We start from the raw sequence: 121,896 nt of genomic DNA on the forward strand, positions 1-121,896 counted from the left end.
TGCCATTAGGGGCTAACCAACGTATGCTGGGCCATCTATCCCAGTCAGTCCCAAACCAATCAGTATTTTTAAGGCTATGATATGAGAACACATGTAAGGGGAAGTTTGTCCCATAGGTCGGGTGCTATTAGGCCACGTATCACAGGTGTGATCGCTTTGTTCCCCAACATGGAGTGGCCTTTTGACTGAGTTGACCACTAGTAAGAGTGAGCCAAATATATTCATCCCAAATTTTATATAGTCCATCTGGTGTGTATTGATATGTTGGGGACTTTACCTTTGGAACTTGTTGTTTACGATCCACCTGTGACAAGGCAAATCTAGTTGTTATTTGGGAAATAAAGTTGAAGGAAAAGCTTTGATTGCAGCCAGGGAGCTCCCAGGTGTCAGAGACAGATGGCCACAAGGAGACATTATTATTAGTAATAAATGAATCTTGTAGAAGAGAAGAGCTAGAATCTAATATCCATGAATGTGTACTATAGTTTCCACTGAGACATAATTTTTCTCTCTAAAATCACCCTCGTTTTTATAAAGATAGTCAAATTAAGATTAACTGGTTTGCAAGATAAGTGTAGTTTCAATAAAACTTGGTCCAATTATTTACGTAAGTGCAGCAAGAATAACAATTGATCATACACGCTCTTTTAAATCTGCTTTGCTGAAATCTTTTTGTGAGGAATCTCAGATGGAACTTGAAAGCCTCTTGAGGCCAGAAAAGCCAAGCCAAGGACTTGCCATCAGATTCTGCCTGCAGTACCTCCAGATTTGGGTGGATTCCTCTCTTCTCAAGGTCCCCCAAAATATTTCGAGGTTCCTTGCACCTGCCAGATAAGCAAGCTTCCTTACTTACCAGGTAAGATTGGCAGAATCTCTGTAAACAAGGTACCAGGCCCATATTTCCAAGTGGCTTTATTCCGGAGAGTCCAATCTTTGTTCCTGAAAGTCTGTCTTGTCATATCTGAGCCTGTATGTTTCTCTCAAATATGACATTCCAGTCAAAGCCTTGGTAGGATAACCAATGTGTCCTGTTATAAGGAGAACAGATTCTTATTGAACTTATGCAAATAACTAGATTGCCACAAAATAACCGTACTCACTCACAAAGAGTTTCCAAATTTTGGAAGGATCAGGTAGGGAGAAAAAGATAAATGTTTCAGTTCTGCTCACAAAGGTATAATTTCACCAAATTGCTATAAGTCGTAGTTAGCATAAGAGAAAAGAGAAAAAGATTTCCTTAAATCTGAGAAAACAAAACAAAACATCAAAAAATCAACACTATTTCAAACAAAAGTCATAAAAATTATAAGCATCCTCATCAGTTAATACAGTCCTGTGTAATTGGTTCTTGATCTTAATCTTCTGTTAGCAGTTTTATGATCAGTTTCTCCATTAGCATTCTGTAATTTCTTACCCAGTTCAGTTTTATCATCTGAAAGTTTATCAGAAACCTGTATTCTAGAATCCTGTGTCAGAATTCTTTCCATGAATTTCTCTGAAGATGAAACATATTTGCAAAAGCAAAAAGCATCAGAGTAAAACACCAACTATCTGCAAATGACAAAAGACTCAAAAGGGCAATTGACAAAGAAACTTGGGTACTTCTGCAACATACAACACCTCTAGACAATAACTAAAATTATGGTTGACAACCAGGACAGATCAGAATTTTAGGAATGCTATATAATTTTAAAACATTTATATCAATAGCATTCACCCACATAATACCACCTAAGAAAGTTTATCACCACTTATTTGACAATGCTTCCCATGTAAGTTAATAGACCAAATAAGCCTAATTAGTTTAGTATTTTCCTCCTTATAGGAAGAGAGAGCAAATTTCTCTGAGAGGTCTCAGTGTCCCTCTGAAAATCCTCAGAGAAATTTTCTTCCTTCTACCAGGTCAAAAGAAAGTCTTCATTCAGGATTTGAATTTTTTTTTTGGAGGGAGAAGTTTGTCAAAAATATCAAAAGCTTTTAAAACACTCGTTCAAATAGGAAACAATGCTCACTGTGAAACACTGCTCAGGTATCTATTCAAAATGACAACAGAACCAGTCAAGAGCAGTTAAAATGGTAAAAAAAGTCTTAAGAGACCTCTTTCTTTCTGAATCTAGGAAATTATTTTAGCAAAACACAGGTTTTCTGTGTTTTAGGTAGACTTAGAGCAGGCCAAAAGCTCAAGAAAATTATCCTTTTGAGAGAGCACTAAATTTTAATTTTTGCACCAGCTTATTTTTAATATTAAAACTCATTTAAGGGCCAGCCCTGTGGCCGAGTGGTTAAGTTCATGCACTCCACTTTGGCGGCCCAGGGTTTCACTGGCTCGGATCCTGGGCGCGGACATGGCACTGCTCTTCAAGCCATGTTGAGGCAGCGTCCCATATGCCACAACTAGAAGGACCCACAACTAAAAAATATACAACTATGTACCAGGGGGCTTTGGGGAGAAAAAGGAAAATTAAAATCCTTTTTTAAAAAACTCATTTATTTAATTGGATTTACTTTAATCTTAGCCAACTTGACCAGGCATAACTTGACCTTTCTGAATTTCTCTTTCACAAACCTTCTACTACTTTCTTTTTGCATTCAGAATTTTTCCCCTGATTTCTTTCTTCCCTTCTAGTACTTTAAGACAAATTTATCTTTTCTAACCCAGCAAACAAAAATACTTTCATTCTTTATACCCTTTTTACTGAAAACATACATTCTTACTTTCCTTGAATACAGAGCTGTTTTCCTTATTAATTTCCAGTAGCTTTAATTACATATATTAATTGGAATTTTTAAACCCTTACAGACCCTAGTAAAAACTTAAAAACTAAGCAATTATGAACCACCTTTTATATCAGCATTCTAAACTTTTTTCATAATTTCTAGGAAACATGCTACATCACAGTAATAAAACACAGGCATGTTTGCTAATAGACCCAGACAACCATTAGCCTCTCTGCAATAAAAAGCCAAAAGTAGATAAACTTAGATACACTTAGCAATATTGTTTCAGTGTTCCATCCTATCAAAAAATGATCCAGATACTCAACAGATTTTTATCATTTAACTTAACTTGGCAAAATTCTAAAGTTTTAAGTTACCGAAAAGTATTTGGAAGCTGTTTTTTCCCCAAGTATACAGACCATAAAACATAATTATTGTACCCACAAACTCTTACCCATTCTCATCTATCTAAATCATTTGTTTCCAGCAATTATCTTCATATTACCCACGAAAACTTCACAAGAGGTTAGACAAAATTAGCCATGATTTAAAGCTATTATTTTGCTGATGAATTTCTAACAGACAACGTAAGCTTATTTGACTAGTAAACCCAGGCTGCACGTCTGCATCATGTCCAAATACCGACAACTCTGAGGACAAGACTATTTCAATCAAACCAACAATTTAAACAAGCTTTCATTTATCAAAGGTTAGCTCACATTCACGTTAACTTAAAAGACATTGGGTTAATTTTTATCACATTTAGAATTTACCTAAGTGTTTACTTTAGGCCAATTAAACAGAGCTCTTGATTTTGGCCACACCATCCAGAGGTAAAATATCACACACATATAACATACCTACAGACTCACATACACAGAATCTCCAGAGCTGTTGTTTTAAAATTACTGCCATGAATCAAGCACAGTGATACAAAGCTCACTAGTTATGAATCCAAATTTTGCTTTGAGCCTTTTACTGATATTTGTGGAGAAGACACTCAAGATGGTAGATTTTTGGTGCAGATACTCTTATGGCCGTTTTTTTGGCTTTTTCTCCCCACCCACCCCCCCCCCCCCAGTCTTAGGAATTAGTGATGGGCTAGATATTGCCCAGAAGGTTTGCAAGCTCTTTGAGATGAGGGAAATGGGTGGAACCTGAACGGCCTCCAGAGCTGCTTTTCCAGTCTTATGAGGATTTCCCAAGGACAGTTGCTCTTGGTTTCTCAGAAACTGGGTTATGACTCGAATGACATTATAGGTCCAACTGCATCATAAAGGCACAGAGAAACCCCTCAAGTTTTCTCCAAGATGGAGTTTCCGGGGCATAACCCATCCAGTTGAAAGTGTTTCCAATTAATTAAAATGCACCCCAGGGGTGAGCCTTCGCGGATGCTTGGGGCGTTCCCCATACCAGTAAAGCCAGTGCCTGCCTGACAGCAGCTGGAGAAGGGTTCAGAGCCTGACTGAGGGCATCAATACCGTTACAAGATTTAGTCAAGTCCCGCTCAGCTGGGGCACTCAGTCCCTGAGCCAGCACAAGGCGAGCCAGGAAGCAGGAGGCAAAGGCCTGGAGCTGGCTGGGGGCCAGGGCTCCTAATGCTGGAGCTGAGAGTTAAGTCCATGGCAAAAGGTTTAAGCTTTCGGTTTTACAGAAGGTCCAGGTTCTGCTCAGGTCCAGTCTGAACTTAACCCCGACTTGGTGAGAACAGAGGAGGTGAGGAACTAGAGAGACAAAGAAAGGAGAAGAAGAGATCAAGCCTCGCCCTCACAGCCTCTTCCCGAGGGTGATCAAGACGAGGGTCACACAACAGTTCCCATGCCAGGGCACACACCCCTGGCAGGACAGTTCACAGAATGAGTCACAGGTCTCCTACCCTCATAACCGACTCAGTAGGGGCCTCAAATACTCAATAAGTCAACGGCCAAGAGCGGGTACCCCACTTGTGGTCGCCAGGATGATCAGGCCCAGAAACCAGAGTGGAGGGGTTCCCAGGGGTGGAGGTTTTGACTCTTTAAAGATTTCTCTGTTTCTTGGTTGCAAAGCTCAAATGGAGCCCAAAATGGCCACTGTAACATGAAGAGAGATGAAAGAAAAGGGTCCATTACCTTGAAAATCCCCCCTGAACCTAGGGCAGCGTCCCACCCATTGTTCCTCCTGTTGGGTTCCTATAGCAAGGGGTGATGGGGGCGTCCCCCTGCATTGCATCCCTTGTATACCTTCCCTGTTATGCCTGGCAGTAACAGGTGCCTGATGAATGGTTCCAGAGATAAAAGAATAGAGAAAAACAGTGAGGAATTTTCCGCCAGTCTGGGGGACATTCTACCCAATTGTGTCCTGGAGCCGTTCTCCCAAGAAGGGGTTCCCCTACTCAACCAAAGTTTAGAGTTTCGTACTTTCCTTGAACCGGAGTCCAAATTGGGACTTTCCCGAGGTTCAGAGTGTGGTCAGGAGCCATAGGGAGGGATTCCAAGCCAGTCTTAGGAAAAGAAACCTGTCACGGGAGTCTTGGAGTTTGGCGACCGTGCTAATGACTTAAGTGGTCAACCAGCGCCCATGTAAAATTTATATATTAGAGCTAGGATAGGAAGGAATGGATTAATTCGTTCTCTATCACCCTCAGGCTTAAGGTACTGATTCTCTTCAGGGTGAATGCCATGGTTTGCCCCATAGAGTAGCCATGGGCAGCAAATGTGGATTCATACACCTGTCCGAGAAGGTTCCCAATGAAGAAGTGAATTTAGATCTATCCTTGAAAAAGGGGAAGCACAAGGAAGAAAAGGGCACTTGCCAGAACTTCAGCACACAAGCTGGTGAAGCAAGATCCCCGTATGTGGCCACCAGAAGAAATGATGCGGGCTCGGCAAGCCGAGGAGTTGAAAGAAAGATTTCTTGGACTCTCAAGGTCTGGTAGTAGTGCTCCTTTATTCAGAGACTAGCATGGGGACAGGACCCACGGGCAGTAAGAACTGCAATGGGTTGAGGGCAGGGCTAAATTTATAAGGCATAGGTATGTGAGTTATTTCTTTACAAGACAAAGGAAAGATCATGAAAAAAATTGCTAAAATGGTATCATTGCAGGTTGGATCTGGTTATTGGGTGGTCATATAACTTTGGATAGGAATCAGGTCGGATCAGATCAGGATGTCCTATGCTTCCAGGAGGGTGATGTAGATCGGTATGTAGGGCAGGATGCCTTGGGGTTTTCTCCCTGGGGCAGGCTTGATCCTCATCAGAGACCACTGGCATTCAGTGGGTGGGGCCAGAGTCTGCTGGACAGCACCCAAAAGGCCAATATGGTCCCTTGAGAAAGGCTATGATATGGTCACATACAGGGAACCCTGAATCTAAGAGCCTTCTCAGTGAGTCCTGGTACCTTGCGCTCCGGATTGTCTTCTCAGGGAGGGTGTGGCTCAGACAAAAGCCAACAGCGAGGCTGGTGGAATTAACGTGGATTTAGTTTTGATGACCTCAGTATGTGCCCTGGATGCACCACCTACTGCGGGGCCACCGAGTCTGTTTACTCCTGAGAAAACAGTGGGGACAATAACAGCAGCCGTGGAAGGTGCACCAGGCACGTTACAAACGGCAGATTCTGCAGAAATGCCACCACCTCCTTTCTTTTAATGATGGACGTGTACACCTGTCCCGTTGACAACTAGAGGTTTTCAGGAATGCAGCTGAGCATCTCTGCAAATTCCCTTCATCAACTGTGCCTGAATAACCACGAGGTCGTTTATCCCCAAGGAAAAAATAACCTCTCCGGGGTCAGCCTTTGACTCCCGGAATTCTTATCAGACACAATCATCCAAGCTCCCGTCCTCCTAGGACCTGGAAAAGAGGCCAGGCCCAGGTGAGGTGTGTGAGCCCATCCGATGCCCCACCTCACCTCCTCCCTCCTCTCATCCCCAAACAGGAGTCCCTTGACGCCCCTCAGTCACATGCAAGGGAACCAGTTCCCACACGGAGTCAAACAGGGGTGTCTTCCGTCCCCATATTTGCTCAGACGCGGCCTCAAGCATCTTAGGCCAACCGAAGAGCAGGAACAAGCAGATCCAGCGACTGCTACGAACCACACAGGGCACAGGGTTGCAGGCAGTTTTCGTGACAGAAACACCACTTATAGCGAATCTGCAGCTGAGTATCAACCACATCCACGTGGAGTGAAGCAGGAGCTTCATCACGTCACCGAGTGCCATGTCAACGAGCACCAGTCACACAACACTCAGTGCTGTGTTTCTTGCTCCCAAAGAACACCAGATCTTTAGATGATTGCCTCAGTCTGTTGGGGCTGCTTTAACAGATTACCACAGACTGGGCCACTCATAAATGACAGACATTTATTTCTCTCCATGCCCGAGGCTGAAGTCCAAGGCCAGGGTGCTGGCCTGGGGCTGTAAGGACCCTTCCTGCTTGCTGGCCTCTGCGTGTGTCCTCACATGGCAGAAGGGCCGCCTTTATAGGGACACTAATCACTAACCCCATCCACGGGGCTCCACCCTCACAACCTAATCACCTTTCCAAGCCCCACCTCCAACACCACCACCCTGGGTGCAGGCTTCAAAATATGAGTTTGAGGGGACACAAACATTCAGTCCATAGCAATTATTACCAGTAAAAATAAGGACAGACACACAGAGGACGATGGCTTTCTCCAGCCCTTCCCTTTCCTACCAGAGAGCTGGGATTCCTCACCAGGGATGGTGACCACAGAGGGTGGGGTGCAGGAGAAACAAGGACCCATCACCAACCGGAGCGAGGAGCCAGCTTCCCACCCTTCTCTCTTCAAAGACCAACGTTGCCTGTCCTCTTCTCTCTTTCTAGAGCTCCAATGGCTCGTGTGTTGCATTTTCTCCTCATTGCCTCTGTCTCTTCCTTATTTTTCCTCCTTATGTCCCCATGATTCACTTCGGATATTTTCTTCTAACCTATTTTCCAGTTCATCAATTCTTTTTTCAGCTATGTCTAAGTGATTGCTAAAGCCATTCGCTGAGTTTTAAAATTTTGCTTATTGCAAATTTTTTTGGTTTTGAGATTTCTTTTTCTTGTCATTTTTAATTCCTTGTTGAAATTCTTAATCTTGACTTGTGGCGTTTTTTGTCCTTGCACGATGTCACAATGTTCTTTTGAAACCCACCTCCAGGAAGTCCTGTATCTGGACTCTTGTGTGGAAGGTTTCTCACTGTCGTTTCTCCTTCTACTCTCACACTGCCATCCCCCCACGTGTGCCTGGTTATTTTTTATTTTTTGCCTGTCATTCTATTTGCAATGTTTTGGAAGGGGAATTCGAGGCCAGAATGATGTCATGCTCCTCCAGAGAAAACAGGAGCATGAGTGAGCTGACAGCCCAAAAAGACAGAAGCCAATGGGGGCCCCGATGTGATCGTTACTGACTTTCTCTCCGCTTGTTATGTTTACTGAGAGACAGCATCGCAGGTGTGAATTCTCAGGGGTAGGCAGGCTTCTCTTTTGACAGTTTAATAGAGAACGTCAATTGCTTTGGTCTAGAAACATCAGATCAACAGCCATGTCTCCATAAGAGAAAGCGTTAGGGGAGGACACACTGACCTGTGAAACGGTTCAGATCCCTGACACCTGGTGTTCTGGGGTCACATGTGCCTGGGGCCACTTCCTGTGGACAGAGCAGCCCAGGGGAAGGTGGGCATCACACACCAGGCCCCAGCGAAAATGAAGAAAGAGGTGTTTCTCCTCTTCATGACATCCTGGGGGAGAGCGTTGAGGGTGGGGGTTATTTGCCCTGAGAAAGGAGCCGCCTGTGGCCGACTGCCTGGTCTAGGAGAGGAAGAGCTCCCTTCCCTCAGAGGAAGTGGGGAGCGTCCCCAGCGAGGCCGCCGGCTTCCAGAGAATGTGACCCATTGCACAATGCCCACCTGGTTTCAGCTGAATTAAAAGCCTTCAGCTCCGGTTCTGGACTTCCTCCTCTCCAAGACTTCCTGGAACACGCAGCCCGTCATCTCAACCTCCCGCTCTTGAGGCTGGTGAGCCTTAGGGCAGAGCACCTGCCACCAGAGGAAACGATGCTTTTCTCACCCCTGGAACCAGGGGCTGAGCTGGTGGGGCCAACCATCCCAGTGTGCTGGGACAGAGCGGTTTCCCGGGACACAGGACTTTCCTGCAGAAACCAGGACAGCCCTGAGCAGAAGGGGCCACCCTGTGTCTGTGAAGAACAGCTGGGTCCTGTGGGATCATCATCGGGCCCCGGGTTCTGGCCTTGCCTTCCAGGGCACGCCAGGGGGCTGTGGTTCCCACGTCCTCTCCAACCTGCTCTGTGTCTCTGTCACCTGCCTTTTCACTGATGAACACCACATTTCTCATCCCAGGGATTCTCAGAACAGAATTCTCTCTGCGCTTCTCTATCCTTTAGAAATTACTCCCTTGTGCGGGAAAATATCCCACCACGCTGGGCTAGGTCTGCAGCCCAAAGTCTCAAAAAGCCACCAAATGGCTCCAAATTGCTCTAAGAAAAATCAGAAACAGGCGAAGAGCAAGCTGGCAGCAGGGACCGGAGGCGTGGGGGTGGAGGCTCAGGAACAGTGGGCAGCTCCTGTCTTGCAGATAGATTGCCATCAATTTTCAAATTTACATTCAAAAGCTTCATGATTTCCTGACACCCTGAGTAACTCTAGCCTAAAATGCGTGGATGGTCTCAGACCAGCTGCTCAGCAAAATTGTATCCATGTGTAAATGGACCGTTCCTTGACACTTCCCATCTGCGAGTGGGAAGAAAGGTGAAGATTTTCAGGGGCGGACATCGCTGCCCTCCCGCTGCAGAGCATCTGGTCTCCGGCCAGCTCTGAAGCGTGCATCGTGGGCAGAACCCACACGACATTGTCCGCAAGGACGAGGATTCAGAACCGTCTGGCCTTGCTATTGTCTACTTGCTCGGTGAAAGACTCGTCTCCCAGTCAGAGCCTCAGGGACCCTGACGCGAGGGGCTCGGCTGGAAGGACTCAGCTGACACGTCTCTGTGAAGAACTTTCTGAGACACGATCATCTCCTTTCTTTAAAAATACAGACTGTAATTTATAAAAACACCCCTATTTCAAAAGCCCTGGATGTTATACCCTCTAATTTATTATCGTTTCTTCTGATTTATCTTAGAAATAATCAGAAGTGCCCACTAGGTTTACATAGAAAGATGTTTATTGCAGACTTCTTTAAAATAAAGAAAACTTGTAAATACTCTAAGTGCCTATCTGCAACACTGTAATAAGATGAGCACAGTGAAATATCACACAGCTATATTTAGCGCTTATGAAGCTTCATAGACATCGTAAATGCCTCATCGACAATTTATGCAGAACTTTTCTCTTTGTTTTGTATATATGGTAATGATTAAATGAGTAGAAGTAATGAAGAAAATGACCAGATAATTTAAAGTAATTTCTTTCCTATTATATTAATTCTCACTAAAGGCAATACTTCTTCCCCTCCCTTCTTTGGAGACAATTCTTTCTTTAATTGGCCCATCAGTGCTCATTGTAATGTTACAAAGTGCTCTCAGCTGCTGCTACAAATTAAGGCAGCCCCAGCACCAGCACCGGGTATTCTGTTCTCCACACGCCCCCTTGCCTTCGAGCTGCACCCTACAGAGGAGGGGCGGTGAGACGGGAACCGTTTCCTCCTGTCCCCAAGGAGACCCTGAGGACCAAGGCCCCACTGTGCCCCATGCCCTACTCCACTTAACATCCCACCCCTGCCTAACTCCTGTCTTCCCAGCTCTTTCTCTGGGGGCCCCCACCCCTATGATCCTTCAACCCCATCACGACCCCAATGCACCGAGAGGACAACTGTCCTACTGTCCCACATGCTCCCCAAAGGCATCCACCTGGCAGGCCCAGTGGGGCATTTCAGGTTCAAGCCCGGTAGGGGTCCTGGGGCGGGGCTGGTTGAGCATCTCTGGCGGGCGGAGAGGGGCTCCCCACAGCCCCCTCCCCAGTGCGGCCCTGACATGCACCACACAGAATGGCTGATAGTCAAAGGACTGACAACACCAAAAGTGGATGATTTCCACCTAATGGAAACCCACATTGATGGTGGGGACAGAAAATGGTGCATCCTCTTCAAGAAGTAATCTGTTGGTTTCTTATAAAATGAAAGGTACACCGGCCCCGTGACCCAGCGAGTCTACTCCTAGGCATTTGCCCAACGGGGAGGAGAGCATGTCTGCACAAAGGCAACAGAAGAATGTTCATAGCAGCTTTATCTGCAATAGGCAAAAATGGAAGCTACAAGTGCCCATCAAAAGTAGGATGGATGAGAGGCTGACCCAGTGGCACAGCGGTTAAGTTCGTGCACTCCACTTCAGCAGCCCGGGGTTCACCAGTTGGGATCCCAGGCATGGACCTACACACTGCTTATCAAGCCATGCCGTGGCAGGTGTCCCACATACAAAGTAGAGGAAGATGGGCATGGATGTTAGCTTGGGGCCAGTCTTCCTCAGGAAAAAAAGGAGGATTGGTGGCAGATGTTAGCTCAGGGCTGATCCTCCTCAAAAAAAACAAATAAATAAGAATAAAAAATGAAGTAGGATGGATGAACAAAGTGTAGTTTATTCCCACAGTGGAAGATGCACAGCAACAGAAAGAACGGACCACTGATGCGCGCAGCCGCAGAGAGGCGTCACACACATGGTGTTCAGTACTGGATTAGGTATTGATTTGCTGTGTAACTAATTACCCCAAAACTCAGTGGCTTAGAACAACAAACACTTAGTCTCACATACTTTCTGGCGGGTCAGGAATTTGGGAGTGGCCCAGCTTGTTGGTTCCAGTTTGGTGACCCTCATGAGGCTACGGTCCAGATGTCAGCCAGGGCTGTGGTCACCTGACGTCCTGAGTGCACTGGAGGACACACTGTGGGCAGGGACCTAGGTTCCTCATCAAGGAAAACTCTGGGCTCTTCAGTCACTTCCATTTGGTACAAGGGCCAGCTGGCTCAGTGTGGGAGAGACTTCAGGGCGTGAATACCGGGGACAGGGTCACTGGCGCCACCAGGGAGGCTGGCTGCAAGCACAGGTCATGAGACTGTTCTATGAGTTCAAGATCATGCAGAACTGAGCTACGGGGACAGAGTTGACAACCAGGGCTGCTCGTGAGGGTGGCGTTTGACTGGGTTGGGGTGGAAATTCTCTGCATCTGGACTGGGTGGTGAGTGGGTGGGTCCACATCTACCGGTGAAAACTGGGCTGAACACTTACGATTTGTGCACTTCACTGGCTGCAAGTTGGTTACACTTTGATAAAAACATAACAATCAGAACATTCAGTGTGATAATATTGGGACATTATATAAGGAATTTGGAATATTGGAAGAGCTAGGAGGGTTTGTCCACATCTGTGGAGAGACTGGACACCAGGCTGTGGGCTCAGTGACCCTCCTGGCAGGCGGCACTTGGGGAGACCACATGAGGAGGCCCTGAGACCATATAAAGAAACTGAGATGCCTGCCAGGCCCTGAGGCCCCACTCCCCACACCCTGACCCTCCCAGCTCAGCCAACATCTGACCCTGAGCCACGTGAGGCCCTGAGCCAGAACTGCCCAGAACCTTCTGGGATTCCAGACTCACAAATCCATGAGTGACATCACATGGTTGTCAAAAGCCACCAAGCTTGAGGGGCTGGCCCAGTGGCACAGTCGTTAAGTGCGTGCTCTCCTTCAGCAGCCCGGGGTTTGCTGGTCCACATCCTGGGCACAGACCTACACACAGCTCATCAAGCCATGCTGTGGTGGCATCCCACATACAAAATAGAGGAAGATGGGCACAGATGTGAGCTCAGGGACAATCTTCCTCACCAAAAAAGCCACTGAGTTTGGGAAGCTCCCTGGAGCTCCCACCCTCCTCCTCCTCAGCCTCCATCACTCTCCTTTGACAGCGCAGTTGGAGCCCACACAGTCGAAGGTATCCTCTGCTGGGAGAAATATGGCGATCTGACCTTTTGAACCCACTTTAAGTGTATCAGGACCGTCTTTAAATGCTCAGAATGAGAAGAACGCTTCCTGCGTGCACCTGTCAGAAAGTTAGGCTGTGGAACCTGAGTCTCGCTGGAGTTGTCAGCCATCCCTATCTTATCTTGAGAAGTGAGAGGCCTCCGGGAAGAAGGGAGGCGTCTGGTCTGGCTGCCAGGAAGCTCTGCCGATTGCAGGAGCGGGGCTGGCCGGCCGCTGGGCCCGCGTGCTGCTGTCTGTCCCTCCAGCTCTTAGTGAGCCCGTTTTCACCCCCAAATCAGCGTGCTCAAAAAGCAGGCCCTGGTCCCCTCTGAGCAAGGACCCTTTGGGGTGCGCAGCAGGCACGGCTCTGAGCTCACACCAGGACCAGCCCCTGGCCTCCCAGACAGGCACGAGGACAAGGATGCAGATGGGAGTGAGGAAGTGGCCAGTCGGGTGGCTCCTGAGCCCGGAGCAGAGGAGTTAGAGGAGGCCTGGGGACAGGCAGGCCAACACCTGCATTTGGCTTTGTCATTCTCAGGATGACAGCATGTCGTCACCCACGTCCACAGGGAATTGCATTGAAAAGCTGCCAGGCTGACTGGCATGCAGGACCTTGCAGGCTCGTTCACCTCGAGGGGGCCCTGAGCAGTCACCCCCTGCTGTGTGCCGGGCAGGCTCTCCAAAGGCTGAGGTCTGAGTGTCCTGGGGCCGCTGTGACAAATAACCACGCACGGGCAGCTTAAAACAGCAGAAATTTATCCTCTCACGGGTTCTGGAGGCTGGAAGTCCAACATCCAGATCCCACTCCCTCCAGAGGCTCCAGGGGGCGTCCCTTCCTGTCCCTTCCAGCTCCTGGTGCCCCAGGTGTCCCTGGGCTTGTGGCCGCGTCCCTCCAACCTCTGCCTCCATCTCCGTGTGGCCTCTCCCCACATGTGTCTAATCTCCTCTCTCTCTTCCTCCTAAGGACACCTGTGATGCATTTAGGGCCAACCCATTACCCCAGGACAATCTCAAGATCTTTGACTCAATCAACCCCCCTGGGTCCCCTTTCTCCTGAAGAAAGGTTACAGTCGTAGTTCCAAGTGGATACGGCAGCCCATGGCAGGGAAGGTGTGCCAGCTTTCAGAACAGCGTGCCTGTCGGTTCCCCGTGTGAACAGTGGGAAGACAGCTCTGCCCCAGCTCAGTGCTCGGGCCTTTGGGAGAACACCAGGTGTCTCCAGTTTTCCAGGGAGTCTCAGAAAGTGGGCACCAAGGGAAGGCAGGAGACCAGAAACCAGCCAAGGTCTGGGCCCAGGAGCAGCTTGGGCAGGGGGATTGCCTCAGCCACTGGACCCTGAGAGCCCCCAGTCACCTGGCCACCCTTCCCTGGGATGGATTCTGCTCTGCACCTGACTGTCGGTGTGTGTGGTGGGCCCAGCAGCCTGATGCCTGGGGAGCATCAGGTGGGATGTGGTGGGAAGCCCCAGATGGGGGCTTCCTGGGCCCTGTGAGTGTGCAGCCCAGACAGTAGGAGACGTGGGAGTACACAGGTCAGGGGTAAGTTGTTGATGACGCAGCATCCCTCGATGTAAGGAATAAAAGCCCAAGGATATGAAGACCCAGGGACACCTCCCCTGCGGGACCCCAGCCATGAAGGAGGAAAGCAGCTAGAGAGGGAGAGAGGGCTCCAGGGAGTGGACCCTCCTGGCCACTGCTGGGTCCTGCCCCTGGTTTGCCTGGCTTTATCCTTTCCCAGAGTTCATGTCTGCGTGTTTCTCTCCTGCTGACTGCTGACCCACAGGAGTCTGAACGGCAGGGTCCTGGGCGGTGAGGTCCAGGACCAGCGCCCCAGGGTGCGCAGAGCACGTGTCTGTCGTCCTGGTTTCCCCGGGGCCGGGATCCCCAAGTGCAGGATGCAGATCAGATGCAAGAAAGCCAAAATGACAGAACCATCTTCTGCAGGTGTCGCGGCTCCACCTCCAGGCTCCCACGGAGATAGGAGGAACCCGCGCGTGAGGAAAGTGTGCCCTCCTCTGTGGCTCCCGCGTCACACACCCCTAGTGGTTGCCATCGTTTCGTTATGATAGTCTCAAAACTCTTGTCCCTTTCTCTTCGTGTCCCTGGGTATTACCACCTTGAGGCCTTGGAAGTAAAGGACACCTGTGTGACAGGACTGAGCCGGGACCCGAGACTCTGGGCAGCCCCAAATCACAAGGGACAAGGGACAACAGACACGTGGACCGTGGGCAATTGTCACCTTGTGTGAAGGGGCCGCTGTTCTGTCGAGTTCGCCTCCACCGTCCCTTTGCCAAACACAAGTCACTCTTTAATTTCAGTTCATGTTTTTTCTGTCTGTTAGTGAAACGTGACAGAGCAGTGAAGCTCCAGGACACAAGAAACACTTAAATAACTGGAGGAACAGACTGCATTCATGGATGGAAATACTCAATTTTGTAAAGTGTTAATCCTGTAAACTTATTGTGATCCTAATCAGAATTCCGATGGAATCAGACCTCAAAAATTTACGAAGAAGAATAAACTACAAAAGTAACCAGGAGATAAATAGTTGACCAAAGGAAAAAAAAGGAGAATGATGAGGGCATATTCCCTGCCTAGGATTAAGAAATATTATGCAATTATAGCAAAGACAGTGAGCTCTCAGCACAGGCTTAGTCACATACAACGACAGAGCAGATCCACGGACTTACGAGAAGTTGTTATACGATTTATGTGGTTTCCACATCCATGGAGAAAAGATAAGTTGTTCAATAAGTTGTATTTGGACAAATGAGTGTCCATTTGGAAAAAACATGAAATTCTACCCCAAAGACAAATTCCAAACACTGAAAGACGTGAACACTGAAAAATGCAAATGACGAGAAACAAACGTAAGACGACGGACTTATGATCCTTGGGAATTCGGACCTTCCTAAACCAAATGCTAAAAGCAAAATGGCTGGTTAAGATGACCACACCAAAATTTGAAACTTCTAAGTTAAGAGACAGTAAGTATACGGACTAGGAAAACTTACGACGTGTGCTGCAATCAGAACCACTGTCCAGCATATACAAAAAGCTGAGAAGATCCAACAGCAGACAGACATGCAACAGGAAAAGAGGCCACAAGCAGGCAGTCCTCAGGGGAAATTCTGAGTAACAACTGAGAAAACACTCAAACTCTATTAAATAAGAGAATGCAAAATTGAAATAATTTTCATGGCTCAGAGTGCAGTCTTTAAGGTTGGGTCTTTTCTCGAGGGAAGGAGGGGGGGCGTCTGTGGCACACCCTCAGTGGTCCAGCAACACGTCTATCCCGGCATCTACACAGCCATGTAGAGTCTCCTGAGCGGGAAGGGAGGACGTGCATCTCCAGGCGAGTGACCTAAACGAGGGGACGCGCCTCTTCCTTCTTATCAGCCGGTTTCTGGTGGGACGTGAGAGCCAGAGCTCAAACACAGAGATGGACCCACCAACTGAGGACGGCCACAGAGTGAAGGAGTCGGGGCCCTGCCTGACCTGAGCCTTCACTGCAGCCTGGATTTTGTTTTTACATCCCTGCTCTTGTCGGTTCTCTGCCCACTGCAGCTGAAGCTGGTCCTCAGCGCTGCGGGTTCTCCCGTCGCTGTTGGCAGGAGCGTACATTTGTTAGCCACTTGGCAGAGTCGCCCAGGAGACAAGCAGACCTGACCATGGTCCAAACGCCTGTGGTCAATTAGGCAACAGCGTTGGCTGGATGGGAGCCTAGGACCCGGCTTGCACACCCTCCACATCAACACCTTCCTTTGGCTGCGGTCAGTGGCAATGGCGGGTGTTGAGTTGGTTTTCATTTTAAATGGTCACTGGAGTATTGCACAGTGCCTTCAAAGCAGCGCCCGTGTGTGGTCAGCGGATGGGCTGGGTTGAGCTGTGTCAACCCAGAGCACAGGGAGGGGTTGCAACGAGGGGTGCTCCCACCCATGCGGCCCCCACGGAGATCACATGAGGGAGCCAAGCCGGGTCATCCTCTCCCAACTGGAGCAGACCAGCCTCGGATCAGGGCGCCTCTGGCATCCCCCTAGCCTGCTTCCACAAGGAGGGTGTGCAGACAAATGGGTCTGTACTTGTTCCCGTGCCCACCCTGGGCATTGGTGACCAGCACTGACCTCACTGAAGCGGGGAGAAAGCTGGTCCAGGTCTGTGTTGCCGGGTGTATTTTGAGGCAGGACAACTGGATAATTTTCCGCTGAACTAACGCTTGAGATAGTTCAGGTCAAAGGGGCTCTTCTCCTATACAGAGCGAATTGCTGACACCTTGTTAATTATGGCGGAGTTCAGGGGCCAGGACCAGCCCCAACAGTGGGACACAGGTCTGAGGCCTGGCTGGCTGCCGTCTGTGCTGACTCCACGTGGTCCAGCACCAGGCCACTCATGGGCACCATCACCTGCGGGGCCCACGCCTCCGGGGTTTTGGCAGGAGCAGGCCAGACAGTGACTCAGCTGCCGAAGCCTGAACCATTTGCTCCATGGACCGGCACCGTGTTCAACAGGAAGCCAGAGCCAGCGCCGAGGCCTCGCCAGAGAAGTGGGCGTCGATGGGAAAGGCAGCTGCAGGAGGCCGAACAACCTAGCAGCTAGAGTGGCAGCCGGAGCGAATGCTCACCAAAGGGCGGCACACCGGCTGCGTTAGCTTCTTAGATTCTGGCCCCTCTTTTGGAAAGATTACCAGATCCAAATAAAACACTCAATGCCACTAAAAATTCCTACAGGACTTCTCTTGGGACCAAAAAAAATCTCCCTGCGTCCTCTCTCCTCCCTTTTCTTCCTGTTCTCATCCAGCCCCTCCGGCCCCAGCGCCGCCCCAGGTGCGGGGATAGCATCAGCAGTCAGCTGTGTCTGCACAGAGCTCCAGGTCTCGGGGCCAAGCCGACACATCACAGCCGAGGCACATGGGGACAAGGCCAGAAGAGAGGGGGTTAGAGGGCGCGGACGGCTCAGGAGAGGGGACAGTCCCTTCCATTTGGGACAGGGGCTTCCTGGAGGGAGCTGCATTGTGAGACACCAGTGGGTTCTGAGGGCCCGGCCATTGGTCGGCGTGGCTCTCTCGTGGCTCCCAAGTGGAGTGGATGTGTATGTGACGAGGTCGAACAGGTCGGGTCAGAGACCGGTCACGAGGACCCCACGTGCCCAACGATACATATGCACTGAGCGTTCCACCTGCAATCTGAGCCCAGGCTTGTAAAGACCTTTCCAGCAGCACAATGAGCACGTCTCCCACTGAGTCAGTGACGGTGACAACCAGGCAGGAGTCGGGGGCGGGAGACGGAGGGGAGGTCAGAGTGAGGGGGTGGGAGACTGGATGGCCCTGGAACCTGCACGTGTGGTGGTCCAGGTTGTCCAGGCGGTGGCTGCAATGCCCTGAGGCGCTCATCAGATGCACTGGACGGTCTCGGATCTCTCCCGAGACGACATTTGAGGGCTTCTACAGAGGCGTCTTTCCTCCAGGTCACAGAGACCAGCAGCACGCTAATTGTTTCACACTAAGCAGTGATTCCACGCGTGTGTGAATTTACAACTCGACTCCTCTCTCTCCTCCCAGGATAGTAATAGGGGCTCGCACATCCTCCTTCCACCGGGGACGAGAGGCTGTGACGAGTCTGTGCCGTCACAGGGACAGAAGTCACGTGCACACCCAGTTCTGTCCTGAGTTCTCCAATTTGCGTGACTAGTTGTAACTGAAAGACTGAGAACCAGGAAAAATAATTCCCCCTGAGTATTTTGCCCATTGGCGCCGTGGCTCTGCTCCAGGCCACGGCAACCTGGGGATGACTCGACCCTCATCGGGAGAGATTGCAAAGCCATCTCGCAACTGAGCCTTGTCGGAGCTCTGGCCGGGAAGCGGGCAGCGGTTAGAAAACAAAGTGATTCGACAGCTGTATTTTCAGGGACTCTGGGTGATTCAGGTTCTATGGAAAATGAGGGTGAAATTGCCAAAAATTCACAGAGGCCTCCGTGAGTGGGGTGGAGGGGCCTCAGTGTGAGCAGACACCGTCCTGGAGTGTCACATGGGAAGGTGCTTGCCAGCCGAGCCTCAAGGCATCTGCCCTTGACACACAGAAGCTTGTTCAAGCAAAGAGAAAACACTGGTTCAGAGCTTAGCAGATAATGCAGACAGCTTTACTTTCTCCAAGAGTCCTTTGAAAGCACGGTGATTTTAAATTACCGGTTGGTTTTGAAATGCTTATTTAGTTGTTATGAGTGCATTTAAGTGCAACTGTTTTCAAAACGTTATCGGGTTTGTAAGAAAACTTTTACGACGTGCGACAAAGAGTACAGAATTCCATACATTTTGTGACCACGGTAATACAATCAGGACGCAGATCCAGACCAGAACACTGGTAGCCTCCACTGTCTAGCCAGTACTCGACCCTAAAGGGACCCCTGTGCCCACTCAGACACGCCCATTGGCTTTGCCCAGTTTTGACTTCCGTGCCCTCGGCAGAACCCAGAGTGCAGGCTCCAGTCTGGCTTTGTCCTCCCTGTGTCCTGCTTGGGAGAGTCTTCCTGGCTGTCGAGCGCATTTACAGTCTGTTTATCCTCATGCTTGACTGGATCTGCTGTGTGGACACCACTGTGTCTTTATCCGCTCTGCAGTCAATGGCACTTGGGTTGTGTCCAGCTTGGGGCTGGGAACACAGCGCTATGAGCGTTCACACTCGTGTGTTCGGTGAATACACGTCTGCATTTCTGTCGGGTCTGGGCCACGATGCTCCCTCCACATCCTCGCCAGTGTCTGTTGCTGTCGGTGTTGGGGTTTTATCCATCCTCAGGGGTGTGCAGTGGCGTATCACTGTTGTTACAGTTGATTTTTTCTTTTTAACTTTTTTTTTTTAAAGATTTTATTTTTTCCTTTGTCTCCCCAAAGCCCCCCGGTACATAGTTGTGTATTCTTCGTTGTGGGTTCTTCTAGTTGTGGCATGTGAGACGCTGCCTCAGCGTGGTCTGACGAGCAGTGCCACGTCCGCGCCCAGGATTCGAACTAACGAAACTCTGGGCCGCCTGCAGCGGAGCGCGTGAACTTAACCACTCGGCCACGGGGCCAGCCCCACAGTTGATTTTTTACATTAACTTTGGATCCAGTGAACTGCAAAATGTTTGGGGTTTTCTTCTTACACAATTATATCATCCACTAGTACTGGGAGTTTTCTTTCTTCCTTACTAACTCGTCTAACTGGTTCCTTTTTCTCTCTCCTAATTACACTACCTAGTGTAACCCTGAACAGACATTTCGCACAGTCTTGGGTGGGAGGATGTCATGATTTCACAACTGAAGAGGAAGTGCGCTGAAGATGTTTGAACGTAACCTTATCAGACGGAGAAAGTTCCTTTCTCTTCCTAATCTTTCAGAAGTTTTTAAAAATCTTTTTTAGCCTAAAAGTTACTGAAATTTATCAAATTCTTCTTCAGCGTTTATTAAGATATGACTTTTCCCTTTTTCCTGTTAATGTAACACCTTACACTGACTTATTTACTCCCATCTTGCATTTTTGGAATAAACTTGACCTGCATATGGTATGTGTCTCTTTTTTTATGTATCATTGTGTTCAGTTTGCTAAGACTTGGTTTTCATTTTTTGCATCTTTGTTCATGAGAGAAATTTTCCTCTCATCATATTTCCATCAATTCTACGATTAACATTATGTGGGTGGAAAAAGACAATCCTGTAAGTTGCCTGTCCTTTCGCATTCTCTGGAAGAGTTTCTCTAATATGTGTGTTCTTTCTTTCTTAAGTATTTGGCGGATCATACCAGTGCACTCCCGTGGGCATGTCGTTTCCTTTTTAAATATAGACTCAATTTCTCTAACAAACACAGGATCATCCAGATTTTCTCTTTCTTCTTATGTCAGCTTTGCTTAATTGTGCTTCTCTGGATATTTGCCCAGTTCAGCTACGTTTCCAAACCGTAAAACCTCTTCTTCTATTTTCAATGTTGAATACTGCCTGTGCTTTCCATTTTATTGATTTCTGCTCTGTTCTTACACTTTACTTCCTTCTATTTTCTTTGAGTTTTCTTTTCATCTTTCCAACTTCTTCAGATGGATACTCAGACTATTGGTTTTCAACCTCTCTTATTTTCTGTTGCTTTTAAGGATATAAATTTCCCTCTAAGCTTTAGGTGAACCCCACAATTTTGTTGTTATTTCCTGTATCACTCAGTTCCAAATAGTTTTAAATTTCAATTGTGATTTCTTCTTTGATGCATAGGTTATTTAGAAAAATATTGCTTGATTTCCAAATATTTAGAGGTTTGGGGGTTTTTTGGCCATTTATTTTTAGCTTAATTCTATTGTAGTCAGAAAACATTTTGTGATTTTAATTTTTCTAAATATATTGAAACATGTTTTACGGGTCAGCATCCTATCAATGTTAGTAAATGTTTAAAATGCAATTGAAAAGAGTGCATATTCTGCAGTTTGGGGAGCAACATCCCGTAGATGTCGGTTGGGTGGGCTTCAATAATTGAGTTACTCTGCCACCGAGAAAAGTGTATTAAAATGTCCAACTCTGTTTGTGGATTGATCTGTTTAGCTGGTTTTGTCGAGTTTTGCTTTATGTACATCTGAGGTGAAGGTGTTAGAATTCACGATTGCTGTGTCACCCTCGGATGGGTCCCCGTCATCGGGCACCATTCCTCTGCGTCTCTGGTGGTGTTTCTGGCCTCGACACCTACTTAGCCTGGTTTTATTCCAGCTGCACCTGCTTTCTTGGGTTGAAGTTTGCTTGGTACAGCTTTTTCCATCCTTTATAACCGTCTCAAGTCTGACAAGCCCAGCGTTGATCCAGTTCGCCTTCGTGTGGTAAAGTCACTGACGGAATCCCGTCCACGTCCACTCTTGGGCTCAGCTTTCTCCCTACACCCCTGGCACCTGTTTCTTCACTTTCTCTTTACTGCTTCTTTGGGGTTAATCAAGTATTTTCATCATTTTACTTCTCTTCTGTAGCCTGTTAGTCGACGGACTGCCTTACATAACGACTGCTCAGTAACAATTTTGTCCACTGGCTCTTGAAAGTGTTATTACTGTTTTGATGGTAATTTTCTCAGGTTGACTTTGGTTAACTGTGTTTTTTGTTGTTGTTGTTTTTTTTTTAAAGATTTTATTTTTTCCTTTTTTCTCCCCAAAGCCCCCCGGTACGTAGTTGTGTATTCTTCGTTGTGGGTTCTTCTAGTTGTGGCATGTGGGACGCTGCCTCAGCGTGGTCTGATGAGCAGTGCCATGTCCGCGCCCAGGATTCGAACCAATGAAACACTGGGCCGCCTGCAGCGGAGCGCGCGAACTTAACCACTCGGCCACGGGGCCAGCCCCTGGTTAACTGTGTTTTTCTATTTGTCCATCTCATCTACATTTTCAAATCATTATGTCCTCAAATTATCTTGCAGTTATTGTTTTGTTGTTCTTTTGTTTTGTTTTGTTTTGCTGAGGAAGATTGGCCCTGAGCTGACATCTGTGCCATCTTCCTCTATTTTGTACGTGGGACGCCGCCACGGCATGGCTGATGAGTGGAGTATGTGAATGCCCAGGATCCGAAGCCGTGAATCTGGGTAGCCAAAGCGGAGTGTGCCTGACTTAACCACTGCGCTACAGGGCCAGCCCCCGGTTATTGTTTTATTGCTTGGTTAACAACTTCTTCACCAAAAAGTGCTCTAAATAAATATGAGAGAAGAGGTGACATTTTGACTTGGTTTCAGTAAAAACTTGGTCACTGATTTCTCAACACGACAGCTATTACTCAGGAGACACACGGGGAACAAGGGAACAGGACCCTGTGTTTTGATGAGCCGTGCTTTTCACTTTGTGAACACACATCAAGCGGGGGAAAGGGGCAGCAGCCATTGTGGACCCTTGTCCGCAGGTGTTCATGTCGTCTGTCCACCAGGTGTGTAGATGCACCGTTTCCAAGCACAGCCTGTGACCTCGTGTGTTCTCTCTGCCACGGCCTTATTTTCAAGTGCACTTTAACTGCACAATAACCATGAGCTCCAAAAAGAAGGAACGACTGGTGAAGAAAATAGTGCAGGAAGAAAAAGAAAGAATGAAAAAGCTTTGACCATTGAGCGATGGTGCGATGAGCAGCTTTGGGAAGAGAGCCGGCAGGATAGAGTAAGATCTTCCCGCAGCACTAAGTGTGCAAACCTCGAGAAGGTGAGCAAGGGCTCCGAGTCCTGTGGGTCTGGAAGGGGGCGGCACCAGGATGCCGGGGGGTGTGTGAGGAAAGTCAGCCTGCCGTATCTCACCCAGTGGACAGAGAACCAAAGTGACTGTGGATGACCATTGTCAACTCTGATGAGGCAGCCGAGGGCCCATCGATGTTCAAAGAACTGAAGAAGGCGGGCGAGACGCCCGGCACAGCCAATCTCAGTGCGTGGGTGGTTTCAGAAGCGCCCGTGTGCGGGGGACAGGATCACGGGAGATGCAGCCTCTGCTGCTCTGGAGGAGCCCCGGTGCTGGAGCCTGCTGGATGCTGCCAGTCACGTCTCCCCTGAAGTCAGCGTAGGGCCGTGCTCCCCACCTGGCAGCTCCTCCACCAGCTCCAAGTCCACACCTTTTTTTTTTTTTTTTAAAGATTTTATTTTTTCCTTTTTCTCCCCAAAGCCCCCCAGTACATAGTTGTATATTCTTCGTTGTGGGTCCTTCTAGTTGTAGCATGTGGGACGCTGCCTCAGCGTGGTTTGATGAGCAGTGCCATGTCTGCACCCAGGATTAGAACCAACGAAACACTGGGCCGCCTGCAGCGGAGCACATGGACTTAACCACTCAGCCACGGGGCCAGCCCCCAAGTCCACACCTTTGTACCCGTCGTCCGCTGTGCCCTGAGTAACTCAAAGCTTCTGCAAAGTCTGTGTATTAAAGTGCTTGCAATTCACCAGGATTTGGGCTCAAGCTGTGATGCCCCCCAAGTGGTGTAAGCCCCTCCCAAGCAGTCCCCCAAGAATGGCCTGGGGATGACTTTACAATGCAGACCCCCAACCCCACCCGCAATTGGAGAAGGTGGTCAGCAGGGCCAGAAACCATCTCCCAAACGCAGCTGCTCCGGGGCTGCCCCTGAGAACGATGGGTCAGAAACCCCGTGTTGAATAGAGTATCGGGTTGGGCAGCAGAGCAGGAGCCCATGCGCCCCACTCACCGGAGCAAACGGCTCTCGAGTTTTAAAGCTTTTGTTTTTTGCATGAATAATTTGTATTATAAAATAAATGACCCACGAAGCTCTTCACTGAAACCGACCCCACAGGAATCCTCCTTGGACGCACTTGGTGACTTCTCGACGCCGTCCGCTCCGTGATGTGGAGACGCTGACCTGTAGCTCCTCGCACGGACTGTCCGATTCAGACTCTTCAACCATGAAAGCCGTTCCCCAGTCCTCCCCAGAGCAAGGCTTTAGGGCAGCTTACAGCAGCATCAATCGTGCGTAGTCAGCGTGTCTGAATCCCTCCTCGTCTCTGAACACTCGCTCGCAGACTCAGCTTTCCTGACTCTGAGCCGGGCAGGATCCTGGGACAAACCACATCCCGCCATCGGGGAATGAATACCCTGGGCAACAAGAAAAACAGCGAGAGACTGAGCACACTCAGGATGCTCAAGACAGGTTGTGCCAGGGAGTGTGTGCCAGCTGTGGTGTGCAGCAGGGCGGGGGGCGGGGTACACTGCCGGGTGCAGGCCCTCAACTGATTTGTCAGTGTCCCATCACACTGGGGCGGGCCCTCTGCTTTACTGAGCCTGTGGATTCAAATACTAATCTCATCCAGATACACCCTCACAGACACACCCAGCAATGATGTTTGACCACAGGTCTGGCCCATGATCCAGCCAAATTGACCCATAACACTGACTGATGTTTCACGGGGAGCTCTGGCTTCCGTCTTGAGGACACGCTGTCAGACGGGGCAGGAGTGGAAGCTGGAGACACTTGGGGCCGCTGCAGTAACCCAGGCCGGGACCAGCCGCCCCTTGTGTCTCAGGCTTCAGCCAGTGTCATGGGCCGACCAGCTTCCTGGTTTTGGCGCCTCCCCGCTGGGTACCCACCTGCAGGATCTGGTGGGGGCTCCCAGAGGGGAGGATTTGGGGCCTCTGATGCTACAGTCTCCTGGAGGGCCCTCCCCATCCAGGCAGGACCAGGCTCCCCTGGGTGGCTGCAGGGGTGATCATCTGTGCTCTGCCGTCCCACTGTCTTCCCCATGCTCGTCAGGCAATGCCTGGAGTGCTAGTCAGAATCTGGTGCCCCCATCCACATGGCTGTTAGGAAAAAGGAGCAACCCAAATGGGTCACAGGAAAAGTGGAGTTTTCAGAGCACCTGTGGCTTTGAAATGCAGGCCCCAGGGCAGGGGCAGGGCAGGGGGGTGGTGGTGCGAGGTGGGGGGGCGGTGGGGGGGTGGCGCGCTGCTTGTAAACGTTAGCGGAGGCTCCCAGACGCTTGGTGGGAAAGATCAGCCTCAGGAGCAGTCAGCCGAGGCCCACGCTTTCCCTGCTTTGGAAACTGATGCTCAACTTGCTCATTCGAGTGGTTTTACAGAGGAAGGAAACGTTGTTCCTGTGAAAACCTTCAGTGCTTGCTTCCAACAGTACGGTCGGTTCTCGTTATGCGCAGTAGCTATGTTCTGCGAAGCCACCCGAACGCTGAGTCAGCCAGCACTGAGCCGCTGCTCCTGGAGGAAGCACAGGGCCAGGTTCCCACAGCCTCTGGTCCCAACATTTCCCTCCGCCCATTGGCACACGACCTCGGTTAGTGTGTGCTTCTGTTTACAGACGCCTTATTGAATACTTACAGTTGGTTCACTGACATTGACCTCTGGGCACAGAACTCGGGCTGAGTGAAGATTCTCTCACACACTTTTTCTCTGTGAGGCAGATCACAGCCTCCCTGAAGGCTGCAGGCCACACATCCATCCAGCTCTGTGTGCTGGAGATAGCCATGCCTGCAACCCACCTTCAGGACAGCACTTCAGCACTATGCTTAGGGGCATTTTAAGCAGCAAAATCACCTAAAAGGAAAAACCACAAAAGTGCAAAAAAATATGGCTTTTATAGACCTTGAAAAGGCCACGTGTCCCCAATACAAGCTGAGACAGACAGGAAGGCACAACCTCAGTTGGAAACATGCATGTTGGGTGACTCAGAAATTTCACCACACTGGCATGTCCATAAAAGACGGTGAGGGTGCCACAAATATTCATTTAAGGTTACAAATGAATTTTCATAAACAGGTGGACTGAAGTGAGGAACCCGGGAACAATGAGGACCGGCTGTCACTGCGCTGTGTTCCTCCCACCGTCCAGGACCAGTCCTGCACCCGGCAGCTTCCAGGCTGTGACAGGATGGCACCTCTCAGTCAACGCATCCCAGCTGTAAACACTCCCAGGCCAGTGCGCGAGTCACTTAGCACAAAGGGATGTGGATGGGGAACAAGAGGTCACCAGGGGGCACACGAGGCAGGGCCAGGACCTGACACCCCGTCTTCCAGGGGCCACACAAGACAGCCAGGGGCACATCTATACAAAGCTTTGCAAACCAGACAGACGTCCAACCTGGCCCGGTGCCTGGTGTTGCGTGGTGACAAACAAATGGCAAGCAATAGGATGGAGTACACGAGGAAGCCATCGGTGGAAAGCTAATTCGGCCTGACCTTGTCTTTCCAAAAGGGCCTGACGTGGCCCTTGAGCATACACTGTGTGTCTGCTTTAAGCGTTTGCTGTGTCCCAGAGGCAAGAACAAATGGCCTTAAGATAAAGATGCAACTCCCCCCCCCACCCCCCCCCCCCCGAAGCTGGCATTTCCTTAGGGATAAGCATCTCTCCCTAGGCTAGGAACTGATTGCTGTGCTCACCTGTGACCACCCAGCTCCAAACAACAGATCTGCCACCCTGCTGTGTCCACCAAGACAGCAGACCTACTACCCGCTGTGTCCGTCAATCGCTGTGCCGACAGAGCAGTCTCATGATATTGTAAAAGGGGCATTTCAGTCATATGTGGAACATGCTCTTTGAGGGCATGTAACCACTCTGTGCACCCCACTTCTTTGGAACGCTCCATTCCTCTATGGAAGGACTCTCCTGGGCTGTATGGTCCTCACATCTGGCTCAAAATAAACTCACCCCAATTTTGATTTATAGATTGATTATGGCTCATTTGCATCGATGGTGGGCATTCTGTAAATAGTTGTGACCTGACCATGAACCCCAAGGGGCCTGGGAAGAGGAGCTCTCATCCTGGCCTCGTGGCACTGCTGGCAAGAGACCCATGGACGTGGAGCCTGGCACACAGTGTGTCACCATCCGGCAGCAGGGCCACGGGAAAATGGGCAGTGAGGGTGACACGAGCGCACATGCCGCCCTGCTCACCCAGGTGAGCAGTGCAGCCGGGATTCATCTGGACTGTGGGTGCTGGGGAAAGCCATGTCTGCAACCCGCTTGTGTGGCAGTCATATGGTCCCTGCAGAGGAAGCTGGAGAGGAAAACAGAGGGGCTGAATAGGGCTTGGGGGGAAGGCCCACCGAGGTGTGGAGGAGGGTACCAGCCAGGGTCCTGCCTGGGGGCAGACCCCCTTCCCTCTGTTCCTTTCAGCAAGTGGACACATCAGGCTTTCTGGGTTTCCAGGTGTGATAGTTTTGTAGAGTATTTTCCTTCTGCCAAGGAACTTTCAACCTTAATTTGCTAGAGATGTCTTACAGCCTCGTCTCCATCCATTCACATATTTTAGGGGAATTAAGATAAAACTTTCCACTTTCTGTCCTCTTCTAAGGGATTTATTCAAAGGCTTCGATATTCCAAGCACTGTTTTGATTTTATAATTCACCTTACTGGGCAAGTTGGCTTAAGGAGAATTTCTGAAATAGACCAGGAGATGGGCCTGGCCACACCACCTCTGAGCGCCACATGACGCCCTTCAGATCCCAGCTCCTTGGCCTGAGCTGGGAGCCACTGCGGGTTTCCCCTCCAAGAGCCAAGCCCCCTCACCTGTGAAGCAGGTGACACCCCTCCCCATCCCGCACTGTTGGGGGCCAACAAAAAAGATCACTTGCAAACTCTGACCCGTTGATTGTCATGGCATCATTGTTGCCATTGTGTTACAGGTAAAGCTCTAATAAAACAGAACAGACTAAGTGGAGAGCCTGCGGTATTGTAAAGGTAGGAGTAAAAAGCAGCCATCTAAAATGGTCAAAATATAGGAGGTACCAGAGTTTTCTAAATTCTAATATTTAAAAAATCTATTTTGTCTCGGAAATTACTTCTCCGGATTGTCGTGTATTTCACATTCATCTTCAGCCGGGAGTAACGATATTCAGCTCTCCAAACTTCCGGCATGAGCTTTGGGGAACTGGCCATGGCCAGGCTGCCAGGGACAGGAGGGTCACCCCGATGCCAGCCTGCTCAGGCCAGTGTCTCAGAGGAGAGCGTGGCTGGGCAGACACAGTGGAGGGATGGGGTTTGCCCGGCCGGCCCCCCTGCCCGTCCTTGTGTCCTTGCTCCCTTTGAGTGGAAGAGACTGGAGGGAAGCCCCACCCCAGAAAGCCAGGGCCTCCTGGGAAGCTGGGTGAGCAGAGAGGGGGCTGGGTCCTGAGACCCAACCCCAGGCCATGGGAACAGGCGTGAGTCAGCTCCGGGCAGCTAGGCAGGTGCCAGACACATCTCGTGACTTCCACTGCAGCCTTGGAAAAGGAACTGAAGTGGAGGGACTCACTCCCAGCCCCTCTGCAAGGAGGGAGGGAGCCAGGACGGGGAGGGTGGGAGCTGGCAGCTGGAGGTCTGCCCTGAACCCTGTCTCTGAGTCCCCTTGTCTGGAGAGGCCCCCAGGGGTGGGAGAAGTCAGGAGGGGCTTCTGGGATGGAGTGTCTGCCACTTGGCCTGGGTGCTGGTTTCCACCGGGACTGACCCACCTCAGTGCACCGATGCTGGGTGAGGTTGTGCAGGGGCACCCCTGGCATGGGGTGGACAGCGAGAACTGTGTGAGCTCCCAGCCAGGAGTGCACGCCCGGCTCTCTCATGGGGCCCGTGTGTCCTCGAGGTCGCCGAGCCCTGACCTGCATGTCAAGCCTGGTGTCTCAAGGGGAGAGAAGAAACCCAGACAAGGAGGGGGTCTGGCCAGAGTGCCAGGACTGGGAGCAGAGCTGTGGCCCTAGCTTAAGCCAAGAAAGCCCTAAAAACTGGCTTTCATGGTGATTAATGCCAGGGAACTGGGTACATGGTCCAGTTGGATGAGCCGGAAGCTGAAGAAGCCGACAGACAGACAGATCTGTGTCCCAGACTTTCTTGTAAGTTTGTTGGTTGGTATCCACCGTCACGGGAGAATAAGGATGCTGCTGGACAGAGGGCCCTAGACATTCAGGCGGCTTTTCCATGGGCTCCACAGGCAGGTCTGGAAAGCCCCCTCGGCCCGCACCTCAGCCGGCAGGGCCCCCAGACTCTGCTGCTCCAAGAGCCAGCCGGTCCTTCCCTCTGCTCAGGGGTCTGCCCAATTCCTCCAAAGCCCCGTCACACACAGCCCCACCCCAAAGTCCAGAGTCTTATGATTCTCCAGCCAGACGGGGACACCCAGGCGTGTCCGGGGTGTGAGAGACTCCTCGGGGACATGGAGTCCCCGAGAGTCGGCTCAAGCAGAACTCCCAGACACCTACGGTGCATTGTCCCCGAGCAGATGGGTGAGCCTGGGAGGGTGGAGTGGGCCAGCAGATGGCCCCCGTCTCCATGCCCCACCAGGCTCATGGTGTCCTAGAAGCTGGGCCCTGCTGCCTCACGCACCCATGAGCTGCTCACGTGGAGGAGTCGGCCGACGTGTCATGGGGAAAGAAGTCCCTGTCTGCAGTGACCCCAGGACTCAATGCCCAAGACACAGGAGGGGAGAGAGCGGCAGGGACGTCCCCTCCCACTGCGGCCCCGCAGACCCCCACAAGCTAGAACGGCCAGTCACGGTGGCCGGGCACCGTCCCCTGCTCAGCTTCAGTCCCCCTGAGGAAAGCCTGTGGTTGTGAAGAGCTCCCACCCAGAAAGGGGCTGTCTGTGGAAACACTGATTCTGGGGGCTTCATCCAGAAGTACCCTCAGCACCCAGAGGGGCCCCTTGCCGGGCAGAGCCTCAGTGCTGTGCTCCCCACTCTGAGGGTCACAGGCGCCTTGGGAGGCCCCACAGAGATGAGACCTTCCTTCCTCCTGAGAGTAGGGCACAGACACACACGCCCCAGCTTCAACGGCAGGATGGGGCGTCACGGACACTCATTGGTCTGGGGTGTCCCAAAGCTTCTGCACATGAGGGGCTTTCCCACCCCCACGGAAGAGGAAGAAACGGGGGAAGGGGTCCGTCTGCCTGCTATGAATTGATTGATGGATTCATCGATCGCCTGCAGCCTGCTGCCTGCGTTCCTGCCCGAAGCTCAGAGTCTAAAGCTCCCACTGGGTCCCTCAGCTTCAGGAAGGGGCAGAACTTGAACTCTGATCTTAACTGGCCAGGTCACTCTCCCACCATTAGCAACCATCACAATGATGACGTTACAAACGTGATTCTGTAAGATCATCCAGATTATAAACCAAACCGGCTGCTCTCTGCTCCCATCTGGGGAACTCAAGGTCATAGCCTTCAACTCTGGCCCCAGCACGGCCCTCCTGGCAGGCTTCCTGGCCCCTGGGTCTGAGTTCACAGCTGACACTTGTACAAAGAAACCGGCCTCTTTCCATTTAGCCCAGGGCCACTGTCTCCCGCACGTTCCATGCCACACCCTCGAGGACACCTCCCCCAGAGGATTACAGACCTCCTGAGGCCTGACGGGCCCAAAACACACGTCCACTGTCCTGTGGTTCGGCAGCCTGGGGCCTCGGGAAGCGCCAGCTTCAACGTCCCCATGCTCTCCGAGCGTGGCCGGGCAGCAGGCAGCCTCCCTGGGACCTTGTCAGAGAGGCAAACCCCGTACCTCTGCCCCCACCACTCCCACCTGTGCATCCATCCGAGCTCAGGCTCAGAACCACAGCCCCAGGCAACCAGCATCTCGCCACCACCTTTGCCACATCAGGGCAGGTGGCACACGATTTGTCCTCGTGGCCGAGATCTGGGCCTGCTGCCCATCCCGGCACGCTGTCCTCTGTGCCCCTCACAGCCCCAGCGCTCAGTTCCCATGGAACGCCAGCCTGGTGCCCCGGGGGCGTCAGGGTGCGCATGGGTTCTGCAGGGTCCTCGGGAGGCCGAGACCACTGAGCAGCGTTCACGAGGGTCCTGTGCGTCTCCCCGGCTAGCTCGCACGCCCTTGCACGCTGGAGGGACGTGTGATGAGCCCCCACTAGCATCAGGGGGAGTCAGCACCCTGTGCCTGTGGCTGGCGGCCTGCCTGCAAGACGCTCCTGCCGTCCCGGGAGCTGGTCCAGAGTCACTGCTAAAACCCTCAAGACGGAGGACAAAGATGGTTTCTTCTCCAGCAGAGAGGGTGGCTGCGCAGAGAGAGACGAGGGAGACGGCCGCCTCTCCAGGGTGCTCTGCACATCCCTGGCAGCCCCCAGCAGAGCGGCACGGGATGCTCAGGCTGGAGGCCGTGGGTGTGTGCCTCCCACAGAGACTGGGTGAGGTGGCCTCTTCCAACCAGCTTCCATGTCCGAGCGGCTCTCCTCTTGCGGCTACTGCAGGCTGCCCCCGCAGGTCTCTCCAAGCTTTCCCCTCTCATCCCCACTGAGCACGGACATCCCAGGGGAGATTAAATGGGCATTCTGCAAATAGCAAATTGATGGTGGAAATTTCCTTTTTTGCTAAAATTTTAAATATACCTTGGAAAAAAGCTAAACACGTGTCCATAGTCACACCCCTTGTCACGAGAGTTGGTATGGGGCAGGTCAGGAAAGGTCAGGAAGGAGACACTCGAACAGGGTTCTGAGGGATGAGTAGGAGTTCCTAGGGGGGAGGAAAGTCGTTCCAGAACAGGAAGGTACAAAAGCATTTGGGAAGGGGTGGGAGCCAGCCACCTACTGCCTTCGGGAGGTCCTCACCCACCGACCTGCAGGGCCAGGCAGGTGGGCAGCGTCCTGTCTAGCGCAGGTGGCTGTGACTCACCTCCCACCAGGTGGGGCCTGTAGAAAATGCAGCCAAACCTTTTGAGTTCTTTCGAGAAAAGCAAAAATACAGTTTTTCATGTGAAATCTGCTTTAAATGTTTATCTTAAGAAGGAAAATTCCCCTCCACCTGATGTTTCCTTAAATTTGAAAGTGCTCAGTAGATGCAACGGGAAGCCCCTCTGAGCCCCATTTCTTATGCCACACAGATTACATAGCAGTCAACGTTGGGGCAGGACAGGCATGTCTGCCCCCTGCAGACTCTGCCCAGTGGATGGAGGCTGTTCCTCCCCCCCGGCAGACCCTGCCCCACGGCGGCCTGGCAGGGTCAGCCTGCCCGGGGCCAGGGCTCCCCTGGGCCCTCACCGAGACAGTCCTGCACCCCACCAGCTGGCTCGGGCCCCCTGTCCCCCACTGGCACCAGCTCTCACCTGCGAGCCGACTCTATGGTTCAGGGGCCCCTGTCCCCTCCCTCCTGCGGTTTCTGGTGAGGGGCTGCCACCATCTGCCAGCCAGGACCCCCCTTGTCATAATGGATCCCCAACTGAGGCCGCCAAACTTGGTCTGTGCAGGGCTGGACCCCGATAATTTGAGGCTCCACAGAGCCTTGGGTCTGGGCCGCAGCTGCTCATCCTGATGCTGCATCGAGACGACAGCCACAGCTACTGCGTAAACAGTTGGGCACAGCCGTGTCCAGTAAAGCTGTGTCCACAGACACCTGCCCGTGGGCCGCAGTGACCTATCCCGGCCCCGGGTCCTGCTCACACCTGTGAGATGGGACCTGTGGGCATCCTTCCCCACGGAGTCCTGGCTGCTCGGACGACCAGGCCCCCAGAGCCCTCGCCTGGTGCCAAGTGGAATGTGAGGCTGCAAATGGGCTCCTGGCAGCCGTAACAGGCTTGTCCTGGGTCTGGATAGCACGAGGGGCGTCCTGACCTGGCCAGGTGCACAGGCCCCGTGACACCAATGGGTGTCTGCGGCTGGTTGCTGGCTTCTGTGGCCTGCAGGCCACCCTACCTTTGGGGCTTGGCCAGTGCCTGTGGCTTTGTCCACAGGAGGAGGCTATTTCCACAGAGCCCCTCCGCCCGGTGGGCCTTCACCAACCCCAGGGAGCCTTGGGATTGGGGCTCCTCAGCGGAGAAGGGGGGTCTCTCTGATGGGAGGGGCTCTCTCTGCACAGCCCAGGTCGGGGCTGTGGCTCCATTGAGTGCCCAGTGGGGTGTGAGCAGCGGTCCCTGAGCTCAGGGACTCGCTGCCCCTCAGAAGGGCTGAGCCTGGTGGCTCCACATGTTCCTGCGTTCAGGGCGGAGGAGAGGGGCACAGGGAGCAGGCCTTGGACTCACATGACGTTTCCACAGGCTCAGGAGAACTGCCTGGCCCCTGGTAAGCTCCAGACTAGACACGTCCCAAGCCGGCCGGGCGCCTGGGCCCTGGAACAGGAAGCCAGCATCATGGGATCACCTACGGGGAGGCGGGTCCACCGTGTGTCCTCCGGGGAGGCAGGTGGACAGAAACCTGGAGAGAAGGCAGCGGCCCTCGAAGACTTCCCACGAGGACCCCGTGTGCCTAGGGCATCCCCCCTTGTGTGTGTTAGGGGCCACACTGTGTCCCCCAAGGATGTTAGAGTCCTGACCCCAGGACCTCAGAATGCGACTTTATTTGGAGACAGAGTCCCTACAGAGGTCATAAAGCTAAAGAGACATCACTGGGGTGGGCCCTGATCCAGTAGGACTTGTGTTCCCCCATAAAGGGGAATCTGTACGCAGATGCAGACATGGGGAGCAGAAGGCCGCGTGAGGAGGAAGGCAGAGATGGGGAACACGGCCAAAAGTCGGGGAATACCAACGATAGCCAGGGGCCGCCAGAAGCTGGTGAGGAGCGTGGACAGATGCTCCCTCGGCCTCAGGAGGAACCAGCCAGCGGCATCTTGACCTCGTGCTTCCTGCCTCCAGAACCAGGAGAGAACGCACGCTGTGGCTCCTTGTTCCCGAGCCCCGGGGCCTGCCCACCTGGGCCCAGGCCCATCCTGACAGGAGGTGCCTCCCACTGCAGGTGAGTGCCCACCCTGGAACCCGGCACCCGTGTGGGCTGGTGGCCGCTGGACGGGCTCAGCCAGAGTTTTTCCAGAAGTTGAGCGCAGGACCCAGAGCTCAGAGCAGCTCCCATCCGACTCACAGTGGCTTTTGCCTCGTTGCTGCTCAAGAACGACTCTCACACCCAGGTCTCCCCCGTTTGCAGACTGAGTAACCTCGGCCCACCCGGACGGGGCCGTGAGAAACCTTAGGAAAAGAGTCACTGAAACAGGTTCAAAGTCAAACAAATACCTAGAGGAGATCTTAAAACTCTGAACCTGCACTCTATGACGAACATGATTTATTTCTTATTTTCGAAAGCAACATCTGCTCACCTAGAAAAGTTGGAACAGGCAGAGAAGTAAAAAAGAAAATTTAAATTTCTGCCACCAACCTTCCAGGGCTTTTTAAAAATCTGTATTCACACATATTCAGGGTTTAGGTCGTAAGTTTTCGTCATAGCGTGTCTCATCATTTCCATGTAGTAATATTTTCTTAAGACTTCTTCATTTCATGAAAGTTCTGCAGAAGCATAGTTTTGAAGGAGTGCACAGCATTTCTTCACGTTGGATTTCCTTCATTTATTCAACTGTCATCCTTGCTGGCCAGGTTCTTGCTCAATGCAGGGTGTGTAGCTTCCATCCTGGAGCCATGGGACTGCCTCCTCACTCTTCAACCTCACCTCAGGGCGGCCTCCCCTGAGCAGGTCACCCCCCTGGGCATCTCCAGAGATGCCCGTGGTCCCCTCCACCCATCAGTGGTGTCCAGGCCTGGTCAGGAGGAGCTAGGTAGGGAAGCCACATCCCCCATTAACGGTGCCCACAGCTGGGGCCCCCATCCGACACGGGCTTGGCTCCCTGCACAGCGTGGATGAGATTCTCCAGTGGCTGGTGGAGAGCGGGCACATGCATGTGTTCAGGATCAGCCACACGCAAGGAAGCACAATGCTGCCTGCATGTACAAGGGCCATGCTCTCCGGCTGCCTCCAGCCAAAGGGCAGCAAGTTGGAAAAATGCTCTCCTTACAGCTGGATTTTGGTCAGGAGTCGTGTCATGAGTTCCTCGAGAGCACAGCCCTCGGTCTGGAGAGGGTGGGTCCCAGGGGTCACTGGAGGGCGGGGGGAAGGCTCTGGTCTGCAAGGTGGCCTCTCAGACTCCAGCAACAATTCTGCCTCCTCCAGTGGCTTCCTTGGGATGACCAGGTCACCTCCCTGAGCCTCGGGCTTCTCATCCTGGAAGGTGCTGGAAACGTGCCCCTGGACCCTGGTGGGCCGTTCTGAGGTTACACAAGACCCTGTTGGAAAGCGGGTTGCAAGCGGACCCTTGTGCAAATCGCCGTTGAAGCCGTGCTTGTGTCAGCGAGAAGGACGAGCTGGTGTGACTTCCGGACAAAGTCACTGTCTGCACCCCCTCATCAAATGTTCTGTCCCCAGCTCACCCCACGGGTGGCTGCTCGCTCATCGCAGGCCGCACCTGGGTCACAGCTTGGCAGTGGAAATATGCCTTTTCCACCATGTGGTGGCGGTCCAGTCGGATGGCCGCAGTCCAGACCTGTCCCCTACATGTGAATTCCTCAGGGTCCCAAGTCACCCAGAGCTTGAGCGTGTCCTTGCAGTGCCGTGACCCTCCAGTGCTTTTCTTCACTTCATTATGAAAACACAGGTGAGGCGGTGATTTGCACAGTTCATCATAAACCGCTGGTTGACTAACGGACAGCGCTTGTCCGTAAGAGCTATCCTGACGTGATGTGGACCCGTGGGGCTGGCACACGCAGCTCCTCACGACTGACCTGGCCTCTGCCTCCTCCTCCGTCTCCAGAGGCTGGGCCAGCCCTCGTGCTCCCCACAGGCGGACGCGAAAGCTGGGCAACAATGGGGGGGACAATAAGGGCCGGAAAGTTCTATCTGGAGCAGGGGAAGTTTTGTGGGAAACTGAAGGAGGAATCGGAAGCTTGGTGGTGTTTACTCAGAGAGGGAAGTGGGAGACGAGGGGAGATCTTGACGTGCTCTTACGCAGTTAAACACCTGAGAGATGTTTTCAGGAAGGAATCTAAATTCAACAGCTTAGCAAACAGTGCACAGGAGACAACACCCTGAGGGCTGGATGCGGAGCTGGACACCAGCCAATTGTGGACTAGGTTCTGCCAAGGTCAGCCTGCGCGGAGGTGGGGGGAGGGCACCCGCCCACAGGCAGAGCCTCAGGGACCCCCAGCAGCACCTCGCCACAGGGTCCCAGGCAGCCCCAGCCTCGGCCTCCTCAGCGGGCCCCCTGGAGGCAGGACCACCGTGTGCACTGGCGGGCTCCAGGTCCATGCTGTCTCTGGTGAGTCAGGGAGCAAAGGAGCCCTTCATCAGGCCTGCTGAGAACCCAGACGCTGCCGCCCACATCCTCGGGCCGTGTGTAATTGGAACCACTGAAATTGTGCAGAAAGACAAACGCCGCACAGCAGCTGCTTCCCACGCCTAACGGAGGAGGTCTTGCCGTCCAGACGCGGCCAGACACTTAAAGGGAGCACTCACTCAAAAAAAGAAGCTTTAAAACTAAGGAATCGTTCCTGTGAGGCTGAATAATCCTCATGTTAATAGAAAAATCGGTTTCCAAATTAATCTGTCTTATATTTGAAATCTTTATGTATCGAAATGTCTTGGAGCAAAGTGCACCCACCGTGGCCCCCATGGCCATGTGATCAGGACACCGGGACATGGTTAATCGGCAGCCACAACAGCCCCGGGCTTTCTGGGTCCGTTCCCAGCGCCCAGTTTTATGGGATGCTTTACCAGGGGTCTGGGTGAGCCTCAGGGTAAGACTTGGATGAATGTGTGTTTACTGTAGCCTTGAAAACACAGTTAAAATTCTGAAAACTTGTCATCCCACAGAGGAGGAGGCAGAGGGCCCGAGTGCCCAGCCTCGACCAAGGACACGCAGTGACCCGGGATCGGCCTCCAGACCTGCCCGCTCCCACCCGCCTCACGTGCCGCCAGCTCTGGAGTTTCTGTTTGGCCCACGGACCCTGCATCCGTCTCCTGCCTCCAGAGCCTCCTGCCCTTTCCCTGCCTCGTGCTGCAGAGTGCAACCCCGCCTGCTCCCAGAGCACCGCGTAAAATGTGTGCGCGCGTGAAAGTGTTTGAAAACCGCACAGAGCAGCACCACACGCGGGCGCGTTCCGGAATCGGGGCATGCTCGCCTCCTGCCGCACATGAGCTCCTCCGTCCCCGTGAGAGACAGGTGGCCCCTCGAAGCCCCAAGCTGCCCTGTGGGATGTGGCCCAGGTTGCCCACACGGCACCCGTTCCTTCTGCTCTCTCCTCCCTGCGTGTCCAGAGGGCTCATCAGAAAATGGAGGGATGGGGGCAGAGGGGCCGATGCATAAAAAGATCAGAGGGCGTCGTTGCACCCGCCGTCTGGACATTACATCCCTGGGGCCAGCGTTCGAGGCCAGAGGCCTGAAAGTGTGAAAGCAGCTTCAGAAGCTTGGCTGCAGAGAGGAGAAGGGGGCCAGTGGGGTGGGGACCACCGTGGGGAGCCACTGGGTGGCAGTGGGTCTGTCCAGACCCAGGCTGGAACCCTTGACCTCCCCTGCTCTCTTGGCTGACTTCCAGTGGGGGTTTCAGCCTGTCTTCTGCTCCCAGGGGTCTGGCCAAGTGTCGCTTTAAGGATGGTGCCCAAAACGGGGAGGGAAATGTGTCGTCTTCGCTCATTCTGTCTGCTGGTTTCTGGAAAGGGAGTCCAGTGGCTTCCGGATGCTGAGATTTAGGGCTGTCACTTAATGGGAACCTCAGTGCTCGAGTTGAACACTGAGCCGACTTAAAAGGACCACACCGTGGCCGGCAAGACCCCTGAACCCCAAGCCCTGAAATGTCAGATGCCCCCTCCACATCTCAGAGTCTCAGGAGCATCTCCAGGCCCGACCCTGAGGCCCCGCCCTCTCCAGATGCTCCCCTCGCAGCGGGAAAGGCTCCCACCAGCCAGTTCCCCCACCAGCAGACCAGCTGCAGCCCACCTGGGGCTCAGGCTAATGGGTTTCAGGTCCCTGCCAGGCCGCAGAATTATTCAGCCAAGCTCGTCACACCCTCCCACCCTGGGAACAGCGGTCGCCTGCCCACGCTCGCCACAAAGCCTGGCCCGCAGCCCCTGCGTTTCCTGCCATTCCTGGCGCAGCCTTGTGTGGCCCTGTGCTGTGCGGGGTCCTCCTCGCAGCTGTGAGCACCCGGGATGGGTCACCTGCCGGCAGTCTCACCCATCCAGGTCACTGCATACCGCTTAGGGTGGGGTCCTCCCCAACAGGGAGAGAGCAGGTGATCAGAGCGGCCTCTTTGGCTGCGTTGACCCAGCATCCAGGCCCAGGGAGAGCGCCCCAGGACCCCCATCTCCTCGGTCACCAGGCGTCAGGGAACCCCTCCCCCTTCCTGGAACCATCCACACAGCTCAGGTTTCAAAGCCAAAAAAAAAAAAAAAAACAGGACTGAGAACTGAGTACACAACCCCACAAAATCTGCATGAAGGGAGGTCTCCTTCCCGGAACCCGGAACCGGCTCCAGTTTCTGAGTCGTGGGGCCTCTCACTGACGGCAGGAGGGTGCTGACGGCCAATGTCCACGCCCCAAAAGCTAAAAACAGGATCCTTGCACGTTAGGAAGCAAAGAAAAGGTGGCCATGAGCGTCAGCAAACTCTTAAAGTTGCCCGAGAAACTCGTGGGATGGGGTTTCCTCCAGGTTCACCCACTGAGCTGGAATCGGGGGGCCCTCTGATCCTCCTGGCCTAATTACAGAGCCCTCCCTCGGGCGCCCATCTGTGGGACCCTCTCTGTTCACAGCCCGTCGTGAATGGAACAGAGGCCTTTTGTTGTGCTGAGATTTCCAGGGCTGAGCTGGCTCCGTGTGCTGAGTGATCCTGTCCTGTAGAGGGGGGACGCCTGGCCTGCGTCCAGCGGGGGACAGAAGGGATCTGTGTCATGCTGGGTCCACATCACAGCGCAGTGACGGTGGGAAAGCGGGGCGTCCGTTCACAACTGCTGGACTTGCGTGAATGAGCTTCACTTTTCCCAAGCAGCCAAACTGTCGCTGCGTGACGAAAGTTCCCTGCCTGCCAGGGTCATCGCATTTAGGTTTAAATAAAAGTATGAAAGAACCAGAAGGGATGGCAAATTCTTTTTTCTTACTCTCCTTCAGCAAAGCTGAATGGAATAACTGAGAGCAAATCCTGCTCTTCAAAACCGCGTTTGGCTGAGCACTGCCTGTGCCGCGCGCCAGCCTGGATTAATCCTCCCATTATGAGCCCCGTGAAAGACCGGCCGCCGCAGAGGTGCTGATGCCGCCAGAGCACAGCAGGCGGGTGAGACGCGAGCTCTAATTTTATTCTGAGAGCGTACGGGCTTGGCTGCCGAGCTGCGTCTAAAATCCAGAGGCATGTAAGTGATGTCAGCAATAAAACGAACGACTGTTAGGACAACAGTTACGCTCTCAAACGAAAAACAAAATTCAAACCTGAAATTAAAAATATAAAATGTCATCCTTTCATGATCAAATCAAATGAAACTGAACACCTAAATGCAAACTCGCAATCAGGCACCTGTCGGCCTTCTCAGCGTCAGCCCCGCTCCTCCGTCCAGTTCCCGCTTCCCGGGCCTGAGACTCCACCTGGACTCAGGCGCCACATTGTTCCCCACACTGCCCGGCTCTGTGCCCACTCTCAGCCACAGTGGGTTTATTTATGGGGCTGCTTCAACCCTCCAGATGGCGTTTCGTCACCTGCCGTCTCTGCTTGTAGAGATCCCCTCCTTCTCTTAGAAGATCCTGAGTCCCCATCAGGCGATGCCGTGGACTCCGCCTCTCGCTCTGTGTCTCTTCTTGTCCCACATTGTGATTATTTCAGGGCTTCTAAAAAGTCCCCACTCAACCAGGGGCTCGGGGCTGTGCCTCAATGTGACTAATCCTCGTGGGTGCATGTGGTTCCGGTTACTAACTCGATGCAGTTTGGCACTCCCCACACGCCTACGAACACTTTACTGTTGCTTCCCTCCATGATGGGCATTTTCAGTTTCTCACAATCCCCAAGTATAAATGATTCTCACATTGAGATTTCTCGGGGATCTATTCCGAGGAGCGAGGTTCCAGGATCACAGGGCATTGCTTCTTGACTCAGCGCATGTTCGAGGGCTGCTCAGCATCACCACGTGTCTCCCAACGCTCGGCCCCATCAGACCCCCTCGCACGGCGGGGGGGCTCAGGAGCCCAGGTGCAGCTCTCTGGGCTGTGAGCGTGTTTCCAGCATAGAGTGAGCACCTGCATCTTTCCCTCTGTTTTTCTGTGTGCGGGTGGGTTTCCTCCTCTGAGAATTGCTTCTTCATGCACTTTGCCCATTATTTGGTTGTTCTGCTTTCTTAGAGCCACGTAGAAGCCTTTTTTGTTGCACAGAGGCTGATCTTTTCCTCAGGACATTCTTTGTAACTATTTTTTGCCCCGTTTGTGGCTTATATTTTCAGTCGGTTTATAGAGAAACATTTACAGTGTTATCTTACTAAATGCATCACGTTTTTCTCTATGGCTTGTGATTTTGGTGGGCTTATGAGGAAATCCTTTCCCATCCCGAGGTCATGAAGGTAATCTAGTATTTTTTTAAGCTTAAGTTTACACTTTCCACATTTAATCACTCATTCTTTAGCAGTATTTTTTATTGTGGTAAAATATACATAACATAAAATTTGCCATTTAAACCATTTTTAAGTGTACGATCCAGTGGCATCAATGTCTTGCCTCCATCAGCCAAGCTCACTCCTCGCCCCAAACAGACTCACTCATGTTTTAATTGATTTCTTCCACAGATCCTCACTGAGCACACACCACACGCAGCTCTGAGGCAAGGGAACAGAGTCGACACAGTTCCCCATCTGCAGGGCCGGCCTCGAGTGTGGGGGGCTGACAGACACAAGGGCACCACAGACAAGTGGTAAGAAACGTGGACTGGCCAAGGAGAGCCAAGGCGGCTTTTCCCAGGGACCAAGATTTGTCCCCTGGGGTCAGAACCCACCACCACCTGTGAGGTGACGTGTGGCACCCTGGCCCCGGCCATGTGATCGGCCCAATCACACAGGATGCCGCTGCACGTCCAAGGACTTTCCTCAAGAGAGAGGATTAGAGTGCTCAGCTCTGTGGGCTGGGGTCTGTGCAGGCAGGTGCCGAAGCCCCTTAGTGTGAGGATTTTGTTCTTCCAGGTGTGGACAGGAGGCCACAGCTCAAGCAGGACACAATGGCCTGGCAGCCACGATGGCCCTGGTGTGAGCTCCCAAGGCACCCAAGGGCAGCCATGAGACCAGGTGTCTGGAGAAGGGGCAGATGGCTCGGCAGAGAGGTGCTTTCGGGGTGTGGATGGACGAGGTGCCAAGCCCTGGGGTGGGGCAGTAGGAGGGGTGGAGGAAGGCCCCATCCTCGGGGTCCCGGGGGCTCATGTCCCACTGGGGCTCAGCAGCGGGCTCCTGGCAGCCTCTTCACAGGTGCAGCTGGAAGGGACAGGGATGAGCTCAACTCTGGCTCCCTCGGGATTTGTTGTGGGGGAAACCCTGGCTCAGAACTCACCCCTGGATGAACGAGCAGGACGGCAGGGTTAGGGCCACACTCACGGCCCTTGGTGGGGCATCTCAGGGCCAACTCATGGTGCTAGAGAAGACCCACAGGCTGGACCAGCCATGGCAGCAAGTCAGCGCCTGTGCCCAGCCCTGGCAGAGCCCAGACCAGACGGGCTCCCCGGCTCCAGGTGCTGCTTCTCTCACACTGGCCTAGAGCCCACGTCCAGCCTTGTCCTGACTCTTGTCACCCAGGCCACCCCCGTCACCGCCATTTTTAACATGCCTTCTCCCCAGGAGTGAGCCACCTTGGACCTTGGTGACAAAGCTGTCAGGGAGACGTCCCCAGAATGGGTGGCCGAGGCAGGCAGGTCCCACAGGGAGAAAGCATGGGGGTCTCCTCGGGCACCTGCAGAACTCGCCTGGGGCGTCCTCCTCCAGGCGACAGTTAGAAGGTGGCCTTGCCTGTGGGGCTGGAGCTTATACAATCAGAGGTGCTTTCTCTGGGAAAAATATACAAAATTGCCACAACAGACCGACCTGTGACTCTGAGTATCCATTTAGAATGTGGAAAGAAGAGGCAGCATATTACCAGCGTTTTAAAGCCGTGTGTCGAGATGCAGAAGGTTGTCAAGTGCAGAGGCCCGGCTGGCACCGCTCTGCCCGGGGGCCACTCCGTGGATGGAGAGGACGGGCCCCAGCTCAGCCTCAGGCCACGGGCGGCAGCGTTCACTGGCAGTTTGGGGAAGTTTCTTTCCGCTTTGCAGTTACTCACCCTAGGTTGGGGGCCCCCTGGAGAAGTCCTGCCCTTTGACCTCACTGGTGCCATCGTTGCAGACCCTGCATAGCCTCTGAGCCCCTTGGCCAGGCCCCGGGTGCCCCTCGGAGAGCTTGCCATGTGTGGCTCCTTCCCCTTGGGATCACAGGGGCCCATGTGAGTGCTGGGCCTAGGCTCCCGGGGCGGGGAGTGGCCAGGCGCCACCCAGGACCTCACCCGGGGAGGGGCACCCCCCTCCCCGCCTCCTGCACCTGCTGGAGCCGCCATTTTCCCCCACAGGTCCCGGAGGACCCTCTGGAAGGGTCACGGAAGGAGGGTGCGGGGGCTCGAGGGGGAGGCACCCCAGTTCCTGGGTGAGGCCGAGGGTCGTTCTCCACAGAGTGGGTGCCTGTGGCTGATGGGCAGGAGCGCTTCCACGGCACAGGCTGTCAGCCAGCCCTCCCTGACAGACGGACGGACGGACACGTCACTGCAGGAGCATCTCCAGTGCGGTGGACGCCGCCATGGTCAGAGTGTCCTGGCAGAAAGAGGGAGGACGAGGACGTATTTTCAGGACAGGTTGACTTTGTTACGGTCGTTCTCATGTGTGAACAGTGGCCACAGGGCAGCATTGGGCCCTCCAATGCCTGTGGACTGTGGACGACCCCGACGCCGTAGCTATCATCACCTCTACAATGGTCTTGGGCCCCTCTTGCTGCCCCCTCATCCTGCTCTGTGGCTCCCTCCCTCTGCTCACTCTAACGGGACCTGGGGGCCGCCCCAACCCCTGTCACTTCCCTCTGTCACTGTGATCCCCTGAATTCTGATCCAGTGACCTCCAGTGACCTACCCCATCACCCCGCCATGGCCTTCTCTCCCTCTCTTTCTCTCTGGGGCTGCGTCTCCTCCATGAAGGCTGCCGTCAGCGTTGCTCCACTCGTATTCCCTCCCCAAGCAGTGCCAGCACATCTGGGCATCCCTTACATGCTTGGTGGACAGAAAACAAATCAGCTTTGAGGATCTGAGAGGGAATTCAGCCCAACAGTTACAAAGAAAATGGTTGGATGACCCCCAGACAACAAAGATTCGAACATAAGGAACATGTGGATCCCAAAGATGCTGCTGGTTGTTCGACGATCAATACAATAAGAATTGGCAATGCTAATCAAATGATAGCTCGTCCACAGATTTTATTTTCTACTGAATCTCCTGCCACCAGAAACTTTCTTCACTACTGAGCTAAAACATTAAAAGGATTCTGAGAAAAAGATTAAGTTGGAGCTTAAGAAACTTGTCACATACAGCTTGAGGGATTAACCAAAAAAAAGAAGAGGTCATTGCAAAAATGTGACAAGTGTAACTACGCAAGTCTGTCTGCCCCCAGATTTCACGAGAGTTTTCTGTCTTAAAGCTCTGGATGCACCTTCTGAGAAACGTTTGCCTCACGTTGGGTCATGGTGTGTCTTTACATTTGACTGGATAAAGTAGATGATACTGTTTCACATGGCACCTGGTCCCGAGGATCCTGTAACAGGCAAGTGGCCTGACTGGGGATTCGGCCTCCCAACCCATCGACTGCAGAAAGCCCCCCGCCCCCGACACCAGGCGTCCCGTCCTGTCCTCTCTGAGCCCCAACCCTGAGAACATAACAAACTAGACAGCAGGGCGAGCAAATACCTGCCTTACATCAGGGAAATTTAAACTTACTCTGCACCCTTTAGGGCTGATCCATCCAATTTCCCAATGCGGGTTCCTACGCAAGGAACTCATCTCCACATTTCACCCCCTTACATGCAACCAGAGTAACCGGGGGAGCAGACGCAGGGGCTACACGCATGTTCCTGCAGACTCCGCCGCACCTGCTTCAGAGAATCAGGTCTCTCCTCACCTCCCGCCTGCTGGGGACCTGCAGGAATTCTTCGTGACGTGTCCTGGCTGCCACGAGCCAGGAAGCTCCTGACACCATTTTATTGACGTGATTTATGAGCCATAGTAACAGCGTACAACAATAAGCAACATCGTAAATACTTTATGAGTTCCCCTAAAATCAGACTGTTTTGCTGTATGCAGCATTTTCCCATGTTTCTTTTTTTTAGATGAAAAGATGGTTTCCTTAAATCATAGTGCCTATTGATGCATGATTTAACGTCGTTGGTTTGATATGGGCGAGCCGGGGTCTCCTGGTCTTGTGTCAGTGGCTCTTGAACTCCTGCCCATCCCCGCTGACTTCCCTGGGCAACAGGCCAACATAGAAGTGGGACAATTCACTTAGTTATTTTCTTTGTAAACCTCTTTGGACAATGATCACGGAAGAAACAAGATCTGGAGGCAGTTCTGGGAGGGCCCACAGAGCTCCAGGGAGCAACCCGCAGACGTAGCACTCAGATTTAGACCCGAATTGCCTTCAGGGCCTGGTTGACTAACTCTCCACCAGAGCACAGCATCCCTGAGGTGGTCAACGTGTGAGTTAACACTCTCTAATAAGAGGAAGCAGGAAACCAGCTGAAAAACATTCTCTGATTTGGAATAATAATAATAATTAATAATATAAAAAGACAGCAGGGCATCAGCTCAGCTTCTCCCCAAGAGAGTACGGGGTGGACGTGGACCCACCGGTCATGAACACTGAGCAGACCCCCGAACCAAAAAAAGGCCACAGTCTTACACCTCATGGAGGAAGAAGAGGACAGTCCATTCAGTTGGCACAGCGAGTGAGAAACTGCAGAATTTTCCATTTAGGGGAGCGAAGGTGGTGCACTCTTTTCGTGCTAAAACTGACAGCTACGGTTTGTCCAGAGCTCTCCACAGGCCCGGCTTGGCACTAAGGTTTCACAGCAGGGTGCTATTTGCACTGACCCTTGAGATGCTGGTCTCATCAGCCCCTTTTCATAGATGAAAAAGCCAAGGCTTAAAAGTGGTAATATTGGGCCGGCCCCGTGGCCGAGTGGTTAAGTTTTCGTACTCCCCTCTGGCGGCCCAGGGTTTTGCCAGTTTGTATCCTGGGCACGGACATGGCATCACTCATCAGGCCATGCTGAGGTGGCGTCCCACATGCCACAACTAGAAGGATTTACAACTAGAATGTACAACTATGTGCTGGGGGGTTTTGGGGAGAAGAAGAAGAAAACAAAGAGGCTTGGCAACAGATGTTGGCTCAGGTGCCAATCTGTAAAAAAAAAAAAAAGGTGGAAATAACCCTCTAAAGTTCCCCTTAGGGTCCACGTTGGTGCCAGGTCCTAATGCACCCGCCATCCCCAGCTAGGGAGGTCTATCCAGAGAAATGTGTGTGTTTTAAGCAGTAACCAACTCAAACTGTCAAAATGAAGAACGGAGGACACACCGTCAAAGTTGGACCCACGTGACCGTCCATGAATGTTAAGAAATCATTTGTTCAACGAGAAGGTGGTGAGTTGCCCCAGACACAACTGCCGTCTCTTTCTCGAGGAATCAGAAATACTCAAACCTGGAGTTCTACAGAAATAAACTGACTCGGTGGCCCTCTTTCATCCTGGTAGTCTAGTTGGTAGCTGAAATCACAGTAGCTTTTTACAAAATCCCGTTTGCAATCCAGGATCCAGCTCTCAAGGAACTGTGAGTAATTCCCAACTTTCACAAAAGTCAACATTGTCCATCCCCCCGCTCATGAAATCAGACTCTGCTGAGAATTCGGGGGTTGCTCTTGTCCACCCCAACTGCCCCCTTGTTGGTGGAAAGACTGCAGACCCCAGAAGATGAACGCCAAGCACTGGGTAAGACAGCAAGGGCTTAGGGAGCGGCTGTCGGGTGCCACGCCGACCCGGGCACCCCACCTGCATTCACTCTCTGAAGTTCACAGGATCCCTCGGGGGAGGTGCAACTCTATCCTGATTTTACAGATGAGGAAGGAAATCAGGGCAGAGAGAAGCCATCCCCCACCCCCCACCGAGGTCGCCGGTGCTGTAGCTCTGCCCTGTGGCTCTGTGGGGTGTCACTCACACAACAAAACCAGACTCGAGACCTGGGTCAACCCGCCCCAGCGGCAGCATCGCTGTTGGTTGACACTGGATTTTTAGGATAATGCTGTTGCTCTGAGCAGGGAGGACGGAGAACACTGTTGGAAACGACATTGCCTCCTCGAAGCTCTGTCTAAAAGAATGGCTGAGCCAGATTGAAACCAAGCGTTTCCACGTCAGATGGGGTTGGGCAACTGAACAGTTTGCAAGGAAATATTTCATTTTCAGCTTGAAGAATAGCACTGCCAAGGAAATTCGGTTCATTCGGGGTTATCAACGGGCATGTTCTAAATGGGGATCCTTCTAAAAATGCACGATGAAGTGAAACGTGCCATTCAGTTCTGACTAATCCAGCATTCCGGGACTCAAGGACGCACATCTAGCCCTGCTCAGAACGTCCTTCCTCAAATACAAATGCTAGTTCCCCTCTTCGCTGTAAGACATACGCACAGTTTATGGAGTCTTTAAAATCAAACCACTTATAAAAAGGCCTTTGATCCAATAAGAGTTCCTGGCCTGGCCTCATCAATTCAAGTACCAAAAATATGTACAAGGATCCTCTTACCACAAATATCCCGAAGCCAAAGAGCCGGGTCACGTGACTCTAGCACCTGTTACCAGACACGAGCTTCCACTCAGGAGGACTTCCCTGTTTGCTGAAGCGAGAACTGCTTGTGCAAAGCAAAGCCCTGGGCCACCACAGCTGGGGCATCAGCACAAGTGTGCGGTGACACGGAGAGGGCAGGTGTGCGTGGAGAGCAGGTGTGTATGTAGGGGCAGGTGTGCATGTAGGGCAGGTGTGCATGTAGGGCAGGTGTACATGGGGGCAGGTGTGCTTGGAGGGGCAGGTGTGCATGTAGGGGCAAGTGTGCATGTAGCGGCAGGTGTGCATGGTGGAGCAGGTGTGCGTGTAGGACAGGTGTGCATGGAGGGGCCGATGTGTGGTTAGGGGCTGGTGTGCATGCAGGGCAGTTGTGCACGTAGGGCAGGTGTGCATGCGGGGGCAGGCTGTGAGCAGACACTCAGGGTCACCTATGGCTCCACGGCCCAACTATGCACACTCGCTGAACACACCTCCAGGGGTGAGTGAGGGATGTGAAAACACCCAACTGTGTGAGAGGCGCTGCCCAGGAGCCGGTGCCCAGCAGCTACACCCCTGAGAGAGAAAGAAGGGAGAGGAGCAGGCTCAGTAACCTCCCCCTCACAACGTGAACAAGGTGCTTCCACCCAGCTGGGCCTCCACTGCAGGGGACCGCATGTTCGCCTCCTCACTCACTGCTTTCAGGGGCCTCTTTCCAGACCTCCTCAAACGCCCCCTGCTCCTCAGAGGCCTTCCTGGTGTCCCAGCAGGCGGTACCCCTCTCCTCCTGAAGCCCTGGACCTGTCCTGGTCCCCCTTGCCCTACATGCCTCCCACAGGGCTCACCTGTGGGAGCAGAGCGCCCTTCCCTCTGCGTGTCCCTCTCCCAGCCAGAGCGTAGGACGTCCTCAGGGCTGTTAGATGGTGAATAGGGGGATTCCTGCCATGACATCCTTCTGGAATTACACATTTTGATTCTCCAGATGAGTTTATTCTCTTTCCTTTTTCAGACAGTGAATATCATACAACTAAAATGTCTCAGGAGTTTAGAGCCAAACTGGCCCCTTGAGAAGCTTGTCCTGATGCCCTGAGATGTCCTCGGGCTTCAAGAAGATGAAGAAGAAGGTGCCGAGGGTGGCACTAGAAGTGAAACAACCCTGGAATGGAGGATGAAGCCACAGAGGTGAGTCAGAGGCATTTAAAGGGCTTTCTAACCCTGCCTCCAGGCACGAAAACCAGCTCAACATCGCCTCGCCTTTGCTCTTTCATTCCTAGTGGCTTGCATATTCATTAGGATTATGTTCACTTGTAAGTAACAGAAAAACCCTAAACAACAACAGCTTAAACAAGATAGAAGTTTACTTCTTCCCTGCCATCAGGAAGGCCAGAGGTAGCCAGCCCAGGGTTGGGAGTACCCTCCATGGGGACCAGGACTCGGGCCCCTTCTCTCTGATTGCTCTGCTGGCATTGCTGTCATTCCCAAAGTTGTTTCACGGTCCAAGATAGATGCTGTAGCTCCAGCCATTGCGTTCACCTTCCAGCCGGCAGGAAGGCACCCTCTCCTTAAGGCACTTCCCAGAAGTTCCACAAATCATGTGCTTGTGTCCCCTTTGCTGCCAGAACTTAGATGACCGCGGCTAGCTGGCAGGCAGGCTGGGGAAAGCAGTCTGTACCCCAGATGGCCGTACTTCCTGCTGAACATGTGGTTCTATCACTGAGGAAGTGAAGACAGATGTGGGGAGAGCCAGCGGGCTCCCTTTGCCCTGGCCACTGCTCCCTTCCCTCCGTGCATCTCCACCTTCAAGAACTTGCCCTGCTCTGGGAGAGCGAGGGCTCTGTCTTCACAACTTTGCAAAAACAATTTGACACAGTGTTTCTCAAAGCCAGTTGGAAAGAATTACTGTAGCAATCTTTCCATAACGCATCACTCCTTTGAGAATAATTGTTTTTATATTTGTGCTTTTTTCGACGTTTTAGGAAGCAAAATTACATGCAAACATTTGTTCTGCAAACCCAAAGTGTGAAGAAAGTTGGGCTCAAATACTAGAAACAAGCTCCCTGCCTCTGAATTTCAAAATCTTCTTCGTTTGCATAAAGGCTCACAGAAGAGATCGGCCTCTCAGCTGGTCTTCTCCCTTAAGGATCGGCTTCTCACGTCAAGGAAAATGACACAGACGACTCTAGTAAGGTGGGTGCTGTGTTGGTGACCTGTATTTCTGTGACAGCGGCTTCAGACTGCTGGCTTTGTGGTCAACATTACTGTCATATGTGTTCTAAATACTTACTTAAATGGTAGTGATATCATTAAATATTAAATGATAGTCGAAATTTATAAATAATAGATAAAATAATGTCAAGTCTCTAGATCCTTATTTGATGTCAAATGTCTGCATATTTGAGGAAAATGGTTTTAAGGGAAACCAAGTGTTGTGAAAATAGGACCTCCCCCTGCAAGGCCACTTGCAGAAGTGGATGACCATGGGGCGACGTCCAGCAGGAAATCCTGACACGTGAGCAGAAAGAAAGACCCCCGGAAACGAGGCCACAGCCTCACTGGCCCTGGCTACCATCTCGGTCACAGTCCTTGTGCCTCATTTTCCCCATCTACAAGATGATGGTACTTCACCCACGCAAAGTAGAAAGTCTTCCGACGAGGTGGGTGTTGCAGGGTGGCCCAGGGAGGGCGGAGCCTGACCCACTCCTCTGACCTCCCCAGGCTCCCTTGGGCCGCAGCCAGGAGAGCAGCCAGGCAGAACCTGGAAGACCAGCCCGGCCACCGGAGCTCATGGGTGGGGTGCAGGGCTGGGACCAGGGTCACGGCAGTGGGTGGCAGGAGAACCAAGTCCTCGATGTGCCCTGAAGCTCTGTGTCAAGCTCGTCCTTCTCTTCTGATGTTTTGACACCCGGGGCATTGCAGACCCTGGAGGACAGCCACCCACAGAGAGCCAGCAACTCACCCGAGAGCACGCCTTCCATGGGCCCCCACCCAAGCCAGGGCCCACGCCGGCCACCTCCCCCACGCTCCTGCCTGCAGCCCCTGTCCCCACCCTAACTCCCACAGCAGGGACAGCCCCACCCCCAGAGCGGCTGACTGCTCACAGCGCCATCCTCAGCCTGCTCACCTGGCTACTCCATCCCTCCCGAGGAGACCACAGAAAGCTCAGCCCTCCCTGTCCTGATTCCTCCTGGGGAGCTCGTGGGATGTGCCAGGCCCTCCTCTGGGAGCTGTGAGGAGCAAACCACCTTTCAAGGACAGTCGTCTCCTGATCTGCTGGCCTCACTCCACCTGAATAATAAAACCTACACTTTGAAACAAGCTCTCACCTTCAGAAAATGCTGATGGATGTGAGGGGTGGGACAGAGAGGGGCCAGGATGACACCCAGGTCTCAGCCTGAGCAACCAGAGGGTGGGCTGTGGACAGGCACCTGTGGATGAATGCCCGTGGACGGGCGTGGGGCACAGGTGTGGGAGGAACTCGGAAGCTCAGCCATGGACTGGACAGGTTGAAGTATGTGTCCGACCCTGCTGTGGGCTGAACTGTGCCCCCGCATTCACATGTCGCAGCCTGACCCCAAGGGGAAGTGGTCTTTGGGAGGTGCTTAAGGTGAAACGAGATCACGATGGGGGTCCTCAAGATAGGATCCACACCCTCCTGAGCCCCCACAGGGGCCATCTCTCGCCTCCCGCATGGGAGGACCAGCGCCAGGGCGGCTGGCTGGCTGCAGGCCGGAGGAGGCTCTCCCCAGAACCCAGGGCCAGTACCCTGCTCCCAGACTTGCAGCCTCCGGAGCCATGAGAAGTCAGTCCCTTGGTTAAGGCCCCATCTGTGGTGTTTTCTGTGGCCGCTGGAGCTAACTAACGCAGACCCCCAAGTGGCACTGACGTCGGACGTGTGAATGTGGAGCTCAGGAACGAGGTCCAGCTGCAGACACAAGTCCAGCATCACCCATGTGGAGCTGCTCGTAAAAGCCCAGGACCAAGGAGAGCGGGGTGGGGCCAGGGGGCACTGTGGAAAGCACATTCGGAGGTGGATCAGGCCAGGAGACACCACCGGCCAGGACAGGGGCTGGACAGGAAGCCTGAGGGAAAGCAAGGTGACCGTGGCATCTGGAAGCCCAAGGAGAAAGGTTTCTCTCAGGTCTCACTCACGTGTCACCTTGAGGGCCTGTCTGCTGGGTGGGGATGGCACCGTGCCATCACAGGCACGGCATGATGCTGTGCAGACTCACGTGTCGCCGCCACGGCCGTCTACAGCGGAGGTGCTAGGAAGAATCAGCGCCCTACGTGGAACTGGTCGCCTGTAACAGGGACTTCTCACAGGTGGTGTCCTGGCCCCTGCGAGCTCGGGGAAGGGGACAGGCCCTGGAAGTCACCCTGGTGCCCTAGAATGGCCTCCGTGTTCTGTTAGCCGGGGAAGCCGAGAAGCACGGTCCCAGCCAACATGCTGATGTTCGGGCCTGTGAACGATCCACAGAAGAGAGAGCTCCTCTGGGGGCCGATAAACACCAAGAGCCTGCAAGTCTCATTAAGAAGCCACATAATGCCAACTCTTTAGGGTATAAAAGCAACATTTTCTTCATGTTTCCACATTTGATAGGGCACTTAAAACGAAGTTGAGCACAGGGAAAATGACCCTTCCCTGTGTTCTAGATAAAACCCGCCCAGATGTGTAATAACTTTCAGCTGGCTGACATTTATCAGTGTTGTATTTTGACACGTTGAAGTATCCAAGTAGGTGCTTTCTGTCTCCAAATTGGCTCAGTGTTGAGCCGACTGAGGAAGCAACACGGGCACCCTTCATGGCGCTCACTCTGCTTTCTCCTGCAGACGCGTCCGCCCGCACGACCCCCTCTTGCCCAGGTACGCGGCTGTTCCCTGCTCTGGGGGGTAACCCGGTGAAGGACATGGACACCGCAGCCCAGACTCCTCCCTCGGCAGAGCCTCTGAAGACGGGGTGACAGCAAGTGACCAGAGCTGCTGCACTCCCCGCCGGGGTGTTGCTGCCACAGTGGGCAAGACAGACCCCGAAGGGGCAGAAATGGGTCTGGGCAGCACCCCAAACTCTCCTAAACCACGGTTTTGGGGGGACTCCTGAGAACAGAAAGCATGGGCGGCAAAGTGGCCTTTTTATGACAAATTTGTACAGAAGGCTCATCGAGGCTCATCAAGCAGGAGCAACAAGAGTGAAGAGGCCACGGTAAGACCAGGTTGGCATCAGCGATGCCGCCAGAGCCACCGCAGGGCCGGGAACAGAGCACCCGTGGGGCGGGCCTTCCTCCGGAAGCCGTCCGTCCTTCGCAGAGGCGGGCCAGGCGGCTCTCTGGAAGTGTGCGTTTTGGCCCAGCTCCTCCTTCAGGATGATCAGAGAGCTGCTGCCACCAAGGCAATGACCGCTCAGCCACCTGGACGGGAGCCCTGAGCACCAGCCTCCGTGGCAGGGTGGAGCGAGGCCAGGGGCGCACATGAAGCTCACACAGGCTGCATGCGATCTTTAACACCTATTCATGGATTTTGCAGAAATTGCCCAAGATTAGCTGGCTGTAGTGGGCTGGGTTGTGTCCCCAAAAAACACGTGTCCAAGTCCTGAGCCCTGGAACCTGTGACTGTGACCTTATCTGAAGACGTGGTCTTTGCAGAGGTGATTAAGGTAAGAGCTGCAGACGGGGTCATCCTGAATTAGAGAGGCCTTAAATCCAGGGACTGATGTCCTCACAAGAGAGAGAAGAGGGTGGTTGGAGGCCCCCAGACGCTGCTCTATGTCTATTAAAGAAATCTAATTTAAGTTAAAAACACTCCCAGAAAGAAAACCACACACCCAGATGGCTTCACGGGAAATACCACCAAACATTTAAAGAAGAAATAATTCAATTCTACACAAACCCTTCCAGAAATTTCCAGTGAAGAGAGTGATCCTGGCTTATTCTGCAAGGCTAATACTGCTGAGAGCAAAACCAAACACAGATGTTACAAGAAAAGAAACTACCAGGCTAGACTCCTCGTGAGCACAGAGGCAAACACTCTTTAAAAATGTTTGCGAATAGAATCCAACATGTGAAGAAAGGATCATCCGTCACACCCACGTGTCAAAGACAGGTGTGTCCTTCCCGCCTCTTCTCTTTAAAAGTTTCCCCAAGATGCTAGCTGGTAAAATCAGGCAAGAAAAGAAACAAAGGACCCCAGATCTGAAAGGAAGAAGTAAAACTCGCATTGCAGACAGCATGGTTTTCTACCCAGGAAATACAGAACCTATGAGAAAGCCGTTAGAACTTGCAAGTGAATCTAGTAAGATGTCAGGACAGGAAATCTATACTAGAAATAGTTTACATTTGTATATACCAGCAACGAACCATCCAAAATGGACATGTCTGAAAGTACCATGTACAATAGCACCAAAATATTCATTTAATTAATTAAGTCTGACAAAAGATGTACAAGATTTGTACACTGAAAACTATAGAACATTGTTGAGAGAAAGCAAAGAAAACCTAAATAAATGGAGAGATGTACCCTATTTGTGGATCAAAAGACTTAACACTGTTAACATGTTATTTCTTCCATCCCAACAAAATGGCAGAAGGATTTTTCCCGTGGAAATTCACAAGCTGATTCTAAGATCCATATAGAAACGGAAAGGATCGAGAATAGTTGCAAAAGCTTTCAAAAAGAAAAACTAACTTTGAGGACCAATGCTGTCTGATTTCAAGACATATTATGAAGTTATAGTAATCAGGTTGGGGGAGAACTGGCATCCAAGTGGATAAATCGGTCAATGGGACAGAACAGACAGTGGAGACAGAAGGACACATATGCAGTCCATCAATTTTTGACAAGGGTACAGAGGTAATCTGTGGAGAAAGGATAGTCTTTACAACAAACGGTCTGGAACAACTGTATATCCATAGGCAAAAAATAAAAAGCCTTTCATCTATACCTAACATCATATAAAAAATTAGCTCCCAAGAATAATAGACCTAAATGTAAAATATGAAATTATAAAACTTCTAGGAGAAAATGTTTGTTGGGGCCAGCCAGGTGGCATAGTGGTTAAGTTCCCTCCCTCTGCTTCGGTGGTTTGGGGTTTGTGGGTTTGGTTCCTGGGTGCACATCTACACACCACTCATCAAGCCATGCTGTGGTGGCGTCCCACATACAAAATAGATGAAGACTGGCACAGATGTTAGCTCAGAGACAATCTTTCTCAAGCAAAAGGAGGAAGATTAGCTACAGATGTTACATCAGGGCCAATCTTTCTCACCAAAAGAAACAGAAAAAAAGGAAGAAGAAGAAAATATTTGTGACCTTGAATTAAGCAAGGATTTTTAAGATATAACTCTAAAAGCACAATTCATTTTAAAAATGATAGATTAAAAACAACCATAAAAGGCAGAACTAAAAGTAAATATCCTGCTATACGATCAAGTGGGGGCTTGTCCAGAAAAACAAGGTTGGTATAAGATTGGAATATCAATCAGTTCAATTCAACATATTAACAGGATTAAGGAGAAAAACTATATGACAGGTTTTTGACAAAATAACAAAAATTCCCAGCAAACTAAGAATAGAAGGGAACTTCCCCAACCTTATTAAAGATGTCTATGAGAAACCCAGCACCATTTACCACAGCACTGAAACAAAATACTTAGGGACAGAATTTTTAAAAACATAGGTAAGACCTATAAATTACAAGTAGATACTTCTACAACAGGATATAGGAAGCATGATCCATAAAAGAAATATGTTGATAAATTGGACTTCATCAAAATTTAAAACATCTGCCCCTTGAAAAGATGCTATTGATGCTTAACAAACCATGACAACACTTAGTGACTGAAAATCACAACGATTTATTGTTTCTCATGATTTTGTTGGTTTCCTAGAAGGTTTGTCCACTGCACCTGCTGGGGACCCTCATTCCACTGCATCCAACCTGAGGGTGGAACATCCACCTTGCGCAGGAACGGCCAGCACGGCCTGTCATCCCCCACACTCTGTCTTCACACAACCTCCACAAGATCAACACGGCCAACAGCGCTCCTCCATATGAGCCATGAACAATTAGAAAAAGTAACAAAAATGTAAGATTATTTTACCATGGCAAAAGTATAACCTCTCCAGGAATTAATCTAATAATAACGTGGAATCATTATGTAGAACAATTTTAAACACTTTCAAAGAATGTAAAACAAGACCTAATAAATAGAAGAATAACTATGTTGGTGAAAAACAATGCTCAAAATTCCCAAGTTTCTGTGTTTTCTATATGAATCATGCTTTTGATTTCCTGTATTTTCTGGTGCTGTGACATTTTGGGGCCTCGTCCCTCCCAGGGATCCTTACTGGGCAGTAAGTCTTTCAAATGCAAACCAGCCTATGCAGAGCCAACCCCCCCCCCCCCCCGTCCCCCCTCCCCTTCCTCCACCAGCTCTCACACTCAGGGCCATGGTCCCCATTTCCTGATCACCCCAGAGCCAGGTGCCAGACAATCAGGGACAGCGCCTAGGCCCCAGAGCACCCTGAGATTAATCAAACTGGCCAATTCTAAGCCTGCTGACCCTGCCTGGCCAGTTCGCTCCTGTGGAAATCACCATAAAGGATCCTGCCCAATTTCCCCTGGCTCCCATGCTTCCCTGTACGGCCCCCGTGGCACAGCATGACTCCTGTTTCTAGGGATCTGTGAGCAAAACTTCCTCCTTCAGGACAGTCATGGCCGTGACTCTGTCTCATCAGACCACATCAAAGCAAATCCTGGGGACCCTGACAGCCACTCTTCCTAAAGTCACCTGCACATTTAACGTAATTTGAAACAAAACCTCCAGTGGGAATTTTTAGCAACTGGACAAACTGATTCTACGAATTGATTCTATAATTTGGAAAAACGAAGTTCTCTGCCTCGCTAAGACAATCCTTGAAAAGAAGCGCCAACCGGAATTCACCCTACTGGTTGCCACGGTGCGTTTACTCCAAAGGCATCGAAGTGAGAGCAGTGTGGGACCAGCACAGGAGCAAACAAGCCAGTGGAACAAAACAGAGCATCCAGAAATAGCTTTATAAATACTTCTGTTCCTGCCGAAGAGGAACCACAAATGGGAGAGAGAGATTGATAAGTGGGGGCGAGAATATTGGGTCACTATGAGGAGAAAAAAAAATCTTTACCTGCATTACAAACAACCCTGAAAGGCAGAACTAAAAATAAATATTAGGAGAAAATGAAGGACAACATCTCTTTCTCTCCTGTAAATAACTCTAAAATGCAAAAAATAGACAAACCAAAAATACGCAGCCCCACCGGAATAAGCAGATACCTTGTGTTCTCAGTTCATTTGGAGTTCATTTGGAGTTCAGAAACATTTCTCTCTAGATCTATCCTCTTAGCACAGGAGCAGAATGAGAGCAAGGAGCCGCGGACACGGGGCACGCACCCCAGCACGGAGGATCTGTGTTCCGGGAGGGTCCAGGGACCGGGGCCCAGGTAGAGGTCTCTCCAAAACCAAGAAACTAAGTCCTGGAGATGAAAGGAAGTCCTTCCGCCTCTACTGAAAGAAACTGCTTATAACCCTGGGCCCCAGACCAATGTCTCTGAATCAAGCTTCCAGAACCCTCTGGGACTTCCAGAACATTCCATCGCTGCATTAAAACTGAAGCCTGCGTGAAGGGCCAGGGCAAACCCACGAACTTCCCAGCCTCTCCTCCCACCCGCCAGCCCCCGACGAGTTCCTCTCAGGCCTCAGGAGAAGACAGACCCCCTCACAAACCAGGGGCCTTCATCCCCAGCCGTTAACTGTCCAGCTTTGCAGCCGGAGCAGGGAGGGGGCCCCGCCCCTGGTCCCAGCACACCCCTTCCCCTGAGGTCCAGGTCCCTCAGGGCTGAGATCCGGCCACCGCCACCCCTCTCTCAGGGGGTTTCCACTAATCCCGTGAGGCAGCGCTCTGCCACCTAAGGACAGGCCCTGGGTCCCCTCCCTAAAGCAACTGTCCTGGATCCTACCATCCCTCGCGAGCCTCCATTGTGGCTCTGGACGGCCTCCCAGTTCTCTCCCGGCCGGTCCTCCCAGTGGGCAACTCCACAGACTGCCCCTTCTGGCCCCTCGGCCCTGCTCTCCTGGCCATCTTCTGCCTCGTCACCTCTGAAGGTGCACCACAGCTCTGCTGGTCGTGAATGAGTGGAGCACCCCTCCCGCTGGCTCCCTCCTCTCTCTCTCTTTCCCCTCACTCCACGCTGCCCCTCACACTGACCCACCAGCTCTCCCAGCTGGCCTCACGTGTCTGCGGTCAGAGCAATTGGCAACTGAGTGCCCAGGAGGTGAGCTGTGGGCTGAAGGCCTCAGAGGCGAGGGAAACAGAACCCACGCACGTCCACCAGCAAATAAGCTGCACCACAGTCACGAGGACTTCCATGTCATCACGGCACAGCCGAGAGGGCTGGCACCGTGCCCGTTGCCTTTTACAGGCGTGACAACCAAGAGTCTGAGGAGATGTCACTTGCTCAGGTCAAGCATAAGGTTCTGAAGTGTGTGGGACCCGCCCTGCATGTCCCTTTCTGTAAGGACCACACCGCATAGGAAGTCGTAGACTGAGTGGAACCACCGGCCTTTCTTTTGTCCCCCGGAACCCCCCCCCCCCCATTTCTCTTTCTCCATGTAATACAGAAGGGCTCTCTGCACATAGCAACATTGCCGTGTCAGCCAGCCAGGGTATCCGCTGGGCGATCAGAGGGCCAGCACTCCCTGGCCTGCTGCCCAGGCAGGGAGGAGGCTGGGGATCCCCAGGAGCCCAGGGCTTTAGAGAGGTCCACTCCCAGCCCCAGAGCAATTCAGGGAGGGCTGCCCTGCGGCTCCCCAGGGCTCCACTGCAGCTGGGGTGCTGGACCCTGTGGGTTGTCCTTCCTCACACCCGGGGGCCACTGCCTGCTGGCGTCCTCCACCTCCTGCCTGTGGGGCCAGAGGAGACCTGCAGAGCACTCGGCTGTTCTCGCTACAAAACGCTTGTGGTGAATTTCTGAAACTCACACATTTTGACAAGGGAACTATTTTGCCCTTGCCCAGTTAATACTGCGTCACAAACTAGGGATCCCGCGTGTCCCCTTCCCCGCAGGAGTAACGCCAGAACTACGCAACTAGGGAGTGAGAAAGCATCGTAGGATTCACAAACCGCTGGCCCGGCCCACAAATGCCCGGTCTCACCATCTGGGTGGGCCCTCTGGTCTGAGCGGACCCCATGCGTCCGGGGCGGGGTCCGCCCACACCTCGGTGGGCACAGCCCACAGCCGGGACTGCACCGACTAGACCAAGGAGCAGCGTAGCGAGGACCCCTGCCCCCACCGGCCGCCTTCCAGGGTCCCCAGTCTGAGCGAGGACCCGCGAGAGGGAAGAAAAGCAGAAGGAGAGCCGCGGGGAGCTGGGTCCCGGGCGGGGTCCTAGTGCAACCGGGACCGAGTCCGCAATGGCCTCTCACACGTGCGGCCTGGCTGGCCCAGCTCCTCGTGTCCCTCGGGATTTGGGCGGGCGGGCAGCGTGGCGCCGGGATGCCCTGCGGGCTCAGCATCCGCGCCCCGGGGTGCGCGCGTGCTGGGCGCGTGCCCGCGCCTTCCCCTGTCCGCGTGTCGCTCAGGGCTGGCCGCCGCGAGCCGCGTCCCCCGCGCGCGCCGAACGGCGGAAAGGGGCTACGTGGCGGGCCTGCCCGCGCTGGGGACAGGACCTCCCTTCTCCGGGAACTAAGCCCGGCCAGAGGTCCCTGGGCCCTGCCTCTGCGGGAGGGGCTCAGCCAAGCCTCGGCGCCCCTCCGTCCTCCGGGCCCCCCACGGACCACTGACTCCTCCGGCCCCCCGGTCCTCCGGCGCCCCGGCCCCCCAACGCCCGGGGCCCCCCACAGGCTCCCACGGCCCCCTGCTGCCCTCCCCGACTCCCCTGGTCCTCGGAGTCCGTGGGTCCCCCAAGGCCCGTGCTGGCCCCCCAACTCCGGCCCCCAGCGCGAGCCTACACCCGCGGGGGCGCGGGAGGCGGGGCTCGCGCGGACGCCCCGCCCTGGCCCCGCCCCGCGGGCCCCGCCCCGCCCACGTCACGCCGCCGCCCCTCCGGCGCCTGCGCGGCCGCGCGCCAGGCCCGCTCTGCCGCCGCGCATCCTCTGCCCGCGCCCGGCTCGGCGCCCCGCTCCCCGCACCCGCGCCCCGCGCCCTGTGCCCCTCGCGGCGGGCGGCGCGGCCATGAGGCTGCGGGGACGCGGTCCCCGGGCCGCCCCCGCCTCCAGTGCCGCCTCCAGCGCGGGGGCCGGCGACGCGCGGCTGCTGGCTCCCCCGGGGCGGAACCCCTTCGTGCACGAGCTGCGCCTCAGCGCCCTGCGAAAGGCCCAGGTGGGTAGCCCCGCGCCTGGACCGCCGCGGTGCCCTGCGGCCAGCAGCCCTCAGCCATCCTGCGTCCCGTAACCCTGGTTCCCGCCGCCTGTGCCCTGAACCGGCCCCTCATCCCGTTACCCCCGCACCCGGAGCCTGGCCCCACCCCCTTTCCCTGGATCCCCGCACCCCCTTTCCCTGGATCCCCGCATCCCCTTTCCCTGGATCCCCGCACCCCAGGCGCCGCCCCACCCCCTTTCCCTGATCCCTGGCCCCCCGCAGCCCGTCGTTCCGCGCCAATGGGTCCCCTGGTCCGGGTGTCGGCTCCCGCCGCGTGCAGGCCCCGCCCGGAGCGGCTTCCCTGGATGTGACTTTGTCACCTGATGAGCTTCGTCTGTGGGGACCTGGCTGGTCATTTGAGTCAGCGCCGGCCACAGTGGGGCGCGGGCTGTTGGGGGGGCTCCCCTGAAGATAAAGGGCAGGAGGATTTCCGCCTCTGGGTTTGCGAGTTGTTTTCCGGGGGGCGTGCAGGGGTTGGCCTGCGGCAGATGCAGGTTTGTGCAGCCTCGGTTCCAGCGCGGAGGGAGCAGTGTGCGCCCGGCTTCCGTCACGTTTTGTTCGTGGGGTGGTCTGGTCCTGGCTGAGGGAGGGGCGGCCGCAGGCAGCAGCGCGGCCTCCACACTTGCCCCTTTCCTTCCCTCGCGTGGCTTCCGACCCGGCGGGATCCGTCCAGGGCGGTGTGCGGTCTGTGGTTGGCAGCCTCTGGTTGTGTGTTGTGTTTGCGTTTCTGTAAGATCCCGCGCAAGATGGCCTTTCTTTTCACCCCGGAAGGGTCCAGAGCGGAGGCGCAGCTTCAGGACTTGGTGGTTGTCCAGTTGGTGGGGAGTGTTTTTCCTACTGTGACAAAACTTTTTGCCTGGAGACGGACATCTTTTCACGCGTAAAGTAATGATGATGTTAAAGAGAAAAGTTCTTGGAGTCAATCTGAAGTCCTCACTTTCCCGGTCGCCTGCTTTTTCTCTAAGCGCCTTCTGGGTGGGTTTGGTTCTCATGGATGGGAGAGGAAGTTGTGGGCAGAAAGTTGAGAAGAGGGGAGAGAATGGAGCGTGGCATCCCTTCTGGTGACAGGAAAGGGCAGGGCCGTCCCCAGTTGGCTCCTGGGCCTTGTCCCTTGTCTCTGTGCTGTCCCAGCCAGACGCTGGCATCCTCCTGCCCAATGGTCTGCTGTGTTCATTTACTTGAAGACTCACTGTGCCAAGTGCCATAGGGTTGAGACGCACAGTCGCTTCCTCTGGGCTCCTGAATGGGCCCCCAGCCCCCAGCACCCCTCCCCTCACTCATGTGGTCCAGGGGGCCTTCCTCCCCCCTGCTCGCTGCTCAGAACCCTCAGGGTACCCCTGGGTCAGGTGGTTTCCAAGACCCTCCTTGGCCCTGCCCTACCCCCAGACTTGGTGCCCTTGGCTCCAGCTGCCTGGGGGCTGTCCTTCTTCCTGCCCCTGCCCACTCTCTCCTGGCCTCTCTGCTCCTCCCTCAGATCTCGGGTGAAATATCACCTCCAGGAGGAAGACTCCTCTTCTTGGAGGTCCTTGGAGGGCCTCCTCTGCATCCCTGTCACATTCGCAGCCCCTTGTTACTGTGGGTGCCTGGGGGCCAGGCCTGTCCTGCCCGGGTGAGACCCACCCAAGAGACTTGGCTAATTGTTGAGCGAATAAACAAGTGAAAGGGATGAATGTCAGAGTCCGAAACCCCCAGCCCCCTGGAGCAGGGGTCACGTGATTGGAAACTGGAGCTTCGGAGCAGCTTCTGCGGGTTGTTTGCGGGTTGTTTCTCAGTGAACGGTTGATGGGAGTCCGAGATTTTGGTTTTAGATGTTGGCCTGCGCACCTGGATGGCATTCAGAAAAAGAACAGGTGGGTGGGATGTTTTAGCCTCCCAGAAAGGAAGAGATTCTTTGTATCCACCTCGTTGCAGTGTTTCAGAGGCCATGTCAGAATAAGGGTAGTGTATTTGTAACAAAGTGGTCATTACTGCTCTGATGTCTGCAGTGTGTGGTCGCGGATGTGTTGCTTGTGAATTCTCTCCAAGTTGTGAGTCCACTCTGCAGAAACATTTTGTTTTTCACCAAGCAGTGCTCTGCAAAGCTTTCCACCTTTACGTAATGTACTATGGTAAAGTTTCTACAGACTGAACTAACCCTACCCAAGCAGAGAAGCCTGCCTGGCCAAATCAGTAAGTGAATGGACCCAGCAATGACTGAGACACCTGAGGGACACTCAGAAACTCGCCTAAATTCTGAGTTCACCTCAACCAGCAAGGGTGCCTGCTTTTTCCTGTTAGCATCTGCTGCCCGGGAGGGGCTGCCACGTGTCTGCGGATTAATGACCAGTCCATCTGTCATTTAACTGCAGATTTAGCAAGGAGCTTAAGCATCTCTTGGACAGAAAACAACACGTTAAGATCTGAAAACCGTGAATAGTATAATACTGGGTAGTCTCATGGAGATTTGTTGCTTTCGGAGTCAAGAGATGGATTTCTATCACCTGGGTTTTTTTGGTGCTTCCAGTTGGAACTCACAGGGGTGAGCACATCTCACCTCCAGCTCCGATGTTTCCCCATTTCTGAGCTCCCTGTGGCCGGTGCCAGTGAGAGTTTACTTCCTGGAAGGTAGGCCGGCCTCCTGTACACCTTGGAACTGAGTCCTTGGAGGAAGGAGCTGCTGCGTGCACCCCTCCCCCAGCCTAATCCTCGGAGGATTACCATGAGGGTTGAAGCCAGGGACAGACTCCAACCCACCAGTGTGTGCTGTGCTGTGGCCTTCGTGGAATTTAATCACCCAAAAGTGTGGGGGGAGGGGAGGCGATCTTCTTCTCAAAGTTCTTATCCCAATGCCCGAGTTTTGATAAAAAAGCAACAGCGGGCACAACCCAACTCGGCCTGGATCCTGAGTTAGGTGTGGCCATTCTGGCGCGGGGAATCCCACCGCCTGGTGCTTCCAGGCCACAAGTGGGGAAGGCTGCTGACTGCGTCCTGGTCTCGTGCACTGCCCGCTGGCCTCAGTGTCTCCCACCATGCACGCACACAGACCAGGCTTGGCTTCTCTCCTTCTGCTCTGACCTGCCAGACTCCTGGGGCGTGCTCTGGCCCCTCACACCCCATCCACTCCCTCTGCCCTTGTGTCTGGTGTTCCATGCATGAGGCTTCATAGTGAGCAGTTCTTTACCCAGCCCCTTCTGTGACCCCAGCACTCTGCCAGGGGGTGGGGGAGGATGGATAAACAGGGAGGTGTCCTGACCTGAAGCTGATGGGAAGCCTGAGGATGGAGGATTTCCCAGAAACCGTGCAACCCGTAGGAGCGCACAAAAGGCTGAGGCCCCAGGTGGATGCCAGGCCCCATGTCTGGCCACCTCTATGACCTGGGAGCCTAATGGTCCTGCCTCTGTTGGTGCGTCTGTAGCCCAGCAAAGTCCAGGGGTAATCCTCAGTGTCCTTGCCACGGTCACTCAGCACGGCCCTGGGAGGCAGGCGGGTGGGAGGTCAGGTACCGTATCCTTGCATTCCAGGTGAGGAGACCGAAGCCCAGGCACTGTGCCATCCCCAGAGTCCTGGGCAGAGTGAGCTGGCTCAGTGCGGACATCTGACCCAGCCTCACAGGGAGCCCGGCCCTTAGGAGGTCGCCTTCCCCTCGAGCTCAGCCAGAGCCTCCTGTAACCCCATTCTGATTCCCTGAAGGGCCACGTGGGACTTAGCTGTGGCCGATGCTGAGGGGTGGGGAGGGGTCCAGAGGGGAGAGACTTGGCTTCTCAGTTTTTATGCTCTTCTGTTCTGAAATAGGGGTTTTCAACATGTGTTTATATGTTTTATATATGTGTATATGTACACAGACTCATGCATATACACATAAGTATATACACACTTATTACACATATGCATGTACACGTAAGTATATACACACTCATACACATATATACATACACGTAAGGAAATGCATACGCATATATACACATAAGTATATACATATACATATATATACACTCACACATACACATGTATACACACATAAACATAAGTATATGCATACACACATACACACATGCTATGTAAGAATATATACACATGTACACATAAGTATAGCACATGTATATACACACACAAACGTGTACACCCATACACACATGTATATACACAGACATATATACACACATATACACATAAGTATATGCACACATGTATTTACATTCACACACATATGCATAAGTATATACACACATAAGTATATACACACCTGTATGTACACTCACACACATACACGCATGTATATACACACATATACACATATTCTACATAAGTGTATACACACGTATATACACACACATAGGTATATACACATGCACTCACACACATATACTATGTAAGTATATACACACATACATATAAGTATACACACACGTATCCTACATAAGTATATACACACATACACATAAGTTCACACATATACTATGTAAGTATATACACACATACACATAAGTATACACATATACTATGTAAGTATATACACACATACACATAAGTATATACACACACACATATACTATGTAAGTATATACACACATACACATACGTATATACACACACACATATACTATGTAAGTATATACGCACATACACATACGTATACACACACTCACACACATATACTATGTAAGTATATACACACATACACATAAGTATATACACACACACATACTACATAAGTATATACACACGTATATACACATACACATAAGTATATTCACACACTCACATACACACATATACTACATAAGTATATACACATATATACATACATACACATAAGTATGTTCACACTCTCATACACACGTTACTACATAAATATATACACACATGTATATACACACATACACATAAGTATATACACACACATATACTATGTAAGTATATACACACACGTATACTACGTAAGTATGTACACATGTATATACACATATCCACACAAGTATATACACACACATATACTACGTATGTATATGCACTCAGTTTTGTTTCACAACATCTTTAATTTCTTAGTACTGAGTAAAGCACAGTCAGTCTTAAGTCTCATTTTAAAAAATCAGGATTTTGTCCCTGAAACAGAAGCCGTTCAAGAGCCGTGCTGCAGGAGCCAGGTCCTGCCCGTCCCGCCCGTCCCCATGGCAGTGGGCCCTGGGAGGGCGCCCCAATGGGGAGGGTGTCTAAGCGGGGCCTGGGCTGCGCTGCCTGGGAGCGTCTGAGCAAGGCTCCCACACTGGGTGTCAGGAATTCTTGCCCCGGCCTGCTGACCACTCCGCTTCTCAGTCTGCCTCAGTCTGCCGCTTCTCAGTCTGCCGGCTCTTCATCTAACACAGCCAGATGGCCCGAGGCTGTGGCATGCTGGGGCCACCTGACCTTTCCCGAGTTAGCGTTGTCCCGTAAACCTGTAGTCTGGTTGGGAATTAGTTTGAAAATGAGCCCAGAGGAACATGTGTGTTTGGAAATAACGTTATATTTCAGTGTGATTGTTGGGTTTGTCCTTCCAAGGTACAAGTCACCACATGCCCTCAGTGCCGTGTTTTGCAGTGTTAAAACTAATCCACAGGTTCTGTGGCCTTTTAACCATGGTGCAGCCTCTGAGCTTGGGTGTTTCAACGTTGTCAAGTGCTGTTCGTACTCGCACACAGGACAGCCGGCTCCTGTCCTCCTCCAGGCACAGCCTGTCCTCGGCTCCTCCACAGCTGCCACGGACTCCCGTGTGCTAGAGCCGGGACATGCCGCAGGTGCCTGAGGACCACGGCCTGTTCCCAGCACAGATTTTATTGTGAAAAGTTGTATTTCCATCTTAGAGCCAGAGGAGTGATTTATTTTCCCCAAAAAGTTATTTGCAACATAAAGCTTTTTAAAAAACATCTTCCAAAATGTTAGTATGTCAAACCCCTAGGATAGGGACACAGAGCTGGGCTTTGCTGTGCTGTGTCTCACGCAGGGTCCCTGAGATCCGGAGGGTGCAGACCAGCCTTTGCCACCAGTGGGCCCTGCTGCCTTGCCCTGGGGCCCAAGCACACTCAGAAGTGACCTTGGTGCCCGAAACAGCCACCCCAGCTGGGGGGTCTTTTATATCAGGGTCCACTTTCTCCCAGGCCACCCCTGGAGAGAGGATGGCTGTCCCACGTAGAGAGCAGGTGACAGAGCCCCCACTGGCTGCCCTGCCCTGGGCCCTCCCATTCCATCCTGGCTGCACCTGAGCTGTGGTTCTCAGGAGCAACCAGATGGGTCACCTTCATCCTTCCCTACTGTGCTCAGAGAATTGACCACCCTGGCCAGGGGGACAGACCACTCCAGGCTCCTCTCCACGCCTGCTCCTTTGACAGGCACCACAGGCCTGGGGGCAGGCCTATCCTGGCTCCACAAATGTTACTGGTGGGCAGGGGCTCCCTGTACCTGTGGGACAGAGCCAGGATGCTCTGGGAGAGGTCCCTGCAGCTGGAGGCAGAGCCAGGATGTTCTAGGGGAGCTCCCTGCAGCTGGGGGCAGAGTCAGGATGTTCTAGGGGAGCTCCCTGCAGCTGGGGGCAGAGTCAGGATGCTTTGGGGGAGCTCCCTGCAGCTGGGGGCAGAGTCAGGATGCTCTGGGGGAGGTCCATGCAGCTGGGGGCAGAGTCAGGATGCTCTGGGGGAGGTCCATGCAGCTGGGGTCAGAGTCAGGTTGCTCTGGGGGAGCTCCCTGCAGCTGGGACAGAGTCAGGATGCTCTGGGGGATCTCCCTGCAGCTGGGGGCAGTCAGGATGCCTTGGGGGAGCTCCCTGCAGCTGGGACAGAGTCAGGATGCTCTGGGGGATCTCCCTGCAGCTGGGACAGAGTCAGGATGCTCTGGGGGATCTCCCTGCAGCTGGGGGGCAGAGCCAGGTTGCTCTGGGGGAGCTCCCTGCAGCTGGGGGCAGAGCCAGGATGTTCTAGGGGAGCTCCCTGCAGCTGGGGGCAGAGTCAGGATGTTCTAGGGAAGCTCCATGCAGTTGGAAGTACAGGATGTGGCCATGGGTGTCCTTGCAGCTGGAGGAGGACTCCTTGCAGCTGGGGTTTGGGGGGCGGTGTCGGCAGATGGTGGCCTAGACCCAGAATTTCAGTGGGGGGCCTCCTCTAGTTAGGGGTGGGGACTGAGCCTGATGTTCTTTCTGTAATACTCTCTGTATCTGAGGGGGTTGGGGTAGGAGGTACCCAGGTTGGGGTGCTGCCCCAGCTGGAGGTCTTCCCCCAAAGCTGGTGAGCCCTGGACAGCCCAGGATGGCCCAGGGAGGACTCCTCCCACAGGGGGACTCAGGCTGAGCTCTCCTCAGGCCCTGCTGGCTCTTTGCAGATATTTGCTGAACAAATAGAAGCAGCTAGAAATGCGACAGTTCTTGAATGTCGAGATTCTTTTCTTCAGACTATGCAGCCAGGCCCTGGAGGTAAGGAATTTCCTTGGGCCACAAGACCAGAGTGAGTCTATCTCCAGGACGTGCCCTGAGCTGCGGGGGCCTATCTGTGCACACGTGAGCTGTTATTGTTGGGGTTCTCACGGTCTCCTTGGTCCATACCCCCCACACTCCTGCCCCTGCTGACTGTCCCCATCGGCTGAGGTGCACCCCTGGCGCAAGACACCAATGAAAACAGAATGCTGCCGGCGAACCCAGAGTCTGCCGCCGTGGTGGGCTGCACCCCGGCTCCATACAGAGTGGAATGGTGTGCACTCAGCAGCAGGGCTGGCCGGCCTGGACCCTCCCTGCTTTCTCACCAACTGCCTGGGCGCCGAGCCCTGAGGGCAGGCACGGCCCTGTCCTGTGCTCAACCTGGGCTAGTAGGGGCCGCTGGATGAGTGGTCAGTGAGCAGACGGCCACTTGACCCCCTAGTGCTTGCAGCAGCCCCTATTCAGACAGTCCCTCTGGGTGCCGCCTGGCACCACTTGCCTTCTGGCCCTGTGGGTGGTGTCACTTGCTCAGTAGATCAGCACACGGCCTTCTCTGTGCCTGGCCTCTGCCCCCTGCCCCCCCTTCCTCCTGAGTTTCTCACCCCCTTGGATGTGGATGTTCCCAAGGACAAGCCAGTGCCTCCTGGGGTGGCCGTCACATCCCTGCCCCTCCCCAGGCTGCCTGTGGTGAGGGCCTGCTCCCCTGGACTGCCCGTCCAGCCTCACTCGGGGTCTGAGCTTCTCCACCCATCTGTGGGACTCGCAGCCTCCTGGGTCCGTCTCTGCAAGTGGGAGCTCCGTGCCCTGCAAGCCGCCTCTCCGTGGGCGTGTTCTATAGGGTGTTCTGCGTGCAGGGGGACGGCTGTGGGAGTGGGTCAGGTGACCTTCTGCAGCCTGGGAACAGGGGCCTGGAGCCAGCTCCTGCTTCTGAGCCTCATCCCCAAGTGGGACGTCCAGCCCTGAAAGCTGCTGCTTTCCACTGTTTCTGTTCTTCCTCCCCACTGCCCTGCCCCGGTCCCTTCTCCTGCCCCCCTGCCCAGAGCTGGGCCCTGCTGGGTGCTGAGTTCTTGGGGGTGACTGGGCAGCCGCGGAAGGGCCCAAGGTTTGGTTTGTTGTGGAATTTTCCTCTGGAGGCTGCAGGTCGCAATCACAGGGGCCTCAGGGACAGAGCCCCGGTCTCCAGCTGTGGGGCCCTGGACCCCTGGGGAGATGAGGTTCTATAGGAAACTGAGTGAGGAGAGAGTGCAGGCAGGACCCGGGGGCCAGCCCAGCGTGCCAGCGATCGTCCAGAAGCCATGTGCATCCCCCGGCGCCCTCTCTGCCCTTGCCGCCTCTGTGTGTGGGATGCCCCCCCAAGCTCCCGGTGTCCCCTTCAGTCTTTGCTTAAACCCCACCAGTTACTATAGAGACCTTTCTGAACTTCCCTGGAGAACAGGTGTCCCCCGCCCAGACGTGCCCTCCTCACCGGGACACCTGTCGCCTGCCCCAGGTGGTCTAAGCCAGAGGTGCTGCGCTGTCCATCAGGCTGGGGCTTCGCTGTTCTCGGCTGCTCCCCAAGTCCGGAGCAGAGCTGGCCCATCCAAGCTCTCGGTGCCTGTTTGTGGAATGGATGCGCTTGCTCTTTCTCACACGCCTTTCGTCCAGCTCCTCACAGACGAGAGTGGTGTGCGAGCCCCGAGCTGTTTGCCGGGCGTCGTGCTCTGTGCTCGCATGATGTGAGTCTGGGCTTTGGGGACCCCCAGTCCAGCCAGCGCCCACCCTGATGTGGGGCGGGCAGGAACTGGGGAAGAGCCGGGGATTGGGGGAACCACATCTGGCTGGGGGGCTGGGAGCAGCCGGCACCCCTGGGGCTGCCAGGAATCTGTCACTTTGGGAGTTAAAGGTCGAAGATGTGGCACTCCCTGGACATCCAGCAAGCTGCATCTCTGGAAATGACCGGGAGGGTCTTGACCAGAATGCGGGGCTCCGGGTCCTGGACGCCCAGGGCGTTGAGACTGTGAGTTAAGGTGACAGATGTAGGAAAGGGGTCTTTTATCGAAGGTGCGTCGTGCAGCCCCCCCCCCCCGACTGTGTGCTCTTGGGGTCCATACCCTGTGACCCTCTGCGTGCCTGCAGGGGGAACATTGCAGCTGAGGTGACTGTGTCTCCACAGAGAGAGAAAGGTGTCCGGGCGGTGGCCCCCGGCAGAGACTAGCAGGGATACGGAGTCCTCCTGGCTCTGCCCCGATCCTGTCCTCCCACAGCACCCTCGTTCACTTCTGTCTGTGATCCTGGGCAGGCGCCGCCCTGAGCCTTCCCACACCCGAACTGCCTCTTCTCCAGCTGCGCTGGGCCCCCTGCCCCTCCCCTGTCTTGGGGCCCAGCCTCTGGCTGGAGGGCGCTGTGGTCGGTGTCTCCCTGGTAGTTTTCCCTGGGGACCCAGAGTCCACATGGCAGGTGGCTCCTGATGTCCCCAAGGGTCCGCCCCCCTGGCCCTCAGGTGGATGCTCTTTTGTTTTTTAAGGTATGCCTTTTTTGATGAGGAGGTTTGGTCTGTTGCCAATCTTCCTTTTTTTCCCCTCCCCAACGCCCCCATACATAGCTGTATATCCTGGTTGTAGGTCATTCTAGTTCTTCTATGTGATGTGTCGCTGCAGCGTGGCCTGACCAGTGGTGTGTAGGTCTGTGCCCAAGATCAGAACTGGCGAACCCTGGGCCACGGAAGTACAGTGTGAACCTAAGCACGTGACCACAGGGCTGGACCCGGGTGGAGGCTCCTTTGCTCGTCTGCTGGCGCGTGCCCTCAGGCCCCAGCGCCCTTGAACATGGACGGAGAGCTCAGGCCGGCCACCGGGGCCCCCAGTGCTGGGGTCTCTGCTGAGTCCACCTGGAGGCCCCAAGCTGCTCCTTCGTGCTGAGCGCTGACCGTGTGGTTGGCTTCACACCTCCTTCCCCAGCTGGACCGTGGGCCCTGCTGCCTCAGGCTGCCTGGTGCCTGTGACCCGTCAGCACTGAGGGACGGAGCTGGACACTGAGCCGGGCAGGGTCAGCCAGTGTGGCGGGCTCCAACCTCCCACTGGAACCTCGGGCACGGCTCCAGGGCAGGCAGGAAGGACTGTCTGGTATTGGTGGGTTTCCCTGTGGTCCCCCTGGTTGTAGGACGTCAGGTGTAGGGTTGCCTTAGACCAGAGGGGTTCTGGTCCCGTAAAGAACTGCATAGATGCTTGTCGTTGCCTCACAAACCTTTACACACCAACCAGGGTGTGTTGACAGTGGGAAATACGGTCGTCTGGGGGAATCCCTCTGCCGCTGGGCCACGGGACAGGTTTGTAAATTCAGAGAGAATTACTGAAAGACACGCTCAGTTTGCAGAAGCCTGCAGATTGGGCGACACATTGAGTTGAAAGCCCTGGAATAGAGAAGACGGGGACGGTGAGGAAGTTGGGGCTGCCTGCGGGTTTGAAAGAAAAACATCGCTGTTTTAGAAAAGCTATATTTAATTTTAGACTCGAGTGGGAGAGCTGAGAAGAAATAGCTTATCTCTAGCAGTGAGCGTGGCTCTGGAAGGACCCTTTCTTCGAGTGGAGGTGCCGTTATCCTTCTGTCACCCAGGAGGACAGAGAGTGTCAGGATTGATACAGCTGAAGCCTAAGGTCAGGACCACCAACATTCACATGTTAGTAAGAAGACCTGTGAGTCCTGTGTGAGTTTGGGCGCAGGGTGGCCGGTCACACAGAAGCCAGCTGCCTGATAAAACGCTCATGAACAGAAAGATGCTCCTCTGGCCTGACCTGCACTCCCCCGTCCCCAGCCCCTCACTGAGGATACCGTGGAGGCTAGCCACGCCGCGTCTCTTCTGTCCATCAGAGCAGCTGCGTGTGCGACAGGACAGAGTGACAGCGACGTTCAGAATGACACATTTTCCTGTTTCACTTTTGCTTTGCAGCAATTTCACCGTTCAAGTTAGTTGTGAAACAACTTTATTCCACATTAAGCACAGCACATGATTTGGACCAGAAGGCATTTCATGTTTAAGGAAGGTGTTGGCCGATGGGGGGGAGCAGAGAGGACGCGTCTTCTCCGGTTGATTTGCTGGTTTGCCTCTGGGAGATGGCGGGCCCCGGCCGATGCTCTCTGCCGTGCTTGGCAGCTGTTGGCCCACTGGTTCTGTGCTGGGGGTGTTCCAAACGGAAGCACCTGGTTGTGCCAGCTGAGGGGACCCGTGTGAGAATCGCTGTGCTTTTTCTAAGTTGCTCTCTCTTTGAAAAGAAAATATAATAAAATTAGATGTATCCTTTTCCTCTCGCTACGTCAGGAGAGACTGGCCCCGGCAAACGTCAGCCGTCTCCACGTGGCTCTGTGGAACCACCTCCTGTCTCAGGTGTTGGGGCCACACACTGCCCCAGGGCATCAGGTGTTGACCTCCCAGTTTTAGAGTCTTCTGTCTATCCTAAATCAGGATTCTCAAAAACAGCTTGTTTTATTTATTTTTTTTATAAGTAACAGCAAAAACAACAAAAAAAGGATTGGCTTCCTGGGCCAGATTCTTCCCCTCCCACCGTTGATCCCACGGTGCCCTGGAGATCGCTCGGCAGAATTCGTGCAGTCATCTCTCATTCGCTCCTCACAGGACAAGCTCGGAGGTGACCAGGACCAGCCACCCAGGGTGGTGTTTGAGGGCTGCACAAGACCCCGCCCCAGAAACCGCTGCTCCCTGTGCTTCTGAACCCTGGTGCCTGCTTCTTTTCGAAAGATGCGCCCTTACTCTCCCCACCCTGGACTCCGGCTGATCTGCCAGGTGCACGTTCGTGCTCCTGTCTCAGAAATGCTCCTGCATGGGGGAAGGGTCGGTGCACCTGTCTGCCTCCATGACTTCTCACCCCTCTGCAAGTTGGGCGTGGGCCCTTCTCTCTGGCTGCGGGGTGAGCGAGGGTTCTGGAGCCAGCCCTGCAGAGAGTTGGGAGGGACCCGCCTGCAGAGGAGCTGGGGCAGGGTGCGGTATGGTAAGAGACCAGAGGGAGGCCGGGGTGTCTAGCACAGGCCGGGCCTGGGGACCTGGGGTCGCGGGGTGACCCTGTAGCCATGCAGAACTCTGAGCACCAAGGTGTCTAGTCTGGCTGTGCCTGGAGGGCCAGGGTGGGAGCTCCCATGTTGCCCCTCAGAGGGAAGGGGGCGCAGACTCTGGACTTTTTTTGGAGAGGGAGGCAGTAGGAGTTGGTAAGAAAGGGAGGCAGCAAATTTGATTCCAAATTGTGTGTCCATGGACCAGAGGGACGGAGCTGCCCCTGAGCGGAGCGGGGCGGGACGGGCCAGGGGCTCAGCGTGGGTGTTGGTTGTGCCTGATGGTGGATCGGCTGTTGATGGTATGTGTCTGGGGCCCCAGGCAGCAGCCCCAGCTGGGACGGCAAGGTAGGAGGCATGTCCCCGTGTCAGGCCGATGCCCAAGGGCGTGAGGTGCACAAAGGAGGGACGGGCTTCCCCCCCACACTTCTCTCCCAGGGCAGCCCCTTCTCATCTCAGCTGCCCCTCAAACCTTGGCTTTTGCTCTGACCAGCCAGCTGACCTTGGGAAGCTGCCCTCCCTCCCTCGCTGGGCCTCAGTTTCCCCCGATCCAAGCCCATCCACAGTGGGTGTTTCCTCTCTGGGGTGTGGACTGCACTTGCATCCCTGGCAGGATCGTCTCTGCCTCCCCCACCACGGCTTCATGTGCAGGGTGGGCAGCCAGACCCTGCTGTCTGCATCTCGCTCAGCCATGTCTAGCACTTGGTGCACATGCCGCTTGCGTGGGTTGGCTGATTCAGGGTAGTTGATGCGTCTGTCATGTTCTTCCTGGAACCACTTCCTTGCAGCCCCATGGACCCTTCCTTCTGAGAGGCATTCGTTCCCTTGAGCTGGTGAGCAGTTCCCGTTAGTTCCTGCTTATGTTTTGGGTCCCTCTGCCCCTCCCGGCCTCTGGCACTTCCTATCAGTGGCTGGCAGGTTGGCCCCCGCACCACTGTGCCCGGGGGTCCTGTCCTCATGGGTGTGGGAAGACCCACCGGTAAGAACAGCTTCTGTCCTTTGCATTTTGGATCTGAGGGCCCTCTGTGCCAGCTCAGTGACCCCCGAAGCCCCTGTGGGTGCTGTGGTTGCAGCACCCCCCTGATGCAGACCCCACCTGCCCCCCGGGCCCACACCCGCTAGTGATCTGCCCGCTGTCCCCATGCTTACCTGGGTCTGCCTGCCCCGAAGAACACCTCCACGGATGTCATAAAGTGACCTGACAGCATGCAAATGTGAGTCTGGCTTGTTTCTTATCTTTTTCACTGATCGTCTCCTGGGATTGTCTTCGGTGACCCCTGTAACTCACTCTCCTCCCTCTGCTGACCCCTGGCATCTGACTGTCATGCAGGCGACCTTCATCTCTCTGGTCCCCTGCTGGTCCCCCTTTGGTGGCGTCCAGCTCTGCTGCCACCACGACGCTGCCATCAGCAGTCTCTCAGTGCCTGCCCATGGGAGCAGCTCCCCATGGGGCCAGGCCTGGGCCTGCCAGCTGGCCGGGTGCACACGCCCAGGCTCAACCTGAGTCCTCACCTGCCGCCAGAGGCTCCAGCACCGGAGCTTGAACCATGGGAATTCATCATCTTCTAGTCCTGGAGGCAGGAGGTCTGAGATCCAGGTGGCCTCCTGAAGCCTCTCCTCTGGGCCTGTAGATGGCCGTCGTCTCCCTGTGTACTCACGCAGTCCTCCCTCTGTGTGTCTGTGTCCTCATCTCCTCTTCTAAGGACACCCATCCTATTGTATGAGGGCTCGCCCACGTGACCTCATTTTACCTTAATCACCTCTTTTAAAGACCCTATTTCCCAATGTAGTCGCATGCTGAGGTCCTGGGGGTTGGGATTCTAACATATGAATTTAGGGAGACCACTTCAGCGGCTGACACCAAAGCAGAGAAAGTGGAATGAGCCCCGTGCCCCCGGCCCCGGCCATCACCAGCCTGTGGCCAGTCTGGTCTCATCTACCCCTCTCTCCCCCCGCCCCGGGGACTTGGAGGCAGAGCTAGCCTCCATCAGTGCACTCGGAAACATGCTGGCGTGCATCTCAAGGGGAAGGGCTCTGAGTAGCCCCAGCGCAGGCCATGTCATACCTGAAGGCACCAGCAGCCCCGTGTGGTGGTGTTCATGGGAGGTGGTTAAGCAGGCACCCCGCTGGCCCTCGCCCGTGTGCATCTGCCCCGAGCCCACATGGTGCCACACTCCGCACACATGCTTTCCTCCGAGCTCCCCTTCTAGCTCCTTGTTTTGACTTCTTTCTTACCGTGTGTCTGGGGCATTTGTCCCAGAGCGTTTCCTGGTCTGCATTTTGCAGATTGCATGCCCCGTCGTCACTGGCTGTGTTCCTCTGTCTTCGTGTTTTCCGGAAGCTGGTGGCTTGACCTAGAACTCCGTTTCTGCTGGGTCGTCGTGTGGCTCCTCCACGCAGGGCCCAGCACACCTGCTCGCCTCCATCTGGGCAGGACCCTTTGTCACATGGGCATCTCGAATGGCGCGGTTCTGGAAGCTGGTGTTGATCCCTGGTTGGCACGTCCGGGGGGGCACGCCCTGCTCCACCGCTTGGCTGCCTAAAGGATCATCTCATGGGACGGGCAGCACCAGGCCTGGTTCTTCCCGCGCTGGCCAGCTTCACAGTCAGGAGCTGGTTTCCTAGTGTCTCTGGAGGCAACCAGGGAGGTTGGGGTGTGTGCGTATGACTGCATGTGAGTGAGTGTAGATGCACGCGTGTGACGGGGACTCGGGGCGCTGATCGACTCATGGTGGTCAGCACATCTGAAGTTCCAATTGTCTCATTGACTGTTCTCACTGATGCTGAAATCGCTCCATCTGCCCCGGGGGCTCCTGAGTCCAGGACCTTCGCCAGCTTTCCTGATTTGGGCTGATCCATGATGTTCCTGGTTCATCGTCTACGCCTCTACCCCTGACCTGGAACTGGCTTCGCCCAGGAGCCCTGGGTCCCATTAGCAGGAAGTGTTTAGAGCTGTGGGCAGCTGCCCAGTTCTCCTTGTACCTGGCGGGTCACCACCTGGACCTGCTCTGCCGGTGACTCCTGATAAGCGTGCCAGTTAGATTGGGAAATTCAGCTTCAAGCCAAGTGTAAAGCGACTGCTTGACGGCACGGTGTGCTGGGGTTTGCCGTGTCCCTGTCTGCCATGTTCAGTCCCTTTGGTGGGAGAGTTTACTGCAGCCAACTTGCAACCACTTTAAACCATGTGCCTCGGCTGGGCACTCTCAGCGTGGGTCCTCGCAGGACTGCGTCATACACCCCCTTTAGATCCCAGGGCAGCAACTCCGGAGTTCATTTGACCTGGCACTTTCGAGAGTGGCTGGGACTCCTGACAAGGATGGGCGGGCTGCAGCTGTTGGCAGCTTCTCGGGAAGGACACAGGTCCTAGCATTTCCAGACTTTTCCGTCCCTGGTCCATAGCCTTCTCCACAATATGCTACTGCTTCCTCCTCCTTTGTCCCTGGACCCAGACCATTCATCACCTGGGACTTCGGACAACATTCTCTCCGAGGCGTCCCTCTCCCACTGACCCGGTCTCCAGCCCATGCCTGCCCGAGCCCTGATGCCTCATGCCTGCCCCCATCTCCAGGGCTGTCTCCCCACCCACACCCCACCAGTCTCGTCCATCCCTGCCTGCTGCCTGTACGGGTGTCATCTGCCGGCTGCCTCACCACTTCAGGGAGCGTGGCAGCTCTGAGAGGGCCTTTGGTGGGAGTGGGTTCTGGGTGCCTCCCCTGCTGCTTCCCTGTGCTGGGTCTCTGAGGCAGTGTCTCATTCGGGGCAAGGGGAGTGGAGACCGACCCTCTCCCCAGGAACCTCCCTGCCTTCCTGTGTGCTCCTGATGGGGGACAAAGCCCGAGGACCCCTCGAGCCACGGGCTCACCCTCTAGGCTGGCTGAAGAGAGCAGCACAGACGGAAGTGCCTGTGGCTGCCCAGGGAAGGAGTTACCACGTCCAGCCTGCCACTGGTTCCAGCACATTCCACGTGTGCAGCCGGAACTGCATAGAGACAGCACATCCGCTCACTTTCCCCAGATGCTCTTTGTTCTGTTGGTTTTCTAGTCCAGCTGGGACTTCCTAGGAACGTCTTTGTGGTGACACCTCCCTTTTCTCAGCGCCCACCAGAGTTAGGAGTGTCCACGTGGCTGTCATGGCTGCTCCAGTCATCTTCCCTGTGGCTTCCCACAAAAGCACCGAGTCTGCTCAGGCGCTGGCCGGGCTACAGTGAGGGTGCAGGAGTGGGGTGGCCGGGCCTGGGATACGCATAGGCGATGGGGCCTGTGGAGAAGAGAGGTGGGTCAGAAGGTGCAGGAGGATGGCAGGGTCTGACCAGGGGGCAGCCTGGAGCTCAGGACAAGTCATCAGAGCCCACAGAAGGTTCTAGAAGGAGCTGCAGAAGGCCTTCCAAGTCCTGCCCCCCCAAGGATGGTTTCTGCCTCCTATGGGACTGGTCTGGGCCTGGCACAGAGCACACAGGCGCAGCGGTGTGCCAAGGTGAAGGCAGGGCTGTGGGGACCTGGCCAAGGAGCCCTGAAAACATGTGGGCTTTCAGCCCAGGAAGCCAGATCCCTCTTGCACCCAGCGGCTCCCAAAGGTACCTGCCCTCTTGAAGCAGCTTACACAACACTGCATGCACACACGCACACACATGCGCACATGTGCACAGGGGCACACGTGCACACACACACACCCCCCCCCACATGCATGCACACCCCCACATGCCCCCATAGACACCTCTCTCCCTGTCCTCCAGGCAGAGCCAGAGTGGCTCACCGTGGGCCAGTGGCGCTCTATCCCAGACCACAGTGTGTCTCCACCCGCACCCTCCTCTCAGTGGAGGCTTGTCTGTGTGCTGACCTGCAGCCTTTCCCTGTTTGCTGCAAAACACGGATGCCAGGACCGTGTTCGCCACGCTGCACACAAGAGCCGGCGTGAATACATCATCCAAGGTTTAAGTGCGATCACACATGGCGTCCCGCGGGAGGTGGCCAAGTGCATCCCGTGGCCGCTGGCCAGCCCACAGGAGCATATGTTGCTAATTAGCCCAGCAACTTGAACAGCAGACTCTGAGCCCTGACTTTGGCGGTGGGCAGGCTCCACCACCCATCCAGCTCCCCTCAGCACCTCCCCGTTGGTCTGACGGAAAGGGGTGTTCCTCCCCGGAGCGCCTCGAGCCCCTGTCCTGGTCTGCAGGTCTCAGATACACCTCGTGGGGTGTGGAAACCGTGTGCTCTTTCTGGAACCCCGTGAGAGACTATTGTCATTCCACTGTTTGTGGCAGAAGCCATCCTGAGAACGGAATGTGGCTTGAGAGTAGGTGTGTGGTGCAGACACACATTGGAGAGGGACACCCTCCAAGCCACGCCGTCTGCGTGGGGTCGACTTTCTGAGCTTTCCTGTTAACGCTCTTTGCTGCCTCTTCCTTTCCTCCACGGTACAGCCACCAGGCCTTAAGCTCGATTTAGGGGATCAAACAGTCAAGTGTCCAGTGGCTTCACTTCTCTGCAAATTGGGAAGATTTTAACAGGAGCAGGAATGTGGAGCTCCCAGGGCAGTCTCTTCGGAGCCGGGAGCCCCAGACAGTGGGGGCCGCCTGAGGGGTGGCCGAGAAGAGCACCACGGTGGGCGACACATTGGGACCCAGAGGCAGCCTCGTCTACAACTGCCGTCTTCCCTCCGCAACAAAGTCACAAGATAATCACAAAGGATGGACAAGAACGTAATGTGCTGACTGGGTTTTAAAAGGAAAGGAAAGGCTACATTTTAAACTTGTGGGGTTAAGGTGGTGCTTAGAGAAAGCTGCGCGCTCTCAGTGTGAATATTGGGGAAATAAAGCCTTTCTGAAAATAATGCTCCAGGCTTTCACCACAAGAAGTTAAAAAGAGTGTTGGAGTGAACTTGGAGTAGAAGACAGAGACTCCCTAAGAGCCAAAGTTAATATGATTGAACAGCAATGACAGAGGCAATGAACAAATCCAAAACTGGTTCTAGAAACAGATTAATAAAAGAGAAAAACATCTGGCACTATAGGCCAAAAAGTTTTAGAAGGCACAAATAATATTAGCACTGCAAATATAAATCAGGGCAGGGTTGGTGTCAATTCTGAGAGGATGTGACGGGTGCTCACTCAGTTATCACAGAAACACACACGCTGGGCATTTGGTGTGGAAGGAACATCTGCTGAGGGTGCCCAGAGAATTCCTCACTGACGAACACTGAAATGAACTCAAGAAAAAAGAGAAAATTGAGGTGAACGGTCTTAGAAACGCTGAGAAAGCACTGAGCAATCTCCGTAGAAATCGCTCTGAAGAGGCACTGGCTGGCGCCTGACGTGGCTGCAGGATCCGTCCAGAGAAAGGCAGCGCGAGGGAAGCTGCGGGTCCCGCTCCCCCGAGAACCGGCCGAGACTGGGTCCCAGACACGTGTTAGCAAACAGACCAAGCGATTCCCTAAAAATAGCGTGACAGGAGGCTCCCAGCGCTGGGCCCAGGGTGTGACGTTAGAAAAGCCATGAACGCTCCACATTCACAGGCTGGGAACAGCGCATGATTATCTCACTACATACGGGAAAGACGTTGGCTAAAATGAGGATCCAGTCATGATTTCAAGCAAATCAAAACTCGTAGGAGCCCGGGGGTGGCCAGGTATGTTCTCCTCAATAAAGGATGTTTACTGACAGCCGAGAGCAAGTGCCGTCTCACAGGAAGCCTCGTCACCACGTCAGCCACAGGACAGCGCATCTGTTGTCGCTGCCTCTGTTCAACCTCTTGTGAAACTGGAGGTTCCAGCCAGGGCGATAGCCAGTCCCGGAAAGAGGAGGAGAGAGAGAGGCAATTAAAATTGCTGTCATTTGCAAAGCACACAGTTATCTAGATCCACGCTGTCCAACAGGCAGCAACAGGCCGCACATGGTTTTTGGGCGCTTAAAATGTGGCAAATTTGAATTGAGATGTGCTGTACGTGTAAAACACACATTGGATTTACAAGACCTTATGAAAAAACTGTGAAGTGTCTCATTCATAGTTTTGTACTGAATACATACTGAAATGATAATGCTTCAGATATAATGTGGCCACTAGAAAATTTAAAATTACACATGTGGCTTGCATTGTGTTCCCATCGAGCGGTGCTGGTGTTGATAGAGACCCCAAGAGAACCTACGGAGAGACCATGGGGACAGGCAGGGGCACCCAGTCGCAGGTAGCAGACACCCGACAAGGAGAGTTGGGGGTGGGGCCACCCAGGCTCCGTCAGCCGGGAAGCTTGGAGATGGCACTGCAGACGTGGGTCTCTTTTCCTGTCTTTTCTGTTCCTATGCACCAAAACCAGAATGTTTGAGATGTGTATTATTGGAAATAATGAAAAACTGCATCTACTGGTTGTAAAGCTTTTTGTAAGTCTTAAGTCTAAGCCCTGTGTTCTAATTGACCACCGAGGTCAGGTTCCTCCCAAGACTCATTGCTGAGTGTCTGCCCTCAGGTGCAGAACCAGTACGTCTGACTTGTGCATAAAACCGCTTCGATTTTAGTTCCAGCTGCCCGTCCTCCTGCGCCTCTCCCTCGCTCAGCTGCTCTGCTGAGCCCCACGTGTCCATCCTCGCCCCACCCCGTGTTAGTGGCTGTGCTGTTTCACCTGCAGGGCCTGCCCCTCCCCATGGAGCCCCAGCCCACCTTCCACAGTGTCCTCTCCACCAGACCTGTGGCGGCATTCGATGCCCCACCCAGTGCTGCTCCTTTTAAGGCCAGACTGAGCTGCAGCGCCCCCACCCCCACCTTGTTCTCTGCTGGGCTCCCACCCTGTGGCTTCCTTGGGCTGAAAGTCACCTGACTTCCCAGTCTTCCTTGTGGTCCAAGGTCCAGGCTCGTGAGCACCGTGCCTGCTCCTCACTGCTTCACAGATGGCAGCTTAGCCCCCGAAAGCATCCTCTCATTGCGTAAGGACTTGGGGGAGCTAGGAAGAGCAGGACTGCCTGGTGGGGACGCTGGGGCTTGGGGCAGAGCACTGTTGACTCCAGGAGGGAGTCCCCCACCCCGTTCCTAGGCCGCCCTCAGGGGTGACTTAAGGACAGAGTGGGAAGAGGGTCTAGTGACCAGTGACCCTGGGGATGGCGTCCTGGCTGCTTGTCCCACCCAACTGTCCATGGGAGGACAGCGCCAGGCTGCGGCAGGTCCAGTGCCGTCTGCTGGGCAGCTTCCCACTCCAGGCCCGAGGAGCCGAGACTCGTGGCAGTGCTTCTGGAGTGACCGCCCCTGTCTCCCCAGGTCACCCTCATGACGCTGACGCTCTTCCCCCTCCGGCTGCTGGTTGCCACCTTCATGATGCTCCTTGCCTGGCCCATTGTGCTCGTGGCGTCACTGGGATCTGCAGAGCAGGAACCCACGCAGCCCCCCGCCTTGTGGAGGAGGTAAGTGGCTGGTCCGCGGGCTCTCTGACGTGGGGGCTCACAAGCATCCTGAGCTGCCTTCGTTCTCATGGTTTCTCGTGTCCACCCAGTGTGGCAGGCTACCTTCCCCTTCCTGCCCAGGGCGCCCAGGGCTGCCCTCCGCTGGGACACTGCTGCCTCCTGCTCTGTCCTCCTTTGACGACGGCTGGTTCCTCCCCAGACACAGTCCTGCTCTGACGCTCTTTCTAGAGTTCTGCCAGCCACACAGTGGCTGATTCCCTGTCCCGAGCACAGAGATTCCCCATGATTCTGTGTACCCAGCACACGGATCCCGCATGATTCCTTGTCCCGAGCACTCGGATCCCCTGTGATCCCATGTGCTCCGAGCACGTGCATCCCCGTGATTCCATGCCCTGAGCACGTGGATCCCCCATGATTCCCTGTGCTGAGCACACAGATCCCCCCGTGTTTCCGTGTCCCGAGCACACAGATCCCCTGTGATTCCATCTCCTGAGCACGTGGATCCCCCGTGAGCCCATGTCCTGAGCACTGAGATCCCCCACATTTTGTGTCTCCAGCCCTCCGAGGCTGCATGTCAACGTCTGTCCCACTTGCTGCCCCTGGTCTGGCCTCCGTAGGGTCGAATGTCCTCTTGCTTTTACACCTTGAATATTAATAAACCACAGCGATCTGTAAGTAGACGTGTTACGAATACATTTTAACTGCAGATCCAGCATGAACCTCCAGGAGTTAAATTGAATCACAGCATTTCTTATTTATTTAAATCCCTAAAGCTATTCTTTAGCTCAGTGTATACGTTAGTTAACGGTGATGTGGAGATGTCCGAAGGATTTGATATGTACTTCAGCGTCTTAGGAGTTATCATTCTTATCATAAAACCAAAGTGCTGACAACCTCTGTCTCAACGTCTCTCTCGATCATGAGGGGTCCTTGAATGGTTTAGTCAGAATAGAAACAGTATTAGTTTAGTGTGGTTGTTGGCGAAAGGGCCCACAGGCCAAATCCAGCTGCCACCTGTTTTATAAATAAAGCTTTATTGGAACCCGGGCATGCCTGCTTATTTGGATGCCTCAGGGCTGCTTTCACGGAGGGTGGATGGTGGCAGAGGCCACACGGCCCACAAAGCCTGAAATATTTGCCACCTGGTCCTTTACGGGTTCGAGGGATGGGCTCAGTCCTCCTCTTTCCTTTGGAAAGCGTCTGAGCTACAGGCACATCTGTGATGCCTGTGAGAGGCATATGGGGACGGGCATGTGTCCTGAACACATGTTCTCCCCGATGCCCACGTGCCATGGTCAGACACAGCATCCGTGCGGGGGGAGGATGGCCAGTGAGGTCCAGGGGTTTCCTGAGCGTGGCATGGCCAGGCGCCCTCTCACGGGTCTTCATGCTCCCCTCCTCACGGTAGTTCACATTCTCTGTTTCAAATGAACCTTGGTCTCCTCTTCCCCAGTAGACACGAGGGCAGGCCCGTCTGTCCCCACCACAGCACCTGGCCAGGGTGTGCTGGGAAGCACTCCTGAGTGAGGGGCTGGGTGAGTGAGGGGATGGGTGAGTCAGGGGATGAGTGAGTGAGTAAAAGGGCAAGTGGATGTGTAAGAGAATCAGTGAATAAATGGTGAGAGTGAATGAATTAATGAGTGAGTGGGTGGGTGAATGAGTGAGGGAGGGAAGGAGTGAATGAGTGAATGAGTGGGTGAATGAGTGAATGAGTGGGTGAGTGAGTGGGTGAGTGGATGAGTGGAGGACTCAGTTGGTGCTGCCAGACAGGGGTGGCCTGTGGTCACCTGGGCCCTGGGCACCACTGGCTTTGGGTCTTTCATTTCCCCCTGTTGGATTTTCTAGTTTATCCTTGAAAAGCGCTCTTTACTGTGACGGTTTTTTATCTTTAACTGTGAAATATGAGTTAGTATCAAATATGTAATCAAACAAAATGCATCTAGACCAAACAGGAGTCAGGATTTCAGTTTTGCTGGGTTCAGAAGCCGCAGTGAGAAAGCGGAGGGTTGGTGTCTGATAGATTGCGAGGGATTTGATCAGAGTTTGGGGCTTTAGCGCTGGCGGGTTTGTGACCCTTCCTGGCAGGTGTCATCTCAGTCCCTACTTCCGCTCTGACCTTGGCCTGGACTCCCACCCTCCTCCGTTCTCTCCCCCGACGTGGGAGTCCTCACACAGCTGCAGATTCTGTCTTCAGAATCGACCACCCCAGGCCAGTTCCCCTTCTCCGGGCCAACTCCACCTGGCTTTTCCTGTCCCTGAATATCTTACTCGGCCTCATTGGGTAACAAATGGACCGCAGCAAACTGCAGTTCCTGCAGCCCGCTTCACACGTGCCTCAGATGCATGTGACATGCGTGCAAAGCGTCTGCACAGGGAAGGGCAGGGTTCTTACGAGTCCCAAGCGCTCAGGTGTCTGGGTCCACGGAGGATGACTGCGTGTCGTTCTGTGTGTATGCGCACATGTGAGAGAGTGTGTGTGTACATGTGTGAGTGTGGCATGCGTGAGAGTGTGTATATGTGTGCTACACATGATGTGTGTGTGTGGTGTGTGTGTTCATGTGCATGTGTATGTATGAATGTATGTGTGTGTACATACATGTGCAAGCATATAGGTGTGTATGTATGTGTGATGTGTGTGTAAATGTATAAAGACAAGTGTGTATTCGTATATGCAAGTATGTGTGTATGTGTGTGAGTGCGTGTATGAGCACTGTGTATGTGTGAAGCACGTGTGTGTACATGTGCATGCATGTACCATGTGTGCTCGAGCTGCACACAGCCCCCGGGGTCTCCACACAGCAGTGTTGATGGAGAGCTGGCTCAGTGCACAGCCCTGGGCTGGGTCTGGTGCTTGAGGGGAAACGAAGGGTGGGGACCTGGACACCCCGAAGGATGCACAGTGACAGGAGCGCCTGATCTGGGGACGCGGGAGATGGAGGAGGCGGGACTCAGCGTGTGCCACACTTTCTGCTCAGGGTCGGCGTGGAGTCAGCTGGGAGCGACTGTTCCAGGCTCTGCACAGCCAGGGTTTTGAGTAGGTTGACGTTAAAGAGGACTTTTGATGTACATATGTTAGTGTCATTCAAACCTTCCTAAAATAAAAACCCTGGGTTTTCAATGAAGAGGAATGACAACTTCACAAAAGACACTTATTCTCAGTTACTTTCAAAACGGTGTCATAAGAACCAGAGCATCTTACAGACCCGAGCAGGGGCTGAGGCCAGAGCCGGGCCAGGCGGGCAAACGGTGACGGTTGGTCCTCTGGCTGCTGCTCCTCGGCCAACTCGCGTGGTTTGGAAAGCGGGTGTGTTGGGCCACTCGGGCGCCTTCACTAAGTACACAGATGGGGCTCAGCCGCAGACACTCAGTTCTCATGATCCTGGAGGCTGGATGTCCGAGCGCAGGTGCCCGCACGGCCGCAGGCGGCGCCTTCTGTGTGCTCGTGGGCGGTGAGCTCAGGTCTCCCCTCTTCTTCCAAGAGCGCGAGTCCTGTGGGCTCAGAGCCCCACCCCTGTGACCTCATTTCCCCTTATCTCCAAACACAGTCACTTTGGGGGTTGGGGCTTCAACACGGCAATCTGGGGGGACAGGATGCGGCCGCCGCAGACGGACCCTTTCCTGAGGGCTCCGTGTGGGGACTTCGTTCCCATCTCTGTGATGACTCTGGGTGCCGTGTGTACACTTGGGGTCGGAGCCTGAAGTCAAACTTGGCTTTAGCTTTTCTCCTCTGTCCTGGAAGCCGCACTCCCACCCACACCCCAGCCCGGATCAGCCGGGCAGCCTCCACGCCCCTCGGCGTCTGCAGCCTGGCGTTGCCTCCACCTGCTGCCCGGGGATGGCCCCTGCTCCCAGCCAGCCTGTCCCAGCTGTGAGCACGCCGCTCCTCACGGCTGCATCCCCAGGACCCTCGTCTGCACCATCAGGGGTCGATGCTCAGCCCCGGAGGGTCCCAAGAGTGCACAGGCTGTCTGTCACCTCTGCCATTTCCAGCTCCCACCCACCTCTGGGCTCCCTCGCACGGCAGAACCATCAGAAACTGCAGATCCGTGCTCTCTGCACTCTCCCAAAGACCCGGGCAGATCCAGCTCTCGCCCCTGCCTCACGGGCCTGGGTGTTCAGGGTGCCAAGGCCTCGGCGGTCCGTTCCAGGGTTGGGTCAGGATGTCCCCTCAACTGGACGTGCCGTACCCCCTCCTGGTGGCCTCTTCCCCTGTGTGCCCTTCTCGGCCCCTTCTTGCCCCGACCCCGACTCCCTCCATGGTCCTTGAGCCCTTCCATGAGCTCATCTCATTCTGGGGCGTTGACGACTGTCCACAAGCCTGCGGCTCCCAGACCTGTCCTCCAGCCCGAGCCCCAGAGCTTGCCGTCAGTAAGTGGTGTCCAGCTCCACACACCCAAACAGGACCTCTGGGCTCCCATCTCCCCACCCGTTCTAGCCGCAGCCCCCTCGTCTGTGGATGGCGACCATCATCCTTTGTGGCCTGGGCCAGGCCCTGGGAGTCAGCGCCACCCTTCCACTTGCTCACACCTCCCATCCATACCAGCAGGAAATGTGCTGGCTCCACCTTCAGGACACACTTGACCCCTCCACCTGGTCCCCCTTCCCTGGGGCCCTCGCCATCAACGCTCCCCTGGTCCTGGGGATAGCCTGTCACCTGCTCTCCTGCTTCTGCATCTCAACACGGCAGCCACAGGGTCCCCTACAAATGGAAGTCAGAGCACAGCTCTCTGCTCTCAGCCCTGCAGGAGCTCCCATGTCTGCGTCCCCCGGAGTAAATGTCTCGTCCTTTCAACCCCTACAAGGTCCTCATCATCTGCCGTCCCTCCCCCATCCTCCTCCTCCCTCCTCTCCAGCCACCCAGCCTCCTCACCACCTCCCCAACACTCAAGCACCCTCTTGCCTCAGGGCCTTTGCACAGGCTGTCCTCCCCAGAGTATGCATCACCCAGATGTACACGGGGTTGACTCTTCTTCCCATCTTGCCTTCACTCATCGCTTCCTCCTCTGCTGCTCCTGACCTTCCTCACTTTGCCCTCCTTTTATTTTTATTTTTCATGGATGATATCCCTTTCTGATTTACTCCATAATTCACTAATTTTTTAAAAATCCTTATTTCCCCTGCTAGAGACTGAACTCCAGCAGGCGGGGATCCTGGCAGTGTTCGCTGATGTGTCCCCAGTGCTTTCTAAACCCGTGCCTGGCAAAGCGGGTACTCGGGAAGCGGCGGACGAATGGGTGGATTTTCCTCGCGTCCATTTTCTTGGTTTTATCCCAGTAATACGCGTGTGGCATGAAAACAAAGCCATGAAGGAGAGCGGCTGCTGGAAAGCTCGTCTGCAGGCCCGGCCCGCCCTCCCGCTCTGCTGCAGGGTCCGCGGTCCCCGTCTGCCTGTGGCTTCCCGCTGTGGGCTCCGTGGTCCTAAGGAACGAGCTGTCCATCATGCACAGACCCCAACTGCCACCCGGTGCACCTGCACACCGCAGGGCCTCCTGGTGGAGCACGCTCGTCATGGGCACGGACGTCCTCACCCCACGATTTCCCATGTTCTGTGCCCCCAGCGTGCCTCATGTTTCAACTGCACTTCCTAATGTTTTTTCCTTCTTTACACAATTTCTAAATACCTCTCATGTTGCTGTTACAAAAAGAAGGGTGACCCTGAGTGTCACCTCAAGACGCTCCACCCTCTTGGTCACGCAGCCACTGGATGGGGTTGCATTCTGCTCCCAGAGGGTCCTGGAGCCCCTACTCCACATCCTGCAGCCGCGCTGTCTGCCAGGTTCAGTGCCTTCCCGCTGCACTGGGGCATGGTCTGCAATTTCCTGGGCCCGTTTTGTTGTGGTTTTTTCCCCTTGTTTTTTGCCCAAGACTTCCTGGAATTTCGGGTTCTTTTCTCGGCAAGAGGATGTGCAAGAGGAACATGGGCTCACTTTGTGTCTGAAATGTCTTTGCTCTCCCCACACAGTTGATGGATAGCTTGACTGTGCAGCAGCCTCCAGGCCCAGAGGTTCCACAGCCCACGTCGTCTGAGCTCTGCAAGTGCGAGTGCGTTGCCTGCCGACAGCCGCGACTTTGATGCTGGAGTAATTGTTCGTTCCTCTCTGGGAGGGCTGAGGGTCTTCTCTTTGTCCCTGGTAATCTGGAAAATTCTCCAAAGAAATTTCTCAGGATGAGACCTTTTTTTAAATTCATTCTGCTCAGCAGCTTGACATGGTGCTGAAGATCTGTGTCTATCCCAGGACACTGCCTTCTTCGAAGAGCGCATGGTTCTGTCCTTTCTTCTGTGTGTTCTGGGAGATTTCCTGCCCCTCCCTCCTAGCCTGTCCAGGGGCCTGGTCATTTCTGCAGTGCAAGATTCGATTTCCAAGAGCATTTTCTTTTTCTTACTCTCTGTACCTTTTCAGAGCAGCTGCTCTTCCCGACTCTGACCGCACTGAAGCGGGGGATGTCCAGCCCCCCGGTGCATGCACTGTGGGTCTCCTCACCCCGCAGTCTGCTTTCTCCCAGGGCTGGTTCTGCTCACACATCTCAGATCCTCAGGTGTCGTCCCCAGTGACGAGTGGAGGATGGTTCTCATGGACGTGGATCTGTCTTCAACTCACTTTCTCTAGGAAAGCTCCGGGGCCTCAGGCTGGCCGCCAGCTGCCTTTGCCTTGGGGTGAATGGTGTTGGGCCCCAACTTTGCACAGTGAGCAGGGCTTTGCTCTGACCGTGCGCCCATGCAGCCTTCCCAGTGGGTCGTTTGACTTAGGATGGCCTCTCTCCAAGGTCTTTAGGGAATTGTCAGGGTTAGTTTGTTCCCTCCTGGTACAGATCTGTTGAGTACTGTTTGGACTTTTGACCTGAGGGGTGGGTTGTGTCTCTAATAGAAAGGTCAAGATTATATCCTCATTTTTTACCATCTCTCCTCTTCCTCCTGCCTCTGGACCTGCCTTCCCGGGGCCAGCTCCTCTTCCCCGTGCCACCTCCCTCGCAGCCTCCTTTCTTCTTCTCCACAGCCTCCTTTCTTCTTCCTTATGCATTAGTGGGCATCTGTTGGCTTTTATTTTTGTACATGTTTTTATTGTGAAAAATAACATGCCTGCAGAAAAGCACATGTAAAAATGTGCAGTTGAACAGATAATTAAAAAGCGTGTAGCTGTGTAACGACACCCAGCTCCAGAAATGGAGCATCAGAGTTTGGTCCCCGGCATCTCAGTGTGGACCTGGCAGTCCCTCTCTGCCGTCCAGACAGCGGTCTTTGCAAGGTGCTCCTTCAGGGCCTCCCTGCTCCTCCAGCCGCTGGCTGCTGCTCAGATCTGTCGGGACTCAGCTTCTGGAATTCTCTTGAGAGGGTTTTTAAATCCCTTGGGAAGTCAAGCTGGTTAGGTTTGAGGCTCCTGTGTTTCTAGGTGGTGATTTTACCCAGTGATTACCCACGAAACCCAGCAGCCGAGTGAGAGGGACGTGGCTCTTTGTACAGGTGCCTCCTTCTCCCCCGGGGGCCGGCACGTGCGGCCATGCACCCCGTGTGGCTTCAGGGACGTGTTAAATCGTGATGCAGTGTGGAGCTGTCAGAGATTCCCATGAAAGGGCATGTGTAGGTTTAAATGCTTAAATTCCCTCATATTTTAAAAGAATAAATAGGAAACAAGTTCAGTTAATCTTGGCTGACTTACTTTATTTTTCCGATTTACTGCCCATCTAATTTCATCCAGAAGAGGCTCATTTTCGTAACGTGACGTCTGACTTGGGAAACCTCAGGCACCTGGGGGAGGTGAGACGGGAGGGGGGGGGGCCTTTTGCACAGCTGTCTCTGCTGCTGAGCTCAGGTCTGGATTTCACTCTGGATTTCAGTATGGATTGTTGGTGTTTGACTTTTTATTTATTTTAAACGTATGTACTTAGAATGCTAATAAATCATTTCCTAGCATGAAGGTACCGGCGTCTTTAATTTTGCACGTGAGCCTTCTTCTATTATATTTGGGGTCCCGTGCTATCTTCATACTGCTGTGTAATGTGGCAGAGCCGGCCCCTCGGTTTTCTCGAGGAGACAAATGGACAGGCACCCACTGCACGTTGCAAGGGAAGGAAGAGAGCACGGCGTCCTTTTCCTTTCCCCGTCGCACGTCTCTGTCACCCGTTGCAGGTGTCGGCTTGGGCTGCACGGAGGTCACAGAGCTTGGGCTGGGATCCCAGTGGCGGTGTCCATGCACTGGCAGTGCCCTCGTGAGGCGTGGAGAGTGCAGGCTGTGACCGCCAGCTCAGCTCCATTTGACCCCAGCGTCCTCTTTTGCAGGGTCGTGGACTTCCTGCTCAGGGCCATCTTGCGCACCATGTGGTTTGCTGGCGGCTTCCACCGGGTGATTGTGAAGGGGCGGCAGGCCCTGCCCACCGAGGCAGCCATCCTCACCCTGGCACCGCACTCGTCCTATTTCGATGCCATCCCCATCACCATGACGATGTCCTCCATCGTGATGAAGGCAGAGAGCAGAGACATCCCAATATGGGGAAGTAAGTGTCCACCCCAAACCCCTGGACTGAGTGAGCCCCACTGCTGGGAGTGAGTGAGCCCCCCAATTCCATGGGACTGAGTGAGCCCTCCCTGCTTTGAGTGAGCCCCCCAATCCCATGGGACTGAATGAGACCCCCCCCTGCTGGGAGTGAGACCCCCCAATTCCATGGGACTGAGTGAGCCCCCACTGCTGGGAGTGAGTGAGTCCCCAACCCCATGGGGCTGAGTGATCCCCCACCGCAGGGATGGAGTGAGCCCCCTGTCCTACTAGGAGTGGGTGAGCCCCCAGCTGGCCAGTGCAGGTCTCGCCCACGTGCACTAGGCACCTGGCCCTGCGTCCCTGACTTTCCCTGTTGTAATTTCCTCCGTGATGTTAACTGTGCTGACCTCCATGTTTTGTTAGCACACAGTGCCCTCAAATATCATCACTGGCTCAAGTGCTTCTTCAAGTTCTGTCCAGCATCACACAGGATGCTGGTGGTCTGGGGCACTCAGTCACTCTGTCCCGGGGCGTTCGTTGCTGTTCCCCACACCCAGGTTTATGAATGTCTGACTCCCTAGGACGGATTGCAAGACTGGTATCTTACAACGGCAGAAATTTGCACTCTCGCTGTTCCCGAGCCAGGTGTTGACATCAGGTGTGGCAGGGCTTCACCCTCCAAGGTTCTAGCGCAGGATTGTTCCTGATCTTTCCAGCTTCTGGTGGCTCCCGCGTCCCTGGGCTCGTGGCCACATCACTGCAGCCTCTGCCTCGGTCGTCACACAGCCTCCTCCCTGTGTGTCTCTTCTTCTCCTCTGTGTGTCTCTAAGGACCCTTGTTATAACCAGGGTGATCCCATCTCAAGATTTTAACTAACTTCGTCTGCAAAGACCCTTTTCTCTAAATGTTGCCTTCACGGGTTCCAGGGTTAGGACATGGGCACATCTTTTTGGGGTCACCACTGAGGGCGCTGCACCGTTGCTGTCAGATAATCCTGTAAGGAATCCTGGGCAGTCTGCCCCATCCCCTCGCTTTAAGGATGAAAACGCCTTCCCACACCCAGCCTGGCCAGCCCAGCCGAGCACAGTCCAGGCGCCCTCCCGGGCTGGTTCTCAGTGGTTCTCAGCCCCATGGTTCTGTCTCTAGCGATCACCACCTGGCCCCGCTCCTACTCCGGCAGCTCCGCCCTGGCCCCGTGTCTGCTGCTCACCTCCTCACCCACCAGCCTCTCCACCTTTCCAGCTGAACCATCTCGGATCACCCGTGCTTCATGCTGAGCACATCTGCGGCGGATTCTGGAGCAGGGCCGGTCCAGGCAGGAGGTGGGCGGGGCTGGGGCAAGAGCTACGGGGTGGAGGGTCCCCACTCCATCCACCTTCTCTGAGTTTCCACCTGGCACCTGACAGTGTTCGCATACAGAGAACGTTGTGTATGTTTTATTCTGTCCTTCTGATAAGAGGAATGTTATGAGAGAGGGTGTAAGGATTGTGCGCTGTTGGCGACGTGGATGCTGACCAATGTTTCCTTGGTTGCATGTGGACCACGTGGCGTCTGTCACAAAGTAACGCAGACCAGCAGCTTCTACACAACAGACGTTATTGCTCGCAGTTTGGAGGCTGAGTCTGAGCTCAGAGTGCCGGTGTGGTCGGGTTCTGGCAAGAACCCCCCTCCGCCCTCTTGCCGTGTCCTCACGTGGTGGAGGAGAGAACGGTGGAGGTCTGGTCCCTGGGAGTGGTGTCACATCCTTCACAGACATAATGGCCTCATCCGAGGTGGTTTCAGTGACGTTGGTTAGAAAACAAAAGTGGAGAGAAGGCAGGCCCGTGGGGCAGGCAGGGGCAGCCCGCTCACCCAGCTTCCTGCAAAGGTTCGCAGAAGCTCAGGACGGCCGTGGCCATGGCGGCCCAGCAGCTGAGCCTGGATTTCCAAAGAAAGGGCTTATACACCATGTACCTGAATAGTCGGGTTAAACTCCAAGAGTTTCTGAAAGCCAGGCAGAGACCGTGACATTGGCAAGTTTGTGGCTCACTTTCATGCCTCTGGAGGTCTCCACAGACCCCTACTGTGAAGGAGCCTGGTCCCTGGTGAGGGCCCGGGGAGCCCTTTGGGTTTTTGCAGACATGATGCTTGTTCTGGTGTTCTGTTTTCTGTGGTGTTCTGAAGTTTTAAGCTTCAGGCTGTGGCGTGTCGCATTCTGGGGAAGTTCTGGGCTTGGGGAGGGTGGCATCTCACTGTGCTTCACGGACAAATTACACAGAACCCTCTGGAAACCTCGGCTTCCATCACAGCTCAAGTCACACCCGTCCGTCCACATCCCAAGTTCAGGGTGTCTGAAGCTCCTCAGCTGGAAGTGCTGGGGCTCCGAGGTCAGAGCTGGGCCCCAGGCCCCCACCTGCTGACCCTAGTCTCGGGGTCAGCAGGGAGGGTCACCAGCACATCCTCTGTGCCGGGGTCCTTCATACAGACTGTAGATTTCTCAGACCTTTTATGGATAATTGACAAGTGAGCGGAAAGGGATGATGACACACCATTTTATTACAAATTTTGATTATAATTCAGAAACAGCACATCCCAAACTATGCTCCCTATTTTCCTGGTTTTGAAGGTAAATATGCAGCTCACAGCCCATCTCTTCGGGCAGAGCAGAAGGGAGCTGAGAGGCCGTCAGGATCGCTGACGTCGCTGTCGCCTCGTCCTTCTAGGCAGCTCCCTCGTTCCTCCCTTTCCTTCCCGTTGTCCTTTTGAGCAGAGTCAGGAAGCACCGGAGAGGAAGGCTGGAACGGGTCCCAGAATGGTGGAAAAGCAAAACGTTTCAAGGCAAAGGAAGAAATCTCGCTGAGATCCACGTGCATCTTAGACCTTCGAGTCCCAGGGACCCAAGTGGATAGAAGTTTTTTAAAATAAATTTGCTCTTTGCTCTTCGGAACCCCTCCAAGAACTCATGAAATATTATTCCTCACAAGCAGTAAAAATGCTCAGAAAAGAAGCTCGAAGCTCATCTCGGGTCCCGCGGGGACTGACCTTGGGGCAGAGCAGGTGGTGCCGCAGACTTGCCCGACTCTCGGGGTGATGGGCTGTCAGGGCTCCGGCCACCGTTTCCAAGAAAGGAAGTTCCTGCTGAGGGCAGTCTATTCTGAAGTGGATTCTCACTTCTCCCTTCTAAGGAGTTCTCCCTTCTCTTCCACCTTTAAATCGTCCTGCGAGAGCACCACCGTCTGGTCGAGGGAGCCCTGAGCGTCCATGCCTAACAGGAGGCCGTGCTGCCCAGTGGTTAGAGTCGGCACTTATGAGTGTCCTGGGGCCACCATGGCAAAGTACCACAAATTGGGGGCTTGAAACAACAGAAGTGTGCTCTCTCACTGTTCCGGGGCCAGAAGTCCAGCATCAAGGTGTCGGCAGGGCCAGTTCTGAGGGAGAATCCACTCCATCCTCTCTCTAGCCTCTGGTGGCCCCCACAGTCCTTGGCACCCCTTGGCTGAGGCCACAGCACCCATTCTCTCCCTCCATCACCACTGGCATCCTCTCCACCTGCATTTGCTCCCCCTTGTCTTGCAAGAACACCTGTCATTGGTTAGGGCCCAGCCCAAAGCAGCACCAACTCGTCTTAACTTGATTATGTCTGCAAACACCCTGTTCCCGAATGAGGTCACAGCCACAGGGCCCAGGGTCGGGACGTCAACCTGCCTTTGAGGGACACAGTTCAATCCACAGCAGGGGCTGGTGGGGTCCGAGCCATGTGCCCCAGGCCCTTCTGACCTGGGTCCTTTGACCCCTGCCCCCTCAGCTGTTAGCAGTGGTGACTGAAGGCTCTGCTCCATGGATGGGTCAGCCCCCCGTTCCCTTTCTCGGCTTTGTCATCCATGGACACCCGGTGTGGTTACTTTGGGTCTTGAAGGTTGTGGGGCTTTCCGCTGACATCTAAGTTCCCCAGAAGCTTTAGTAATTTTCCTGATTCCCTCGTGGTCAGGCTTTGACTCACCACCCACCCTATGGCTCAGCTCTCGGGGCGACTCTAGGGGGCTCACCACCAGCCGGGCGCCGTGGGGCAGCCCCTGTTGGCCCCCGCCCCCCAGTCCTGCCCACAGCAACGCCCCCTCTCTTTCAGCTCTGATGCAGCACATCCGGCCACTGTTGGTGTCGCGGTCGGACAAGGACTCCCGCAGGAAGACGGTGGAAGAGATCAAGAGGCGCGCCCAGTCGAACGGAAAGTGGCCGCAGGTAACTCGGTCCCCCCCTGCGTTTTGAGTGGATTTATTCCAAAAGATGCTAACTTAGAGATGGAGTTGGGGCAACAGAGCGTCCCGAGCTCACCTCCCTGGGGCTGGATTGTTTCGTTTCATTTTATCTTTGATGAGTTTGCAAGTCCAAGAATGTGCTGAGTATCAGGTACTTTTGGTTCTGGAGTCTTAAAGTGAAAAGAAATAAGGAGAGGCCGGCCCGGTGGCTCAGTGGTTGAGTTCGGCGTGCTCCACTTCTGTGGCCTGGGTTCCTGGGTTTGGATTCCAGGCGTGGACCACTTGTCAGCCATGCTGTGGCAGCGACCACATATAAAGTGGAGGAAGACTGGCACAGATGTTAGCTCAGGCTGAGTCTTCCTCAGCCAAAAAAAAAAAAAGAAAGAAAGAAGGCAAAACAATTCTTATATGCATCTCGAGTCATCTTTATTGAAAATGAATTTTTTGGAAGTTCTAGGTCAGAAAGAGCTGCTGACCTGCCCTCAGGGGTCAGCACAGTCTCGTGTCTGAATAGTGCGTTAGTCTATGGGGTGTCTCCTTGCTTCTAAAAACCCTGGACTGGGCATGCTTGCACGTTTGTGGTTCCTGGGATGTGAGGAAGGCCTGGCCCAGGCTGTGAGGTGGGGGCCTCGCCCATGTTGGCCGTGGATGTGTTTGACCCACGCTGCATGTTTTTCTTTTCAACTGAGCTGACACTGAGAAGCTGGACATCCCACAGGACTCCCTGGGTTCTGGCAGCTCAGGAAACACTAGAATGTCTGGCCCACAGCACCCATGCCCTCAGGGTGCCCTGGTTGCCACCCCCACAGCCAGGGGCACCCCCCTCTCTGTTCAGCTAACCTGCCTGGTCCTTAGGTGCCAGGGTTGGACCCACACTGGTGCAGCGCTGGTGGAGTTGAAAGCAACCACACGGGCTGTGTTTCCAACAATGGGGGAGGTTCAGGTCACACTTTCTGGCTGGAAGTCAGTGAACTCAGAGTCACTGCGGTCCCAGTGGGGAAGGCATTTCTCTGGCAGCCCTCACCAAGCCGCCCAGCCTGGGGCCCTCCGTCTGTGCCGTGTCCTGCCCCGTGCACAGTGCGTCCTGTGCGCTGTGCCTGGTCCTCACGGCAGAGGGTGGGCACCAGCAATTGCCCGTTTACAAACCCGCTGTCTAGGAGGCATGCTGATTGCATCCTTGTGTTGCTTCCAGCTTTTAGGGAACCCACTGTTAGAGAGGGAGTCAGCAAACCTTCCATGGTGCGTCTTAACCCTTCCGCTGAGTATGGTTCAAGGGTCCACGTGACCTCAGAGCAGAGAGGATAGACTGACAGCTGCCATGTCCCTTTAATGCCAGCCTTTTCATTTTTCCATTTCAAGATAATGATTTTCCCCGAGGGCACGTGCACCAACAGGACTTGCCTGATTACCTTCAAGCCTGGTAGGTAGTTTTCTTAGTTATTTCTTTTTCTTCTCGAGAAATCAGGAGAGACCTGCACTCCCACCTGTGCCCTCGGCCTGCAGACGCTCCTGTCTGTCCCCTGCTGGGCAGGGCCACGACCTGGCATTTTCTGTGCATGTTCAAGGGCAGCACAGAGGTTGGGAAACCCTCCAGGCACTGAATGACCATTAGCCAGGAGGGCCTGGCAGAAAAGCCCGTTTTATTCTGAGGCTGGCATGAGGTGCGCAGGCTGAGAACCTGCTGCCTCGGAAATGAGTTGCGTCCTTTTCTCTGCAGGAGCCTTTATTCCGGGAGTCCCTGTCCAGCCGGTGGTTTTACGGTACCCAAACAAGCTGGTGAGTGTGTTTTCCTGGGGGCTCATGTTAAGGTGAATTACCTGGGAATGAGGAGTGTGGGGTGTTTTAATGTACTGTTTCTAATCGACGCCAGTATTCCAAAATATTCCTTAGAATTCACCCACAAAGCCCCTCTGTCGTAGGTCGTGAACTTGCAGCCCTTCCTCACGTGGGATCCATCCACATTTTGGTGTGAGACCCCTCCCGCCCACATCCTCAGCAGCTCTCACGACCCCGTTCAGACTCCAGGAAATTTTTAAATTAGGAATATTTGAGTTCTGGAAGCCTGGAGGCAGCAGGAGAGAAAGGAATTAAGTGACTTTACGGTTGATGCGCCTTTCTCGTGCCCACTTCAGGTGCAGAGGTTTTGTTTGTTCTAAAAGAGCAAAATAAAAGAGGTCCTGGGTGATGTTGACAGACCCCTGGCTCAGAGGGGCTGGACAAGGCGTCAGCAGGTTCTGCCAGGTCCCGCCGTGGCCTCGGCCTCCGAGTCTGTGAGGCAACCATGGCTGGCCTTCCTCCCACGCGCCCTGAGGATGCCCTGCCCCCTCAGACACAGTCAGCCCACCTGCTCAGGGCGGGTGCCAGGCTCCCGTGTGCCTGCCGCACCTCACTTCTGCTGGAACCCCGTCCTGGTGGGCGTCCTTGCATGGTGGTAGATGAAGGACTCTTGCAGCTGAGAGAGGTCCACAGGGACCTGTGTCCCCTGGCCCTGCCTGGGTGCTGGGCGCACTGGACTATTTCTCGATGGAGGACACAGGAGGCAGATTCATTCATGACACTGAGCTTTCTCCCTGTTGCAGCGTCTTTATGACACAAAACAAGACACTGGCAGGTCATGACACGGTGGGGTCTGGAGTCGCTGGTCCAGATGGCAGAATTACGTGTGACATCTGTGAGCATGAGGGCTGCCAGGCCAGGCCTGCAGGCTCCAAGGTTTGCACACTGGACTCTGTGCCTGCAGGTGTGGACAGGCCCAGCAGAGGCTCTCTGAGTGGCCAGTAAATAAGTGTCAGTCAGAACCAGTAGCCACGCAAACTCACAGATAACATTGCTCTTACGGTACGTAACTGAAACTCTGAGGAGTGGTGTTCGTTAGCCAGTTTCTAAGAATAAGAGAATCTGTCATCGGTGTGTAGAGCTCTAGATTTTCCAGTTTTTAAGTTGATTCCGTCAGCTTATCTTAAGCAGGGTGCCCCTACTGGGTTCTTAGATCCAGCTTAGTTGTCAGAGAAGCAGAACGTCTGCCTTGTGCTCGTGTTTCATCAGCTGCAGGGAGAACAGAGCCACGCAGGGGAGGGAGCTGGGGGGGGGGGGGGGGCGGGCTGAGGGAGGCCGTGTGGCAGGTGGGTTTTTAGGAGCCCCTGAGCGGGGTGCAGGTGGGTGTCAGGACTGCAGAGGAGAGAAGCCCATGTGAGTGACCAGGGTCAGGGTAGAATCAGGGCTTGTGTCCCCACCTAGGTGGCTCATGCAGCTGCTGATGCTGAGGCTGGAGCGCGTCTGAGATCCCCCCATAGGTGGGGCCCTGGGCACACAGTGGGCGGAGAGGCAGCCCCGACAGTGGTTTGTTCTGCCCCTCCCGAGCCTGCGGCTGACCTGCTGGAATGTGTCTCTGACCAAGAGTCAAGCCGAGGACCTTTAGGGGTACAGGCGGGTGTGGAGTTGGAATGAGGCTGCCAACAGCACCATGTGGCTAGGTGACGGTGACGAGCAGGGCAGGTCTTACAGGCCCTGCTTGAGCACATCTGAGGGAGCCAACAGATAGAGCAGGTGCCCACATGGGGGACTGAAGTTGCCAGGGGCACCTGGAGGGGGGAGGGCAGAAAAATGGAACAGGGACGAGGTCTTAGGCAGACACTGGAGTTGGTAACCGTGGAGCTGTGGGAAGATGGATGAGCCTTCCTGGGGAATCTGGGTCCCCAGGGAGCACCCACCTTCTCCCTGCCCTAGAGGGAACTTGAGAGGAAGGGGAGGCTAGCGTCCGGGGTCAGAGGTGGGCTGGGATGGGGGTGAGGGCAAGAGCCTGGAGCGGGGCCAGGACAGGCAGGCACGGCTGTGGAGGGAAGAGCCTTTCGGCACATGTAGGGACTTGTGGCACCAGATGTCCAGTTGTGGCTCATTCTCTCCTTCTTGCCCCCAGGACACCATCACATGGACGTGGCAAGGCCCCGGAGCGTAAGTCAGACGCCGTGTTGTCTTGTTTGTCCTGTCCTCCTGGGAAAGCCCGGGGGCCGCTCAAGAGACATGTGTACTCCAGTTCCTTTAGCAAGTGTGAAAACTCTGAACCCTGACCTGGGGCCCTTTGACAGCTGCTGGCCTCAGCCCATTGTGGAAACTCGATATACAAATCGGGCAGTCCTCACTCGTGGATTCGGGACTTAATGTCTCCACCCAACGGGAAGGTACCCGCAAGAACTCCTCTCTTCCCACCCGTGTCTGTCAGCTCAGGGGTTCCAGCACGTCATTGACCTGGGGTCCCTGGTAGAGAAGGAGGCAGCTCCCGGGGCGACCTCCCCTTGCACAGCTACAAGGGGGGCATGGGGTTCCAGGCACACTGGGCCTGCAGGGCCAGCATTGAGCTGGTATTTGGAGGTGGAACAGAGTGGTGAGGCCAGGCAGAGCCCCCCCAGCACCCCCAGGCCTTGCCAGGGGGCTTGGAACAGGGCTCTGGGGAGGTGCCATGAGGGGCAGCACATCTGAGGAGAGGCGATAATATTCCCAAGGCTGGAGTGCAGAGGGTGGATGGCAAGAAGTGAGGTGGAAGCTGGGAGGAGGCCCAGGAAGGGCTCCTTCAGGGTCCTGTGGCCTGAGCTTGGAGCTGGCAGTGATGAGGCAGAAACAAATGGGTGCATACAAAGAGAATTAAGAGGGAGACTATCCATCTGGGGGAGTGAGTGAGGGCCCAAGAACAGGGGACCCAAATGGCTCCCCGTTTCCGACTCCTGCAAATAGAAGGATGGCAATGCTGGTTCTGAGGTGAGGAACTCCAGGAGCCAGGCTTGGGGATGGTATAACTTAGGGCCTGTCCAGTGAGTGCTCCCAGGGGACAGCCAGGGTGGGGACAGGTGTCAGGTAAATGAGGTTTCCTGAGCTGGAGGACAGACTTGGGAAATGGTAGCTTGCAGGGCAGACCAAAGCTACAGGCGTGGGTGTCTTTAATGAGAACAGTGAAGACTACTATTTAATAAAATTAGCCTTGTCAGTCATCACTGTGTTTTAAGGTTCGGATTTAGGCTGAGGAAGGCTAAGTGTCTGCTCCTGAAGGAGAATTAACTGCCTGCTGGTGCCCTGTGCAAGGAAAGGGGTCTGGAGACTTGGCTCCAGAAGTGGAAGTGATTTAACTAAAAGGAATTGAGAATCTTTTAACCAATGCTGTAAATCTGTTGGTTTTTAAGGTTGAAAATCCTGTGGCTCACGCTGTGTCAGTTTCACAATCAAGTGGAAATTGAGGTTTGTATAGATATAGTGTCACAGAGTTACATTGGGGTCTACATAGATACAATGTTATACAGTGTTGTATTAAGATCTGTGTAGATGACATTTTATGCAGTGTTATATTGGGATCTGTATAAATACAATGTTATATTGTCAGTGTAGATACAATGTTATACAGTGTTGCAGGTACAGACACAATGTTGCGTTTTCTATATAGATACAATGTTATATTAAGGCTTGTACAGACATAGTGTTATACAATGTTATGTTGGGGGTCTAAATAGGTACAATGGTATACAAGGTCACATTGATGTCTGTACAGATACAATGTTATATGTTGTCTGTCTTGCTTTGAACTCTCCATTTCTCAGGGCTCCTTAGAGATGCTTCCGGTGGTTTTTGCATCAATGGCTTTGTGTCTCTTGCATGATTTTGAATCCATTCAGATAGGATTTTTTTTAAAGTCAACAAGGAAGCTAAACCCCTCATTCTTTTATTATGATTAGCATAGCTTAAGGGCATATAGAATTGGCACATATACAATGAATTGGTTTTTGGGCTTTTATTTTTACCTGATTCTAATACTGCTAAATTTGTCATGCTGTTATCCTCTGTTTAATACTTGGTTAGAGCTGTAGGCTGCCTCCCAGTTTTCAGCCCATTTATGTCTCTAAAGTCCCAACACCCATCCTCTCAGCTAAATCAAATACAAGTCACATTTGTGCAGCCTGTAAATTTTATCTGAGTGGATGAAGAATAGAGTTTATTTTCTTCAAAAGGGAATTAATGTGCTACTCCCGCACCTGAAAATTAAAGATGAGTCATGGGCAACTTAAATTATTTAATGAAACAATTAGCTACCCTCTGATAAATTTTACAGAGTAACACTGAATTTACAAATGAGCCCAGCTTTCAGCCAGGATTTTCACTTCGGTAGAATATAAGCCACTTAATTACAAAGAACTGAGCTGAAAGAGCCCTGGCCTGGGCCGAGGGTGGCAGGCCTACCACTTAGGATGTTTCACGTGGCTCGTCTGCAGGTAGCCAGGAAGCCCCAGGGGAGTGAGGCTCTCAAGAGGACATGCCGGTGCTGCCCAGGCCTCCCAGTGTGAACGGCTCCATTTCAGACCTGGTTTCTAACTCTAAGAGTTGAGAAGAAACCGTATGGCTTTGTGAAGTCACTCTAAATGTCTTTACTCATGTTACTCCTACAAGATACCAAAGCTAATGTGAGAAACGGTTGCAATTAACATAGTTTTTAAAAATGTAGCAGTAAGTGACAGATTAGAATTATACGATGAGAATTGATAGGGTTTCAGGATGTTCCTGTATTCCCAAATACCCATTTTAAAGAAAAAGGGCTGGGTGATGGTCTTCTCTGCACAGTGAGGTTGGCACCCAAGTGTGGGACTTAGTCACTTAAAACGCTGTGTAAGCATTGCCCACGCAAAGATGTGTGTTCATGGGTCACCATATTGTAATCTCAAAATGCAGTAGATGTCAATAAGCTAAAAAGTCTATCTTTCAAGTAGAAAAAATTGGTTGTGCTTTCTACAACACAAAGCTGAGACCTTTAGAAATGGAAGCTCACAGGTAGTTCTTTGCATCTAAACATTAAGCCCCTGTGTGAAGTTGGAAATACAGTGCACAGGAAAGCAACACCTTCTGTCTCGGTGGAGCAGGCCCTGCGGGTGAGGAATGCTGGGTTGTGAGTTTTCACACAGGTGTGTGTATGTGTGCATGTATGTGCACATGTGTGCATGCATGTGGGTGCAGTGCATGCATTTTGTGTGTGTGCGTGTGCCTGTGACAACTTCAAAGACAATTCTAATAGAAAGTGCTTCGACAGATCTTAATTTTGTCAGACTCAGGGTTGTCACCTGTGGTGGCCTGGGTAAGGTAGGTGTCTTGTGATGCTCATGGAAGTAACGCATCCTTCTCTGTGCTCAGTTCCTCCCCGTGTACAGCCCTTCAGAGGCGGAGAAGAAGGATCCTGTGCTGTACGCCAGCAACGTGCGGCGCGTCATGGCAGCGTGAGTGAGCACCCTCCTTCCTCTGTGGCTGGGATGCCTAGGACCTGGACTTCCCTAAGTATTGCTCAGGACTCTTGCTTGCCTCCTGTTTTCCGCCTTAGGGCACTGCCAATAAAAAGAAGCCAGTAGTGTTAGGAAACTGGGCTTTTGCAAAAGCGAATGAGCCAGTGTTGACTTGCATAGTAGCAGCTGTGTGCTTGGCCCTGTGCTTTGCATCTCCTGTCTCTGTCAGGTGACATTTCTGCTTGCTCAACAATGGGAAGGTGTTTCATTGCCACTTAGTTTTACAAAGTTCGGACGTGACCATAGTCATCAGTCACCTGAGTGCCATGTCCGTGTGCGCCCAATGGAGACAGGCAGTGGAGCTGTGGGCAAGAGCGCCGGCCCCAGGCAGACGAGGGGATTGGGTTGGCGTGTCCTGGAGCTTGATTTTGTCCTCTCCCCATATAGTGTTTGTTAATGTTCTTGTTCCGTCTTACCGAGTTAAGTATGGTATTTGCACACTCACTCTGGTGTATGACTTGTGCTGCGTATTCAGTGAGCGTGTGCACTTGGCAACAGTCTTGCTTCCCACTTGCACACGATTCCGGTTGCCTCAGCGAGCAGTAGTGTCAGCCCGCACCCCTCCCCTCTGCCCGCCTTCCTCCCTCCGGGTCCCATCCTCTCCCCTCTTCTCCTGCTTACAGGCTGCAGGGGCTGCCTCTGAGTTTGGCCACTGCGGTGCCAGGAGGGGGTCTCAGGGCTCAGCGGCTCTGGGATTGAGCGTCCCTGTGGGGGCGTCTGCGTGGCTGCAGAGGGGTTCTGATGGTGCTGTTGCTGACCTGGTGTGACCGAGGCTCCTGAAATGAGCTCCGTCTGGACACGTGTCATGACCCCACTTCACTGGGTTCTATGGGACCATGTTGAGCAAAATCATGCATTCACCTCAACACTAGTGAGCTAAACTCAGCCCGGTTTAGGCTGTCCACATGCTCCTCAGAAAGTTAGGCACTAGGAACAGTCCATGGACACTCCCCTCTCCTCTTGGGCACCCACCCTCTGGACTTCCATCTCCCTCTTCTCGGAATCACGCCTGGGGACCGTATGGAGCTGCCAGTGCTCAGGATGCACTTCATCCTCTCAACCTTTGGGAGGTCTGGGTGCTCAGTTCTTGATAAAGAAATAATATCCACAGAATTGCAGGCTTCACAGGTTAGGTGTAATTTTTTTTAGTATGCATTCAAATAAATTAACTTTTTTTTTTTTTGGTGAGGAAGATTGTCCCTGGGCACACATCTGTGCCAGTCTTCCTCTATTTTGTGCGTGGGATGCTGTCGCAGCATGGCTGATGAGTGGTATGTAGGTCCGTGCCTTGGATCTGAACCCAGGAACCCCGGACCGCGAACTGGATTGCGCAAACTTAACCCCTACGCCACCAGGCCAGCCCCAAATAAATGAACTATTAAAATTTTTAAAAATGTGTGTCCTAAAGAGACTGTCGTGACGTCAGCTACTCCCCGCGTTGGTGGAGGAGGAGCACCATATATTTGATGGAGAAGGGCAGCTGTTCATTAGGCGCCCCCTTGCCTCAGCAGCCACAGTGGGATTCTGGAAGCCTGGAGGTGGGCGGTTACCTCCCTGACCCCTAGTCCCCCTAAGTGCCTGGGAGGGGCCAGGACCCCCGGGAGCTTTGCAGGCAGTCCCTGAGCTGGCCTTGTCCCACCTCTCCATGGACCAGTCTGAGACGCTGCTGGTGCACTGCTGACTTCTCTCCCCACATGTTTATCCCCAAGTTTTCTGAGGGGGATTCTGAAAGCCAAGAAAGACGTCTGCAAGTGCCTGTTTCCTCGTTCCGGTTGCACCCAGTGTTGCTGTGGCAACAGGGAGCTGCTGTGGAAGTGACTGGCAGCCCAGGCAGTTCCGGAGGCTGGGGGCGGGCTCCATTTCTCTCCTTGGCAAATCTCCTGCCATGAATGTGTGTTCTGTAACAGTCAGGACGGGGCTATTTTTTATGGCATATGACGCAGCTGTGTAGAGGAGCGCCCGGCTGGGGCTGGGGCTTCGGGGCCGCATCGCCCCTCCTGCCTCCAGATTTCCTGGCCAGTCCGTCCTGTCCTGCAGGCCCCGCAGATGCCCATTCCTGAGGGGCAGACTTCCTGTTGTCACTGGCAGGTGGGCGCAGCTCAGGGAACCATGCCTGCCCTCCTCCAGTTAGGAGGGGGAGAGGCTGTGAGCCTTTAACCCAGCGGGCATTGAAGGTGGGTTCACCCTGCTGTCCTCGGCCTGTTCCTCCCGTTGTCCCGGGCACTTTTCCCTCGCCCGGCATGTTCTCTCGAAACACTGGAAACCCCTTTGCTATGAGGACAGGAGTCTGAAGGGGTGACTCTCGGCTGCATGATGAGCCCTGAGATCTGGAGTCTGGAAGGCTTCACCTGTTCCTCAGGTCTCTTCACGTATTTGGATGTTTTAGTCCAGTTTTTAAAGGTTTTAGACATTGGCTTCATTCTGCTGCCACTGGCCTGTTCTGCTTCCCCGGGCTCTTTCTCTGGCCGAGCACTATGGCCGCACCGGGGGCTTCCGTGGCGAGCCGCTCACTTCTCCAGCCGCCCAGCACACGTCAGCGGAGTGACGCCGTTTCTCCAGAAACAACTTCTTTCCCTGACTTTCACTTCCACCTTTGACACCACCTGTGCTCAGATCAGTTTCTCCTTTTAATATTTAGCTGAAGTCAGTTTTACAGGGGCTCCAAAACTAAACACTGACACCTCAGGACAGCGTCATTTACCTGAGACAGAGGATGTCTCAGACCCCACGCGGGAGGGATCCCTTTAACACACGTGTTCTCGTGGACAGATGGCCACGTGGTGCGCACCCCACTGGGCTCCCAGAGCAGGACGCTGGACTTGCAGGAGCACAGATTTCTGCCATCGTCGCTGACTCTGGCGAGACCCCCGGGAAGGGCCTGTGTTGTTCAACGGCCTTCGCCGGCTCCTGCTGCACCCCAGTGGTCCTCTGTCATCCCGAGGGACTGGGCTGATGGCGTGCGCCCTCCTCCCTCTCTTGCAGGGCCCTGGGCGTCCCCGTAACCGACTACACATATGAGGACTGCCAGCTGGCCCTGGCGGAAGGACAGCTTCGTCTCCCCGCCGATACCTGCCTTCTGGAATTCGCCAGGCTGGTGAGGGGCCTGGGGTGAGTTCTCTGGTTTTTCTTACTCACGAGCCTTGTGACGGGTGTGAGGCTGTGGGTGCCAGTGACAAAGGTGACAGACACCGAAGCGCGGTTTGTTGACAACATGGGGAGTCCTGAGGTGCGCAGCTGAGACGCATCTTGCAGATGGAGGAGCTCTGGCCCTCTCGGGTGTCCGCCCTGCACCTGTTGGCGAGTGGGCTGGAGGTGGCGGGCGCCGAGGGCCGCCTGCAGAGGGTCACAGTGCTCATCCTCAGCGTGCTGGGGTTTCCAAATGCCAGCGTCAGTCCACACGGAGCTATCCTAGAAGCCTCATGCTTGGCGCCACCTGTCTCTCTGGATGCCCCGGGAGGACCCCCCGGCCCTCAGACTGACCTGCTCGAGGGTGGGGTTCCACACGTGCAGGGGCGTAAATGGTGGCAAAGATACTTAGACAAACACACCGTGCACGTCCCAAGAATGAGAGCACCTCTTCCTGACAGTGAACTGGCTGCTTGTTCGATGAGCGAGTTTAGTATTTCGTTGGGTCTTCAGACAGGAACACCCTCCTGTTGTTCGCATCCCGTCATCGTGTGGAAGAACCGTTCCTCTTTTTTTGTTTAGCCTAAAACCAGAAAAACTCGAGCAGGATCTGGATAGATACGCAGAAAGTGCGAAGACAAGGCGAGGAGAGAAGATCCGTCTGGCGGAGTTCGCGGCCTTCCTGCAGGTCCCGGCCTCGGCCGCAGTGGAAGACTTGTTCTCCCTGTTTGACGAGGTAGGGCTGTCGCCCCCGAGGGCACTGGGGGGAAACCTGCGACTTGTCCAGGGTTACGTGGTTTTCACTAGAACGTAGGTGGAGAAGTAGAGTGGCCCTCACTGCCCGGCCCGCCCGGCCCCGTCGCTCGGGGCATTTTCTCCCATGCCTTCAAGTGCACATACAACTCGACATTGAGGTTAAGCTTTGCTGATGAATGTGCCTGGCGCTTGGGGTGTTTGTAAAGCGAATTGCTCGAAGGCCCACTGATCCCACACTGCGATGCTGGCCTGGCCCGTGGCCCCTTCCACAGTGGCCTCCGCGACCCCGCTCAGCCAGGCCTCGCTCAGCCATCAGCCTGGAGGCCCTCCGCGGCCTCTGTCTGTGTGGGGGGTTTCTCCCTGGTGTAGCACCCGGCCCCTCTTCCCTCCACCCCTGTGATGAGGTCAGACGTCTGGCTGCACGAGGAGTCCACGTTCACGTCACCACAGCCCTGGAAATGCAGGGTGGCCTTACGGGGCCCGGGGAGGGTGGGAGGCAGAGCACGGGGCAGGGCGGGTGCCCCTGTTGGCCAGAAAGCCCTGACACTGCTCCCTCCTGGGGGTTTGTGTCGCAACGTGGACGCCTGTGCGGGGGGCCGGCAGGTGCCGGTCACACCGCAGGGCTTGTTGAGGGCGCTCTCAGCCACGAACATGTGTGTTCTCTGTGCACCACATCCTGTGTTTCGTGTGGACAGCATAGCGTGTTCCATGTGAACAACACAGTGTGTTCCGTGTGACAACGCTGAGTGTTCTGTGTAACAACATAACGTGTTCTGTGGGACAATATAGCGTGTTCGGTGTGGCAGTGAGGAGCAGCCTGTCTGGCCTGTGCCAGAACTGGGAGGATGGAGTGAGTCACGCGGGCGCTGACATTGTGCGTGACGAGCTGTGAGCGAACCCTCGCTGAGCACTGGCACCTCACCACCATGTGCGGCTGGTTGTCATTTTCTGCTGGTTCGAGGGCACAGTGGTTTTCTGTGGGAGGAACTTCTCTGCTTCACGGAGGACCTCTGACCCCAGAGCAGAACGGGCAGGCCTGGGGCCTCATGGGACACGCCCTCTGTGGCACCCGCGCTCCTGCCTGAGACCACTGCCCATGCCCACACCTCAAGCATGGGGTCTGGGGCAGCTGTGGGGAGGCTGGCATTTCCCCTCAGGAGACACTGGGTGCCTCCCCCACCCCAGCCCCATAACCTGTGGCCTGTGGTTGACACGGAGCTAGACAACTGACCAGAATCTTCTCTCTGACCAGGGGTCCTGCCTCTGCCGAGGTCCTCCCCACCTCCTCCTCTCTGACCAGGGGTCCTCCCTCGCCCCAGGTCCTCCCCACCTCCTCCTCTCTGACCAGGGGTCCTCCCTCTGCCGAGGTCCTCCCCACCTCCTCCTCTCTGACCAGGGGTCCTCCCTCTGCCGAGGTCCTCCCCACCTCCTCCTCTCTGACCAGGGGTCCTCCCTCTGCCGAGGTCCTCCCCACCTCCTCCTCTCTGACCAGGGGTCCTCCCTCACCCCAGGTCCTCCCCACCTCCTCCTCTCTGACCAGGGGTCCTGCCTCTGCCGAGGTCCTCCCCACCTCCTCCTCTCTGACCAGGGGTCCTCCCTCTGCCGAGGTCCTCCCCACCTCCTCCTCTCTGACCAGGGGTCCTGCCTCTGCCGAGGTCCTCCCCACCTCCTCCTCTCTGACCAGGGGTCCTCCCTCACCCCAGGTCCTCCCCACCTCCTCCTCTCTGACCAGGGGTCCTGCCTCTGCCGAGGTCCTCCCCACCTCCTCCTCTCTGACCAGGGGTCCTCCCTCTGCCGAGGTCCTCCCCACCTCCTCCTCTCTGACCAGGGGTCCTGCCTCTGCCGAGGTCCTCCCCACCTCCTCCTCTCTGACCAGGGGTCCTCCCTCGCCCCAGGTCCTCCCCACCTCCTCCTCTCTGACCAGGGGTCCTCCCTCGCCCCAGGTCCCCCTCACCTCCTCTACCAGGAGTCCTCCCTCTGCCCCTGTGACCTCGCCCTCCCCCTCCACCCCACTGGCTCGCCCCTGTCAGTACAGCTGCCTGCTTATTCAGAGCCACTGCCTGTCCCAGGCTGACCACCTGCCCCACTGAGAACCCTCACATGGTGCACGCTGGGTCTGCAGCTAGCCTGGTGCTGGGGGTTCTGCACGCACAGCCTGGACTCACCTTACTCTGCTTGCTGGTTGTTGACTGCTAGCAGGCGAGGTTCCTGGAGCCCTGATAGGAGCATTGCAGTTTGCTGCTCTGTCTTAGCAAAGCCTTGGCCGGTGGTGGCTGTGACCTCACCTGCACTTTCTCGAGAAACCTCCGGGGCAGGTCATCCCCATGGAGGTTAATTATAACAATCTCAGAGGCGCACGTGGTGCAGTTACCTTGGAGAAACCCGTGGCTTGTCAGTGTTCTTCCAGAGTGCTCTTCACGTCGGCGGGCCGTATCGAGTCCGGGCGGAGCTCAGCTGCAGCTCCCGGCGGAGTGGAACCCCGTGCTCCACTCTCGGGGCTGGGCTGTCCCCTGAGATGTCTCTGTTCTCTTCGGCAGAGCGGAGGTGGCGAGATGGACCTGCGGGAGTACGTGGTCGCCTTGTCTGTCGTCTGCCGGCCATCCCAGACCCTGGACACCATGCAGCTGGCGTTCAAGGCAAGTGTAGAGCGGGCGTAGGTTGACTTGTGGGATAGCACGACCCGGCTGCCATCAGACCTCTGCCAGGATCAGTCTCCCTTGTCGTGCCGGTAAACTCCCTCTGCCTCACGGTACTTTCACTTTGGTTCCTATCGTAAGAACGGCATGGGGTAGGGTCTGGCTCTGTCCTGGGCCGCCTGAGCAGGGCTGCCGACCCCGTGCTTATCGGCGCTCCCAGCATGGCCTCCGCATCAGCCTCCTGACCTGGGACAGCCAGGCTTACAGCGTTGCCCAAAGCTGGGCCGTCCACCACGGGTGCAGAGAGTCTGGGTAAGGCCCATGATGGGGTCCCAGCCCACCTGCAGATTCACCCGGCTGTACTCAGGGCTGGCCTCACCAGGACACTGTCACTGAGGATGGAGCTGGACAGGCTTTGCCCACCTAGAGATGATTTTGTCAGAGTCTCAGAGAGGGTGTGTCTCACAGGTGCAACTCACATTAGCCAGACTCATGAGAACCTGATGTAGAAGTCAGGAGGCCACTAGTCTGACTGCTTGGAGAACCCCCTTCTTGCTTCTGACCCCAGCAGACCCTCTCCACAGCAACACCAGGGAATCCTCCCAGTGCAGGGTGGCGTCTGTGGTCATGCTGGGGGATTCACAGGTGATGGTGATACCTGACCCCCCTGTCTAGGAAAGCCTGGCCCCTTCCTCCAGGCCTGGGCAGGCCGTATCGTGGGCTCCTTCCCCACACGCTGTTCCTGTGGGCCCCCACAGGCAGCTTCTCTGAGGACACGCTGTCCAAGCTGGGACAGAACGACCAGGGGGGAGGCGCTCGGCTTGCTTCTCAGCGTGAACAGCCGAGCCCGGAGCAGGACGTGCTCTGATGGCCCTGCCGAGACTCTCACCCAAGGGGCAGACATAATGGGTGCAGGAGGAGGGGCCGCCAGAGGGAGGTTGGCCCCCACCTGTGCCCACCTTGCCGTAGCGCCTGCTGGATATAGGGCACGTGGCCCACTCGTCTCGGGCAGCCCTCCCTCTCGGGGGCGCACGCAGGGGTTACAGCTCTGCGGCCTGCAGGGACCACACCATCTCTCCACAGGTGCCCTGGTGAAGTGGGCGGCCGGCACCCTGCACCCCCAGTGCCGCGTGTGCTGCCTCGAGCCGACGTCCCAACCTCAGGTTTGAGGTCTCCAGGTGACTGGCCTCGCTCTCACCTGGCAGGGCACGTCCCTGGTGTTCCTGCCACAGCCCTGAGGCACCTCCCCGAGCCCACGGGGCACGGCCAGGGCACAGCCGCTCAGCAGGCAGCCCAGACCCGGTGGGTGGCAGATATGCCACGCTTCCTTGTCCGCAGCCGGACCTCGTCCTGGCTGGTGGTCTGGCACAGACACACGAGGACACGCACAGGCCACTGCACCCCCTGAGGGCGCTCGCGCACGTCCGTGCTGGTCCTCTCGAGTCCCTTGTTTCTGCTTTCTTTACCATTGTTACGATTCCATCAAACCTCAAGGTGTGGTCGTGGCACAACTCTTGGCGGCTCCGACGGGGAGAACGGACTCGCAGGTCTCCGCCCGCCCCGTCGTGAGCCCGGCCTCCAGGCAGGTTCTCACGCAGCCTTGGAAATAGTTTTCTGAATGTAGAAACACATGGTCCTGTCCGTTGTCAGTGTCACGGCTTCCGACTCTGAAGCCAGGTGCTCACACCTGTCGGCTGCCGGGTGGGAGGTGCCCGCGGGCATGAGCGGGAGGTGGGGAGGCCGGCTGGGGTTTGGCTCAGCCTGACTGTGAGGCTTCCCCGGCGCCAAGGGGATTAGTCTGCAGATGCTGGAGTCAGCGAGTCTGGAGGTAGGACGGAGACGAGGCCAAGAGGAGACTCAGAAGTGTCGGCGACGACGGGCGCTGGCTGCAGCCAGGCATGCGGGGGAGGGAGGGCGGGGGGACAGACACCTGGAGGGAATGGCCCAGGCAGCCCCCCAACACGGGAAACCAAACAGAGGCCATCAGAGAGAGGATGTGGTCCGGTGGGTCACCGCCTCCCGAAGGTCAAGCAAGGTGGCAGCGCATTCGTCCCACTGACAAAGGCCCGTGAGCACCCACGTGTGCCGGGTGAGGCCAGGGCAGGCAGCGGCCCTGAGCGGGCAGGTGAGCGTCCCACATGGAGCCCCTCCGGGTGGAGGCAGGGTGAACATTGGGAACAGTTTTGGGGTCGGGGGCAGGTCTGGGATCCGGGTCACAGAGTCTGCGTGAAGCAGGAGCTGCGGAGTTGGGGGGAGCCCACAGATGGGCCGGCTGGAGCTCAGGGGCCCCCCGCTCTCCTGCAGCCCCGTCTGCACATCCACGAGGCCGCAGGCTGTAAGGGGTTGTGTGCCCGCCTCGCCTGTGGGCAGCCGCGCTGTGGCTGGACCGGCCCCTGTGGGTCGTCCTCTGCAGGACGCCAGGGAGATTTGACAAGATGAGGTTTGTCACTCGCAGTCCTGGGGGGACACGGACTCCTGGGCCACACAGCGAGGTCGCGGGAGAGACGGCGCATGGGGTTCTGCCTTTGTTGGGTCAAGGGCGGGGGCCCGGGGTTTCATGAGCTCACTTTGTTGGTGAATTTAAAATGTAAGAGTGGGAATGGGGGCGCAGGAAGGGAGAGGGGGCCACTCAGGCCTTTCTGAGGGGGCTTTGTGGGTGGGCTGCCTGGTCCTTTATCCGGGGGTCTTGCTAGTGGCCGTGTTGTACGGCGGGTGGCGTGTCCATTCCAGGTGGACGCCTGGGCAGTCAGAGGCTTTGAGTCAGGCACTGACAGAACGATGTGTGTGCCCCTCTTTCCTGGTGAATTTGAAAGAGAAGAGCAGGCTTTAGAGCTTCCATGACCCGTGAGCTCCCCCTAAGGATGGTTTGGCGCCAGTGGCGGCAGCTCTGAGCAGTGGGATCAGGGCCTGCTGGAGAGCCGGGGTCGCCAAGGAGGAGCCGGCCACCCTGGGCGTGGGGGCTGGCGGGGGCGAGGACAGAGGGCTGGCTGCAGGGTGACGTGGGCCTCTGGTTTGCAGATGTACGGGTCTGAGGAGGACGGCAGCATAGACGAAGACGCCCTGTCCAGCATCCTCAAGACCGCCTTAGGGGTGGCCGAGCTGACCGTGACCGACCTTTTCCGGGCGATCGACCAGGAGGAGAAGGAGAAGATCACGTTTGGTAAGTGGGCCCAGCTGTGCAGGGAGGTGTCCCCAGGAGATGAGCAGCAGCCACAAGTGGAGTCCCTGCCCACAGGGCTCACCAGGCCGCCCTGCCCTCGTGGGGCACAGACAGACGTTCTGGGGAGGAGGGTTCCTCCCGGAGCCTGGCGGGGGTGAGTGGGAGCCTCAGGTCTCATTTCTGCACAATTCCTAGAAGCGGATCCCAAGCCTGGCTGTGGAGCTCAGGGCCCCATGAGAGATGCTGTCCCTGGGGCTGCAGGCGGCCTGTGCGAGGCCGGGCTGGAATGGGTGGCCCACAAGCGTCCACGATCAGGGTCCTTGAGGAGGAGCAGACCTGACCCCATCAGGACTGGCCTCTGCAGGGGTCTCCTCTCCCAGGGATGTTCTGGCTTCCTCACCTGTAGCCACACAAGGCAGGTGGCCGAGATCCCCAGGGACTCAGACCTGAACCCTGGCTTCGGGCAAAGGAGGAGGGGCTGGGGCAGTGGGACCCCAGGAGGCGGCCCCCTCGCCCACCAGCAGGCACGCACATTTCAGAACCAACACGTGTCCTCGCTAAAAACAGAGCCGACGTTTGCTCAGGAAAGGTCACTGCTCACGTCTTGCTTGAACGTGTTTTTAAAATTGCGCCCAAATGTCAGACACGGGTGTGTGTGTTGGAACAGCTGTGTGCGCGTGTGTCTGCCTCGGAAGCCAGCAGTGCGCCTGCTGCCTTGGGCTTGTGGCTAACCCGCTGCAGACCTCCTCCTGATTCCTCCTGGCGGAGCTCAGCGTGTCTCCCACGGCCACCGGAGTCCACAGTCTCTGTGCCCAGGCCCTGAGTGTCACCAAGCTCTGGGGCCCTGAGCGCTCTCCACCCCAAGGCCACCGGGGACGCACAGGCACAAAGCCAGTCAGGCCCCACAACCAGCTCGGAGGTGGCGCCCATGCGTGCCTCGTCTCCCCTGAGCATGGCCGTGTCCATCACTAGTGTCTCAGAGAGTCTCAGGTCACTGCCTGGGTGCTTCATCCAGCCCCTAAAGCAGCTCCTTTGATGAACGGCACCTCCCCCCCTCACGTGCCGAGTACCCGGATCAGACCCGTGAGTTCAAAATCCCGCTGTTTCTTTCCATTTCCCCAAAGCGGGAATTGCTGAAGTGCGCAGCAGCCGCTCCTCTGTCTGCACAGCGATTCCGTGCACAGCAGAGCTGAAGTGCAGGTGCCCCCTGCCCTCCAACAGCATCCGCAGAGTCCAGTCCCCCTGGAGCGGGTGAGGCGACACCCACACGGTCCGGGGAAAGAGCCCACGAATTCCAGACGGGGCCCCCGATGTCCCAGTAACCAAAGGTGCCTTTGTCTTTCCAGCTGACTTCAACAGGCTGGCAGAGACATCCCCCAACTTTGCAGAGGAGTACCTGTACCCCAGCCAGACGCGCCCTGACAGCCCCGCCCAGCCCCCGCCGGCTCCAGCCCCCAACGGCTTCTGCGTTGACTTCAGCCCTAAAAGCTCGGACGCTGGGGAGAAGCCTTTTCATAAGAAACTGGACTAGGACGGAAGGTTCTGGAGAGACGAGGCCTCTCCTGCCCCAGTGCCGGTGCCACCCCACCACCACGTGGCGCCAGTCCCGTCTGCCATGCCAGCCCTGGGTTCTGCTCTCCCACAGACGCCGCGTTCACGTCCTCAGGCCCGAGTCCTGGGAGACCCAGGCGTGGTTCTGACCCTGTTTCTTTGTGAAGAGCCCGGCATGTGGGAGGGCCCCGCTGCAGAGCCATGGAGGGGACCCGCGCATGGCCTGCCCTGCCTGCCTCGGCCGGCTCCACGCACCCTCCCTTCCGGGGCAGGCAGGCGGGCAGGGGGCTCGGTGTGGCTTGTTCTCCCTGGGCCCCCAGTTCTCAGTGTCCCTCACGGTTCTCCCTCTGTCCTCCTGGGTCAGCCCTCCGTCTCCGCGTGCACAGCAGACGGGTCCCGGGCGTGTGATTCCGGCACAGAACCATCACCCACTGCGTGGCGTCCGCGTGCAGAGCCGCCCCTGGTTTTTAAAGTTTCTATATTTGTGGGAGCTCACAAGCATTTTATAAACTTCATTTAGATACTTCAGGAAACATTCAGCATTTTTTTAAAAAACAAAAGAGATTGTTTTTCTACACTTCATTTTCGTTTGAGGGTCAGAGGACATCTGTTTATGGGCCTGACTTTGAGAGAAGCTGTCCGGGCTTCGACTCCCTTCTCTGCAGCCCCTGAGCTGGGTCCACGCCGGCGTCTGGGCCCCACGGCGCCGGCCGGCCGCCCTCTCCCTGCCCGTCCTCCTAAAGCCCCTGTTTATACACGTGACCCGCTGGGTGTTGGTTTCTGTGTCACGTGATCTGCTTCGCTGTGCGTGGACTCGATCAACGCGGGGTGCTGGGGAGCGGCTGAGGCAGGGTGCGGACAGCCCGCCTGCTTCTTGGTGGTGGATGTGGCTTGGCTTGGCACGGCAGATCCTGGTGGGAGGCAGCCCATTGTCCCCTTTGCTCGGGTCCCGGGTAAGATCGGGCGCAGCGGCCGCCCCCGTGCGTCTGGCTGACGTGCCTCTGAAGACAGAGGAGCCGTGTGGAAGGGAACGGCGTGGGGAGCACAGGAGCACACTGAGGGTGTCCAGTGACAGCCTCGTGCCACGGTGACAGGGGTGGCATCGACTCCATGAGACGTCTGTCTGCAAGCGTGGGGTCGGGTCCCCTCTCTGAGCCTGAGGTGCTCCAGGCACGCGGAAGGTGACACTCGTCACCTGATTCATGCCTCGTGACATCACTGGCACGTGTCTTTAAAGCACAGTCATTGCCACAGACTCTGGTTTGTTCCTGAAACAGCCTCTAGGTCTGTTTGGGGAAAAGACTTATTTTGAGTTTCTAAGACGAATTGGATTTTATATTTAGGGCGTCTCAGTAGAAAGCAACCCCCAGGGCTAGAAGTGCGGGGAAAAAGTCTGCTGCCTCCCCGAGATGCACGACACCCACTTCTGCCCCTGGACCTTAGAAACGAGGTGTTGGCTTCCAGGCACGGTCCCTCCGCCTCCTCCCAGCATGCACCTGCCAGGCGGGACAGGGTGCTGGGTTGATTCCAGGGCCCTCGGCTCCTCGGACACAAAGGCATCCAGTGCAGCCCTGGTAGCTAGAAGTAACTGATTTTATAATCATAGATGCATAAAGAGTCATTTTTGAAAGAGAAAAACCTGCAAATGACCAATGAAGGGGGTGAACAAACTAAGATATTCCGGGGGAAGGAGCCGACTGGCCTCCGTCCTTCATGTCTGCGGATGAAGAGCTTTTTGAATGAAAAGCTGCTGCATTTTCAGGAAAAAGTCTCTGAGAAGCAGACTGGGAATGGATGTTTGTCCCTCCTGATTCTTTCCCCTTCCTCAGCAGCGCGGCATCCGCGGGCCGTCAGAGCTGTGAGTGTGTAGTTTGAGTTAAATCCCTTTCTGTGAGATGAGGACAGACGGGCAGCTGCGGCCGGCCCCCCTGCAGGGTCCCACTGGGCACGAGGTCGAGGGTGGGTGCGTGGCGGGGAGCCGGGATGTCAATGGAATGAATAAAACGTACACTTGAGGATGCATTTTATGTGTGTGGTTTTTTCTTATAAAAACAACAACAGACACGTCCTAGGCAGCAGAACCAGTCCAGGTGAGCTTTCTAGTGCTTTTCTATCATGTTTGCAACACACAACAGTTGAAATTTTATAGAAGACCCTTTTTTGACAGCAAGGAAAGGTCTGGACTGTTTGATGTCCTATCGACAGCGGCGGGCGTCCTGCAGAACTCTGACTCGCGCGGCCGCCTGCCTCCCTGGGAGTTGATTTCTGTAGTTTCTCTGATTTAAACACACGATTTAGACACACTTTGTCATGCAGAGAAAATGGATCTTCATTCATCCTCCTATTAAATCAGTAAAGGATCTAGAAATGAAAGTGAAAGAAATAGAGCTGATGTATTCCAAGTGGAAATCAAGGTTACCGAGCCAAGGCTGTAGGGATAGACTAACACTCGTGCACGTCTACAGCGGTGAGTCGGAGAGACGAGCCACAGGAGAGGGTGCATCCTGGCCCCACGTGGTCGGAGGGGAGACGGATGCGCACCAGACGCAGTCGTTCACGCAACTGTGGCTTTTATTTACTTCTCTGTGCTTTTAGGCATTTGCCCTTTTTAGTGCAACCTATGGGCATTGCCTTTGAAATTGGTTAAATTGGGGTTTTTTGAAGAAAAGAGTTGAAGCAGAGACGGGATCAGATGTTCCACACCCAGAAACCCCCGGCACTGGGTGGCCCGGCCGTGTGGTAAGGGGGGCGCCGGCCGCTGCAGGGTCTGCTGTGGGGTTTGCCGTGGGGCCTGCCGTGGCCTCTGTGTGTGCTCGGTTCTCCGTTCCAGAGGGGAGCAGGCTTTGCTTAAGCGTGTGCCCTGGGGATGCCCTCAGAAGCAGAAGCAGGTCAGCCCTGCCCACCTGCCTGCAGCCTCCACCCCGACCCCCATCTGCTGACCCAGCCGAGGCCGCTGCAGGAGAGTGTCGGCCTCAGCCCCGGCTCGGGGAACGGACCGCCGTCCACCCCTTCCGCCATTCAGTGTCCATACTCACCCTTCTCCCCGAATTCACGTTACGGACATGTTTCCTCCTAACGTGATGCTTTGCCTTCTCCCAAAAAGGTAAGGAGCCCGTGAACCTTCACCCCTGTCCCCGGCTCATAGTACTTCTTCTAATACAGTCACACACCCCCCTGGATACCTGTGACATAAGAACTGAGTTACAAAGTTCACCACTCTCCACCACTGACATCCATCTACAGAACAACAGGGGCGCCAAGAAGTGGGAAAGATGAGTGACGGGTTAACAAGCTGGCGTACAGGCTCGCACACACATGTACACGAGCAGCAAACTCACCAGGCCAGGAAGGCGATCCGTGCAGTCGGCACCACCCTAGTCTGTAGCTACTTACTGGGTTGTGGCCAGTGTTTCTGACCTCCTCCTTCCGGTCCCCACTCCCTGCTCCCTGGGCTCCAGCCTCCACCTCGGAGGCTCAGGGCTCTTTGCCTCATGAGAGGGTCCAGGTTTCTACTCCGCAGCCTTGGAGCCTTTGTCGGCTTGTCTTTACCACTCCCAGTGTCAGTGTGAAGGAGCCCAGAGGACCCGTGGGGTTCAGACACACCAGCCCCTGCCCCATCTGTTGGCAGCATCAGGAACGCTCTCCTTGCCCTGTGGGTTCAGTGCCAGGATCTCCCCAAATAGCTGGTGACCGTCTGAACTTTCAGTGCAATGGCTCAACTGTGTCCCCAGGGAGCAGTGTCCCATCCTTGGGAACTGTGACCTTTAAGGCAAGAGCCCAAAGTTGCAGAGAAGAAAAGCAGCCAGCAGGGCTGATCTGTGCTGCAGTAACAAGGCGAGCCGCCGAGGCTTGGGGGCAGCAGGTAGATTGCTCCTCACCCCCCTCCTAGGGCGGGTCGCTGCAGGTCTGCCGGGCATTATCTTCTGGGTCCCTATCTGAGAGTGCAGCCCTCTCCTGGGAAGGACACAGGGAGCAGAGAGGTGACAGACCAGACACGGATGTTGAATCCTCCACGCAGAAGTAACACGTGTCAGTCCAGAGGGATCCCGTGGCCACAACTGAGTTCAAGAGGCAAGGACGTATGTCCTGGAGACAAGACACTGTAAGGAGGGACAAGGGACGTTTTGAACAGTAACGCAAGCCCAAGTAATTCCTGGGTGTGAGAGAGAAGCCGTCCCACTGCCACCCTGCAGTCACAGACGTGCGTTCTGCTGTGACACAGCACCGCCCTGGTCCATAGATCGGTGAACATCCTCTACGTGATGGACATCACACCCATCAGGACCCCACAGGCTGCCACCCCCCACGGGCAGCCTCCCTGGAGCTGCAGAAGTCATTCCTCATCCGCCAGGCCCGCTGCTTCTGGGTGGGGGCCTCAGCAGGGGGTCAGGAGCATCCTGTCGTGCAGCTTCCTTTGTGGTAAAACAAATCCTTTCAAGGTGGAATACGAGATGGGCGATGCTGAGGAAGCCGTGTGTTACGTCCGCAGATGGTGCTGGCAGAAACACCGAGGGCAGAGAAGACACATCCCTCTCTGGGATAAGTGTGTTAACACGAGGACGGATATTTCCCCTCAACGGTGAGGCCAGTGTAATCAACCTGACGCCTGGGGAATAGAGCCACATCAGGGAAAGTACTGGACCTGCTTCTGACAGGGGGAGTCCAGTGGTCCCCACACCAGCCTGGCGTGTTCCTGGGGCATCAGGGCTGTGTCGTTGACCTGTGCTTCCTCTCGCTCCCTCCAGGGCCACTTTGGGCAGGAGTCCATTAAGGAAAGAGGGAAAGAGGCAGGTCGACGTGGGTCGTACCTGGATGGGGTTACGGGAGACTAGACGCTGCGGAGAAAATGTCAGTGAGCCTGAATGTGCAGCAGCGTGTGGTCCCAGTGAAGCACAGACGGGAAAGAAAACTGACAGAAAGAAGACGTATCAAGTGCTCTGTCATAGAGATTAGAGTCCCAGAAAAGGGGAGATCAGGATAGAAAAATTATTTGACAAAATAATGGCCAGAACTTTTCCAAATCTATAAACTCAGACGTCCAAGAAGCTCAACATGCCACACGCAGAAGAAACAACAAAAATACAGCAAGGCACATCACAAAATTCTGAAAGCCACTGATAAAGAGAAAGTCTTAATAGCAGCCAGAGGAAAAGAAAACATCATTGAGGAACAAAGATAAGAATGAGAGCCGGTTTCTGAAGACCCTGGTGGCATCTTCAAAGGGATTGAAGACTAAAACCGTCAACCTAGAATTCTGCGCTAAAAGCAACATCATCAAAAGTCAAGGCAAAATAAAGACGTTTTTCAATAAGAGAAATCTGAGCTAGTTTGTTGCCAGCAGAACATTATTGCCAACAATGTTGAAAAGTCTTCAGCCAAAATAATAGAATGCCGAGTGGAAATCTGGGGCTGCAGAAAGGGTTCATATCATTTGAAGGTGGACTGGGATGTTAAAAATGTATATTGTAGATGCCCCAAAGAAAACACAACAAAATAACAAAAAACAGAGAGGTGCGAATAATAATCCAATAGTAGAAATAAAATGGGATATTTTTCAAATATTGCTTTTATCCAAACTAAGCAGGAAAATAAGAGAAAAAGAGCAAAGGACAGGTCACGGAAACGGAAAACCACCAGCAAAGGGTGAACTTGAATCCCCCACATGAGCAGTGACAGTCAGTGTAGATGAGGACTCTTAGATGGCAGTCACTAGACCAACGAAAATTCAGCACCTCACTCTGTGCTGGTTGAACCCACATGGAAAGTGGAAGAGTGGGGTATAGACGCAATCGGCAAACAGCCATGAGAGCCTTGCTGTGGCCGATTAACACCACACAGCGGGACCTTTGAGACAGGCGCGCGGCCCGTGCCAGAGACAAACATGGCGGAGGGTTCTGCTCAACGGGAAGACAGAATCCCGAAGGGGTATGTACCTGACCCCATAGCATTAAGACAGTGAGCCAACACGCACAGGGTTAAAGGGAGAAATAAACAAACCAGCCATCACACTTGGAGATTTTAACACAGTTCTCTCAGTGATCAATAGAACCACTGGGGAAAGAAAAGAAATTATGTAGAAAATTGGAACGACCCCATTTACCAAATTGACTTAATTGCCATTTCAGGTGGGCATGAAGCAGTTGACAGACTGGACCAAATGCTTGGGTACAGAGTAAATCTCAATAAATTTCAAAGTATTTGAATCACTTGGTGAGTATGTTCCCTCATCAAAATGAAGCCAAATAACATGCTTTCTGCCCATATTCCAGCCCAGAACCGAGCTCCAAAGCCCGCATCACTGCACGGGGACTGGGGGTCTGCTGAGGACGACAGCGGAAAACCCAGTGCTGACGAGCCATACGAGGCCCCCTGATCTGCAGTTTCGATTTCCACGGTTTCAGTTACCCGTGGTCAACAATGGTCCAAAAATACTAAATGGAAAATTCCAGAAATAAACAATTCACAAGTTTTAAATTGCCCACGTCACTCGCCTCACTTCGTCCCATCACGTAGGTGCTGTGTCATCTCACGTCATCGCAAGAAGGGCGAGTGCAGTGCAGTCAGACGTTTAGAGAGAGAGACCACATTCACGCAGCTTTTACTGCACTGTGTTGTTATAACTGCTCCATTTTATCATCAGTTACCGTTGTTAATCTCTCCCTGTGCCTAATTTATAAATTAAACTTTATCATACACATGTATGTGTAGGAAAAAACGTAGTATATACAGGGTTCAATGCTGTCCATGGTTTCAGGCATCCACGGGCGTCTTGGAATGGATCCCCCATGGATGAGGGGGCGTGACTGTATTGTCAAGAGCTGGTTAAGTTCTGATTAATTCTTTTAAACTTAGTAAAGGTGAACGAGTCCACAGTTTGCTCTGTCGAGATGGAGGAACAGATTGTGGATCTGCCCTCCCTCCTGAGACACAGGTCATCAGGTGCAAAACTCCGACAGGTTTTGCCTCAGCAGCGAGGAAATATTAACCCTAGACGAAACACGACTCTGGTCCAGCCAAACAAAGCTTGAAACAAGACCTGACCAGACTGGTTAGAAGTAACTTGCCTACCTGCAGCCCCAAACAAAGTTCCAGAATATTCCCGGGAAAACAGGCACCTGCACCCCGTGGGGTGGAATCCACAAAGCCTTGTATCCAGTCAGAAATCACCAGGATGAAAAAAAAAAAAAGGGAAAGATCTATAATCAACAGCAAGAGAAATGACTCAGGCGATGGAATTAGCGGAGGAGGACACTGACGACGGGCATACAGTGTAGCCATTCCATTGTGCACGTTACAAGCGCTAAAGCAGCTACTACAGTAACAGCAAAGAGATATCACTAGTCATGCGACAAAAGAAGGGGAAATGGAAATTCAAACAACCTACTCGACCCAAAAGAGGGCAGAAAAGGAAGGAAAAGGGGAGAGAGAACAAGCTGGAAAACTAGAGAACAAGTAGCGGATGGCAGAGTCAAATCCATGTTGCCAACATCCACATCAGTGCAGACGGTCCAAACACCCCCGGCAGACAGCAGAAACTCTCAGACTGGATGTAAAAGCCAGACCCAACTAGGTGACGCCAGTAAGAAACCCAGAGATTCCAAAGACACAAAGGGGCCAGGGGGAGAGAATGGGGCCAGCTCTAACCTAAGGAAAAGTGGAGTGGCTGTCTTCACATCAAAGTGGATTTCAGAGCAGAGGTCGTTAGCAGGTCCAAACAAGGTCACCCATGATAAGGACCAGTCCAGGAGGACATCCCAGTCTTGAGAGTGTGTGTGCCCTGACAGCTGCGCTCAGCGTGAACGAAGCAAAGACTGATAGTCCACACGCTCACACTGGAGACTACTACGACTTTCTCCCACTAATTGATAGAACGAGTGTCCAGAACCATTGTGAGCACGTAGAAGATTTGAAACCGGGGCAAACCAACCTGACCTATCTGATGTTTGTAGGTAGTTCACCCAGTAACAGCAGAACACTCATTCTTATCAAATGCATGTGGGAAACTTACCAAGGTCGACCATATTCCGGACCATAAAGTGAGTCTCAATAAACTTAAAAGGATTCAAGTGATAAGAAGTATGTTCTCTAATGAGAAAGCAAATAAATCACGTGCCAATGTAAGAGATATATCCAGAAAAGAATAAAAAAGTATATCCAGAAAATTCTCACATATTCAGAAACTAGTTAACACATGCGTAAATAACAGTGGATCAAAGAAGAAATCAAAAGGAAAATTAGGAAATATTTTGAGCTGAAGGTAAACAGACACAATATATCAAACTCTATGGCATCCAGCTAAAGCAGAACTTAGGGGAAATTTATAGCACTGCTGCCCAAATTAGAAAAGAATACAGGTCACAAATCGATGCCAGCCTCCCCCTCAACAGATCCCAGCTGGCTTTTTTTGTAGAAATTGGAAAGTTGGCTCTAAAATTCATATGAAAATACAAAGGACTTGGAATAGTCAAAACAGCTTTAAAAAAGAACAAAGTTGTCTGACTTACATCGCCTGACTTTAAATGCCTTTCAAAACCACCGTCATCAAGATGGTGTGTGTTAGTCAGCCCCAGCTGCAAAAACAAAATACCACAGAAAACAGAAACTTGTTTCCTCACAGTTCCAGAGGCTGGGTGTCCAAGATGGAGGCGCTGGCCAGTTTGGTTTCTGGGGAGAGACGTCTTCCTGGCCTACAGACGGCTACTGTCTGGCCGTGTCCTGACATGGCAGAGAGAGAACGAGAGGTCACTTCTTCTTCTAAGGCCGCAGTCCTATCAAATTAGGGCCCCACCCTGACGGCCTCACTTTGTCTTACTTATCTCCTAAAGACCCTGTCTCCAGATACAGTCAAATCGGGGGTTAGGGCATCTGGGGGACGGACACGGTTCAGTCCATCAAAGTAGATGATAGATCAAGGAAACCGTCCAGAAATAAACCCACACAGGTGGGTCAACTGATTTTTCAACAAAGGGGTAAAGGCATTGTAGTGGAGAAAGGATGTCTTCTCAACAAGTGATACTGGAACAACTGGATATTCATATGTAAAATAATGGCCTTTCACCCACACCTTACACCAGGTTAATTGACAGTGGATCATGTACAGAAATGTACAACCTAAAGTTTGAAAAATTTTAGAGGAAAACATAGGAGAGCATTTTTGTGATCTTGGGTTAGGTAAAGATTTCTCAAACACAACACCAAAAAGCAGGATCCAAAAAAGAAAAAAACTGATAAATTAGGCTTCCTCAAAATTAATAACTGCTGTTCTTTGAAAGACTCTATTAAGAGAATGAAAAGACAGTCCAAGATTGGGAAAAATATTTGCAAAGCACCTCTCTGAGAAAGGACTTGTGTCCGAAATATGTAAAGAACCCTCAAAACTCAAGAATAACATGACAACCGAAGTGTGCAGCAGATCTGAACAGACACCAGATGAGAAGCTATCCCGATGGCAGCCACACACACAGGAGGTTGCTGAAACATCTTAGTCATTAGAGAAAGGTGCATTTAAACCACAACAAGACACTACTACACACCTATTAGAATGGCTAAAATTAAGACGACTGGTCATACTAAGTGTTGATGGGGATGTGGAGCAACTGAAACTCTCGCACACTGTTCACGGAAACGTGAAATGGTCTAATCACTTTGCAAAACAATCTGACAGTTTTCAAAACAGTTAAACACACATCTACCAAATGACCCAGCCATTCCACCACCAAGTGCTTACCCGAGAGAAATGGAGGCGTATGTCCATGGAGACTTGTACACAAATGTTGAGTCATTTTATTTGAAAAAGCCAAGTGTCCACCAATAGACAAATGGACAGACTCTGTCACGTCTACACAGTGGAATACTACTCAGCAATCAAAAGGACTTTACTGACTCGTGTAACAACCTAGACTCACCTTAAACACGCTGAGTGGGAGAGAACGCGTCTGAAAAACAGTACTTACTGTATAGTTCCATTTATATAAAATTCTGGGGAAAATGAATCTGTAACCGGCAGATCACTGGTTTCCTGGGGGTGACTGTACAGGTGGGTTACAAAGAGGCATGAGGAAAGTTTGGGTGGTGACCGTGTTCGTTATCCTGACTGTGCTCATGTTTCCGTGGCCACATAAATAACTCCCCAGTTGTACACTTGACATGTGTGTCGTTTGTTGTCAATCATACCTCAATAAAGCGGTTTTTAAATAGAAGACACCAAGGCAAGATAAAGCCAGAAACAATCAAATGAGTTTCATTAGGATGGTGGATTGTGAATGATGCTTCCTGTGTCCCCCAACTTAGTTCCTCTCTTTCAAGACTTTTTTGGCTACTGTGGCTCCCTTGCATTTCCATATACGTTTTAGAACTGGGCAATCTCTTCAAAAAAGCAAGTCAGAATTTTGGTTGAGATTGAGTTGAATCTCTGTATCAATTTGAGAAGAATTAGCATCCTAATAATATTGAGTCTTTCAATCAGGAACATGGTCTACCTCTCCACCTGTTTAGGCCTTTTTAGTTTCTCAGCACTATATCCTAGTTTGCAGCATGTATGTCATACACATATTTTAAGCCTAAGCATTTTGTCTGGACGCCATTGTAAACGAAATTACTTTACATTTTATTTTACAGCTACGGTTGATTCTGTCATATCCTGTGACCACGCTAAATCCTCTTATTAATGCTAGTAGATGTTCTGTAGATTCCTCAACATTTTCTGCATAAGTAATCATGTATCCTGCCAATAAAGATCTTGCTGTCAATTTCCCAATTTTCTTTGAAGTCTCTT

The 121,896-nt window shown here is 54.1% G+C and overlaps 1 protein-coding gene across 6 annotated transcripts; it reads left to right on the forward strand.

Annotated features, from left to right (window-relative positions):
• Nucleotides 1–46,716: 46,716 nt before the first annotated feature.
• On the forward strand, nucleotides 46,717–113,144 carry LPCAT1 (lysophosphatidylcholine acyltransferase 1). 6 transcript variants are annotated; one of them, XM_070246133.1, is made up of 17 exons: nucleotides 46,742–46,840; nucleotides 47,668–47,840; nucleotides 48,635–48,845; nucleotides 79,738–79,880; nucleotides 85,843–85,960; nucleotides 88,156–88,370; nucleotides 92,457–92,569; nucleotides 93,946–94,006; nucleotides 94,304–94,362; nucleotides 96,503–96,537; nucleotides 97,758–97,812; nucleotides 99,748–99,830; nucleotides 102,876–103,001; nucleotides 103,602–103,755; nucleotides 106,313–106,411; nucleotides 109,430–109,571; nucleotides 110,918–113,144. In XM_070246133.1, exons 5-17 carry the CDS (start codon nucleotides 85,953–85,955, stop codon nucleotides 111,100–111,102), a joined length of 1,335 nt encoding a protein of 444 aa, XP_070102234.1. In that variant the 5' UTR covers nucleotides 46,742–46,840; nucleotides 47,668–47,840; nucleotides 48,635–48,845; nucleotides 79,738–79,880; nucleotides 85,843–85,952; the 3' UTR covers nucleotides 111,103–113,144. The 6 variants fall into 6 exon arrangements, 5 of the variants coding, with proteins under 5 accessions (XP_070102231.1, XP_070102234.1, XP_070102232.1 ...); XM_070246130.1 differs by lacking the exon at nucleotides 85,843–85,960 and having other exon boundaries at nucleotides 46,717–46,840; XM_070246131.1 differs by lacking the exon at nucleotides 85,843–85,960 and having other exon boundaries at nucleotides 46,784–47,160.
• The last annotated feature ends 8,752 nt before the right edge of the window (nucleotides 113,145–121,896 follow it).

Source organism: Equus caballus, chromosome 21 (genome assembly GCF_041296265.1).
Source record: "Equus caballus isolate H_3958 breed thoroughbred chromosome 21, TB-T2T, whole genome shotgun sequence".
NCBI lineage: Eukaryota > Metazoa > Chordata > Mammalia > Perissodactyla > Equidae > Equus > Equus caballus.

Excerpts from the sequence above, each read along its gene's own strand:
- LPCAT1 (XM_023625877.2), top strand. The coding sequence starts at position 58,858 with ATGAGGCTGCGGGGACGCGGTCCCCGGGCCGCCCCCGCCTCCAGTGCC. Across the intron at positions 92,570-93,945 it reads CGAACGGAAAGTGGCCGCAG|ATAATGATTTTCCCCGAGGG; the intron begins GTAACTCGGTCC and ends TTCCATTTCAAG. Across the intron at positions 106,412-109,429 it reads CCATGCAGCTGGCGTTCAAG|ATGTACGGGTCTGAGGAGGA; the intron begins GCAAGTGTAGAG and ends TCTGGTTTGCAG.